The 141765-nt window shown below is 52.8% G+C and overlaps 2 protein-coding genes across 3 annotated transcripts; one reads left to right on the top strand and one right to left on the bottom strand.

The window, feature by feature from the left end:
* Positions 1–68822: 68822 nt before the first annotated feature.
* Positions 68823–83360, top strand: NUP50 (nucleoporin 50; the record flags this gene model as incomplete). The annotated part of the gene is made up of 7 exons (XM_080705282.1): positions 68823–68897; positions 70680–70763; positions 73502–73685; positions 75712–76365; positions 80184–80265; positions 81362–81480; positions 83158–83360. Exons 1-7 carry the CDS (start codon positions 68829–68831, stop codon positions 83358–83360), a joined length of 1395 nt encoding a protein of 464 aa, XP_080561408.1. The 5' UTR covers positions 68823–68828.
* An 11915-nt stretch (positions 83361–95275) lies between these two features.
* On the bottom strand, positions 95276–128339 carry KIAA0930 (the record flags this gene model as incomplete). Of its 2 annotated transcripts, none has more annotated exons than XM_080706014.1 (10): positions 95276–95316; positions 95599–95757; positions 96649–96811; positions 98858–99052; positions 99377–99517; positions 100224–100325; positions 100479–100556; positions 100620–100745; positions 105303–105454; positions 128132–128339. In XM_080706014.1, 10 exons carry the CDS (start codon positions 128337–128339, stop codon positions 95276–95278), a joined length of 1365 nt encoding a protein of 454 aa, XP_080562140.1. The 2 variants fall into 2 exon arrangements, with proteins under 2 accessions (XP_080562140.1, XP_080562141.1); XM_080706015.1 differs by having other exon boundaries at positions 100620–100742; positions 128132–128195.
* Between the last annotated feature and the right edge of the window lie 13426 nt (positions 128340–141765).

Below are 141765 nucleotides of genomic sequence, written 5' to 3'. Positions count from 1 at the left end.
GAGTGACAAGCGGCGTGGACTTCGATGTCCTCTTCATTTTCCAGGACTGTTGACCCTTCCTTAAAGCTTACCTCGTGAGTGCCTTATTGTTCTTCCCTGTCTTAGCCCACGATCACCTTGCTGGGTTCTGGGTTTAATCATTTTTTTTGGTAATGCTTTGTTTAAACCTTCGATAAAACTGGGCGTGGTGGCGCACGCTTGTAATCCCCGCGCTTGGGAGGCAGAGACAGGAGGATCGCGCAGGTTCGAAGCCAGTCGTGCGCGCTGGCTTAGGAGACCCTGTTTCCAAATAAAAATGTAATAATAGGTCTGGGAGTGTAGCCCGGAGGTAGAAGGGCTTCCAGGAACCCCAGTACCACCAAAAAAAAAAAAAAAAAAAAGAAGAAGAGCAGATATGCTTTCTCTAATAACGATTGTGACTCTGCGTCATTCCTGCGAGACTTTTTTTTTTTTTTTTTTTTTGCGGGTCTAGGGATGGAATCCAGGGGCATTCGACCTCCAAGCTACACCCCCTGCCCTATTTCTTATTCTTTAGTTTGAAACAGGTTTCTTATTCTTTATTTCTTATTATTTGTTTTGAAATCTCACTAAGTTGTGTAGGGTCTCACTAAGTAGCTGAGGCTGTCTATGAACCGCGATCCTCTGGTCTCCGCCTCCCAAATGCTGGGATTATAAGTGTGCGCCACCACGCCCGGCTTGCAAGAGAATTAACACCAGCTTTCTGTGGCAGCTATCCAACAGAGAGGGGAGTGTGCTGGGAACATCCTCTAAGAAGCAGCTCAGCACAGTTTGGGTGTTGTGGCCCACGCCTGTAATCCCATTACTTGGGAGGCCGAGACAGAAGGATCTCAGATTCATGGCCAGCTTCAGCAATTTAAGGAGGCTGTACGCAACTCAGTGTGAGACTCCGTTTCAAAATGAAATGGGGCTGGGAGCATAGCTCAGAGGTAGAACAACCATGGGTTCAATCCCTAGTACCAAAAAAGTGTTTAGCACATGCCTGGCACAGTGACACATGTCTGTAATCCCAGTACTTGGGAGGCCGAGACAGGAGGCTCATAGGTTAGAGGCCAGCTTCAGAAATTTAGCGAGACCCTGTTTTGAAATAAAAATAAACAAAAACGACCGGGTGTGTAGTTTAGAGGTAAAATGCCCCTCGGCTCCATCCCTAGAACAATAAGCAAGCACACCAACTAAGAAAGCCCTGCACATGCGCTTACCAGACAAGACTGAACCGGCTCAGCCTCCCAGACGGGTCTTGCTGATTCACTGGCCAAACCGTCCTCTCTGGCGTCCCCGGTGCTGCACTCATCTTGGTCAACACTGACGCCGACCTGGGTCTGACCTGCCTTCCCTGTGTGGCTCAGCACCCGTGGAGGGTCTGGCTCTGCAGGGGTGGAGGGTGCGAGACCAGGTGAGGAGGAAGAGGCTGCAGGACTGTTGGGGACATCAGGGAGAGAGTGGGGAAAGAGGACCCCGTCTCCGCGGGGACCAGGGGCCTGCACCCTCCCACACACACCTCCTGGCTGGTCCCAGGCTCCTAAGCCCTGGCATTTCGTGGGCACGGCCTGTGCCCTCCTCTCTCCTCACTCCACACACTGTGCCAGGGCTCCACTGACTGTCACCGGACAACGGCCCTCCAGCCCCACTGCCCCAGCTTCGCGTCTCCGCTCCGTGTCCTCAAGGCCAGCGAGTCCAAAAACAACCTCACCCTCTGAGGTCCTCGGTGACCGCCTTCCCCTGGCGGGCGGCCACGGCCCATGGGCCCAGGGGCGACATCCCGCAGGCCAGTGACAGCCTGGCTATGACCCGGGAGTCGGAGTCATTGCGACTCCCTCTCCCAGGGGCTACAGCCCCCTGCCTCCCTCGCGCCCGCCCTGCCAGGCCACCCCTCCTAGGCGGGGCCCTCACAAGAGCCGCAGACCCCGGGGCCGCTCACCGGGCTGGCCCCCAGCACCAGCCCAGCCACGCCAGTTCAACGGGCAGACCCGAGAAGACCGCGCAGAAGTAATTTGTAATATGTTGAAGCCCATTAAAAATGCATTAGGAGTGCGGGAGATTGAGGGGGGAAAGTCCGTGGGGAATTGTTCTCTAAAAACGAGAGCCTCTTCTTAATGGAAATAATCACTCCCTAATTTATCCAGTGCGGAGGACGCGTCTTCGGTGACAATATCACCTCTCTTAATAAAGAGAGCGTCTTACAAGGACATTCTCTGTTGCCAGAAACTTTGTTCCCAGGGGCGGTGGTAATGGAAGATGAAGGATTGGGCCAGAAAACACAACGTAATATTAACTAAAATGATGCCGTATCCAAGGTGCTGTGAAGTTCTTGTTCATATATGGGTTGGTTTTGTTTTGTTGTGGTCCTGGGACTGAACCCAGGGGCATTGTCCAGCTACCTCTCCATGAGCTACATACATCTCCAGCTCTTTTTATTTTATTTTATCTATTAATTTTGTAACACGGCCTTGCTGAGTTGCTGAGGCTAGCCTCACACCTGCCATCCTCTCGTCTCAGCCTCCCAAGTGCTGGGATTCGGCTGTGTACCACCACGGCCGGTCTTGTTGGCGTTCATTAGGGGCAAGGGCATCAGCGTGGAACGCCACACGGTCTCTGCGAGTGGAGGTCCCCAGCGCCCTTTGGAGGGTCTGCGGCCACTTGGACATTGGGATGGGAGACATCAGAGGTCAGGAACGGCCAAGCCACACAGGTCAAGGCCCGGGTCAGCCAGCTGCGGGGACAAAGGCTGCTCAACCCCCAAGACAGGCGGCCTCCAGGCGCGTCCCTCCCACGGAGTCCAGGGCATCTGAGGCAGGCTGTGGGGAATGCCAGCGGCCTCTGCGAGGCTCATCCGCCTTCCCTGGCCTGGGCTTCATGTCCACTCTCCAGCTAGAAGGATGTCCCTGCCGGGAGTGTGAAGTGCCCAGGCATAGGGCCCTGTTTCTAAATAAAAAAATAAAAAGGGCTGGGGCCATAGCTTAGAGGTAGAATGCCCCTGGGTTCAATCCCCAGCACTCCTCCCCCCAAATAAATCAAATTAAAAGCTTCAACCAGAAGCCAAGTGTGATGGCGCACGCTTGTAACCCCAGTACTTGGGAGGCTGAGACAGGAGGATCGCACAGTTTCAAAGTCAGCCTCAGCTACTTAGTGAGGCTCTCAGCAACTTAATGAGACCCTGTTTCCAAATAAAAATATAAAATAGGTCTGGGAGTGTAGCCTGGAGGTAGAAGGCCCCTGGGTTCCATCACCAGTAACACACACACACACACACACACACACACACACACACACACACACGCTTCAACCGGGCACCCATGCGCCTCCCCCCAGGTCAGCACCCAGTCGTCCAAGGTCTCTCCTCTCTTCCCTGCCTACTCCGCCCCTGTGGACGTCATAGAAACCCTGCGGGCACTCAGCCCTCCCCCCAGCACCCCAAACCCCACATAAGGGCAGGTCCTTTGACCCTCCTCCTGCAGGGCAGCCCTCTCTCCTTCCTCCCGGTCCTCGCCCCCAGGGCCAGGCGGCTCCTCTCCCCTGTCCTGGTGCTCTGCGGTGAACAAGCCCACCCCAGTCTACAAGTAAAATGCAGGAGGCGCTTCCAGGAAAATTTGGCTCAATCCCTGGGAAAACCAAAGAGGTAAATTTTAAGACGCAAGAGATTTGTTTTCACTTCACGCTTGCTGATCTTCTTGGGAGAGCTGCATCTTACCCCGGGCTGTCCAAGTGAGTTTCCTGTATGTGTACGAGCCCAGACATCAAAGTATGATGTCTCTCACAAATAGGATGCTTGAACGATTCCCCTCCTCCTCCTTGACTAAACCCAGGGGCTGTCCACCCCTAAGCTACACCTCCAGCCCTGTTTTATTTTTTTGATTGAGTTGAGTCTTGCTAAATTGCTTACGGTCTTGCTATGTTGCTGAGCACGGCCTTGAACCTGCGAACCTCTTGTCTCAGCCTCCCAAGTACTGGGATTACAGGCATGTGCCGCCACACCCGGCTTTGTGGCCTCTTAGTGACCCTTTACTAGGGCACTGTGACGGCCGTCACTGTTCCTGGTCAACAGAGAAGGAAACGGAGGCCCAGGGTTGGCGCCACCACCCTTAGAGCCTTCTGGCCCAGGAAATGGAGAATGTGCCTCAGGGGCTGCCCCTCTCCATGTTTTCCTCCACATCTCTTAAGCTACCCACCATGCCCAGAACCAATCATGCCACCTAGCAGGGGCACCCCAGTGCTGGACCATGGGCCTGGTCCCTGCTTTCCCCTTCTGGGGACACCCAACTTTCTACCGGACACCGGAGGTCACAGCATCACCACAGGCTCTGAGGAGCGCATCGTGCCGGGCCCGTCCCCCCCCCAGTGGCTACCGTGGCACTGGGGGTGGGATTTTTCAGCTCCGTTATCGTCTTATCTGAGACCACGGCCACATATGTAGTCTGCGGTTGACCAAAACGCCACTCTTCGATGCGTGACTGAGTTTCTTATGCTACGTCACAACATCACAATTATGTAGGCAGGACTGATGGGTCGATCTACTGATGCCCACCTGGTTGAAACCTTCCTGTGGACTGGTGCCATGAGGAACCAGGTGCCTTTCCTTTTAGCATAAACCTCCAGGTGTGGTCAGAGGCGCCCACCACTCGCAACAAGGCTGTCACTGTCACTCGGGGAGTGTGAAGGTTTTAGAGGCAATTTCCCAGGAGCCGGGAACAAAGCCAGATGTCTCTCTGCGCAAGGCCCAGTTCTTTTGCTCAGCGACGTTGGGCCAGCCCCTGACCTCTCTCGGACTCGGCCCCCCAACTATTAAACAGCGTCACATCCAACGCCCATGTGGTTCTTCCGGCACCTGAATTCCCGCTTCTAAACACGTCCAAGGGTCTCGACTCTTTATTGAATTGTAACTGGTGTGTGAGAGCCGTCGCTTTATTGCACAACTGAGTTATTTCCCAGAAGGCTGAGCGGTGCACATCTGCCTCGCTCCTCCCACCCACGGCCCCGGGGGGCCTGCGGGGCTTCTCTCTGCTCGCGGGAGCGAGTGCCAGCCAGGAGCTCGGCTGCTGCACGAGCGCCTCCTCTCCTAGGTAATTTATTAAAATGTTAATACCTAAAAGGAGCCCCCAGAGCTATATTTCCTGATCTGGAAAATTGCTTAATTAGCCTCTCCTTTCTTTCCCCTGACATCGCACCATTTTGCTTACAACAGAAAACTTCTTTTCTCACAAAACAAGTTTTTGATGAGCTTACTTAGCTGTGGACTTTGAAAAACGGAACCAGTGTGCATTTCGGTTATTTCCCGTTCACTCTTTATCCACTAAAAACAATTTCGATCCTGTTACGTCCCTTTCTTTCTCAGTTGGAGATTATAATATAGCTGCGCTCTCGGCAGACAGAGGTCCTTTCTGTGGACATTGTCAGAATCAAAATGGAGTCACTTTGGCTAAGCCCTAACCCAAACCAGAAATAAGTAAATGCAGTGAGGAGGTTCTGAAGGAGGCTCTTTCTTACATGTGTGAGCTAGCTACCAAGACCTACTCACAAAGGGCTCTACCAGAACGCAGACCTTGCGATCTTGTGTAGAAAGTGCTTCTAAAAGAGCCGGGCGCGGCGGCACACGCTTGAAATCGCAACACGTGGGAGGCCAAGACAGGAGGACCACAGATTTGAGGCCAGCTTGGATGACTTAGTGAGATTCTGCCTCAAAATAAATAAAATAGACTTCCGGGAAGATGGCGACCGAGAAAAGCGGGGCTTAAGAGTCCCGCTAACAACCAATCTCCATTACCACAAAAAGAGCGCCTTTCATAGCCAGAAAACACCATCACCAGAAAAACAAAAAAAACCACCAGGCTCCAGAGAGAAAGCGGACTGAGAACAGAGCTCAGGGCCACAGAGGAGACACACGCGCCCGAGGACGCGGCAGCAGCGCCATACTGCCGGCGGCAGCGGCGAACTCAACGGACGGCTACAGCAAGCCAGGAGAGCCGCTGCAGAATAGCCAGGCGGGATCTTTCGGCGCAGACAGCATTTAAAGCTCCCAGTAGCTGAGCTCAGCACACGCTGCAGGGATTCAGAGTGGAAATCAAAACCAGAGAAGAGAAAATACGCCAGCCTCATGGCCGAGGGCGTGGCAGAGGCGCCATATTGCCACCAGCGGCGGCAGCAGCAGTGAATTCACCGAGTCCAGTACAGCTACATCTGCGTACTCAAGAACAGTGAGTCAAATTGCGGGCCACAGAGGAGAAATCGCAGTATTGGGCCTCCTGGGACTTGACCCAGTGAGGGAGTGGTGGTGGCAGAGATATCACACCATAGGAGAACGTGCAACCTGGCACCCCCATAGTTTAAAGCAGCCTCTATCGACTCCCTGGGTCGGAGACTCTGTGATACAACCCAGTAAAGGAGTAGTGGGGTCTGAGATACTACAGACTCGAGATCCAGAACACCTTAAGTGAAGCCATAGTGACCCAAGGGAAGAACCCAGAGAAGGCACAAACCTCCAAAATCATGGGAAAGAGGAATAACACTGGAGTAATGAATGTGCACAACCCCACAACATCAGAACCTGATAAAACAGAAAATCAGAGATTTCTAGAAGATCAAATCAGGAAAATAACTGTAGAAATAATAGAGGTGCTTCGAAAAGAACTCAGAGAGAGCCAAAAAGAGATAAAGGATGCAATTAATGAAGTAAAGGCCTCAATTCAAAGCACAAACAACCGATTAGACCACATGGAGAACAGAATCTCGCTCTTAGAAGATGAGCAATCCAAAAATGAATGCATAGTTTCTAATATAGAAAAAAATATCCGACAGCAGGAATCTGATATTGAAGAAATATGGACCCATTTTAAGAGAGCTAACCTAAGAATAATTGGAATAGAGGAGGGAAAAGAAAGTGAAACCAAAGGGATCAACAATCTCTTCAAAGAAGTAATAGCAGAAAATTTTCCAAACATAGAGCAAGAAGTTGATACAAAGGTCCAGGAAACTTATAGAACTCCCTTTAGACAGGATCGGAGAAGAGGATCCCCACGCCACATAATTGTCAAAATGACCAATGTGGAAGCCAAGCAGAGAATCTTAAAGGCAACAAAAACAAAGGGCCAAGTGACATTCAGAGGCAAACCAATTAGAATCACTCCAGACTTCCCAAACCAAGTCATGAGAGCCAGAAGGGCTTGGAGTAACATATTCCAAACTCTGAAAGAAAACAACTTCCAGCCAAAAATTTCCTATCCAGCAAAACTTTCTATCAAATTAGATGGAGAAATAAGAAGCTTCCATGACAAACAGAAACTGAAGGAATTTATGTCTTCAAAACCAGCGCTAGAGAAAATACTCAAAGAGATTAACTACAAAGAAGAAATAGGTAACACACACCAGAACCAGAGAAACAAGAGTTTCCATCCAACAGACAACTAAGATTGGTTACCTGTGGAGATTCATTATTTATGTTAGTCTTTTACCTATCTCTAAGTTGTATTGTTTGCCTTTATTGTTGTTAATTTTTAGGATTTCTAGTTGGAATATTAATATACCTTCAGATATAGCATTTGGAAATATTTTATCCAATTCTATTAGTAACTTTTAACTCTGTTTACATTGTCTTTGGATATACAATATTTTCTTTTATTTTTTAGGGAGTTTGTATATTCTTCTGTTGCCTGTGCCATTGAAATCATATCCAAGAAATCACTGCCAATTTCAATGTTGTGAGGTTTTATGACCCAAATTTTCTCCTAAAAGTTTATAGTCTTAAAATTTATATTTAGGTCTTTTATCTATTTTGAGTTAATATTTGTATATGGGATTAGGTAAAGGTCCAATTTTATTCTTTTCCATGTAATTATTATTTTTCAACAATATTTAGTTAAAAGATTATTATTTCCACCACCAAATGTTCGTGGAAACCTTGTCAAAAATAACTTGACAATATAGGGAAGAATTTAGCTCTAGGCTTGTATTTAACTCCAATGGTCTATATATCTGCCTTTAGAACAGTACTACACTGTTTCAATTATTGTAGCTTTATATGGTTTGAAATCAGAAAATATATATCTGCTAGCTTTGTTCTTTTTCAAGATCGTTTTGGGTATCTAGAATTCATATTCCATATTAGGATAGATTTTTTTCTGAAAAATAAATATATAAATATATGATAGTTTCACCTAAAAAAACAGAAAAAAATATGCTCTAGTAAGAAAGAAAGCAAAAAGAAATATTGAAATGCTATCTTTAAATCATCAAACGCTTGGTATCAGACAAATGAAACTGTTATGTGAGATTATCATTTTTAATTTTGGATAAATTGCTATAATACTAGATGTCAACCACTAAGCCAAGCATGGGAAGGAGGGATGGGGAGAGAATGGGGTGGGGATCGGGTGGGGGCTGACTGGGCGATGTGTGCATGTATGTCTACAAAAGTTTGTATCCCACTATGATGTATGAATACAGTGCACCAATAAAATAAAATTAAAAAAAAGATATATATATATATATATATTTTTTTTTTAATGAATTGTGCAAGAAAATAGCAAAAGAGTTAGCAGGTTCCCAGAACCTCCCCTAGTGGCTGAAACGCCACTAAACAGATGCCCTAAGAAGTGGGCCACTTCCTGCTGGGAGGTGAAATAAAAAATAAATAAATAAATAAATAAATAAATAAATAAATAAATAAAATAAATAAAAATTTTAAAAAGTGCCAGGGGCGTATTAGTTCAGCAGTAGAACACCCTGGGTTTAATCCCATTACCACCAGAAAGAGAGAGAGCACAGAAAACAGAAAAGAAAAACTACTTCTGAAGGAATGCCTGTCCAACTACGGTTTAGCCTTGGACTACTGCCATATTGTTCTGGTCCTTATAGCCAAGCATTATTGTTTCAAAATGCGGAATCCTCCATCCTATTTTACCTTGAAACACTTCTCTCTGGGCTGTGGGTGTTGCTCAGTGGGAAGGAGCTCGTCTATCAGAATGAGGCCCCGGGTTCCACTCCCAGTAACACACACACACACACACACACACACACACACACACACACCACCACCACCACCACCACCACCACACCTACCCGTAGAAAAAGAATTATGTAGACTCTCACAACAATTAAAAGGTTTAACTAAAGTTAAAAGATGAAAAAGCAAGGTATATTAACCCAATATTAATTGCTAATAACAAAAACAGTTATAGCTCCCCAAACCTCCACGGTTTAAAAGATTATATTCCCGTGTCTTTCTTTTCTTTATTATAAAACAAGTTTTCAACATAGGAAATCACTTCTAGCAGACAGAGATAAGGAAAAGCTGAGAACTCACCAAGGACACAGGTGAATAATAGATTCTTTAAACTTTAAGAATAAAAATAAAGCCGGGCATGGTGGCGCATGCTTGTTATCCCAGTATTTAGGAGGCTGAGACAGGAGAATTGCAGTTTGTGGACAGCCTCAGCAACTTAGTGAGGCCCTCTGCAAATTAGTGAGACCCTGTTTCAAAATAAAAAATAAAAATAGAGCTGGGGGTATAGCTCAGAGGTAAAATGCCCCTGCATGGGTTCAATCTCCAGAACTGGAATAACTAACTAATTAATTAATTACCAAAAATAAAGCAGGCTTCTACCATGCAGCCCCTGACCTTGCTAGCCAAGTAACACATTTTGATCAGTGATGCCAGACCTGTCTGTCCCTGTGAGGATGAACAGAGAAGGCCAGCAGAGAGGGCTCACACAGCACGGAGGACCGGCGGCCTGCACCTGCTTTTGGTGGGAAAGAGGACTATTGGCTAAGCAGGATGGGAGGAAGGAGATAAGGACTTCTTATTAAAAAACGTTAGGTATGTAGAGACCTCAGTGTCTTGCTTTCAAGGCCCCCACTGCATCCCTCTGACGCAGGGCTGTGATTCTTCTGTGCCTACTTTCTACCTTAGTAATAATAAACTTTGCTTAAGCTTGCAGCAGTGCAGTTCTGGCTATTTTTTCTAAACTAGCTAAGAACAAGAACCCACGACGACATCTCAAAGCATACAGCCTCCACGTAGTTCTCACGGTCCGAGTGACTGGTGAGTCTTGAGGCGTCCTCGACAGCTGGCCACAGGAGTGACCGCCATATAACTCCTAGTGCTGGACGTAGGGTCCTGCGGAGGCGCAGGTGCTTTGCGGGAGATCTGGAGAGCATCACGGCCCGACTCTGCCTTACCTGCAGATGCTGATGCTGTGGGGCCACAGGGCATTTGGGCTGGTCCAGCCTGGTCCCGTGGCTGCCACAGCCAATCACAGCCAACGAGGTGGCTTGTAATAACAGAAATCTCTTCTGGCACAGTTCTAGAGGCCAGACGCCTCAAATCAAAGTGCTGCAGGGCCATGTTCCCCCTCAACACTACGGGGAGGAATCGGTCCTCCCTCCTCCAGCCTCTGTGGCTGCCACCTTCCCGCGCTTGTGGCCACATCCCCTGACTCGGCCTCAGGTGGCTTCTCCTCTTCTCCCGGGGGCCTCTCCTTCCCGTGGCTCTTAGGAGGATGCTCCTGATTGGATTTGGGGCCCACCTGGGGAATCCAGGAGACCTCATTTCGAGATCTTTAACTTAGCTAGGTTTACAGACTCTCTCCACAGGTTCTGGGGGGCAGGGTGTGGACAGATCTTTTGGGGAGCCACCATCCAACTCACTATGGGGGTTGAATATAGCTGTAAAGGAAGTGGCCCCACGTCCAGCCAAGCTGTGGCCCGGCCAGCTGCAGACAAGCGGGGCTGAGCCTGGGGGCTGAGCCCACGTGCCCAGGCGACAGGGGCAGCGGCTCTGGAGGTCACCAGGAGGAATTCCTCGCTTTCTCAAGCATTTCCTTTTAATTCGCGTTAATGGACGACAAACTGGAGCGCCAGAGGGCACGCCGAAGGAACCTTCTTCAGCTGGAGGGAAGCAGCGGCCAGTACCACCAATAAATACATACATACATACATACATACATATTAGATAGAAATAATTATAACTAAACATTTCTCCATAAGTATAAATATTTGTCATAGGTCAATACATTGAATTTAATATCTTGCTTTATTTATTTATTTATTTATTTATTGGTACTGAGGATTGAACCTAGGTTCTACCTCTGAGCTATACCCCAGCCTTATTTATTTATTTATTCATTCATTTATTTTGTTGTTATTACTGGGGATTGAACCCAGGGGCATTCTACTTCTGAACTACAATCCCAGTCCTTTTTTAAGTTATTTTTATTTATTTTATATATGTATTTATTTATTTTGCGGTATTGGGGATAAAATCCTGGGTCATTTTACCTCTGAGAAAACCCCCAGCCCTATTTTTTATTCTTTATTTTGAAACAGGGTCTCACTATGTTGCAGAGGACCTCGCTAAGTAGCTGAGACTGTCCTCAAACCAGGATCCTCCTGTCTCAGTCTCCCGAATGCTGGGATCACAAGCGTGCGCCACCACACCCGGCTTTTTAAAAATTTTTCAAATAGGGTCTGGCTAAGTTGCTGAGGCTAGCCTCAAACCTGTGATCTTCCTGTCTCAGCCTCCTAAGTACCAGGCATGGGCCTGGTACTTGGGAGCCACCACGTCTGGCTTATTTTTTATTTTGAAATAGGGCCTCCCGGCTGGGTGTAGTGGTGTGCACCTCTAATCCCAGTGCTTGGGAGGCTGAGACAGGAGGATCACAGGTTTGAGGACAGAGTCAGCAAGTAGTGACTCTCAGCAACCTAGCAAGGTCCTGTTTCAAAAACAAAAAGAAAGACATAGGTCTCACTTAGTCGCTGAGGCTCACTGGCCGGCCTGGAACTTGTGATCCTCCTGTCTCAGCCTCCCAAGCACTGGTGTTACCGGCGCGCACCACCACACCTGGCTGGATTTAATATTTTACATATCACCTCCAGTGCCACCACACTTGGCCAATCGGACGTTGGAGAAGGGATGTGAGCCCTTGCTATCCAACCTCCACCTCCGGTGAGGGTTTCTGCCTAAACTAACCAGGGGCTGGTTTGTGGGGACACCTCCAGGAGCTCCAAACAGGATGTGTTCAAAGCAGAGCCCAGCCCTTCTCCCCGCCCGGTCCTCCGCCTGCATGGCGGCCAGGGTGACCCGCTGTGCGGGCTCAAGTCTGGGATTCCCAGAGCTGCTTCTCACTCCATGGACAGTCCACCTGAGGTCCCACTGCAAAGCAGCTGCCTGGACCACTGCCCTCACCTGGGTGGACTCCTTTGGCCTCGTTGCCCCCGGCCTCCTTCTGGCTCCTCCGCTCCTGGCCATTCTGAACATGCTCTCAGATTAAACGCACCACCCCCAGCGTCAAGAGCTTCCGGGAGCCAGTGCCCTGCCCTCCCCTCGGGCCCGGCCACACCGAGCCCAGCTGTCCCTCCTCACAAGTCCGCCTCACCTCTGGCCTACTCAGCACTGCCAACCGATCAGGCTGCCTGTCCCAGAAAGGTGATGCCGCACGCTCACACCTGGCCCCGCGGAACCTGAACGGCTGCTCTGGAAATGTGGAGGGGAGAAGGTGGCCACCAGAGGCAGGAGGAGGAAGCGAAGTGACCACGTTTTAGTTACGCGGGAGGAAACGGGTTCTGAGCTCTCATGCCCAGGCTGAACACCTCTGATCCAAAAGTTAAAATCTGAACTGGTCGGAACCTCTTTGAGCACAGGCGTGATGATACCGAGGAGCTGGAAATGGCAGGGCCGTCTAGGACCTAGGAATGGGGAGGTCACGAGAAATCGTCTGTGGAAAAACATAAAAACAGGGAAGCTTAAGAATGGCCAGGGTAAGAAAGGCCAGGCCGGGACAGGACAGGTTAAAATGAGTCTACAGCCCCTTCCACAGGCCGAATTCCAAGAACACCCAGTGTGAGCCGATGCCAAGAGAAATCAGGACAGAGAACGGACACCAGAGGGAGGAGGAGCTGGGAGGGAGAAATCGTCCAATCACAAGGGGACTCTAAAAGAGAGGAAAATTAGGGATTGCAAGTAGACCACGGAGCCAGGCATGGTGGCGCACACATGTAACACCAGCGTTCGGGAGGCTGAGACAGGAGGACTGCAGTTCAAGGCTGGCCTCAGCTACTTAGTGAGGCCCTCTGCAACTCAGTGAGACCCTGTTTCAAAATAAAGAATAAAAAATAGGGCTGGGGCTGTAGCTTGGAGGTAGAATGCCCCTGGGTTCCAGCCCCAGTGCTGAGAAAGAAAGAAAGAAAGAAAGAAAGAAAGAAAGAAAGAAAGAAAGAAAGAAAGAAAAGCAGACCACGGGACATTGGGACTCAAACCCAAAGTACACCAATGGGGGACAGACGAGGAGGGAAAAAAAAGCCCAAAGGGGATAAAGCTGAGCTCCGGAGCCGTCAGTGACCGCCCGCGTGGCCCCTCCCTGCGTGGCGCCTGCCCTGCTGGCCTCGTCCTGGGGACTGATGTTGTGCAATCGCCCAACGCACCCAGGCTCTCAGTGTTCCCTGCCCGATCGGGGGCCTCCCTTCACCTCCTTCCCCTCTTGAAATTCACTTCTATACGCTCACATTTACCCTTCTATCCTCCGTTGATTTCACTCTGCAACTTCAGGAGACAAGGAACTGGTCAGAAAAGGTCTCGTGTGGTCACATCTGCCGGGCTCAGGCATGGTGGCTGCAGGCAGAGGGGCGAGAACAAGGGCTCTGCTCTCACATCACGGAGGCCGGAAGCAGGGGGGAGCAAACAGCAAGCGGATTCAAAGGCACAGCGCGGTCCCCAAGGCCACCCGGACCAGCTCCTCCAGCCACAGCCGCCGGCCAGGCGACCACCCAGCAGATCCACTCCAGTGGACCTACACGGATGAGATCACAGTCATCACTTTTTTTTTTTTTTCCAGTACTGGGAATGGAACCCCGGGGCATTCAACCTCTGAGCTACACCTCCTACCCTATTTTTTATTTTTTATTTTATCTATTTTTTGTGTGGTACTGGGGTTCCTGGAAACCCTTCTACCTCCAGGCTATACTCCCAAACCTATTTTATATTTTTTTTTACTCAGAAACAGGGTCTCTTAAGCCAGCAAGGCTGGCTTCGAACCAGCGTGATCTTCCTGTCTCCGCCTCCCAAGCCCCGGGGGATTACAAGCGTGCGCCACCACGCCCAACTTATTCTTTATTGTGAACCGGGTCTCACTGAGTTGCGGGGGACCTCACTAAGTAGCTGAGGCTGTCGCGAACCTCGATCCTCTGATCTCAGCCTCCCGAATGCTGGGATTACAAGTGTGCGCCACCACGCCCAGCTAACCCGGGGGCATTCTACCTCAAGCTACACCCCCAGCCCTATAATTTATTCTTTATTTTGAAACGGGGTCTCCCTGAGTTGCAAAGGACCTCGCTAATTACCTGAGGCTGTCCGTGAATCCTGATACTCCCGCCTCAGCCTCCTGATATCATAATTAAATTTTATCAGCTCTAGTATCTATACATGAGCTCCTTCAGGGGACATTCTATACTTCAACCATTATAGTACTGGGGATTGAACCCAGAGACACGCTACCTCTGAGCTACATCCCAGCCCTATTCTATTTTTTATTTTGAAGCAGAGTCTTGCTAAGTTGCTGAGAATGGCCTTGACCTTGAAATCCTCCTGCCTCCGCCTCCCAGGTACATTCCTCACCACATCCGGCAGCCGGTGTAGGCTTTTTGAAGGCCGAGGAGTCCCGTTTGGAAGGCCGAGGAGTCCCGTTTGGCTGTGCTGTTTGACATGAGCGGCAGGCAGGAGACACAGGTTGAAGCATTCCGAGTGGACAGGCCAGAGCTGAAGCCGCAGGTGGAGCGAGTTGACCTTTCTTCTAAGTTACATCAGATCTATCAAATCCCACACAGACTTGTGCACACACAGGAAATTTGTGTGGAGAAAAAATCAAAAGAGCAGAAACTGGATCTAAAGTTTCCTTGGGTGTGCACACAGCTGAAGGGAGATTTATCTACAGAACACAGAGACTTGGGAACCCGACAAGGGATGGGGCCGAGTCTGCCTGGATTCTGCCTGTTGGAAAAGCCACAAGCAGATGCTGCCGGAGCGCAGCAGTGGCCGGAGGGCCTGGCAGGGCCAAGGAAGCCGAGGGTGTTGCACCTGGCCGCCTGGACAGCCTGCTTCCTGCCTACCTGAGCGAGTCAGCAGTCGGACCCCTTCCAGGTGCTTCCCTCTCCTGGGACACCCAGCTCCTGGGTCTCTGGCTTCTCTGGACCTTGGCCCAGCTGACCATCAGCCTCACACATCCCGTACCTGCCGTTCTGCATGGGAGGAAAGAGCCGTTACCCCTTCTGAGAGGTCTGCAGCTGCCCTCTGAGGGCAGGAGATACGCTTGCAGAGCCATCGGGCAGGGCACGGCAGCAGGTCCTTCCAGCTCTGATAGCCTTGAACCAGAGCATCATGGGACTGAACAAAACATGGGCAGGCCGACCTAGTGCAAATCTCAGGTCAAATCGGAATAGCTGTGCGGCCTTAAGGAAGTTGCTTAACCTCTCTGAGATATATATATATATATCCCTAATATCTCTCTCTCCTCTTCTCTCTTTCTCTCTAATCTCTCTGCTCTTTCCTCTCATCTCTCTTCTCTCTCTTCTTTCTCTTCTCTCTTCTCTCTTTCGCTCTCTTCTTTCTCTTTCTCTCTCTTCTCTCATCTCTCTCTCTTCTCTCTCCCCTCTCTCTCTCCTCTCTCTCTTCTCTTCTCTTTCTCTTTCATCTCTCTCTGCTCTCTCCTCTCTTCTCCTCTCTCTTCTCTCTTTCTCTCTCTTCTCTCTCTCATCTCTCTCTCTTCTCTCTCCTCTCTCTCTCTCTCTCTCTCTCTCTCCCCCAAACCCTCACATAATACTTCCTAGTGTGCAGAGGTTTTCTGGGAACAGAGAACATGGATGTACAATGCCTAGTACATCACCAGTCCTAACCAGCCACCGTAATTACAACCATTATAAGAATCCCAAGCTATCTCAACGCCACAGTAAAAGGGGGGCATTTTGAAAGTTCAAAGCCATTTAAGGCAGATCAGGTACAATTCACACCGCCACTGTCTCCCAGAGTGAATTATTGGCCCTGAAAGGGGTGATCGATAGAGGTTATTAACTTGTGGGGGGCCGTATGTCTCAATGGATGGCACGAGCTCAGCGGATCTTAATTAAGTGTCATTTTTTTCTCTGATCACTCAGGAAAAAAAAATGAGTGCTTGGGTTTGCAGTGGTGGGGGAGTCAAGTGCAAAGGGGGGTAAAAGTAGCTTAGGAGATTCCTGCAGCTTCGGAGAAAGGAGGCACTGCGACTGGGAAAGTCATCCTGACAAAATACCGCTCCCTCGCCGGCCGCGGGCGGCTCGCACTCTGCGCGGGGCCCCTCGGATGCCAAGGCTCTGAAAGTCCAGAAAGTGCAGAGTTTGCAAGACCCTCTGTTGCCACAGACTGGTGAGTCTGGCATGAGGCGCGGTGCCCTGAGCCAGGCACTGCAGGAGAAGCAGGGTCACCCAGGCGCTCCAGCGGGAGGAACGCCCCCCACCCCACTCCCTCTCAGGGGCGCCGGTCACCCGGGTCTTGTCCCCAGACCCCGGGGCGATGCGAGTTGTCCAGGCTCACCCAGCGGCTCCTCTGCTTCCATTTCTCTCTGGCGTCCGCTTTGACGACTCGGTGGGTTCTGATATTTCCCGGCTTCAACCCATCACCGGGCCCCATGAGAGGGAGCCCAATGTGCGTCGCTCGCCTGCCAGGACCCAGCAGCCCCACACTGGACCAGCTCCTCTGCCCTGGGCCAGCCTCCCCGAGTCCCGTCCTCCCTGCCCTCCCCGGCAGTGGCTGAGCCTCAGCTAGCCTCAGCAGAGCACCCCAACTCCCCCGCTCGCGCCCCCCTGGAGCCCACAGTGGGCACCTCCAGTTCAGATCAGAACCTCGTCCCTCTCACCCCGTCAGCCTTCTGGTTTCTGCTGGGACTCCTAATTTCTGGTCTCCTTTTTTTTTTTTTTTTTTTTTTCAGTACTGGGGATGGAACCCAGGGCATTCTACCTCTGAGCAACACCCCCAGCCCTATTTTTTATTCTTTATTTTGAAACAGGGTCTCACTGAGTTGCAAAGGGCCTCAGAAAGTAGCTGAGGCTGTCCTCAAACTGCAATCCACCTGTCTCAGCCTCCCAAATGCTAGGATTTCAAGCACGCACCACCACGGCCAGATGGTCACACCCTAGACAGCAGCAGCGCCGGACGTGACCAGCCTGAGCCCCTGTGCTGAGCATGGGCCTCACACACCCCAGGCTGTTGGCCTGTGTGTCCAGGGTGGATGGGTCCTGGGGCCCTGAGGACACCGGAACCAGGAGTGCCCAAGTCCCTTCTAGAATCTAGGAATATCCTTCTCTATACAGAAATCACCTCTAGATTTACTTGTGATCCTAATTCAATGTAAAGGCTAAGTAAATAACTGTTATACTGTATCGTTTAGGGAATAAGGACAAAAAATAAAAGTCTGTCAAAGTTCAGAACAGACATGGGGGTACTCTTCCTTTATTTATGGTGGCGCTGGAGGTGGAGCTCAGGGCCTGGTGCATGCTGGGCACATGTTTCATCACTGAATTACATTTTTTTTTCTTCCATGTATATGTTAGATTGAACCCAGGGATATTCTACCTCTCAGCCCTATTTATTTATTTATTTATTTATTTATTTATTTTGGTACTGGGGATGGCACTCAGGGGCATTCTACCTATGAACTACATCCCCAGCCCGTTTTTTTTTTTTTTGTTGTTGTTGTTCTTTATTTTGAAACACGGTTTCAAAATAGAGTTGCAAAGGGCCTCACTCAATAGTAGCTGAAGCTGTCTACAAACTGTGATCCTCCTGTCTTAGCCTCCCGAATGCTGGGACTATAAGCATGCACCACCATGCCTGACTCTCTCAGCCCTTTTTAAAAAATTAATTAAAAAAAATTTTTTAATGCCGGGTGTGGTGGCGCACGCTTGTAATCCCCGCGCCTGGGAGGCGGAGACAGGAGGATCGCGCAGGTTCGAAGCCAGCTGCGCTGGCTTAAGAGACCCTGTTTCCAAATAAAAAGTATAAAATAGGTCTGGGAGTGTAGCCCAGAGGTAGAAGGGCTTCCAGGAACCCCAGTACCACCAAAAAAAAAAAAAAATTTTTTTTGAAACAGGTCCTCACTAAGTTGCTAAGGGACTTCCTAAATAGTTGAGATCCTCCCGTTTCAGCTTTCCAAGGACTGGAATTACAGGTATGCACCAGCACACCTGGCTCTTCCAAATATTTTTGGTCCATAGTTGGTTTTCTCTGCAGCTGCAGGACCCCTGGGATACAGAGGGCTGATTTGTCATTTGTTGGGCAAATGACAGGACCCTGCACAGCCCCTTGGTCATCTCCCCCCACTTAACATCCAGCCCCTAAGTTCAGAGATCCCTCGACAGAGGAGATTAAATCCTCTGTCCATCCCAGGCTCTCTGCGTCTAATGCTCTGTTTTCTGTTTGGTCGGCTGAGCCTCTTGGGGCGCCTCGGGGGCAGTGGCAGTTTGCCTTCTTGGAGAGGAGACTTGCTCTTTAAGCACATGCACGCGTGTGCCTCGTCTCCGGCTTCTCCTTCTGCTCTGTCGGCCATCCCAGGGGTGGCTCCTGCAGGCAGAGGACAGCACCTCCACCTGCAGCCCCTGCTTTGGGTCTGTGCCAGTCACAGCTTGGCGATGCTGCAAGATAAACAATCAGATGGGAAGGCGAGGGTTTGCGACCTCGAGGCACCTGTAAATGCGTCCCCTCTCCTTTTTGACAATCTGTAACCCCAGACTTTGGTGTCCCCTGAGCCTGAGCCAGAAACGGGTGCAGGGGTGGGGGGAGGATGAGTGGAAAGGCGGTCTTACCCAGAGGCGTTGGGGCAACCAGCAGGAAGCACCTAAGGCACCCCAGGGCCCGCCGGGGGGCTGGCTCCCCGCTCCCGTGGCGGAGGCAGAGGAACAACGGGTGAAGGACATGTGGGGGGCACAAGGCTGCACTGCGCCCTCCCCCCAGGAGCCTCTGGTGCCTCTAGGGCAGCAGCAGTTGCTTCTTAGATCCCCAACACCGTCCTAGGAAAGTTCTGGTCCCCTTCCAGGGAGGAGGTTGAGAGCAGAGAGGCAGGCACCTGCCCCAGACCTAACAAGAGACACTGCTGGACCTTCTCCCAGATGTCTGGCTCTGAACAGTCTATAAGGTCGCCCGGAGCTGGGGACCCGAGGGGCCAGGCTCAGAACTCAGAACAGGTGTTAGGGTGGCTGGGGCTGAGCTCCATGGGGCGGCGCAGCGTCCTCAGAAAGGGGGTGTCCACAGTAGCACCCGCTGAAGGGCTCTGTGCTGTGCTCACACCCATGGGACCTGCGAGGTAGAGGCAGAGAGAGGGCTGTGAGGAGGGAGGCTCACTCCTCCTGCCTCAGCCACAGTGGGCGGACATCTGCACCCAGGCACGGGAAGAAGCACCTGCCTTCCGCACCTGCCTTCCGCACCTGCCTGCACAGACTCAGGGCCAGCAGCCGCCCAGTGAGATGCACGTGCCTGGGCAACGTCACCTCAGCCTGTGGAGGGCAGTAATTGTTTGGTTTGGTGTGTGTGTGTGTGTGTGTGTGTGTGTGTGTGTGTGTGTGTGAGAGAGAGAGAGAGAGAGAGAGAGAGAGAGAGAGAGAGAGAGAGAGAAAGAAACGGGATTGAACTATTGAACTCAGGGGTGTTGTACCTCCGAGCTACAAAATTTGTTTTTATTTTGTAACAGGGTCTTGATAAGTTGCTGAGACTGGCCTGGAACCTGTGATCCTCCTGTCTCAGCTTCCCAGTTACTAGGATTATAGGCATGAGACACCACACCTGGCTGCAATCATTGCTAAAATTCACATTCCCGGGCTGTTCCCAGATGGAAAGGATGAGGCATGACCATCTTCATTAACCTGATGTCTAGTAGTGGAATTAAAGGAGTAATTTCAATCATCACCTATCATGGTTTAGGTCTGAAACGTCCCTCAAAGCTCATGTGTTCAATTCCTGGTCCTCAGCAAGCTTCAGAGGTATAGTGTGGCTAGGGGAGGAAGGTCACTGGGGGCGTGGCCTCGAGGACTATATTTCCCAGGCTCCTCCTCTCCCTCTCTCTCTCTCTGCTTCCTGGCTGCCATGAGCTGACCAGCTCTCCTCTGCCTCCACCATGATGTTTCTGCCATAGAGCAAACCAACCTTGGACTGACCTCCGAAACCACGAACCAAAGAAACCTTTCCTCCTCTATGTTGTGACTGTCAGGTATTTCTGTCACCATGACAGAAGAGCTCCCTGACACAACACCACACGCTCTGGAGCTAGACCGTGCCTGTGTAAACTCCAGCCCCACTGGTTGCAAATGACTTCAGGACACTCAGTACAAAATGAGAGTGACATCAGTGCTCCGTGCACGGGCCTTCTGTGAGACTGAAATGTGATAATGGGCAGAGTGTGCTGGCGCCAGGAGAATACTTGTTGGTGCTTGATAGTTTTATTATAAAGAGTAGCAATGTCAGCCGGGCGTGGTGGCGCACGCTTGTAATCCCCGCGCTTGGGAGGCAGAGACAGGAGGACCGCGCTGGTTCGGAGCCTGCCTCGCTGGCTTAAGAGATTCTGTTTCCAAATAAAAAATATAAAATAGGTCTGGGAGTGTAGCCCGGAGGTAAAAGGGCTTCCAGGAACCCCAGTACCACCAAAAAAAAAAAAAAAAAAAAAAAAGAGTAGCGATGTCAGAGAGGAAGGCGATTGATGGGGTGTTGAGGGCAGACATGCAGACGCTGCAGTCGAGATGAACACAAGCTTGCGGTGCCTTTATTTTCTATAAACAGTCTCGCTCAGAAACTCCCATTTCCGCCGTTGGCAGAAAACAATTTAAATTGCCAATTAAAATAACATGTCTCCTCTGGGTAGAAACCGTCTCTCTTAGCGAAGACAATCTCATCTGTGTAACCGCACTGTCAATTCAAGACTCAAATTTGCCTCCAGGCCGGTTCCTCCTGCAAGCAGCCCCTGCCTTCCCGTCCTCCGGGGTGGGGTGGGGTGCAGTGGCTGCGTTGCCCCTGTGCACCCCAGCATCCTTGCTAGCCTGCCAAGGGGTGACTGCAACCGCCAGGGTCAGCGCAATTTTGTGAGACCTGTTTCAGAATAAAAGGGCTGGGGTGTGGCTCAGAGGTAGAATGCCCCTGGGTTCCATCCCCAGTACCACACACCAAGAAAAGAATAAAAATAGAAAGCCAGCTTTCAACACTCTTCTCTGTCTCCACATCAGGGGTTCTCAGGAGCCACCGTACCCCTGGGGACACTGGCTGGTGTCTGGAAACATTTTCAACTAGGGAGAAGCACCTCCCTCTGCCTGTTTAGTAGGTGGGGGTCCGGAATCCTGCCAGACTCAGCTCTGCCCAGACGGGCCCACAAGAGCCATCTGACCCCAGTGGTCACAGCGCCCAGGTGACTGCTCTAAGCTTAGAAAATCCTGTTTGGGACCAAAAGCTGAGTACAAATTCTTTCTCTTTACTTCCTGCTGAAGCAATGCTAACGGCACCCATCCTACCCCCCAGGCCAAGAAATAGTGGGCAAAAGCCGGGCGTGGTAGGCACGCCTGTAATCCCCACGCTTGGGAGGCAGAGACAGGAGGATCACGCAGGTTCGAAGCCAGCTGCGCTTGCTGGCTTAGGAGACCCTGTTTCCAAATAAAAATGTAAAAATAGGTCTGGGAGTGTAGTCCAGAGGTAGAAGGGCTTCCAGGAACCCCAGTACCACCAAAAAAAAAAAATAAAAATAAAAAAATAGAGGGGCAAAAAATAAGAGCATGTGGAAAGGTGTGCTTTACAATGGGGACTGGATAAGGGCTAAGTGGGTGATTGCGTGCATGTGTATCTCCACAAGTTTTTTTTTTTTTTTAATTCCATTACGATGTATGACTGCAGTGCACCAATAAAAATACATATAAAAAGAATAAAAAATAGGGCTGGGGGTGTAGCTCAGAGGTAGAATGCCCCTGGGTTCCATCCCCAGTACTGCAAAAACAAACAAACAAACAAACAAACAAAATTAAAAATGAAAATAAATCTCCTTGACAGTGTCTCAACAAGAGACCCTTAGCCTTGCGGGAAGGAACACAGTGATGGTTCCTAAGATCCAGGGATCGGAGAGGGTCACCCCAGGAGAGTGGCTTTTATTTTATTTTATTGATACGGAAGATTTAAATCAGAAACATTCTACCTCTGAGCGACACCTCCATCCCTATTTTATTATTTTATTTTGAAACAGGGTCTCAAGCCGGGGTAGGTTGCATACACTTGTAATCCTAGCACTAGCCAGTGTCCATCACAGAGAGGTGAGGACCACGTGCCCCTGAATGGAAGCCGGAGGTGACATGAGCTCTCTGGGTGCACCGAAGGCAGGAGGTGTGGGCCTATTTGGGATTCAGTCCCGAGTGTCCGAGTGCCCCTGCAGGGAAGTTCAAAGTTGCCCCCTGAAAGTCTGTTGATGGAATCAGCCGAAACAAACAGGATAGACAGATTAATAGATTAATATGCTCACGTGCACAGAAGCCATCCGAGAGAGGAGAGTCAAAGCAAGCCAGGGAGCTGGGTTTAAACACGCTCTTTCTAGGGCAGAGGGGAGCTGGGGGCTATCTTAGGGGGTAGAAAATGAATTCTAGGGACATCGAATGGGCCCAGAAACAAACTCTGGCCTGGGATGAAGGTCCCCAGGCTCTCCGTGGGCTGAGGGATTCAGCCCAGCAACCATCTTGTATGTTTGTTTGTTTGGGGTACTGAGGATTGAACCCAGGGGTACTCTACCTCTGAACTATGTCCCCAGCCCTGCTAGTCGCCACCGTACATGAAAGCCTCCTGTTTCCTGGTAATACTATACAGATTAGAGATGACCCCATTGCCGGGTACAGAACCCCAGCACCAAGGACAACCCCAGGACACACAGCTGAGGAGTGGGTGGAAAAGCTGGGGCCACACTTAAGTGTCCCTGTCTGCCAGCTCTTCTGCCGTCCTGCCTTGGCTTGGCTTTGTGTATTTATGATCCAAAGTGCTCAGAGAACAGGGAGGAAGGGGAGAGAGAGAGAGGGAGAGAGAGAGAGAGGGAGAGAGAGAGAGAGAGAGAGAGAGAGAGAGAGAGAGGAAGAAGAAGAAGGAGGAGGAGGAGGAGGAGGAGGAGGAGGAAGAAGAAGAAGAAGAAGAAGAAGAAGAAGAAGAAGAAGAAGAAGAAGAAGAAGAAGAAGAAGAAGAAGGAAGAAGAAGAGGAGGAGGACGAGGATGAGAGAGAAAGGAGGAGGAGTAGGAGGGGAAGGAAAGAGAGAAGGGAGAGAGGGAAATAAAACTACACAGCAAGAGGCCCGGTGGCGCACGCCTGTGATCCCAGTACTTGGGAGACGGAGACAGGAGGATCACAGGTTTGAGGACAGCTTTAGCAAGTAGTGAGGCTCTCAGCAACCTAGAGAGACCCTGTTTCAAAGTACAAATAATAAAATAAGGCTGGGGTGCAGCTCGGGGGTAGAATGCCCCCAGTAACACACACACACACACACACACACACACACACACACACACACACACACACACGGTAGTGGAGGGCCACGGAAGACTAGGTTTAATGATCAGAAGACATGAATAGTCTGCAGATGTGTACAAGCACAAAAATAAAACTGAAGGAAACCTAGGTCTTTATCTCCAAAAGAAATTACTTGAGGGCTGTCCCCAGGGAGATCCAGACAAAGAAATCAAAGGGAAAAAAGATAAGGAGGACATAAAATTGCTGAATCTGTCACTGCGTCATCGCGGAAGCTGAGGGGATGTGATATTTATATGACTGAGTTATAAACTATGGTTTTTATGAACCAAAGAAAAACACACGGATCGGAAATGGTGACTGTGGAATGATTCTTGCAAAAAGACCTCCAAAAATAATACAACGAAGCAGAGAAACTCAAATCAACTATTGAGGGAAGCTAACTCCTAGGTGTAAAATGACAAGATCAGAGATTCATTCTCTCTCTCTCTCTCTCTCTCTCTCTCTCTCTCTCTCTCTCTCTCTCTCCCTCTCTCTCTCTCTCTCCCTCCCTCTTTCTTTTTCTCTCTCCCTCTTTCTTTCTCTCCCTCTCTCTTTCTCTCTCTCTCCCTCTCTTTCTCTCTCCCCTCTTTCTCTCCCTCTCTCTCTCTCTCTCTCTCTCTCTCTCTCTCTCTCTCTATCTCTCCTCTCTCTCTCTCTGTCTCTTTGCTTTTTTTTTTCTTTTTTGTTTGGTTTTGGTTTTGATACTAGGGGATGAACCCAAGGGCATTCTACCTCCAAGCTATACCCCCAAGTATGTTTTAATTTTTCCTTTGAAACAGGGTCTTACTAAGTTGCTGAGGGTAGTTGGTGAGGCTGGCTTCGAACCTGTGATCCTCCTGTCTCAACCTCCCAAGTACTAGAATTACACGCCCAATGTGCCCTCTGTTCTTGGTACCTTGTGTATCCTCCAGAATGTTCTATTACATATACAGGTGAATATAAATATCAGGCCCTCCTTTGACAAAATTGGTAATAGACTGGCATTAGCTTTCTATTCCTGTGTAAGGAATCACCACAGAGTCAGCAGCTCAGAATAACACGCCTGGACCACCTCCAGCTTCTAGGGCCAGGACAGGGCTCCCACTCGGGAATCTCCAGGCTGCTGTCACCGTGTTGGTCGGGCTGCGGTCTCACCTGGAGCTCAGGCCCTCCTCCAGCCTCCTTCCGCTCCTTGCGACTGCAAGGACAAGGTCCCGGCTTCCTGGCAGGTTGGCCACGGCGGGCTGCTCTCAGCCCCTGGAGGCTGTGCCACCCTCCACCGTGGCTCCTCTAGACCCTCAGGAAGCAGGCACCCGGGCCCTGGAGGTCAGCTGAGCGCCAGCTCACAAAACATGGAATGCCCATGGGAAACCGCCTGTCACCTGGGTGGGATCATGGGGCTGGGTCACAGCCTCATCTGTCGCCTCTCCGTGTCCTGCTGGTGAGAAGCAAGTCCCTCTGGGAGGTCTGCCGGGCACTGGCAGACACCAGGCCGTCTCTGCCCTCTCTATGCACCCTTGAACACCCGCTGGCTTTTCCTACCCGTGTTCTGCTCTTTGCCAACCAGTCTACACCCGAGAGGAAGATGTCCCACGGAGGACAGCGAGGGGCCCCCTTGCTCACGTACGGTCCTCGAGGCTGTCCCAGGAGCACAGCTCCACTCTGCAGACCTCCTGGCCGGCGGGTAGGCCCAGGGCGCTCAGGTCCACGGTGCTGGCACAGGGGTGGCACCAGGGGTGGCGCAGCCGTGTGCACAGATGCCTCTGCAGGGAGCCCTCCACGCCAAGTGCCGTGGAGGCGCCGGGCCTCCGCCATGGCTGGCGTGGAGCCCCGGAGTCAGCCTGGGAGGCTGTCCCCGTCTCTAGTCTAGAGGCCCTGCCCCCATGGAGGAGCAGGGGGCGAAGTTGGGGGTGTGGATGGGGCGCCGTGAGTGAGTAAGGGACCAAGGGTTTCACTCCCTGTAGCCACCAGCCCTTTGGAGACAGCGTGATGGTGTCGTCCCCAGCGCCTCCCTGGTGACCCGCGGGCGGGAGGGAAGGGGCTCCATCTGTACAGCCGACCTGAAGGCGTCTGTCCTCCATCTCACACACAGAGGGGCTTCCTGTGTGCGGTGTGCACACTGCATGTGGTGTGGACCTGTGCGGCATGTGTGTGTGTGTGTGTGTGTGTGTGTGTGTGTGTGTGTGTGATGTAGACTGTTAGATGAATTAGGTTCTTATTTCAGACCCCCCCCCACATAAGCTAAGTTTCCTGAAAGGCCCTGGTGACCAGTTAAGCTACCATCCACCTCTGACCGCACCTGGTCACTTACCTGGGAGACCTGCCCCTTCCTGGTGCCCTTGGCCAATCAGTGAAAGGGACATTCCCCGCTGACCCCGAGCCATTACCTGGCCGCAGGACCCCCTCCCATGGGACTCCAGCCAATTAGTTCAAAGGGCATTTCTCCTAGCCTATTGGCCCCAATCTGTAACCCCAAGCCCCTATCCCTGACCTCAGCACGCGCTTTCTCTCTCCTGGATTCTTCTTTCTCTCTCTCCCCCTCTGTCTGTCTGTCTGTCTGTCTGTCTGTCTGTCTCTCTCTCTCTCTCTCTTCCTTTCATACCGGCCCCTCCAATAAATCTCTTGGCTACAAGGTGGTCTCTGGTGTGATCAAACTTTGTCCTTTCATAGATACGTCAGGCGTGTGTGTGATGCGTGCCTGGCACATGTGCCTGTGTGTGTGTGGTGTGTGCATGTATGTGGTGTGTGTGGTGTGGATTGTGTGTGGTATGCCCATGTGTGGTATATGTGTATCATGTTATGTGTGGGGTGTGTGGCATGGTGGGTGGGGTGTGATGTGGGGGGTGTATGTGTGTGAGGTGTGTGTGTGTGTGTGTGTGTGTGTGTGTGTGTGTGTGTGTGGCGGGGAAGCTCAGTGGCCTCCAACCTCCTGACTCAGATGTTCCAGGACTCCACCGTGCTGTTCCAGTCCAGGGTGTGCACCAGGTTTCTCAGCCTACCTTCCCTCCTGTTCTAAAAACATGTCCAATCCCATGCTGTGCTCTAGAGATTGATGTATTTCTGTCGAGAGCTGAATCACAGCACGGAAGACATCAGGTCCTCTACACAGCACGGGCTGAGTCCTCCCTCCCCGGCCCCTCCCCTCCCTCCCGCGGCCCCAGCCTCCGTCCAGGCCCTGGATGGCGGTGGCACGGGCCCTGGGTCGCTGGGGAGCCCCGCTGTCCCCGGGAGGTGTCCCTGAAGCCACAGTGGGCGTGCTCAGGGGAGGGGCATCATGGAGATCAACATGGTGCCAGTGTCCCTCACACAGAGGACGCTCTGGACTCTCCCTTTCTTTATTTTGATTTACTTGCTTATTTTTGGTACTGAGGAGTGAACTCAGGGGAGCTCTGACACAAGCTGCACCACCTAGCCATTGTTTTTTTTTTTTTTTTTTTTTGAGACAAGGTCTTCTAAGTTGTCCAGACTGGCCTCTAACCTGTGAGCCTCCTGCCTCGGCCTCCCAAGTCCCTGGGACTGACGTCACTTTCACTCTCTTATTCTTAGCAGATGAGGTGGCACATGGTGTAATCCTTGGGAGAGTGAGACTAGGGGTCTCAGGTTTGAGGCCAGCCTCCGCAGCTTAATGAGAGCATATTTTAAAATAAAAATAGGGTTAGGAGTGTATCTCAGAAATAGAATGCCCCTGGGCTCTATCTGTAGTATCTCTCCCCACAATTAATCTTTTTTACATTTAAAATATGGGGGTAAGCCGGGTGTGGTGGCGCACACTTGTAATCCCCGCGCTTGGGAGGCTGAGACTGGAGGATCGCACAGGTTCGAAGCCAGCCTCAGCTACTCAGTGAGGCTCTCAGCAACTTAGTGAGACCCTGTTTCCAAATAAAGTATAAAATAGGTCTGAGAGTATAGCCTGGAGGTAGAAAAGCCCCTGGGTTCCACCCCCAGTACCACAAAAAATAAAATAAAATAAAGAATAGAAAGTAGAGCTAGGGGTGTAACTAAGAGGTAGAATGCCCCTGGATTCCATCCCCAATACCAAAAAGAAAAAAGAAAAAAAAAAAAAGCATGCTCCATCCCTGCCTGAAGGGGGCGGCAGCCACTGTGGTCCTGGAGAGCAGGGCCCGAGCAGGTGCTGTTCTGTTACCATCAGCCATACAACAGGACCAGAGGGTGCACACACCCATGCCCTCTTGTTTGTTTGTTTGTTTGTTTGTGATACTGGGGATGCAACCCAGGGGCATTCTACCTCCAAGCTACACCCCCATCCCATTTTTTTTCTTTTTATTATTTGAAACAGGGTCCCACTGAGTCGTGAAGGGCCTAAGTAGCTGAGGCTGCCTGTGAACCACGATGCTGGGATTACAAGCGTGCGCCACCATGCCCAGCTCCATCAGTGCCCTCTCAACCCACCTAAGGAATGGGAACATCTTCCCTAATTACCCTGACCAGGAAAATGCTAATGTTGGAAAATTCAATAACACAGAAGGCTCTACGTGCTGGGCGTGGTGGCGCACGCTTGTAATCCCCGCGCTTGGGAGGCTGAGACAGAAAGATCCCGCAGGTTCGAAGCCAGCCTCGGCTACTTAGTGAGGCTCTCAGCAACTTAGTGAGACCCTGTTTCCAAATAAAATATAAAATAGGTCTGGGAGTGTAGTGTAGCCCAAAGGTAGAAGTCCCCTGGGTTCCATCCCCAGTACCAGAGAAGAAGAAGAAGAAGAAGAAGAAGAAGAAGAAGAAGAAGAAGAAGAGGAGGAGGAGGAGGAGGAGGAGGAGGAGGAGGAGGAGGAGGACGGCTCTATGGAACATCAGAAGACATGACTGCTAGGTACCTACAAACTCACTCATTTAAAACATGCCTGCAAGCCGGGCGTGGTGGCGCACGCTTGTAATCCCCGCGCTTGGGATGCGGAGACAGGAGGATCGCGCTGGTTCGGAGCCAGCCTCGCTGGCTTAAGAGACCCTGTTTCCAAATTTAAAAAATAGGTCTGGGAGTGTAGCCCAGAGGTAGAAGGGCTTCCAGGAACCCCAGTAGCACCAAGGTTCATGGCCAGCCTCAGCAACTTAATGAGAGTCTTTTCAAAATAAATAAATAAAATAAGGCTGAGTATTTAGCTTGGAAGTAGAATGCCCCAAGTTTCATCCCCAGTACTGCAAATAAATGAATAAAATAAAACATGTTTGCTCACCACCTATAGGGGCTGGGCCTATGCTACACACCCAAGGATTCCCCAAAGACAGACCCTGGCTCAGAGCTCAGGAAGCCAAAGAGAAGGGAGGAGGTGACCCAGAGGAGGAGCAGGGGCCTTGCACAGTGTGAAGGGGCCAGAGCATGCCCACCAAGGCAGAAACACAGGAGACGGGTGTTGTAGGCAGCTTATGACCAAACTACCTGACAAGCACAGCTTGGAGGGAGAAAGGTTTATTTGGTTCATGATTTTAGAGGTTCGGTCCATAGTTGGCTGGCTCTGAGGAGGAGCTGGGCAAGGCGGAGGCAGGGTGCAAGGTAGAGAAAAGCCCCCCTCAGCCATGGTGGCCAGAAGCAGAGAAGCAAGAGGTTTGGACTAAGGGCAAATATGGCTCCAAGACCACACCCAGGTGGGCCGCCTCCTTCAATCTGGCCCATCTCTGACCTTCCTGCCTCAGGAACACGCTTCCAACACAAGAGCTTTGGAGGAGCATTTTGAACCCAAACCCTAACATTCTGCTTCCAGCCCCCAAAACCTGGCATGCATCTCACACAATGCAAAGTGGACTCGGCCCCTCTGCAGGAGTCCCCACAATAGCCACAGTTCCAGCTTTGCTCAAAAGTCCAAGTCTAATGTCTCCCGAGCCTCAAGGCAAACTTCTAGCTGTAAGCCCTTGTGAAAAGCCAAAGCGAAACAAAAAGGTTATATGCTTTATAAACATATAGGTGCTGAGCAAACATGTTTTATTTTATTCATTTATTTGCAGTACTGGGAATGAAACTCGGGGCATTCTACTTCCAAGCTAAATACTCAGCCTTATTTTATTTATTTATTTTGAAAAGACTCTTATTTATTTTGAAAGTATATAAACAAAAAGGTTATATACTCTGTGCAGTGGCACAGAGCAAACGTCCCCATTTCAAAAGGGAAGGAAAGGGGCACAGAGAGAAGGGAAAGGCCCAAAGCAAGGCAGGACCCAGCAAGGCCAGCGTCAAGTCCTGTGGCTCCGGCCCAGCCCCGGGGCTCGCAGCAGGGAGGGCTTAGCTCCAAGGGCCGCGCATGCCCGCCCCATGGCGGTCTCTCTCTTGGACTGAGCGGTCTGCGTTGGCCTGAGGCTTCCTTGCTTGGCCGATGGTCCACGTTTCTGGCATTTCTTTATTCCAGGGGTCGCCACGGCAGCTTCGGCGTCATGCTCATGGCTTCGCTGGGCCCTCTCAGGGCTGCTCACAGGGATTCCGGCCCTGCTACGTGTTACCTGGCCTCCTAGGTCCTCCTTCGAAACCTCAGTGAAAGTCTCCATGACTTCATAATTCCAGAATTCTGCATTCTCGCAGAACCAGCACCACATGGATAATACCAAGGTCTGCCTTCAGCTCGGCACCCTTGGACCATGGCTGCAGAGGCCTCTGTGCTCCTGGGCAGGTGAGTGTGGTGAAACTGTCATAGGAAAATACAAGAATTCTGTGGGATTTTTGGCTTCTGTAGCAAAAAGAATTTCAGCACGTACCAGTCAGAGACAAATCAGAGGTTTATTCAAGAAACGGTCCCAGGATCTTTTCAATCCTTTTTTTTTAGAGAGCACCTAGAGGCACATGGCAACACGGGATGGCGGTTTGAATTTTCAGGCTGACGAAAGGTGAAAGTTTTATTTGGGATAAGAAACCCAGGAAACAGAGGCATGAAGCCGGGGTGCAGGGAAAATGTGTGACTTCCTCTGGGACCTTTCTCCCAGGAAATGGAGGTGCCAGGGCTCTGACAAAAAACAAACCTTTTTCTTTGGGGATCTAATCATTTGAGGAATTTTAGGTATGAAGCTAATACCTTATGATTAAAAGTATGGGTCTGGCTTTTGCCTAAGAGCAAACAAGCTTTGGAAAGTGAAGTGAAAGATTATGAAGTTTCTTTTAGATTTATTATTATTATTATTATTATTTATTATTATTATTGTGGTGGTGGTACTGGGGTTCCTAGAAACCTTTCTACCTCCAGGCTACACTCCCAGACCTATTTTATACTTTTTATTTGGAAACAGGGTCTCTTAAGCCAGCATGGCTTGCTGTCTCCACCTCCCAAGCAGGGTGTGGGGGGGTGGCGGTTGGGGGTTAGGGGGATTACAAGCATGCGCCACCATGCCTGGCTCTTCTTTTAGATTTTAAAACTAGATTTTCCTTTCCATCTCAATTTGTCTCCTTCCTACATAATATTTTATTTCTTCCCTCCTACCTCAAAACAAAATCTGGGGAAACAACTTTTTAGGGGGCCCCATGTAAATAGGGTACCCCAAGGCCTCTTCTAAAAGCAACCTCTTTTAATAAAGTCCTCAAAATTATGCAGCCCTTGATCCTGGGGTGAGTGGGGTGCTGATTCCTGAGATCTTTCCTATTGTCTCTATACGAAGTATTTACCTATCCTTTAGTTGCAGTAATTGTTTCAACAACCACATATTTCTTGGCCCCAATTTCGCATAAACTCTCCTAGTCAAGCTGAAAAACTTAAAGGTTTTTCTCCTCTGCTTTCTGCTCCCTTTTGTCACAGTAAACCAGGATAACAGCTGTCAGCAATGCCCAGATCACTGCCTGAATGCTCTGCTGCTTTTAAGTTTCCCCTACCAGGTTAATTAGTTCATTGCCTTTAAATTCAGCCTCACACAAAGTTTCAAGACATAGGAGGTAGAAAGGAAGCAGGCAGGTAGGGAAGAGGCCTCACTAGGAAAACTTAATTTCCTGAGGGGCAACAAATACTAATTAACTTCCAAGGCTCCTAAAAGAGACCAGCCCTTCCAAGGTTCAAAATAAGAATGACAAAATCTTCACAAAACCATCTGTTTACTAATTAACAAACCCAGGAGACATCACCGGAGCAAGTCTGACACCTCTACTGAAAGAAGGAGACCCCTCAAGGACATGCAAATACCCTATGCAGATTTTAAGAACTGCCCCCCAGACTCCAAGTAACAGAGGACTTACAGAGATATATAAACCCCTAGACCAGTCACCAGGACGGTTACCCACTCTGAGACCCCCTCCCCGTTGGGGAGCTTTTCTCTCTCTTAGGTCGTGTTAGCTTTGAGAGAAGGTGGGGTGCAATTGAAGGCACTTGGCCCGGGCTACACTCGGGTAGTGACCTGAAGGCCTCTGCTGGACATCAAGGCTGACCAGGGCCCCTAGGGGTGACCTGCACTTCTTTTCTGGCAGATCGTGTGGACTCTGGGAGAAAGCAGCTTGCAACTGAAGGCATTCAGCTTGGGCTACCCTCAAGTATTGTCCTGAAGGCACCTTCTGGGCACCAGAGTCCTGACAGCCCTTAGAGGTGTTCGGCCACTATTCCCCATGCCCTGGTGTTTCCAATAAACTTCTTGCTCCCCTTCCTGGTGTCTTCGGGTATCATTCTTCACTCGCCTCAGACAAGAATCCAGTAAGGAAACGCCGTGTTTCTTCTCAAGAAACCCCATTTCAATAGGTAAAATGTAAGTTCTTTGCCAGAATGTAACATATGCAGCTTCTAAACCTGTTCCATAGAAGTCCCCGTGCCCTCTGAAGCCTCATGAGCACAGTCCTCACTGTCCGCATCCCATCAACGTTCTGGTCTGAGCCCTACAGTCACTGTCCGCGTCCCATCGGCATTCTGGTCTTCTGAGCCCTACAGTCGCTGTCCACATCCCATCGGCGTTCTGGTCTTCTGAGCCCTACAGTCGCTGATGAGGCTCAGTTACAACATTCCAAGACGTTTCAGGCCTGAGTCTCCAATCCTTTCCAAGTCACTCTTGCGAACAGTTCTAAGGCCCTCTAAACAACAGAGTCCAGTTTCAACAGGGCAACAGCCACACACCTCAGCACCAGCTCCTTCTTTAGGCAGCTTTCACATCACTGTGATCACAATACCTGACAAGCATCACTCACTGGCTCAAGAGACCCTGTTTCCAAATAAAAAATATAAATAGGTCTGGGAGTGTAGCCCGGAGGTAGAAGGGTTTCCAGGAACCCCAGGACCACCAAAAAGAAAAAAAGAAAAGAAAGAAAGAAGAAAGAAAGAAGGAAGGAAGGAAGGAAGGAAGGAAGGAAAGAAAGAAAAGAAAGAAAGAAAGAAAGAAAGAAAGAAAGAAAGAAAGAAAGAAAGAAAGAAAAAGAAAGGAAAGGTTTGTCTGGCTCACAGTTTTAGAGATTTCAAAGAAGTTTAAAAGTTTAGTCCATGGCTAAGAGCAAAGGCAGAGAGATGATATAATGCAAAGAGTCACTGTTATGGTTAAATGAGGGTTTTTTAGTTAGTTAGTTTGATACAGGGGGTTGACCTCCGGGCTCTTCCTTTTTCTTTTGTTTTTGGGGTGTCGGGATGGAACCCAGGGGCATTCGACTTCTGAGCTACACTCGCTGCCCTATTTTTTATTTTGAAACAGGTCCTCACTAAGTTGGTGAGGGTCTTGCTAAGTTGCTGAAGCTGATCTCAACCCTGAGATCCTCCTGCCTTAACCACCCAAGTACTGCAATTACAAGTGTGTGCCACCATGCCTGGTGGCTTGAATTGTGGTTGTTTTTGTTGTTTTTTTAAATGCATTTCATTGAAGCAAAATACAGCAAGTTGAGAGTCAAAACAATCTGGAAGATCTTGAGTTTCTCCTCTTTCCTTCCTTCCTTCCTCCTTCTATTTATTTAAACGGGATCTTATATAGTTGTTCACTAAGGGTCTCATGAGGCTGGCTCTGAACTGCTGTCTCCACCTCCCAAGCACTGGGATTACAAGTGTGCGGCACCACACCCGGCTTTGGGTCCTTTCTTGGCCAAATACATAAATCTAATATAAATAAATTCCTTTTTTTTTTTTTGTCAATGAGTTCATGGAGGCCATGGTATTAGAGGGAAAGGTTTTGGAAATCTAGAATTAATGATAGAATTTCTCTCTTTGTGTCTCCCATGCACACACACTTGCACACACAGCTCAGCCAGCAGAGTGGCCTCAGAGAGTGCTGCTGAGACATGTCTCCCAGAGTCAGTTTTCTCCATTGAGAACAAGGGTCAGAGCAGGTATGAAGATCACCAGTTGTCCCTAATCAGACGGAACCAGTGAACCCAGGAGGCACCTGAACCTGCCTGGCAGGTAGGAGGAGCTAAGTGCTTGTGGACTCTCCTAAAGCCGCAGACTTCCCCAGCCACGGCCTCCACCACGCCCATCTTGTTCCTGTCCAGGCTTCTCTGTATGAGGGCCAAACTTGGTCTCCCCCATAAGGACAGGCCCCTGCTGGATTTTCTGGTTAACAGTGAGACTGGTTTAGCAGGTCCATGCCAGTGACTAGTGTGCTGGTGTTGGGAAATGGCTTCAAAATGTTTTTGAAAATAGCTTTGGTATTAGTGTGCCGGTATTGGGAAATGGCTTCAAAATATATTTTTTAAAACTCTGATATGAGAAAGCCAGAAGCTTGAATGCGGGCAGGCATGGAGACAGGGAAAGGACCCTGCAGAATTCCCAGCACCAAGGGTGATTAGCAAGGAAATAGAAGAAGCCCAGGGGTTTTCCATTTCTAAGACCAGTGAACTTCCCCAAGCATGTGGGGGAATGCCACTAGCCTTTAAAAGACCTCAGACCCCGCCGGGCGTGGTGGCACACGCTTGTAATCCCTGCGCTTGGGAGGCGGAGACAGTAGGATCGCGCTGGTTCGGAGCCAGCCGTGCTGGCTTAAGAGACCCTGTTTCCAAATAAAAAATATAAAATAGGTCTGGGAGTGTAGCCCGTGGGAGAAGGGCTTCCAGGAACCCCAGTACCACCAAAAAAAAAAAAAAAAAAAAAAAAAGACCTCAGACCCAGATAGTCAATTAACACATTTTGGGGTGGAATAAAAGGCTTGGGTCTGTACCAGAGACAGGACAGACCTACAGGACGGAATCCTCACATCATAGACCTGCCCCGGACAAGGGGCGGATCTAGCCGGGTACTATTGGTTTGGTATAAAACCGTTCTGTATCCAAAAACCTCGGCTCATCCCACTCTGTCGCCCTCTGTGGCGTAGTGCTGAAGTTCTGCCCTATCTTTCCATCTTTGTAACAATAAAATCGCTTCAGCTTACAGAGTTCTGGCTAGTGTTTCCTACACAGTAAGAACAAGAACCCATGGTCACATCTCACTCGAACAAGGAGGACCTTAAAATGGTCCTGTCAACTAAAAGTAAAAAAACAGGTTTTAGCCGGGCGTGGTGGCCCACACTTACAATCCCAGCATTTTGGAGGCTGAGACAGGAGGATCGCGGCTCAAAGACAGCCTCAGCTCCTTAGTGAGGCCCTTTGCAACTCAGTGAGACCCTGTTTCAAAATAAAGAATACAAAAATAGGGCTAGGGGTGTAGCTTGGCAGTATAATGCCCCTGGGTTCCATCCCCAGTACCCCAAAAAAACAAAAACAAAACAAAAAACAGGTTTTTCAGCAGAGTGTTTGGCCTCAGCTAACATCTCCTGAGTTTTTTATAGGAGGGAAGTGAAGTTCGGAGGGACAGTTGGGTGGTCGCAATGACTCTACTTTTTCTCACCTCTGGATTGGAGGGAATAATTTGTCTTAACGAGGACGAAAGGGTGGATCAAATACCTGTTAACTTTTATTATTATTATTTTTTTACAATTCTAAGGTTACTGAGTTCTGTGACTCATTCTTTATAGTGCGTGTGTGTGTGTGTGTGTGTGTGTGTGTGTGTGTGTTTGAACCAAGGGGCACTCTACCACTGAGCTATATCTCCAGCCCTTTTTAGTTTTTATTTATTTTTATTATTCATTCATTCATTTCGTGGTAGTGAGGATAGAACCTAGGAGCATTCTACCACTGAGTCACACCCACAGCCCTTTTTATCTTACTTACTTATTTATTTACTTATTTTGATACTGAGGATTGAACCCAGGGACCTACTACCTCTGGGCTATGCCAGCATGATTCTTAATTAGTTAATTAATTAATTTTATTTATTTATTTTGAGGTACTGGGAATGGAACCCCAGGGGCATTCTACCTCTGAGCTACACCCCCAGTCCTATTTTTTTATTCTTTATTTTATAATAGGGTTTCACCGAGTTGCAAGGGACCTCACTAAGTAGCTGAGGTTGTCCGCGAGCCTTGGTCCTCCTGTCTCGGCCTTCCAAATACTGAGATTACAAGCGTGCGCTACATACCTGGCCTTCCTTTGAGACAGGGTTTTGCTAAGTTGCTGAGGGACCTCGCTAAATTGCTGGTCACGAAGCTGTGGTCCTCCTCTTGCTTCCCAAGTACTGGGATTACAGGCCTGAGCCACTCTGCGCAGTGTTTATTAGATGTTGTGAGCTGTTTGATCTTTTACAATTCAGGTCAGGCTGGTCATAGTGCTTCCATGGGTTTCCATGAAGACGTCAGTGGGTACACAGTCAGCAATTGCCAGTGCGTTCCTGCTGCGGGGGAGAGGACCAATGGCCAGCCACTGCTTCCCTGAGTTTGGGAGGTGTAGGTCCCTGCTTTGTGTTCATCAGATGGGACCTGGAGAAAAACAGAGGTCACAGGGTAAGGGGGTACTGTCCTGGTTGACTGATGATAGAAAAACATTACTTTTCACCCCTTTTCATGTCCGTCCTGGAAGGCAGCCTGGCAGGACCGTCTCCCTTTATTCATGAGGGTCCAGGCTTGGCGATCCTGAATGGACCATTCCACGGCCCACCTGCCATGCCCCTGTGCCAGCCGGGGCGGGAGGGAGGCGCCTGCAAGTGGAATCCAGTGGGCTTGAGCCGTGGAACCCACTCACGCAGATGACAAACGGAGAGTCACAAGCGACTGTCTGGAGGAAAGCCTTGGTTCTGGCCACAAATAAACTGTTGCTCCTTCGACTCCGCACAGCCTGCACTCCCCGGGCTGGGTTTCATTTTTCTTGGAAAGCTTGGCGGTGGGCGGTGACATTTTCAGCTGCTATTTTCACGCATCATTCTTAGTCACGGTGTGCGGCTCGGAAGCCAGCACAAAGCCCTCCCACCACCCCAGGCTGCTACTCCTCACTCCACCTGCAGAAGGGCGACAAGCACGCGGTCCTCCTCCTGAGCCTCAAGAGGACGGGCCACACAACCCCTCCCAAGTCAAGATGGACCAGCGTCAAGCTGGAACCAACCCCATGGTGATCCCCGACCTCTTTAAAGGTCCACTATCTAGCTCCCTGCACCATCTGGAACATTCCTTAGCCTGGAAACAGGAAAAACAGATGCTCAGAATCTGTTTTGCGTAAAGCCCTGAGGTTCACGCAAGTCATTCATAAAAGACCCTCAGGTTCCCATTCTAATGCGTTAATTCCATTTATTTGTCTATTTATTTATTTATTTATTGGGTTGCTGGGGATTGAACCAAGGGACATTCTACCTCCAAACTACACCCCCTGCTCCCCCTTTTTAAAAAATTTTTTTTGTTTTTTGGTGGTACTGGGAATGGAACCCAGGGGACTTTTACCTCTGGGCTACACTCCCAGACCTATTTTTTGTGTGTGTGTGTGTGGTACTGGGGTTCCTGGAAGCCCTTCTACCTCCGGGCTACACTCCCAGACCTATTTTTACATTTTTATTTGGAAACAGGGTCTCCTAAGCCAGCACGCGCGGCTGGCTTCGAACCTGCGCGATCCTCCTGTCTCTGCCTCCCAAGTGCGGGGATGACAAGCGTGCGCCACCACGCCCGGCTAGACCAGACCTATTTTTTTAATATTTTTTTGGAAACAGGGTCTCTTAAGCCAGCTGAGGGTGGCTTCGAACCTGCATGATCCTCTTGTCTCAGCCTCCCAAGTGCGGGGATTACAAGCATGCGCCACCACGCCCGGCTAAAAATTTTTTGAAACAGGGTCTCACTAGGTTGCTGAGAACCTCGCTACATTGCCGATACTGTCCTCAAACCTGCAATGCTCCTATCTCAGCCACCTGTGCTGGGATTCCAGGTGTGTGCTGCCACGCCCAGCTAACGTGTTTAATTTGGGTGTAACTTAAAAGCCCCAATCTTCCCACATGGGGCAGATCAAAAGCAACAGGTCTGTTACGTTGCCCTTGCTGAGGAGATTAAAGCATCATGGAGGATTATTGCAGGTGAACCCAAGGGACCCTTCCAGCCCAGCGCCGCCAGTGCCCGGAGTCCTCAGCACAAACGTCACGGGCTTGACACCTCACATCTCAGCACTGAGAGAACATTTCCCAAACATTTTGCTGTCAGGAGCTTCTAAACACCATCCCTGCTCTTGGCTTCTTCTCTCCAGGGGGCGGTCTGGTTCCACGAAGGGAGCCCTGGACTCCGGGGCCCAGCGTGACATGAGTGGGACTTTAGCTGTGTCACTCGACTGCTCTGACGCTCTGAGGGGTGCCTGGCAGAAACGCCCCCCTTCACACTGTCCCTCACACCCGCATCTTCTGCAGCTCTTCCCATTGAGAGGGCTAAACAGATTTGCCACCCCCTTCCAGGGATCTGCACAGGCCGCGTGGCCTGCTCTGGCCAACAGGATGTGGGGAAAATGACACAGTGTTGGTTCCAAGCCACCAGAACCCTCAGTCTCTGTGGGAGCAAGCCTAGGCCGGCCATGAGATGGATGTTGTTATTCAAGCCGAGGCTCAGAGAGGCTAAGGGACCTGTCCAAGGCCACACAGCAGAGAGGTGGGAGAGCACGTGGCCAGGCGGCCCGGCCACGCCTGCCTAGGCGCTAGAGCTGCTCAGAGAGAGGGCGTCCAGCCAGGAACTGAAAGACCACCCAGTGAGCCACCAAGGCAGAGGAAAGGAACGCCCGCCTGAGCCGCCGAGCTGTGACCGTAGCCAGGTGGCTGATGGAGTCTGAACTGATGCCCGGGGCAGCCCGGTGCCTCCAGCCCTCCCCCCAGGGGCAGCCCGATGCCTCCAGCCCTCCCGGCTGCGCCCCGGGCACACGAGTGTGGGACCTGGGACCCGTCCTGCAGGCAGGGAGACTTTGCTGGTAAGAAAGTGCCTTGTAAGCCAGGTGTGGTGACACACACCGGTAATCCCAAACTTGGGAGACTGAGACGGGACGATCACAGGTTTGAGGCCAGCCTCAGAAACTTAGTGGGACCCTCTTACAAATATAGTAAGGGCTGGGGTGTATCTTGAAGGTAGGATACCCCTGGGTTCAATCTCCAGTACCAAAAGTAAAAACGAACAAACAGAAACCTCACTGGGCTTGGGGTGTGACTCAGCAGAGCCCATGCTTAGTATTTAGGGGGACCCGGTTGCATCCCCAGCACCAAAAAACAAACCAACAAGCAAAAAACTCATTAATAACTTCTACGTGGATTGAATGAATACTACTGACTATACTGGGTTAAAAAAATAACCTAAAGATTAAACTTTATTTTACTTGATTTTCCCCCTACTTACTTATTTATGCGGTACTGGGGATTGAATCCAGGGTTATTTTACCTCCGAGCTCCACCCCCAGCCCTATTTTTTATTATTTATTTTGAAACAGGGTCTCACTAAGCTGAGGAGGGCCTCACTGAGTAGCTGAGGCTGTCCATGAACCATGATCCTCCTGTCTCAGCCTCCCAAGTACTGGGGTTACAAGCGTGCGCCACCACGCCCTTCTGATCCCCCCTTTACTTATTTATTTATTTTATTTATTTTTTCTTTTTGGTGGTATTGGGGATGGAACCCAGGGGCCTTCTACCTCTGGGTTACACTCCCAGACCTATTTTATATTTTTTTATTTGGAAACAGGGTCTCTTAAGCTGGCTGAGGCTGGCTTCAAACCTGTGTGATCCTCCTGTCTCAGCCTCCCAAGTGCCCACCACGCCCTGCTGATCTCCCCCCCCCCTTTTAAAATACAGCTAATAGAGGACTTAAAATCGCCCACGTGGCTCCCGATACCTGTTTTCTGGGCAGCACAGCACAGGGCCAGTCCGCTGTCAAATCCTTCTCACCTGCTTTGGTCTGAAATTTATTTACGGGAGACAAACACACTTTCCCCACAATTAAGGCTAAAGGCCAAACCTAGCAAGCAGGGGAACTAATGAAGAAGTCTGGCAGGAGAAGTTTTGTTTGAATTTCTTCTGTCAGCTGGAATAATTTGTCTGCAGTCTCCTCTCCAGGCCGGAGCCAGGCTGGCAGCCCAGCGTGTGCATTCCCAGAGCCCGGCACTTCTGTCTCCAGCTCCGAGGGGGACTCCTGCGCTGCGGCGGCGCTGGCCCTCGCAAACCAGCAAACCAGCCGGCTAGCAGACGCTCGTCACGCACGACAAAGGGGAAGGCGGGAGAAATCGGCGTGGACGGAGCCTCTGTACATGAGCTTCCTACGGCTTCTCCCTTGATCCAGCCCGGGCCTCCCTGAGGAGTCGCTAGAATTGATTCCAAGACACGGAGGATTCCAAAATCGGAGGCTGCTCAACCCCAGATGCTGAGTGATGTAGCGTCTGCGTGGGGCCTACACACTTTACTGTATACTCTAAGTCAGCCCTACACTACTTTTTTTTTTTTTTTTTGTACTGGTACTGGGGAATGAATCCAGGGACTTTCTAACACTGAGTTACACTCCTCCAGCCCTATTAGTTAATTAATTAATTAATTAATTAGGAAATGGACTCACTACATTGTAGAGGCTGGCCTCAAACCAGAGATCCTCCTGTCTCTGCCGCCTCCCAAGTACTGGGATTATAGGCGTGCACCACTATACAGAGCTCATTTCTAGGTTACTTATTATACATGATAAAATGTAAATGCCATAGTAATAGTTGTTACACTGTATTGTTTAGGGAAAAATGATTGAAAAGCCTATATTTTTTTTTTTGTTGGGGTTTTGGTTTTTTTTGATGGTACTAGGGATTGAACCCAAGGGCATTCTATCTCCAAGTTACACCCCCAATTCCTTTTCTTTTTTTAATTTTGAAACGTTTTTAAAGTTTAGAATCCCGCCGGGCGTGGTGGCACACGCTTGTTATCCCCGCGCTTGGGAGGCGGAGACAGGAGGATCGCGCTGGTTCGATGCCAGCCTCAGCTGGCTTAAGAGACCCTGTTTCCAAATAAAAATATAAAATAGGTCTGGGAGTGTAGCCCGGAGAAGGATTTCCAGGAACCCCAGGACCACCAAGAAATAAATAAATAAAGTTTAGAATCTCTCAGCTAAGTAGCTGAGAGTCTCATTAAGTTGCTGAGGCTGGCCTCGAACCGCAATCCTCCTGTCTCAGCCTTCTAAGTACTGTGATTTATTTATTTATTTATTTATTTATTTTTATTTATTTATTTTTGGTGGTACTGGGGGTGGAACCCAGAGGCTTTCTACCTCCGGGCTATACTCCCAGATCCATTTTATATTTTATTTGGAAACAGGGTCTCACTGAGTAGCTGAGAGCCTCACTAAGTAGCTGAGGCTGGCTTTGAACCTGTGTGATCCTCCTGCCTCAGCCTCCCAAGCGCGGGGATTACAAGCGTGCGCCACCACGCCCGGCTAAGCACTGTGATTTAAAGACATACACTACCATGCCAACCTACTGTACATGTTTAATACAGAGGAGATTTTTTTCCCGAATTTTAATATACAGTTACCTGAACCTGTCGGTGCTTAACTGGCAGATACGGAGGGCTAATTGCAACCTATGTGACTCTAGTGGCCGACCTTACACGCACAAACTGTAACGGCTTGAGATGTCGACGTGGGTTCTTGTTCTTAGCTAGTTTAGAAAAAATAGCCTATACTGCTGCAAGCTTAAGCAAACTTTATTATTAAAAGGTAGAAAAAAGGGACAGAATTATAAAACACTGCATCAGAGAGAGAGGGACACAGCGGAGTGCCTGGAGAGTAAGACTGAGGGTTTTGAACACAGAGCAGTTTCTACAAGCTTCATTATCTCCTTCCTCCCATCCTGCTGACCAAGAGCCTCTTACCTCCCCCACAATGCAGGCGCAGGCCCGCCCATTACCTCCATGTAAGGTACAAGCCCTTGTTATGATCAGAGGGATTCATTATCTCCTTCCTCCCATCCTGCTTGACCAATGGTCTCTTTACCTCCCTGACCTGAAGCGGGCGCAGGCCCGCCCATTATGTCCGGTGCGAGCCTTTGTTAGGACCAAGATGCGTTACTGGGTTAACAGGGTCAGGGGTCACATGGTATAGGCCTTCTCTGAGGAAGGCCTGTACCGTCCTCCTGCGTCCTCGGGGAGTTCCGGCCTTTCTGTCTCTATCTGCTAGAAGTCATTTATGATGTAAACTCGCCTCTATAGTCCGGAGGCCCTGGACTGCAGCTCTCCTGCGCACTTGGTCATCAGTGTAGTGCTCTTAACACCTTTGACCTAACATTCCCTGTTCAGCTGGGCTCACAGCTGACTTTAGCTGACCCAGGTCTCTATTGGCTGCAGCTCTTGGCTGACAGCTTAGAGGCAGGGAAAAGGATTTTCTTGTTTTGCCTAAGTATGAAAGCTTATTCCTTTTTTTTTTTTTTTTTTTTTTGGTGGTACTGGGGTTCCTGGAAGCCCTTCTACCTCTGGGCTACACTCCCAGACCTATTTTATATTTTTTGAAACAGGGTCTCTTAAGCCAGTGCGGCTGGCTTCGAACCTGCGCGATCCTCCTGTCTCCGCCTCCCAAGCGCGGGGATGACAAGCGTGCCCACCACGCCCGGCCAAAGCTTATTCTCATTAGCCATCAATATAGCTCTTATTGACAATCAATACAGGCTCAATCCCCATCACACACCGCCACAGAAGAAATAAGTAAAACTCAAATTCATGTTTTCAGGGACAATCTACACTCCTTTTTGTCCTTTGCCTCAAAAGGCATTGTTTGTCCTGTACCTTAGACCCTACTCAAGAAAAACTAAAGTCCAGTTCCAGGGAAATCGACCATAATTAAAATTACCATAAGCAAACCGAAACATGAGGGCTTACCTCGTGATTCGGCCACCCATTGCTGATGGATTGTTTTCAGTGTATGTCCACGTGTGCACGAGTGTGCTACTGGGGATTGAGCCCAGAAGCATTTTACCTCCGGGCTATGCTCCCAACGCTTTAAAAAAAATTGTTTCCTTTTGAAACAGGGTCTCACTAAGTTGTTGAAAATGGCCTCGAACCTACATTCCCCCTGCCTCAGCCTCCCAACTACTAGGATGACAGGTGTGTACCACTTTGCCTGGGGGATTATTTCCTTTCAGTGTATTTTATTTTATTTTTTATCTTTTGGTGGTACTGGGGTTCCTGGAAGTCCTTCTACCTCCGGGCTACACTCCCAGACCTATTTTATACTTTTTTTAAATTTGGAAACAGGGTCTCTTAAGCCAGTGAGGCTGGCTCCGAACCAGCACGATTCTCCTGTCTCTGCCTCCCAAGCGCGGGGATTACAAGTGTGCGCCACCACCCCCGGCTACCTTTCAGTTTATTTATTTATTTATTTATTTATTTATTTATTTATTTATTTATTTTGGGGTGGTACTGGGGGTAGAACCCAGAGGCTTTTTACCTCCAGGCTATACTCCCAGGCCCATTTTATATTTTATTTGGAAACAGGGTCTCACTAAGTTGCTGAGAGCCTCACTAAGTAGCTGAGGCTGGCTTCGAACCTGTGCGATCCTCCTGTCTCAGCCTCCCAAGCGCGGGAATTACAAGCGTGCGCCACCACGCTCGGCTACCTTTCAGTTTATTTTAAAACCGTACCTCAAACAAAAGCGACTTGTCTTGTGAAGACAGGTCATTTTGCAAGTTTCTTTGCTGACCAGAAATTCCCAAGTCTTGCGCAATACACCCTTCCCCAGCTTCCCCAAATGTCCACTGTCTTGCCCAAGACTTGCTTGACAAGCCCCTTGCTTATCACACCCCTCTGCTTACTGGAAATTTCACTGTCTTGCTTACCCCAGCTGTGACAACCCAACTAATTCCCCTTAAGGTCTTCCCCTAGCAACAGCTAACCACCGCCACCCCAGCCTCAAAAATCTCCCCTAAACACCCGGTGTGAGTGTCTAGCCTGCAAGTGGTCCTGGGCTCCCACCTTTTACTGGAGATCCCCTCCACAGTCTTAGCCCAGTAAAACCTGTCCTGCCATGGAGTCCTCTTCCTTCTCCTTCCTCCTCAGCTCTTCAGTGGTAGGGCAGGTCATCAGGGACCATCCAGTTGGTAAGTTCCCTCCCGCAGCTCGTCCGGGACTACCTCCCAGCTCTGAGGCTCCGGTCCCCGCCCTCCTTCCTCCCTCCCCGCAGCTCCGGCCCTCACTGCCCACATCCAGCACTGGCCACTGCAGCCCCTCGGGTCAGCCCTTGCCGTTCCCTTCCCGCTGGAGTCCTATCTCCCATTTGTACTTGTTTTAGAACCAAGTACTGAAAACCTGAGCGCTGGGTGAGAGACACCCCACCCCACCCTGCGCTGCCCACCTCAGTCTCTTGGGGCCACCCAGAGGCTGCTCATCCTCTGACTCTGAGGTTTTCAGATGTTGTGGGGACATCCCTCCCCGCTGATGTGACCTCCAGGGCTCAAAACTCTCCCAGGAGCCAGCTTTGGACGCCCCCTCCCCTCTGAGGGTTCAGAACCCTCTTGGGGTTAACACTAGCACCCCCCTTCCTTCTCCAGGCCCCCTGGGATACCCCTCTTGGTTGCTTCCTATGACCTGAAGGCCCTTGGCCTCATGGAGGCTGTCCTCAAATACACGGCCCTCCGCCCTGAAACAGGACAGCTGTCTCCACCTCCACATGTACTTCTTACCATAATTGTCTCCTGATACCTGAAAAAACCTCCACATGGTGGAAGATGATCCCAACCCCACAAAAGGACCTCATGAAACTGGCCTTTAAGGTCATGAACAAGAGGAGGGACAAAGGTACAAAAATCTGATCCTCCTTAGGACCAGAGGCTGGCTGCGCTATCCAGGGCGACCAGACGGAGCCCAGGGCATTCTACCTCTGAGCTACACCTCCAGGCCTACTTTTTATTTTGAAACAGGGTCTCACTGAGTTGCGGAGGGCCTAATTAAGTAGCTGAGGCTATCCTCGAACCGCGATCCTCCAGTCTCGGCCTCCCGAATGCTGGGATCACAGCGTGCCCACCTTGCCCTGCTGTTTGTTCTGTTTTTTGCTTTTGTACCCCGAGTTGGTCCCAAAGGCATCCTACCTTCAAGTTGTACCTCCAACCTGATTTTATTTCTTATTTGGAAACAAGGTCTAAGTTGCAGAAGGCCTCACTAAGTAGTAGAGGCTGTCCTTGAACCTGCAACCCTCCTATCTGAGCCTCCCATACAGTGAGGTAAGCATGCACCACCATGCCCGGCCTTGGGGATCTGCTTTAAATGTTGTAAGGACAGCCACCGGGCAAGAAGCTGCCCTAACTCGCGGCCCCCTCCTCTTAAACCGCATCCTCTGTAGAAATAAGGGACACTGGGACTCCAACTGAGAGACAGAGGAGCTTGACAGGCCACTGTTCTAAATCCCTGGACCACAGAGGGTCTAGATCCGCCAGCAGAGGACTGAGAGGACCCGGCTCCGAGCCCACCGCATCTCCCTCCTGGAGCCCCGAGTGACTCTGACCACGGCAGGTGGGCCAGTAGACAGGTACGCTGTGTCTCTTGTAGGCGCCGCGGCCCCCTTCCAGGAACAAGGAGACCTTCCCGACGTCCTGTTCTCCCCGTTCTTGGTCATTCCCTGCTGCCCTCCCCCTATCCCTGGTGAGGCATCCTGTCCGTTCTCCTTCTCACACCTTAGAGTGTTTGCCTTTCAGATTCAGCTCCTCCCTCCCCTCCCCCTTCCTCCCCCGTGTAAACCCCCAAGTTGTGGGCACTTCTTGCCCCTCCATTGCCACCCAACACACCCCCATTAAGATCCACCTAAAAGCCGGGCGTGGTGGTGCACGCTTGTAATCCCCGCGCTTGGGAGGCTGAGACAGGAGGATTGCACAGGTTCGAAGTCAGCCTCAGCAACTTAGTGAGACCCTGTTTCCAAATAAAGTATAAAATAGGTCTGGAGTGTAGCCTGGAGGTAGAAAGCCTCTGGGTTCCACCTCCAGTACCACCAAAAAAAAAAAAAAAAAAAAAAAAATCCACCTAAAAGAACTCCCATTTCCCCAGCCAAGCCCAATATCCTCCCAGCACAGCAGGGCTACAAGACCCCCTGGACCCAACCTGCCTTCACCTGGACTGACCCTGACTCCCACGCCTCTTCCCAGCTCCCTGGACAGTTCTCCCCCAAGGTTTTAAGGATAGCCTGCGTCCCTTTGGACAAACTCTAATATCTAGTTTCCCCGGACCCAGCCGAAACAGGAGAATCACAGGTTTGAGGCCAGCCTTAGCAATTTAACAAGATCCTTAGCAACTGAGTGAGACCTTGTTTCAAATAAAAAAGGACTGAGTGTGTAGCTCAAAGGCAGAATGCTCCTGGGTTTGATGTAGGATAGAAGGAATAAGTAGGTAGAAAGGAGACAGACAGGAAGGGAAAGTAAAAATATAACTTTGATATAAGAGCCTGGAGCTGAAGAGCTTCTGCCTCTAGTCCACAAACAAGTTCTCTTTCCCAGGCCTGACTCTCCCATAAATTCCTGGGAAACCTGTAGATCCTAGAGTTAACAATATTTCCGAGAAAACCTATAATTTAGGATATTCCAGCTTATCGTCAATCAGCTAATGAGGACCCCAATCAAGCCAAGATCGTCCACCCTAAGGCTGAGCAGACCACAGACCATCAGGAAGCGCCTGGGACGACTGGACTGAGCTCATCCACCCTAAGGCCGCCAGACCACCTGCCCACCATAAACCGCCTCGGGACCACCGGACTCAGCTCATCCCCACAGACCTTTTCTAGCCCACCCCTCAGTAAGTCCCCTATAAGAAGAGAGCCCTGAATTCTCCAACATGCCTTCCTCATCTTGAGGGCCCGCATTCTCTCTTGAATGAGTATTTCCTCTCCTTTTCACAAATAAACCTCTGTCCATGTCTCTAACTGACGCGTGCTCAAATTCTTTTCTGTCACGTTAGCCAAGGACCCTGCAGACCCCGAGTTCCTGAACTGAGAGCTCAGCCCAAAAGGTTCACATCCAGCACCACAAAAGGAAGGAAGGAAGGAAAGAAGAGAGGGGGGGAGGGAAAGAAAAAGAAAGAAAGAAAGAAAGAAAGAAAGAAAGAAAGAAAGAAAGAAAGAAAGAAGGAAAGAAGGGTTCATCTGCATAAGAGTCACCTTCAGTTACCAGAAAATCCACCTGAGGCGACAGCAGCCTTTCTCGGGTGTTGGGTGACTGCCAACATTATCCAGTTTTACTGTAACTGGATTAGCACTATTCAAAGTGTTTTTAGAGATTAATCATAAAGATCTAGTAGTATCCAGGGCGCTAGAATCTCGTCGGCATGAGGTTCTCGGATGTTAGTATAATCAATGCTTATTAGGTTTGCTGACACTAAAAACAAATCGTCCCGTTTCCCTTTGGACTTTACAAGTTTTGTCTTCCACGCACCTCTTTCTTCTCTCTCTCCATCTTTCCTGAAAAGTAGGGAGTTCCCACACTCTCAGTTAACTTGCGCGTTTGCAGCTTCTGGATTCATCTATTCATGAGGAAGAGCAGGCAGTGGGTCCTCCTCGCAGGCCCGGGCTTCCCTGAGCCAGGCATGAGGTCACAGAGCCCCAGAGTGGCTGCCGGGAGCCTCCTACAGAGCTGAGCCATTCCAGGGCCACAGTCCCAGGCTGACACAGAGCTCAGGAGTCTGAGACAACTCCTACCTGGTAGAAAACAACAATTAAACTCAGAAGAACTTTTTCTTTTTTTTTCTTTTTTCTTTTTTTTTTTTGGTGGTATTGGAGATGGAAGCCAGGGGCATTCTACCTCTGAGCTACACCCTCAGCCCTACTTTTTATTCTTTATTTTGAAACAGGGTCTCGCTGAGTTGCAGAGGGCCTCACTAAGGAATAGCTGAGGCTGTCTGCAAACCAATCCTCCTGTCTCAGCCTCCTGAATGCTGGGATTACAAGTGTGTGCCACATCTCACTAAGTTACAGAGGGCCTCACTAAGTACCTGAGGCTAGCCACGAACCTTCATCCTACTTAGTCTCCCAAGTACTGGGATTACAAGCACGAGCCACTGTGTCCGGCTGTTTTATCTTTTATTTTGAAACAGGGTCTCACAAAGTTGCAGAGGACCTCTCCGAGTTGCTGAGGCTGGCCTCAAACCTGCAATTCTCAAAACCGATTCAGCCTTCCAAGTACTGGGATTACAGATGTGTGTCGCCATGCCCAGTTTGAAATATTTCAACTACACACCTGTTGTGGGGGGTGTGAGGAGGGCAAAGGGATGGGCCCAGAACAGGTGCAGGGAAACCCAACTTCCTAAGAGCCCACAGACATCAGCAGCGCGCGGAAAGAGGCTCAGCCCCCTTCGCAGTCGGGGTGCTGCACTCGTAAACCTCCGTGAAAGCCGGGCATGACGGCGCGCCCGGAATCCCCGCAGCCGGGAGGCTGGGACAGGAGGATCACAGGCTCGCTACCAGCCTCAGCAATTTAGTGAGGCCTTCTGCAATTTACTGAGGCCCTGTTTCAAAATAAAAAGAATAAGCCGGGTGTGATAGTGCACGCTTGTAATCTCAGTACTTGGGAGGCGAAGACAAGAGGATCACAGGTTCTTGGCCAGCCTCGGATACTTAGTGAGGCCTTCCAAAACTTAGTGAGATCCTGTTTCAAAATAAAGAGTAAAAAAGAAAAATAAGGCTGGGGGTGTAGCTCAGAGGTAGACTGCCCCTGGCTTCCATCCCAGTACTGCATAATAATAATAATAATAATAATAATAATAATAATAATAATTAGAATAAATTAGGGATGGGGATATCGCTCAGAGGTAAAATGTCCCTGGGTTCAATACCCAGTAACACACACACACACACACACACACACACACACACACACACACACTATGCAAGCCAGGTATAAAATATTATTCAGTGTACACTGAAATCTCAGCACTTGGGAAATTGAGACAGAAGGATCACAGGTTCAAGGCCAGCCTTAGCAACACAGTAAGACTCTCAATAATTTAATGAGAACCTGTCTCAAAATAAAAAAAATAAAATAAAATAGGGGTGAGGCTGTAGCTCAGAGGTAGAATGCCCCTGGGTTCAATCTTCAGTACCACATACATAAATAAGTAAATAAATAAATACACTATGAGATGCCTCTGCACACACACACACACACATTAGGATGGCTAAAACTTAAAGAAAAAAAAGTAAAGACTAATACCAAGATTTAAAGGCATAGAAAGATTGAAGGCCCACCCGCCGCTGGCTGGAGCAGAAAAGGAGCAGTCACACTGGAAACTCACGTGGCATTTCTGAAGAAGTGAAACACACACGTGTCCTACGGCCCAGTAAGGCCACCTCTCAGCAACTTGCTGAGACCCTGTTTTTTCGTTTTGTTTGAGGCACCGAGGATTGAACCCGGGGCATTCTACGTCCAAGCTCTAATCCCCAGCCCTATTTTTTATTCTTTACTTTGAAACAGGGTCTCACTGAGTTGCAGAGGGCCTCACTAAGTAGCTGAGGCCGGCCTGTCTCAGCCTCCCGAATACCGGGATTACAAGTGTGCGCCACCACGCCTGGCTTGAGACCCTGTTTTGAAACATAAAATAAAAAGGGTCGGAAGTGTAGTTCAGAAGTAGAGTGTTCAATCCCCAGTATAAAAAAAAAAAATAGAATAGAGGCTTCCGTAACTGAAGGTGTCAGAGACCCATAGCCAACCTTCATGCAGTATGACCCCAAGCAGAGTCAGGAGAAGGCAAGCCCACCCCACTTTGCTGAGGAATCCTTCCCCCGCCCCCAGGAAAAAAGCGACCTTTTTCCAAGAAGCAAACTCAAACTGCTCTCCGGCGCCACCTAGTGACCGGAGGCGAGCGCTTCAGCGCGTTGTGCAGAGGGAGGACAGGGCGGACCCAGACCTTTGGCCACAGGACAGCAGCGGGAAGTCCTCAGAGAAGAAGCCCTGCAAACAGAGAGGGCCACAGGATTGTCACCTGGGAAATGACACGTGGGGGAAAGTAGGAGTTTACATAAAAACGCCATTTCACTGAAAAAAGCAAAAACGTGTCAGTTATGTGGGTAAGATCCACGGATCCGGCCAGTCCACTTCTGGGCACATAACCACAAAAGTTGAAAGCAGGGACTCACGCAGACACTTCCACGCCCACGGTCACGACAGCCTTTTGCACAATAGCTAAAAGGTGGGACCAGGCCACCTCTGCCCATCACAGACCAATGGAAAAATAAAACACAGTCCCAGCCGGGCGTGGTGGCACACACCTGTAATCCCAGCATTCGGGAGTCTGAGACCGGAGGATCGCAGTTCGCGGACAGCCTCAGCTACTTAGTGAGGCCCTCTGCAACTCAGTGAGACCCGGTTTCACGAAGCCAGCTGCGCTGGTTTAAGAGACCCTGTTTCCAAATAAAAAGAGTATAAAAATAGGTCTGGGAGTGTAGTCCGGAGGTAAAAGGGCTTCCAGAAACCCCAGTACCACCAAAAAATAAAAAATAGGGCAGGGGGTGTAGCTCAGAGGTCAAATGCCCCTGGGTTCCATCCCCAGACCTGCAAAAATAAAGTAAAATAAAATAAAGTAAAACAGTCCATGCACATTGTGGAATATTATTTAGCCTTAAAAAGGAAGGACATTTTAGCCCGCAATATAACATGGGTAGATCTTGAAGCAAGTCGCAAAAGAACAAATATTTCATGATTCTACTTATATAAAATACATAGAAAGGTCAAGTTTATAAAGCCAGAAATTAATGTTGCGGTTTAGCAGGGGCTGTAGGGAAAGGGAGTCATGAGGAACTAGTGTTTCGTGGGGGACAGGGTTTCAGTTTGGGAAGATGAGAACGTTCTGGACAGGGACGGTGGAGCTGGCAGCCCAACGATGTGGACGTTATGACGTTTGGCAAGGATCCTGCAGGGGTGACGGAGGGAGCCCGGGGGTCTAGGTAGAGGGACCCAGGGCGCCAGGCCCTGGAGGGTCCTTGTTCTGGGTGCTGATTGGGGGTGGGGAGAAGTGGAGCCGAGAGATGGCCTTGATGGAGACCTTACCCCCTAGAGACATGGGAGCCGTTGAGGGAGTTTGAGCTGAGGAGGGTCAGGCTGGGCTTTAACAGGACCGTCCTGGTTGCTAGGAGGGAGGGGCTGACGGATGCAGGTGGGAGCCAGGGCAGAGGTCCAGGCAGGAGACAGGGAGGCCCGATGAGGGAGGCCGGCAACACTTTTTAATAATGCCAATGATCGAGGCCTATCACACAGGCTTAAACCACAGGCCCTGACGTGGTCACCAACACTGTCATGTTACGAGCGTCATCGGGGTTCAGAGGAAGGGGGGCTGGGGAGACGCCACCAAGCTGCGGCTCTTGAGTTAAAACACAAAGCGGACACTTCGTTTTCTTTTCTTTTCCTGCACATATAAAAATAAAAGAAAAGGCTGGGCATGGAGGTGCACGCTTGTAATCCCAGCACGTGGGAGGCTGAGACAGGAGGATCGCACAGGTTCAAAGCCAGCCTCAGCTATTTAGTGAGGCTCTCTGCAACTTAGTGAGACCCTGTTTCAAATAAAATATTAAATAGGTCTGGGAGTATAGCCTGGAGGTAGAAAGGTTTTGGGTTCCACCCCCAGTACCACAAAATAAATAAATAAATAAATAAATAAATAAATAATTTTTAAAAAGCCAGGCGTAGTGGCACATACCTGTAATTCCAGTACTAGAGAGGCTGAGACAAGAGGATCATGTAAGGTGTGAGTCACCCCCCTACCCCACAGGGGGCAGGGCCGAAGCTAGAAGGTGGAGCCTGCAATTCCGGGGACCTCCCGCCCCGGAAGAGAGAGTTCAGAGAGGACCCGGAGAGGGAGGGAGGTATTCTCCCGCCGGCCACCGGCCCCCGCGCCCCCGCGGGGGCTGGGGGTTGACTCCCCACGAATAAAGCCTCTCGTAATTTATTATGGATCTCGGCGTGTCTCTATGCTAGTGGGGCACCCCGCATTTTTCTACAATTTTACAGATCACAGGTTCGAGGACAGCCTCAGCAAGTAGTGAGACGCTCAGCAATCTAGTGAGACCCTGTTTCAAAATAAAAAATAAGCCGGGCGTGGTGGCGCACGCTTGTAATCCCCACGCTTGGGAGGCGGAGACAGGAGGATCACGCAGGTTCGAAGCCAGCTGTGCTGGCTTAGGAGACCCTGTTTCCAAAAATAAAAAAGTTTAAAATAGGTCTGGGAGTGTAGCCCGGAGGTAGAAGGGCTTCCTGGAACCCCAGTACCACCAAAAAAAAAAAAATACACACACACACACACACACAGAGCGAGCAAGCACACGCTGGGGATATAACTCAGAGGTAGAGTACCCTGAGTTCAATCCCTAGTACCAAAAATAAAAATAAAATAGAACACCACCGGGTTAAATCCCCAGTACCACAAAAAATAAAATAAATAATAATAACAATAATAATAATAATAAAGGTTCTGACACAGAGTGGGAATTGAGTATCAGCCAAACAGAAGGTTGTAGGTGGAACCCAGAGAGGTGCTCGGTGCTATTTACAAGCCCATTAAGTGCAGAAATAGTTGAGGACTGGCAGTCCTGTAAAACTGCGCGCCAATTTTTGGCATGCCCGGCTTTCTGGAATGGTGAGACTCTCCTTCCCGCCTGCGCTCCCCTCTCTGCTGGCCGTCTTCCCTCCCCCAGCTCTGGATGGCCTGTTTAAGCATTAACAACCCTCGAGGGCTATTATGATCTATCAGGTGAAAAAACAATTTACTTTACAAAGTGGCGCGTGTGCTTTCCACCGCCGACTGCAGCAGCAACCGAGAATCATTCCAGTTGGCTGAGTGCATAATCCGTGTGAGCCGTGTGTGTGAGCGTCTCCAGGCGTGGGTTCACGTGGTGGAGAAAAATAGCCCCTGGGGCCACCGGGCACAGCGCACCAGAGTGTGCGGGTCTTAAATGGGCTGCGCTGTGCCAGCGCCATGGCTCAGGATCCGCTGCTGTTGGTCCAGAAAACCACGGGACACTCAGAAGAGGCCTTCATTGGCCGGGCATGAAGCGTATGGCGCGCGCTTGTAATCCCAGTACCGGGGAGGCTGAGACAGGAAGATTGCAGGTTCCAGGCCAGCCTCAGCAACGTAATGAGACTCTCGGTAACTTAGTGAGACCCTGTTTCCAAATAAAAATAAAGCTGGGTGTGCTGGCACAGGCCTGTAATTCCAGTACCTTGGAGGCTGAGACAAGAGGATCTCAGGCACAGCTGCCTGTGCCCCCCCCCCCAGCGATGACACCTGCTGTCCACTCCCCACTCGGCGCAGATCCTCCTGTCTCGGCCCCAAGGACTGGGATTACAGGCACGTGCCAGCATACTCAGCACTGCAATGCCTTGATGGGCTGAGGGCTAAGAGCCAAGAAAGCCGTCCACGAAGCTGTCCTTGTAAGCTCTGCACAGAGACATCTGGCTTTGGAATTTTATATTGTATCTTGGCATCAGCTTTGAAATGTCTATTTTAGCAAGCTGTTATATCAGATTAGCTGCTGTGCCAATACCACCACCCGTGTTCTCCTGCAATTACACAGTAGAGGAACCTGAGTCCAGATGCCATGTTCCCCCATCCCTCATCTGCCGAGGATGAAGTGGCGCTGACTGCCAGCAACTGCTGCCAGCCAGGTGTGTTGACGCACACCTGTGATCCCAGCACGTGGGAGGCTGAGACGGGAGGATCGCAGGCTCGAGACCAGCCTCGGCAATTTAGTGAGATCCTCGGCGATTTAGCAAAACTCAAAAAAAGAAAAAAGGGCTGAGGGTTTAGCACAGAGGTGGAATGCCTCAGTACCAAAAATCAAATAAAACAGGCGATGTGGTGGCGCACGCCTTTAATCCCAGCATTTGGGAGGCTGAGACAGGAGGAGTGTGGTTCATGGACAGCCTCAGTTTACTAGTGAGGCCCTTGGCAACTCAGTGAAACCCTGTTTCAAAATAAAGACTAAAAAATGGGGCTGAGGGTGTAGCTCACAGGTAGAATGCCCTGCGTTCCATCCCCAGGACCACACACACACACACACACACACACACACACACAACCAAATAAAACAACAATATCTTTTCTTCTACGAACGGAGGAACCCGGAGCGTGGTTCCACTGAGGGCTCCAGGAGACGGCACAGAACTTGTCTCAGAGCTGCTCCAGTGGGGAGACGCTTCCCACCTCCTCCCTCCACCATTAGCCCAGGGGTGTTGCTGGGTAAGGACGCTGACCATCTGACACGGCTTGCCCAACACCCGTGCCCTGCCTAGACCCAGCACCATTTAAAAAGACCTCAGAAGGCCCGCAGTGCCCGCAGTGCCCGTGCTAAGGTGCTCCCGGTTCTCAGTGCGGGGAGATGGCCAAGGACAGGGGCAGGGAGCCGTGGCGTCACCACACACCCTCAACGAACTCAGCCTTTCCGCATACTGCAAGTCAGAAGAGATGGAGAATGTGCCCCTGTCTGACCCCTAAGGGCCCCGACTCAGCCTTGGCATCGCCCTTCCTCTCTCAATGAAGGAAAAGAAAGAACATGCATTTATCTCTCTGTAGAGTAGGAGCTCGCACAGGGTGGCAGACTACCAGTAGACGGAGACAAGGGAGGTGGGAAGGAAACCCCTGGAGACGACCCTGGGGCCATGGAGAACCCTGCGGTCCCCCGACCCCCGATTGTGGGATAGAGTGACAGAGAGATCAGTCTTCTCTCAAGTACCTGACTGGTTTTGTTTGTTTGTTTGTGTTTTTTTTTTTTTTTTTTTGGTGGCACTGGGGTTCCTGGAAGCCCTTCTACCTCCGGGCTACACTCCCAGACCTATTTTTACATTTTAATTTGGAAACAGGGTCTCCTAAGCCAGCACACACGGCTGGCTTCGAACCTGCACGATCCTCCTGTCTCTGCCTCCCAAGCGCGGGGATTACAAGCCTGCGCCACCACGCCCGGCAACCTAACTGTTTTGCTAGTGGCATCTGAACACATTGGCTTGACCTCCAGTGCTAGCCCTTTTGGATAGAACCCAGGGCATTCTACCTCTGAGCTACACGCCCAGTCCTATTTCTTATTCTTTATTCTGAAACAGGGTCTCATAGAGTTCCAGAGGGCCTTGCTAAGTCGTAGCTGAGGCTGCCCACGAGCCACGATCCTCCTGTCTCAGCCTCCCAAGTGCTGGGACCACAAACGTGCACCACCACTCCTGACTCGCTAGCCCTTATTGACAGGGATCCCTGCGGGCCATGGCGACCCCTGGGAGCATACCCGGGTCTCCCACCAATCATAATGATGCACCAGCCTGGACGACGAGGCAGATGTGCAGCTAGGGAGCGCCCGGTGTGTGGAGGGCGGGAAAGAATCCGTACATACGTGGTGGGGGGGTGGGCGGAGAAGCCGAGAACGTCCTTAGAAATGTAAAGTGTGAGCCCGGCGTGGTGGCACACACTTGTCATCCCCGCTGCGCCCGCTGGCTTAGGAGACCGTTTCCAAATAAAAATGTAAAAATAGGTCTGGGAGTGTAGCCCAGAGGTAGAAGGGCTTCCAGGAACCCCAGTACCACCAAAAAAAAAAAAAAAAAAAAAAGAAATGCAAAGTTGAAAGCAACTGAAATTCAGCTGGGCGTGGTGGCACATGCCCGTAATGCCAGTACTTGGGAGGCTGAGAAGGGAGGATCACAGGTTTGAGGTCGGCCTTAACGACTTGGTGAAATCCTCAACAACTCAGTGAAACCCTGTTTCAAAGTAAAACATAAAAAGGGCTAGGGGTGTAGCTCAGAGGCAGACTGCCCCTGGGTCCAGCCCCCACCTGCAGAAAGAAAGAGGGAGAGAGAAAGAAGGAAGGGGGTGGGGGCTACAGAGACACTGTGCTGGCTTCCTCCCTCTCGGACTTTCTGGTAGAAATGTGTAGGGACTAGAAAGTCTTCTGGGGCCAGGTTAAATGTAACACTCGGTGTCCCTGTCATGGGATTCATTCCTTAAACACACTGTGCCTAGATACGTCACATTCCTTCACAATGTGCTTGGATAGTTATTGATTTAAGGGTCATGGTGAGGACATAATGCAGACTGATCATGTGGCAACCTGTAATCCAGTAGCTGGGAGGTTGAGACAGGAGACTTACAAGTTCAAGGCCACCCTGGGCAATTTAGTGAGACCCTGTTTAAAAAAAAAAAAAAAAAAAAAGCCAGGCATGGTGGCACAAGCCTGTAATCCCAGTACTTGGGAGGCTGGGACAGGAAGATCACAGGTTCAAGGCCAGCCTCAAACAGCTTACGGAGACTGCTTCAAAATAAGAAATAAAACAGGGCTAGGGATGTAACTCAGAGGCAGAATGCCACTGAGCTCCATCCTCAGTAACACACACACACATACACACACACAAAGGGTGATGGGCCTTATAAGAGAGAGAATCCTGGGTCCAGCTGGGCATGGCTACACCCTTATAATCCTAGTCGGAAGCCTGAGATAGGAGGATCGCAGGTTCACAGTCGGCCTCAGCAACTCAGACCCTGTGAAAAAAAAAAGTAAAATAAAATAGGGCTAGGGGTATATCTCAGAGATAGAATGCCCCTGGGTTCCATCCCCAGTACCAAAGTAAATACATAAATAGGCCTCAAGTATAGCATGGAGGTAGGATGCTCCTGGGCTCAATCCCCAGTACCACAAAAGGAGGAGGAGGAGGAGGAAGAAAGAAAAGGCATGCAGTCTAGAAAGGAAGAGGCGACTCCATCTCTATCCATAGATGCTGTGACCTAGTCTGTAGTAAATCCTAAGACATTCGCAAAAAAATGATCAGGGCTAAGTAAACACGTTCAGCAAAATTACAGAGCCAGCATCAGTATAAAAAAAGGGACTTATTTTCAGATACTAGCAATGAAAAATCTGAAAATGAAATGACAATTCCATTAATAATAGCACCAGGAAGAGTAAAATGCTTAGACATTAAACAATAGGACTGAGGGCATGCTAACGGAGAAATACAAACCATGGCTGGAAAGATCACCAAAGACCTAAATAAGTGGAACGACCTCCATGGTCCGACTGGACTATTTCATATTGGTAGGACGTCAAGACCCCCCTGTTCACCTTCAGATCCCATGTATCCCTACCAAAATTCCAGCTGCCTTTCTGCAGAAATTAATGAGCTCATCCTAAAATTCAAACAGACACGCAAGGGCCCCCAAATACCCAAAACGGTCTAGGAAAAGAGCAAACTTAGAAACCCCACATTTCCTATTTCAAAATTTAGTACATAGCTGAAATAACCAAGACAATGTGCTACTGACACAAGAATAGACACAGACCCCGACAGAATAGAACCGAGGGTCCAGAAACAAAACCTCACATTCATGGCCAATTGATTCTGATCAGTGTGCCAAGACCATTCAACGGGGAAAGAACAGTCTTTTCAACAGTTAGATTAGGACCGGATCTATATTCACATAGAAAAGAATGAAGCTGAACAACTACCTCATACCATAAGCCACAAAGGAAAAAGTTAACTCAATACGGATCAAAGCCCCACTAACACCACAAAGACATGCTCAAGACTAACCAAAGGCCCAAACGCAAGACCTGAAACTGTAAAATTCTCAGAAAAAAGGCCAGATGTGCTGGCGCACGCTTGTAATCCCAGTACTTGGGAGGCTGAGACCGGAGGAGCACAGGTTCGAAGCCAGCCTCAGCAGCTTAGTGGGGCCCTCAGCAACCCAGTGAGAGGCCCTGTTTCCAAACAGGAAATAAAATTGGGTTTGGGGTTGTGGCCGGGAAATAGAATGCCGCTGGGTTCAGTCCCCAGTACCAAAGTAAATAAAGCTTTATCAGACAAAATATACACATTGGGATCTGCCGATGGCTCCGCTCTCTAGGGGGGTCCATCCCGCTCCCAGGCACGGGGTGTGGGGCTGACCAAAAAGGCCTGCTAGAGCCACAATCTGGACAGGAGGTCTGAGGAGGGTGGTAAGGGTGGAGAGGAGGAAAGCGCTCACCCTTCCTTCCTCCCTCCCTCCCTCCCTCCCTCTCTCCCTTCCTGTACTAGGGATTGAACCCAGAGGCTAAACCCCAACCCTACTTATTTATTTAGTACTGGAGATTGAACCCAGAGGCATTCTCCCTTCAAGCTACACCCCAGCCATTTTCATTTTATTGGGAAACAGTCTTGCTAGGCTACTGAGGGTCTCACTAAGTTGTTGAGGCTGGTCTTAAACCTCTCATCCACCTGTCTCAGTCTCCCAAGTACTGGGATCGGAGGCCCGCGCCACCATCCCTGGCAGGAGGGTTGAATTCTAAGCACAGATAGGGCCAGACACAAGAGAAAGCGGACAAGAAACGGGAGAGTGAAGCAGAGGCGCAGGCAGCTCTCCTAGGATCCCAGGCTGTCCTGGTACATCGCCCCTCTTGTCCGGGGCCTTAAAGGAGAGCCAGTTCCCATATCCAAAGGCATCTAGACAGTCCCTGCAGCAGCCCTGGGGAGCAGTGTGCGGCTCGTGGGCGCAGGGGGCCGGTGCTCACAGGCCTCTGACGTGGAGGGGAGCGGCAGACAGGGCAGGGCTCTTTAAAGATGTGCAAAGTCCACCAAGCGCTGTGTGCACCTGTGCCGGTGCCACTCCCAGTCACACTGTGATGTTTAATTACGCCGCACCAATCAAAGTGCAAAGATAAAGATATGCGAAGTCAGTCCTTGAGTGTCTTTTTTCTCCCCCCTTTTTTCCCTTCCTGTGCTGGGGATGGAGCCCAGGGCCTCCTACACGTTATACAACCGCTGCCCACCGAGCTGCCCGCAGCCCTGCCCCGTGTGGCGTTCGCACCTCTGCCACCCACACGTACACCGCAGTCACTCCAGACGTCCACACCCGTGTTCACACTGGTCTATTCTGAGGATATGGCCACCACCCGTTCCTCTCCACTTGTACAGACCTGTCAGTCCTCCAGGGTCATTTGCCTTCCAGCCAGACCTTCTCCTGGGCTTCCACCTGCTGGGATTTCTCCTGCCAATTCAGAACAACTTACGCCTCTGCCGCCACTGACTCCTGATGTCTTTTGACAGCTATGTTATTTAATAAGCTAATTTTATTCCCAGAAAAATGATATAATACACTGCCTTGTATAAGTCACAGTATTTTAAGAGGATTTTTTTTGTTGTTGTATTTTTGCAGTACTGGGTGCAACTCAGGGGCATTCGACCTCTGACCTATACCCCCAGTTCTATTTTTTTTTTTTTTTGTACTGGGGATGAAACCTGGGGACCTTCTACCTTCCAGAGACACCCCGAACCCTATTTTTTTTTTAAATTCTTTATTTTGAAACAGAGTCTCACTGAGTTATAAAGGGCCTCACTAAGTATCTGAGGCTGGCTTTGAACCTGCGCAATCCTCCTGTCTCCGCCTCCCGAATGCTAGGATTACAAGTGTGCGCCACCACGCCCAGCTAAAAGCTTTCTTTACACACACACACACACACACACACACACACACACACACACACTTTATATTTTAAGTACCTTTTAAACCACAAGGGGAAACAAATAAGGACACTAGAGATTTTTGGCATAAATTGTAATCCTTCTGAGCTAGAGCCTAAAATAGAAAAAATTACAAGTTGTGGAAGTTCCCGAGTATTCTGTTTATTGAATCTCTGGGACAAAGTCTCAAGAGAATCAGCTGAATCCCAGCTTAATAATTCTTTGTGATGGAGCCACATGTGTTCGGGTTGTAAAAGACCCAGTCTGGAATCTATGCAAAAGGTCAGGGAGTCCCTAACCCCTGGGCAACATTTCAAAGAACCTCCTGGAAATCGTAAATCTGAGTCACAGAGCGACGGCTCCAGCTAAGACGCCACAGCTCTCTGTTTAGCCAGAACTCCAGGAGTCAGGGCTTTGACAGCAGCTGAATGGAACCCAGGGGCATTCAACCTTCGAGCTACACCCCTCGCCCTGTTTTTTATTCTTTATTTTGAAACAAGGTCTAAGTTGCAGAGGGCCTATGTAGCTGAAGCTGTCTGTGTACAGGGATCCTCCAGTCTCAGCCTCCTGAATGCTGTGATTACAAGCATGCACCACCACCTGGGCTTTAATTCTTTATTTTGAAACAAAATCTCACTGAGTTGCAAAGGACCTCACTGAGTAGTAACTGAGGCTGTCCTCAACCCCGATCCTCTGGTCTCAGCCTCCTGAATGCTGGAATTACAAGAGTGCACTCTCATGCCCAGCTTCTTACAGTTCTGAATAGCAATAAAAGGGAAATTGAGAGCCTGAGCTGCAGGGGCAAAGGGCCTCCCTGTGCTTTCTGCTGTTGAGTTTTTTGTTGGGTAAATACAAAGAGAGGCCCTAGTTACCAAAAACAAAGGCCAGAACACAGATGGAATTCAAAATATTACCTTGCAATTTTCTTAACTAGGTCAAACTGGGCTTGAATTAGCAGAGACATTTATAACTTGATCACATTAGCAAATCCACCGCCATGCGGTTTCTATCATGGAACTCTGGTAGAAGAAAAACAGAATTACTTCCCCACTGTGTGTGTGTGTGTGTGTGTGTGTGTGTGTGTGTGTGTGTGTGTGTGTTGCTGAAGATGAAACCCAGGGCCTAGAGAGTACTAAGCAAATGCCCCACCACTGAGCCACAGCTCGAAGCCCCAAGTTCTTTGGGGACGGGAGTGGACACTGATGATGGACCCCGGAGGCATTCTACCTTCAAACCACATCCTCCGCCCTTTTTAAAATTTTTTGTTTTGTTTCGTTTTGAAACCAGATCTCATTAGGTTGCTGAGTCTCCCTAAACTGCTAAGTGAGGCTGGTCTATGCCTACCCAAGGCCTCCCCAACTCATTTTAAACTAGGTAGATTGTGCTGGTATTGGGATATGGCTTCAAAATGTATTTGAAAATAGCTTTGGTATTAGGAAGCCAGAGCTTGGGTGGGGCAGGCGCGCAGACAGGGAAGGGACCCTGCAGAGTCCCAGGTACCAGGGTGATTAGCAAGAAAATAGAGGGAGCCCAGAGTCCTTTACATTTTAAAGGCAAGCAAAATTCCTCAAGGATGTGGGAGGGGGTGCCAGAAGCCTTCAAGAGACCCCAGACTCAATTTTAACATATTTTGTGGTGGAACAAAGGCTTGGGGTCCATACCATAGACAGGGCAGGCCCACAGGAAGGAATCCCCAGATCCAAAGACCTGCCTCGAAGAAGGGGCGGGTCTAGTCTGGTCAGAAGACTATTGACAGACCAAGATGAAGGACCAGGTATCCATAGAACTGTTCTGTATCCTAAAATTTCACTGCTTTATTTTCAAGTGACTCCACTATGTCACTAAGACGTAGCGCTAAATTCTATCTTTCCATCTTTGTAATAATAAAATCACTTAAGATTACCGCCAAATAAGAGGAGTTCTGGCTATTGTTTTCTACACATAGCTCAGAACAAGAGCCCACAGCTACATCTCACCGTGGCAGAACCAACATGTCTGGATATTTATTTACTAAATTTGACTTAGGAAAATGACCCAGCCTAGCAATCATAAAGAAAAATCCTTTAAGCAAACTGACAGAGATTTTTGAAAGGCACACTGCAGAAAAAACTAACACCTCTAGATGACTGTTTCATCAAGTGAGGACAAAAAGCCTCTAGACTAGACTGAAGGGGCCAGATTCAGGAGGTGGCTGTCCATGTTGTGCCAATATGGAAAACTGCTCTGGTATTAATTTCTAAAATGTAAACAGCAGTCAGAGCCTAGGTGCTGTGCAGGCGCTCAGGCAGGGAGGGGCGGCAGCTGTCACACTGCAGAGCCTCCTTTCTCTCTTTCTCTGCCTTTTGTTCTAAGGATTAACCTATAGTAAGGATGTAAAGGAAATTAAGGCCTTTAGCCTTAAAAGCCTTAAGGGATGATTGAAGCCTTTAGCCCTAAATATACAGAGAGGCAATCAGTGCCTTTTTTTTTTACCACTCCTTTGTGACCCAGCCTGGGTAGAGAAAAGGTAAACTCCGTGTGTGGCTTCAAAGCATCCACAGTTGACGAGCAACCAATAGCACCCAATACAAGAGGTGGAAGCCGATAGACTGTTGACCCCTGCGCTCATAAGCGCACTGTCCAGAGGAAAGGCTCACCTGGCTAAGAAATAAGTTACCAGCCCATTGCCTTGGTCATGCTGATGAGAAGATACCAATACAAAATCTATTTAAAGGCTGGGGTCCCGAGAAGGGGTCAGAGTTCCATTTGCAGGCTGTCCAGTGTGCACGTCAGCACGCTGCTTTTTCCTTCTGTTTCCTACTGATTTTGTAATAGACTTGTTAAGCCTATATGAAGCTATTAGTTTTAATTTTCCTGTTCAACGAACTTTAGATGAATAAAGAAAAAGAGCCCACAGCACCATTTACAACCGTAACAATGCGAGCCCTCCCCTTCTCCTGAGTGACCGCCAATTTAAAGCTGTCATTTTTAGCAAGCACTGAAATCCAGCGGTAATACAAGTCAGGGCCGGCACTATTATGGGCATAAATCTTCTTTATTTGCATTAGAAAGGCATCAATTACCTCATGCTAGAATGTGTCATTAAGAAGTAAATGTGTTATTTCACTAAATCTTACAAGATAAATATTGTAATACTGCAAGAATAAAAGTTGGAGATTTTTTTTTTTTTGGTACTGGGGATGGAACCCAGGGGCATTCTACCTACAAGCTACACCCTCAGCGCTATTTTTATTCTTTATTTTGAAACAGGGTGTCACTAAGTTACAGAGGGCCTCACTAAGCAGCTGAGGCTGGCCAGGAAGCTGCGATCCTCTTTTCTCAGCCACCCAAATACTGGGATTACAAGTGTATACCACCACACCCAGCTGGATTTTTTTTTCCCACTGATATCCTCAGAAAAATAACAGGCATTTGGAAACACTGAAGTTTTGGATTTCTTTGCAGGAGTATATATATTAGCTATGAATAAACCTTTCTTAACAGCCCAATGGTAGGGGTCATTTTCTACCCCCTTGTGGTCAACCCTCTGTACCATTGGTAAATTGGTTCTAATACCCTCTCGAGGTATCAAAATCCTCAGATACGCAAGCCCTCTATATAAAATAGTATAGTATTTGCATTTGGATATGACCTACACACATCCTTTATATATTTTATTATTTATTTCCGCGGTACTGGGGATGGAACCCAGGGGCATTCTACCTCTAAGCAACACTCCCAGCCCTATTTTTTTAAATTCTTTATTTTGAAACAGGGTCTCACTGAGTTGCAAAGGGCTTCACTAAGTAGTTGAGGCTGTCCACAAACTGCACTCCTCCTGTCTCAGCCTCCCAAATGCTGGGATTGCAAGTGTGTGCCACCATGCCTGGCTTTATTTTGTTATTATCTTTTTTTCTTCTTTTTTTTTTTGGTGGTACTGAGGGTGGAACCCAGAGGCTTTCTACTTCTGGGCTATACTCTCAGACCTATTTTATACTTTATTTGGAAACAGGGTCTCCCTAAGTTACTGAGAGCCTCACTAAGTAGCTGAGGCTGGCTTTGAACCTGTGCGATCCTCCTGTCTCAGCCTCCCAAGTGCTGGTATTACAAGTGTGTGCCACCACACCAGGCTTTTTATTTTTTATTTTACGTTTTCTTTTTTCTTTTTTTTTTTGCCGGTCTGGGGATGGAACCCAGGGGCATTTGACCTCCAAGCTACACCCCCTGCCCTATTTTTTTATTCTTTACTTTGAAACCGGGTCTCACTGAGTTGCAAAAGGCCTCACTAAGTAGCTGAGGCTATCCCCTGGAACCACGATCCTCCAGTCTCAGCCTCCTGAACGCTAGGATTACAAGAGTGCGCCACCACGCCTGACTCTTTTTAGATGGGAGTCTCTGTAACTTGCCCAGTGTGACCCCTAACCACTAGGCTCAAGCAATCCCAAGAGCTGGAACTACTGTGGTCTGCCACTGTGTCCAGCCCCATATGCTTTAAGTCGCCTCTGGGTTATTTGTACTACCTGAGTGCTAATGCTATATACTATTTATATAATTTTATATAACGTTGTGTTGCCAGGCGTGGTGGCACATACTTGTAATCCCTGTGCTTGGGAGGCAGAGACAGGAGGATCGCGCAGGTTCGAAGCCAGCCACGCTGGCTTAAGAGACCGTTTCCAAAAATAAAATAGGTCTGGGAGTATAGCCCGAAGGTAGAAGGGCTTCCAGTAATCCCAGTACCACCAAAATAAATAAATAAACAGTTGTGTTGTTTAAGGGCTAACAAGAACAAGGTCTGTACAGGATCTGCACAGACATGTTTTTTCCTGATTCTGCATAAGCTGAACAGACACACACCCAACTCACCAATAGGAGGACCATTTGCTCGGTCCAGTCTTTTGATAAGTTTTTATCAAGGGGTCCCCAGAAGGGCTTTTAGGGAGCATTCACTCTTTAACTATACAGACACACACATTCACACACTTTTTTTTTTTTTTTTTTTGGTGGTACTGGGGTTCCTGGAAGCCCTTCTACCTCCAGGCTACACTCCCAGACCTATTTTTTATATTTTATTTAGAAACAGGGTCTCCGCCTCCCAAGTGCAGGGATTACAAAGCATGCGCCACCAACCCTGGCACCACACACTTTCTTTAGACTTTCAAAGTATACCCATGTCCTCACTCAAAAAGGTTAAGAACTAGTATAGGATACAAGAAATAAATAGGCAAAAAGGAAACAAGAGCAGAAAAAAGAAAAATAAGAATATAAACCTTAATGTAAGAACCTGGTGCTAAACCGCCTCAACCGTTACTCCCCAAACCAGTTGTTGCCCAGGCCCGTCTCTCCCAAATTTCTGGGAAATCTCTACATCCTAAAGTCAAATGAAAGAAACTCTAATTGGTATGTGCGTTGTTAACAAGACGGATCCAAGCCTGGTGTGGCGGCGCACACTTGTAATCCCAGTACTTGGGAGGCTGAGGCAGGAGGATCGCAGGCTCCAGGCCAGCCTTAGCAACTTAGTGAGACCCTGTTTCAAAATAAATAATAAAAAAAATAGGGCCGAAGGTGTAACTCGGAGGTAGAATGCCCCTGGGTTCCATCCCCAGTACAGCAAAAACAAAAAAGAACAGACTCGGTATTTTGAGAAACCTCAAATTAAGGACACTCTTCTGCTCATCTGTCAATCAGATAATGGAGACCTCAATCATACTGAGGAATCTAAGGTTGACCAGACTACCGGGTAGGTAAAAAGGGAACAGTAAATGGCCTTAGGACTACCTGAGATCATCTTCCCAAAGCTGACCGGATCACCAGACCACGTAAGCTGCCTCAGCCCTACCAGACGGGGATCGCCCTCACACCTCCTTAGCCCAGCGCCCCTCCAAGTCCCCTAGCAGGGGCCGCACGCCCTGAAATGTCGCTCTCCCTCTAGGGGCGCTGCCCATTCTCCGTTGAACCTGCATTTCCTACCTTCCTAAATAAACTGTGCTGAAATTGTTTTCTGCCACCTTAGCCCAGGACTCCACAGACCCTGAGTCCCTGAGTAAGGGACAGACCGGCCCCTCCAACTGGACCAGCGCTGTAAAACCGTTCCTGTCCTGAACAAAGTTCCCTGGGTGGTTAATGGCGGCGGGGCCTTCTGGCGAATGTTCTCCAGCCCGGGGGCAGAAGGGCGGCCAGACCAGGCGCCGAGCACAGCCCGCGCTGCTGGGAAGCGTCAGCTCCCGCGTCCCCAGCGCAGACGGCGGCCCGCTCCGGGAAGGGTGTGCAGGCGCCGCCGACCCCCACCCATCCCGAGCGCTGGGCACGTCCGCAGCCGCCATGGAGCTCGGCCTCTTTCCACCCCACGGAGGCAGCAGGGGCAGGCGATCGCAGCGCCGTCCACACCGCCTCTCGGTCCTCACGGGACCCCCGGACCCGGCCACGCTCCCAGCCCAGCGCAAGAGCCGCCCGAGCCCCGGCACTGGCCGACACGTGACCTGCGCCCGCGAGCTCCAGCCCCGGCGCGGGCCCCGCGGCTCCGGCCGGCGTGTGCGCGTGCGCGCGCATGCGCGATGCGGGCGCGCACTTCCGGCCCCCCCCCCCGAGGCTCTGGGCGCATGCGCCGGCGACGCTCCCGGGGCCGCGCGAGGAGGCGCCGCCCCCCAGGGCCCCGACGCGCCTGCGTAGTAGCCAGACGCGGGCGTTTCTTTCCTCCTTTTTTTCGAATCGGTTTTGAGGGCTGGATTGGAGGTACAAAATGGCGGCGTGGAGCGCGCTGGCCGCCGGGCCCCCCGCGGTCTGAGGCCGAACCGGCGGCGCCGCCCGGTGCCGAGCAGAGGGGCGCGGCCCGGGGGCCATGGTGGTAGGGGCTCCGGGCTTGCCGACCACCGCGTCCCGCGAGGCTCCCCGCGCTGCGGACGGCCGGGCTCCGCGACCGCCGCCCGGGCCCTGCGAGCCGCCGCGCCCTCGACCCAGCGGGCGCCGGGGAGGTGAGGCCGGCGGGCGGCGGGGGCGGGCGGCGGGGGCGGGGGCCGGGCCTCGCCCTCCTGCGGCCTCCGCGCGGGCTGTCTGTCCTGCGTTCCGATCGCATCGGTCACCGGCGTCATTGAGACGCAGGTCGCGACCGGCTTCTCCCGGGCGGCCCGGGATCTCTCCGGGCCGGGGGGTCGCCTGCATGGGCCGGGCTGCCCAGGTGGAGCGGCCGCCGGACTCCCCGGGCACAAGTGATGAGGTGTCCCTGCCGCCTGGACACTGAGCTGGCCGTCGCCTTGCTCCCTAGCTAAGCGTCATGGCGTAACTTGGCGCTCGCGTTATTTCTTTAACCAACAAGCGCGAACGTTTTGTACGCTCGGAGCAATAATAGTAAGTCGTAAAACTTTCTAGGTGCCAGAGCTTGTTCGAAGTACTTGGATATTTCTCTCTTCCTTCCTTTCTCTCTCTCTCTCTCTCTCAAACCCAGAGGCATTCTATCTCCGAGATACATCACCAGCCCCCCCCCCCCAACTTTGATTTTTAATTTGTCAACAGGGTCTTGCTAGCCAGGCGCGGTGGCGCACGCTCTTAATCCCAGCATTCGGGAGGCTGAGGCCGGAGAATCGCGGTTCGAGGACAGCCTCAGCTACTAGTGAGGCCCTCTGCAACTCAGTGAGACCCTGTTTTAAAACAGAGTCAAAATCAGGCTGAGGGTGTAGCTCGGAGGTAGAATGCCCCTGGGTTCCATCTTCAGTACCGCAAAAAAGAAAAAAAAGAAAAACGGTCTTGCTAAGTTGCTGAGGCTGGCCTCCAACCCGTGACCCTTTTATCTGGACCTCCCAAGTACTGGGATTACAGACATGTGCCACCACACCTGGTTTAAAGTTCTTTCTAAGAAAGAATGTTTTTTGTCTGAAGTGACCTGCTTTGGAATAAAGTATGGATTTGGTAAAAATGCCTTTTTTTTTTTTTTTTTTAGTGGTACTGGGGATTGAACTCGGGGGTCTTCTACCCCTGAGCCACCACCAGCCCTGTTTTATTTTTATTTTGAAACAAGGTCTCCCTAGGTTGATGAGTGTCACTTCTTGCTAAGGCTGTCCTCAGACCCACGATCCTCCTGTCTCAGCCTCCCAAGTACTAAGGTTACAATGTGTGCCACCACACCTGGCTGGACAAAATGTTTCTTATGCCCTTGTGCATAATTCAAATTCCTTTCTCACAATACAACTTTAAGGTTTTGAAGGACAAATAGAATCTTACAGCCTCTGCTTCTAACAAAACTTGTTTCTTTAATGGTGTTTCTCAAGCTGTTTCCTGTGCCGTTCTCGGTAAACTTTTTGGTTTACCCGTTAGTTTCCATAACACTGCTCCTGTCCCACAGAAAAACGGAGGCACACAGCACTCAGTTACCTAAGGCTGCCCGGCTAGAAAGTGGCCACGCCTGGTGCCAGCCTCCGAGCGTTTTCTCAGATGTGTGCCCCCATATTGCTCTTTAACAATGCGCTGGGCACGTTTGGGCCTTTGATGAACAAAACTAGGAACCCTGCCTTCCGGTTATGTACTGATGCGATAGATATGGTAGAACATGGAAGAAGCGCAGCATTTAGTCTAGATTGTTTTACTCTGCCAGTTGAAGGTGTGAGTTAGAAGCTACATTTTCATTTTGACCCAGGATCTGGCTCGGTTGCCCAGGCTGGCCTAGGACTCTGAGTCCTCCTGCTTCAACCTCCTCCATCACTGGGACTCCAGTGTGTCCCACCTGGCCAACGTGCCTCCGCTCTTAACTAGCTTTGCAATTTCAGCCCCACCCCTTTTTGCCCACAGTTAATCTTGAAATACAGATATGACTGGTCCAGCTTCTCACCTCTTCTGCCCCCTGGTGGAAGTGTTGATGAAAAAGAAAGGTGCTGAAAGTGTTCAGACCTGGTCTCTGAGCAGTTCAGTAAGGAATGATGTCTGTTCTTATGTTTGGTTTTGTGTCTCTGAGAAAAACTAATAGCAAGACTTGACCAAAGATTTTTGGGGAAGTGTTATGAAGATTCTCAGATAATGGCTGGGAAGTGTATTTAATAAATTTCATATTTTATACTTTATAAACTGGCTTTAAAATAACTCATTAAGCTAAGCATGGTGTACCTACATGTAATCCTAGTACTTAGGAGACTGAGACAGGATTGCAGCTTCAAGGACGGCCTCAGCAGTGTATCTGAGACTCAAGGATTGGAGTGCCGGCGTGTCAGTGCAGGTTCATAGACAGCCTCAGCTATTTAGTGAGGCCTTTTGCAACTCAGTGAGACCCTGTTTCAAAATAAAGAATAAAAAGTAGGGCAGGGGCTGTCTCTCGGAGGTAGAATGCCCCTGGGTTTCATCTCCAGTACTGGAAAAAAAAGAGGACTCATGAAAGCATTTCCAGTGCTTTGTTACAATTCTTACCTATGGATAACCTACATCATCTCTAAGAGAATTTTAAATACTAGAAATGTTTTGCTTGTAGCAAGATTATAAGTGTAATTTATACAAACCAATTTAGTTAAGCAATTATTTATTGTATATATAGTCCAGAGTTTTGACAAAAAGTCAGTCACGTTTCATTGTAATCTTTCTGAACGGCATTGAGTGGCTAGTGTTAGAAAGTGCCCGCGTTTCTCAGGAGTCTTCCAACACTGGTCAAGTTCCTGTTACAGCTGTGTCTGCTGGCCACAGGAACATTCTCATTTCATGCTAATGTGACTTTGAATTTTCTTTGTGAGAACTTCATCGTGATCTAAAAAAGTAAGCTTTTTACTCCTGTTTTCTGTAACTTAGGTTCAACAAAATGGCCAAAAGAATCGCCGAGAAGGAACTGACAGATAGGAACTGGGATCAAGAAGACGAGGCTGAAGAGGTGAGAAGCGGCTCCTAAGAACGACCTTGCGTTGCTCTGCTTAAGTCCATCTGGGGCTTCGCGTGAACTCGAGATGCAGTCAGATACCTTCTAGGGCATCCTGATGGGCGAGATCGGGCTCCGTATGACCCGTGTGCATTGCCATTCGTGCCATTCCTTAGTCTCCTTGTAGAGGGACCTGCTTCCTGAGTGCTACATGCTCGGCAGCGTTCTAAACCTATGGTTTTGAGTAAGTCGTTCCAGGCGTGACTAAAGGTAATTTAAGGAGTCGAGTCATGAGCTTAGTCCACTGGCAGCACTCAAACCATCCGGTCTGCTGCACCCATAATTTAGGTTTTGCAAGATTGAGGCCACTTCCTGGACTCCAAGGCTTCTCAGTGGGGTGTGTCAGCAGGAGCATCTCAGCTGGCTGGGACATAGAGCTGCTGCTGCTACTTTTGTAATGTGAATTTTAAGTGTCAAAGGCCACTCGCTGTGCTTTTATAATCTTAATTTTTTTTTTTTTTTTTTTTTTTTTTTTTTTTGGTGGTACTGGGGGTGGAACCCAGAGGCTTTCTACCTCCAGGCTATACTCCCAGACCTTTTTTATACTTTATTTGGAAACAGGGTCTCACTAAGTTGCTGAGAGCCTCACTAAGTAGCTGAGGCTGGCTTCGAACCTGTGTGATCCTCCTGTCTCAGCCTCCCAAGCGTGGGGATTTTAAGCGTGCGCCACCACGCCCGGCTGATCTTAATCTTTTTATCTATTTATTTTTGGTGCTGGGGATTGAACGCTGGAGTATTCTACTCTGAGCTACACTCCCAGCCCTATTTTTTTTTTTTTTTTATTTTGAAATGGACTCACTGAGTTGCTGAGCCTGACCTCGAATCTGAACCTGTGATTCCCTGACTCAGCCTCCCAAGTACTGGGATGACAGGCCTGGTCTCTTTTGTGATACTGGAGATGGAACCCAGGGGCATTCTACCCCCAAGATACACCCCCCAGCCCTATTTTTTATTTTTTATTTTGAAACAGGGTCTCACTGAGTTGCAAAGGGCCTCACTACTTAATTGAGGCTGGACTCAAATTTGTGATTATTTTGTCTCAGCCTCCCCAAAACTGGAATTACAAGCGTGCACCACCACACCCAACTGGTTTTATCTTTTTAAAATTGTTGTGCATATATTGCTTTCTCTGGCCTGGGATTTGAAGCTTGGGTTTGTAGATTGTAGAAGAGTCATGCTTTGCCTAACTAAAATTGAGATCCACAAAACCTATAAAGAGCCTGGTGGGGTGAGCATGCTCGTCATCCCAGCATGTGGGAGGCTGAGACAGGAGGATCATGGTTCAAAGACAGCCTCAGCTATTTAGTGAGGCCCTTTGCAACTCAGTGAGACCTTGTTTCAAAAGAAAGAATAAAAAATAGAAATTCTCTGGGTTCCATCCCCAGTGCCTCAAAAAAAAAAAAAAATCTATAGATAATATACGTCAGATGTTTTTAAATTGCTCAGTTATTCTTCCTTCCAGTTGGTGGGTTTCGCTGTGACCTTTCCTACTTGCATATTGGCGCTTTCTAGGGTGCGCCCTTCCTCCCCTCCATTCCCCCAGCTCCTTCCCCCTCTGTAGCCCGGCTTCTATCTTAGGTAGGTGTAGATTGTTTAACGCGCCTCTCCATACTTTGCTTTGCCAGAACTAATACTGTTTTGATGTCATCACCCACTGGGTGAATTTGCCCATTCTGGCTGGTGCCGGGCCTTGCGCCACCTTCTGACCTGCCTCTGTTTGATGCACTTACCCTGCAGGTGGGGACCTTCTCAGTGGCCAGTGAGGAAGTCTTGAAGAACAGAGCCATAAAGAAAGCAAAGCGCAGGAATGTTGGCTTTGAAGTGAGTGCCGTCGTTCAGCTTCTGGTGTTAAATATTAGTTCTCTTTCTGATTACACTACATTTCCACCTCTGGGGCAATCATAGCAATGAATTACTGTTTTCTTATAGAAATTAAAGTGGCTTGTTGCCAAGGGTTTTTTGTTTATTTATTTTTTAAGTACTGGGGATTAAACCAAGAGTATTCTACCTCCGAGCCACACCCCCAGGTCACCTTTCATGTTTTAATTTTGAAATAGTCTTGCTAAGCTGCTGAGGCTACTTTGAACCAGTGATTCCCCCCCCCCCCCAGCCTCCCAAGTCCTGGGATCACTGACGTGCCTCTCCACACCTCGCTTTTGTTTTGTTTGATCCCCCCCCCCCCATATTGGGGATGGAACCCAGGGGCATTCGACCTCCGACCTATACCCCCAGCCCTACTTTTTATTCTTTACCTGAAACAGGGTCTCACTGAGTGGCAGAGGGCCTCCCTGAATAGCTGAGGCTGGCCGCGAACCGCGATCCTCCGCTCTCAGCCTCCCAAATGCTGGGATTACAAGCGTGCGCCACCACGCCACCACACCCGGCTTGTTTTTATTTTTTATTTTCTTTTTGGTTTTAAAATATTTTTCCTTGGAAAGAGGTTTTATCTTTTATATGTGCCACCGTGCCAGCCCTCCTTCATCTCCATTTAGAGGGGAACCTTGTAGCACGAAAGTTGTCACAGAAATATGGAAAAAAGTTGGAAATGCAGCCGGGCATGGTGGGCACGCTTGTCATCCCCGCGCCTGGGAGGCTGAGACTGGAGGATTGCGCAGGTTCAAAGCCAGCCTCAGCTACAGAGTGAGGCTCTCAGCAATTTAGTGAGACCCTGTTTCCAAATAAAATAGAAAATAGGTCTGGGAGTATAGCCCGGAGGTAGAAAGCCTCTGGCTTCCACCCCAGTACCATTAAAAAAAAAGATTGGAAATGTAAAGTTAAAAATATGTTATCGTCAAGCATGGTGACACACATCCGTAATCCCAGTACTTGGGAGACTGACCCGGATTGCAGGTTTGTGGCCAACCTCAGCAATTTATTGAGGCACTCTACAACTTACTGAAACTGTTTCAAAATAAAAAATGTGTCCCTATATTTCATTGTCAACGTGGTTTATATTATAACATGAGACTATAATGCACTAATAAAAGCTTATTAAATAAAAAGGGCTGGGGCATAGTCTGGAGGGTAGCGTGCCCCTAAATTCAATCCCCAGTACCACCAAAATAAATAAAGAAGCTGCGTGTGCTGGCACAGGCTTGTAGTCCCAACATTTGGGAGCCTGGGATAGGAAAATCATCATTTGCCATTTGCGGACAGCCTCAGCACTCAGGCCCTTTGCAACTAAGTGAAACCCTGTCTCAAAATAAAGAATTAAAAATAGGGCTGGAGTTGTAGCCTGGAGGTAGAGTGCCTCTGGGTTCCATCCCCAATACCACGAATGAATTAATGAATGAATGATGTGTCTAGCTAAGCGTGGTGGCATACCTGTAATCCTAGTACTCGGGAGGCTGAGACAGGAGCATTGCAGGTACTTGGCCAGCCTTAGCAACGTAGGCACTCCACAACTTAAGACAGTTTCAAAATAAAAAGTAAAATAAGGCTGAGGGTGTAGTTCAGAAGTAGAATGCAATAGCTGGGCGTGGTGGCGCGCACTTGTAACCCCGTACTCGGGAGGCTGAGATAGGAGGATCTTGGGTTTGTGGCCAGCCTCAGCAACTTGTGAGGGCCTCTGCAACTTAGTGAGACCTTGTTGCAAAATAAAGAATGAAAAATAGGGCTGTAGGTATAGCTTGGAGGTAGAATGCCCACGTTCCACCCCCAATACCATTAAAAAGAATTAGAATGCCCCTGCATTCAATTCCCAGTACCCCCCCCCAAAAAAAAAAAAAGTGCACACACACCTGCACAAACATATGATATTGCTAGGCATGGTGGTGTAGACCTGCAGTCCTGGTTCTTGTTTAGCTGAGACAGGAGGATTATAGATTCGGGGCCAGCCCCAGCACCCAGCAAAACCTTGTTTCAAAACAAAAAAGGCTGGCAGTATAGCTCAGAGGTAAAATCCTCAGTACCAAAAAGGAAACAAAACATACATGCACACATACATGTACACACACATCCCAAATGTTGGGATTACAAGCATGTGCCACCGTGCCAGCCTCACTTTTTTTTGTATATGTGTTTTCTGGAGGTGGAACCCAGGGGCTTTTCTACTTCTGGGCTATCCTCCCAGACCTATTTTATACTTCATTTGGAAACAGGGTCTCACTAAGTTGCTGAGAGCCTCACTCAGTAGCTGAGGCTGGCTTTGAACCTGTGTGATCCTCCTGTCTCCGCCTCCCAAGTGCTGGGATTATAAGCATCTGCCACTGTACCAGGCTTCACATATGACTTTAAATACTTTTATTGGTGCTTTGAAATACCACCATACTGAGGTATCAAGTGGTACATGTTCACATACAACTCTTGGAGCGTGTCCCTCCGGGTCCTGCCTCTCTCCTTCCCTTTGTGCTGATGTCTCTGAGACACGCTGACTGCCCTGGCTGTCTCTAGATGGCCGCTGTGGCTGGCCAGGCTGGCCCATGAGCGCGGGCGTCCTCGTTCCGGGCTCTGCCTGCGCCGGGCTTCCCTTCGCGATCGGTGCTGTGCAGCCGAGAGGGCGCCACACTTGCTTCTTGACAGCATGCTTGCCTGACACATGCCCTTTTCTCGCATTCCAGTCTGATAGCGGAGGAGCCTTTAAAGGCTTCAAAGGCCTGGTGGTGCCTTCTGGAGGAGGAGGGTTTTCTGGATTTGGTGGTGCCCCGGGAAAGCCTCTGGAAGGACTGTCAAATGGAACCAGCACCACCAGCGCCTCTCCCTTTGCCAGTACCAAGGCAGCGGCAGCGCCCACGGCAGCCTTCGGTGAGTAGACACCCTCCCTGGCCCTGTGTCAACCGTGGACTCTGTGGAAAGGAACTTTGCAGAGGTGTTTTTCTTGTCCTCACCCTGGGTCCTAGGTCTGAGCAAAAACAGGAGTGATGGCGGGGAGAATTAGGGAGATGTGGCTTGCTGCAGAGCAGCGGTGCACAGAGCGCAGGCTTCCGAGTCAGCAGACCACAGTTCTGTGCTTGGGTCTTTACCGTGAAAGGAGCAAGACCCTGAGATTGCCCCAAGAGGGCGGGTATGCAGTGCAGCGATGGAGTGCTCGTCTCACATCCTGAAGCCCCAGTGTGGTCCCTGTGCTGCAAGGGGAAGGGAAAAAAAGTCCCTGTGGCCAGAGGCAAAAGGCTTCAAGACCCCTCCGTGAGGGCCCGCCTTGTCCATTCACTGGTTACGGGCATCTGTGTCCTAAGGCCTCTCTCTGTCCCATACCAGCCTGGCCACAGGGAACTCAAATAACATTGCCCCTGGTCACAGCCCTCCGAGGCTAGGTTTACACCAGGCGTGCTGATTGCCTGGTCCTAGTTTGAGGGAGTCAGGAACTTGGGGTTCATATAGAGAACAGAATCATGGGTGAGACTCTTGGCAATGAGTTGGACGTGCTGCCACATGTGCTCGGGCGGCTGAGACGGAATAAGGAGTTAAGACCAGCCCCACAACTTAGCAAGACTCTTGACAACCTGGCAAGACTGTTTCAAAACAAAGTTTTTTAAAAAGGGTATTGGGGAGAGCCGAGCGTGATGGCGCACACTTGTAATCCCCGCATTTGGAAGGCTGAGACTGGAGCTTCCTGGTTCTGGGATGGCCTCAGCTACTTAGGCCCCTTGCAACTCAGTGGGGCCCTGTTCCAAAGTAAAGAATAGGAAATAGGGTAGAATGCCCCTGAGTTCCATCCCCAGGACCGCAAGGGGGGGCGTTGAGGGCATAGCTCGGAGGCAGAGGGCCTCTGGCTTCGATTGTCACTACCCCACCCTCCAAATTTAGAAATAATCCTGAGCAGCTGGATTGGTATTTAACTAATTATTCTGGAAGTATATGATGTTTGATCTTATCAGAAGGAATATCCCAAGCACTTTCTGTTAAGGTTTGAACTACTTTAGTACCTGTTCATCCCAACAACTTGGGGAATTCGGTGTTACACTAACCAAATAGTCTGTCCGTTCTGTCTGCCAGTTCTCTTTGCCTCTGCCAGTAGTGGCTCGTCAACCTAGTGAGACCCTGTTTCAAAATAAAAATAGACAGAGCCGGGCGTGGTGGCACACGCTTGTGATCCCAGCATTCGGGAGGCCGAGACCGGAGGATCGCGGTTCGCAGACAGCCTCAGCTACTTAGTGAGGCCCTCCGCAACTTAGTGAGACCCAGTTTCAAATTAAAGAATTAAAAATCTAGGGCAGGGGGTGTAGCTCGGAGGTCAAATACTCCCGGGTTCCATCCCCAGACCCGCAAAAAAAAAAAAAAAAAAAAATAGATCTAGGCGTGTAACTCAGGTAGAACGCCTCTGGGCTCAGTCTCAGGAAAACACACACATACACACACACACACACACAATACTGGAGCTTAATGTAAGCATTATAATGAATACTTTTTTTTTTTTTTTTTTGCCACACTGGAAATTTAACCCAGGGGCATTCTACCTCTGAGCTACACTCCCAGCCCTGTTGTTATTCTGTGTTTTTTTGTTTGTTTGTTTGGTGGTACTGAGGGTGGAGCCCAGGGGCTTTCTATATATTTTTATTTGGAAACGGTCTCAGTTGCCCAGAGCCTCACTAAGTAGCTGAAGCTGGCTTTGAACCTGTGCGATCCTCCTCTCTCAGCCTCCCAAGTACTGGGATTACGAGCGTGAACCACCATGCTTGGCATGGATATTAATTTTTATGATAACTGGCATTATTGATAACTAGTTCCTAAATATTATTACTTGTGGGAATTTAGCAAAAAATAGGATACAATAAAAGATTTTAATGAAATCAAATTCAAAATACGTTGTTCAAACCTTAATTTCCGATAGGTTCATGTGCTGCAAACGGCCCTGCTGCCTTGGGGGAGAAGAAGCTCTCAGCTGCCAAAACCAACGGCAGCGGTCAGCAGCCCCCCCCCAGCCCGGCCTCCAGCGCCTGCGCGGGGAGCGCCTACCACAAGCAGCTGGCTGCCTTGAACTGCTCGGTTCGGGACTGGATCGTGAAGCACGTGAACACCAACCCCCTGTGCGACCTGACGCCCATCTTTAAGGACTACGAGAAGTACTTGGCGGCCATCGAGCAGCAGCAGGAGGCCGGCGGCAGTAGTGGTTCTGAAAGCGCAACCAGCAGGCTGTCGGTGGAAGCACAGCCCCCTTCCGTGTTTGGTTCCGCAAAGCTCCCCCAGGAGGTGAAGTTCTCCTTTCATGGCTGCACGGCCGAGGGCACATCTGAGAAGAAGGCGGAGGGCGCTTCTGAAAAGACAGACGCAGCACAAGGCGCCGCGAGCGCCTCGTTTAGTTTTGGCAAGAAGATCGACAGCTCTGTCTTGAGCTCAGCAAGCTCTGCTCCTCTGACTGGATTTTCCTTTTCCCCCGGAAACTCCAGCTTATTTGGCAAAGATACTGCCCAGAGTAAACCCGTGGCGTCACCATTTTATGCTAAAACCGATAATCAAGCAGAAAGTGGTAATAATGAATGCAAAGGTAAATTAAGTTTTATCTTCCTAAGTTTTAATTTTGTGTAAGTTTTGTGTAGTGGGAAGCACAGGCTTTTGATTTGGGTGAATCTGAATTCCCAATTCGACGCCATCGTTTCCTGTGCCTCTCGTCCTGGGCCAGGTTGATGAGCACGCGCTCTAGAAATGGAGCGAGGCCTGCTTTGTAGAGTTGTAAGGATGAGGGGTGTACCGCGGGACGGGGCTGTAGCCCAGTGGTGGAGGCCTTGGTTAGCATCCCTGAGGCTCTGGCTTCCAGCCCCGGCCTGAGGTTGTGGGTATGTGTGGGGATTATATATATATATATATATATATATATATATATATATATATACACACATACACACACACACACACACACACATACACATGATAGCGTGTGCACGCACAAAAGCAAAGACTAAAAACATCTAGTGCATTGACTTTGAAAAAGTATTAGACATGGCTTTGCATATAAAAGTAAATTAACATTTTGGGAAATTATGCATGGTGGTGCACACTTGTAATCCCAGTACCAGGGGCGCTGAGACAGGAGGATCACAGGTTCACAGCCAGCCCCGGCAATCTGTAAAGCCCTCCACAACTTAGACCCTTTTCAAGATAGAGTAAAGTGGGGTTGGGGTATAGCTCAGAGGTAGAATGCCCCCTGGGTTCCATCCCCAGTAGCCCCTCGACAGAAAATTGTGTTTTATGAAAAATTTATCATAAATGTCCATTGAATTGACATGTATTTAGGAAGTTTGTCTGTAAATAAAAATGACATGACAAACGTGGCTGTAAATTGGACGGCTCGACTGTTGGCAGCCACGGGGAGGCTGCTCTGCTCCTCCATAACCAGTGCCCCGCAGGCGGTAAGCCCCGGCCCTCCTGTGAGCTCCTGAGCCTGGGGGTATCTGTGAGCAGTTAAACCTGCACTTCCCAAGCGGATCAACCCACAGGCCCCCAGAAAGGAAGCGGCTTGCCAGCTTGGGGTTTGCCTGGCTCTGCGCCCCTTGGCTGCTCTGACTCTCCCTGTCTTCAGGTGCCCCTCAGGCAGGGGGCCCTCCGGGCAGAGGACAGAACAAAGGGCTCATCTTCCAGTCTTCTCGGTGAGCCAGTGGAGAGTCCTTCTTGGTCCTGAGGCCGCCCCTCCCCTCAGAAGTACCTCCTGCCTACCTCTGCCTGTCACATTGACGCCCAGAGTGACTCGTAAAAACAACAAATGTCTGTCCTCTGCTAGAGAGCTGGGACCTTGTGGTTTTTTCCTAACTCCCCGGAAGATTCTAGGGCCTCAGAAGATGTCTTACAGTTTAAATCATGTGACTAAGTCCAAATGTAAGAGTTTTATTTATTTATTTTTATTTGCAGTACTGAGGATTGAATCCAGGGGCATTCTACCTCCAAGCAACACCCCAACCCTATTTTATTTATTTTTATTTATTTATTTTTCTGGGACTGGGGGTGGAACTCAGGGACATTCTACCTCCGAGCTATACCCCCATCCCTATTTTTTATTCTTTATTTTCAAACAGGGTCTCCCTGAGTTGCAAAGGGCCTCACTAAATACCTGAGGCTGTCCTCAAACTGCGAAGTCCTGTCTCAGCCTCCCAAATGCTGGGATTACAAGTGTGCACCACCATGCCCAGCCCTATTTTATTTTTTATTTTGAAACGGGGTCTCACTAAGTTGCAGAGGGCCTAAGTAGCTGAGGTTGGCTGAGAACCTGCAATCCTCCTGTCTCAGCCTCCCAATTTTTTTTTTTTTTTTTTTGGTGGTACTGGGGTTCCTGGAAGCCCTTCTACCTCCGGGCTACACTCCCAGACCTATTTTTTAACTTTTTTATGTGGAAACAGGGTCTCTTAAGCCAGCCTGGCTGGCTCCGAACCAGCGCAATCCTCCTGTCTCCGCCTCCTAAGTGCGGGGATTACAAGCGTGCGCCACCACGCCCTGCTGCAGAGTTGCTTTTTAATGTAGGGAGTTTTTATGCAGCTGCTCCTCCCTTCCAGAGAGAGAGAGAGAGAGGTGTGTGTGTGTGTGTGTGTGTGTGTGTGTGTGTGTGTGTGTGTGTGTGTGTGTGTGTGTCTAGAGATTGAATCCTGGGATATACTACTACTGAGCTGCATATTTATTTTGAAACTGGGCCTCACTAAGTTTTCTGAGGCGGGCCTTGAGCCTTTGGTCCTCCTGTCTCAGCCTCCTGAGTGCTGAGATGACAGGGACGCTCTGCTGCATCTGTTCCAGAGGGCTCTTTCTGTTCGTGTCGTAGTGCCGTGGCTGAGCGCTGTGGTGAGTGAAGGCGCCCTCTGGCCAGTCTGGGCATCTTCCGCCCAGGTGAGCAGGAGCCCTGTGGCAGTCAGGCTCCGCCTGAGCCACTTGCGCATGGTTGTAGAATGGCTCCTCTGGCACGCTGGCGCTGTGTCAACACTTCCCCTCTCTCTGGCCCTGGCTGATGCTGCCTGCTCCGTGGTCCGATGTGAATGTGGCCAGAGCTTGCACGTGCAGACGTCAGATCAGCTGAAGTTCATTCTCCACTGATGACTCGAGTCAAACAGCTCAGCGTTTCCTCATAAGCTGTGCTAGGGCTCTCTACAGTTGGAAGTTTTTGTTTTTTGTTCTTTTTACCTTTGGTACTGGGGCTTGAGTCTAGAGGCATTCTGCCTCCAACTATGCCCCCAGCTCAGCTCCCAGCTTGATTTTGCTTTTTTTTTTTTTTTTTTTTTTTTTTTTTTTTTTTTCAGTACTGGGGGTGGAACCCAGGGGCATTGCTACACTCCCAGTCCTATTTTTTAGTCTTTTTTGGTTTTTTTGAAACAGGGACAGGGTCTCTGAGTTGCGAAGGGTCTCGCTAAGTAGCTGAGGCTGTCCGCGAACCACCGGGCCCTCCAGTCTCTGCCCCCACGTGCTGGCGTGATGAGTGTGCGTCACCATGTCCCGCTCTTACTGGGTTTCTGAGAGCCCCACTACGGTGCCAAGGTGACTTTGAACTTGCGGTCCTCCTGTCCTAACCTCCTAAGTACTGGGATTGCAGGAGTGCCCACCAACCCCGGCTGGGAGTTCTTAAGAATAGAGAAATAAGTTCTTACTACAAAGGATTTCCAACCGGGCGTGATGGCGCACGCTTGTCATCCCAGCTTTGGGAGGCTGACAGGAGGGTCGCGGGTCAGGACGGCCTCAGCTACTTAGCGAGGCCCTTTGCAACTCAGACCCTGTTTCCAAATAAAGAAGAAAAAATAGGGCTGGGGGGAGGGACTTGGAGGGAGAGTGCCCCTGGTTCCATCTCAGTATGGCAAAAAAAGTAATCTCACAAAATCACCTAGCGGATGCTTCTCCCCCTCCCAGGTTATTCTTTATTCTTCTTGCATGGGACGTTCTAGGTTTAGGTTTAAGATGGTCGGTAACAAGTTGCTGTTGTTCTTGTGTTATACCCAAAGTCTGGGACCCCAGGGTGACAGAGAGCACCACCACACACAGTAATGCAAAGGCAGGAAGGGTTTATTGGGGAACCAGCTCGAGCTGGGGTCCAAGTCCCTCCAACGCAGTGGAGTCTTGACGAGGACCCGAGTCTTTGTTCCAAGGCAGTTTTATCCATTTCAGTCACTCGGGCTGTGATGTACAAAGGAGTTATCTTTAGACCAAAAGGAATTTTTACTGCTGTGATCACAAGCCACGGACAGGATACTTGGTGCCTCCCATTTGGTTCGTGTCTCCTGGGCTTGGTTGGGAGTTTTTCAACCTGACCCAGGTGCCAAAACTGGCACTTAACTGTGAGTTGTACTCCGGGACCTGTCTCTTGGTGTGATCCTGACTGCGCTGTCGTTTTTCTACAAGGTGGAGAGGAAGAAGAGAACGACGAGCCCCCCAAGGTGGTGATCACTGAGGTGAAAGAGGAGGATGCTTTCTACTCCAAAAAGTGCGCGGGGCCCGCGGGTGGGCCGGGCCGGGCGGCATGGGCGGGTGCAGCCTAGGCCTGGGTGCACGTGCTGGACCTGCAGCGGGGGAGTTCTTGGCCTCTTTACTGCGTGCGTGCGTGCGTGCGTGCGTGCGTGCGTGCGTGTCCGTCCGTCCGTGTGTCCCCGTCCTCACTGAGTAGCTGAGGCTGTCCACAAACGGATATCCTCCTGTCCTCAGCCTCTCAAATGCTGGGATTCCACGCACGTGTGTGCACCACGCCCAACATGTTTCAGAAGCTTTCTGAGATACAATTTCCAACAAAAAATTTAGAATAATGAGTCCGTTTTTTATCTAACAAATCACTCCTATGAGATTCCCAAGTGTTCTTTTATTTTCAGAAAACTTTTTAAAACTTTTACTTTTAGTTTAAGTTGCATAGGATGCCTCTGACTTGAAGTCACATGAGCAGGGCAGCGAGGCGCGGTGGTGCAGACCTGTGACCCCGGGTCCTTGGCAGCACGTGGTGACTTAGCAAGATGCCGTCCCCAAACAAAAGCCAGAGCCCTGGGTGTAGCTCTGAGGACGAGCCCGCCTGGGGTCCCCAGCACCACAAAAGTGACGGCCAGAGCCGCGCGGGAGCCACCGGGAAGGCGCCTCATGCCTTTGTCATCAGTCAGCTGCCTGAGAATGTGTTCTAGATCTATCTAAACATCTTGAGATCAAAAATGAAAGGAACCCTGAAGAGAATTTGAAAAATAAATCAGGGAAAGGCGGGGGGGTGCGGGACAGATCCTTTATCCTGGGTCTTCCCACCCACCGCGGACTGGTCAGCCTGAGCCCAGGCGGACGTGAGGCTGCGGTTCTGGCTGACAGGAAAGAAGCTTTCAGAAAGCGTCACTAAACCTGATAAGGCCGCTCTTCAGGTTGAAGAAAGTGGCTGGGGCTGTGGCGGACTCGAGGGGTTCGTTCTCTGGTTGTCCGTGGCCGGCCAGTCTGGAGCGCTCTGCTTGTCCTCTGGTCTCTTACAGGTTTTGTCGTGCAATGTAAACACTGATGGCTGGGAAACTGCCACTTGTCATTTAGTTCCTGATCATACCTCTTCTTCTTCTCCTTAGGTGTAAACTATTTTACAAGAAAGACAATGAATTTAAAGAGAAGGGTGTGGGCACCCTGCATTTAAAGCCCACCGCCAACCAGAAGACGCAGCTCTTGGTGCGCGCTGATACCAATCTAGGTGGGTGCCTTTGTTCAGGTGGCACAAAGTAAGCACATGGCACGTAACTTGTACCATGCCCATTTCAGTCCTCAAGACTTTCGTGCTTAGCCGGGTGTGTGGTGTACACTTGTAATCCCAGTACTTGGGAGACTGAGACCGGAGGATGGCAGGTTTGAGGCTAGCCTCAACTACTTAGTGAGACTGTTTCAAATTAAAGACCTGAGGATGCAGCAGCTGGGTTTAATGCCCAGCAAACTCCTCCCCTAAAAATAAGTTCACCAAGTTTATTGATGTGTTTTCTGTGATGGAAGAGAGCCAAATTTATCTGTATTTATTAATTATAGACTTAGTTCTAAGTACCAAGAAAATAGCATGTAAGGAAATGTAGATATTAAAGTTTTTAAAGAATCACCGAGCTGAGCGTGGCGGCGCACGCTTGTCATCCCAGCATTCGGGAGGCTAAGACAGGAGGATAACAGTTACTGGCCAGCCTCAGCTACTTAGGCCCTCTGCAACTCAGTGAGACCCTGTTTCAAAAATATAGAATAAAAAATAGGGCTGGGAGTGTAGCGTGGAGGTAGAATGCCCCTGGGTTTCATCCCCATACGGCAAAAAAAAAAAAAAAAGAAGAATCACCGAAATGTTTTTCTTTTTCCTTTATGTTAGGTATATGATTAAGAAGCCACAGATAAGTTGGATGGTTTAACAAACACCCAAGGGAGTTAAAATTTATTTATTTATTTATTTATTTATTTGTTTGTTTGTTTGTTGGGTCTGGGGATGGAGCTCAGGGGCATTCTACCTCCGAGCTACACCCCCTGCCCTATTTTTTTTATTCTTTATTTTGAAACCAGGTCTCACTGAGTTGCAGAAGGCCTCACTAAGTAGCTGAGGCTGTCCGCGAACCGCGATCCTCCTGTCTCAGCCTCCCGAATGCTGGCGTGCGCCACCAAACCTGGCGGGAATTAACCATTTAAAGGAAGTCTTTATCAACAGAAGTCGTGAATACGGTGCTGTCTACCCCACATCTTGCCTCAGTTTTTCCCTTCAAACTGGGTAAAAGTGAGCCAGGCGTGGTGGCACCTACTTGAGGCCCTCCGCAACTCAGCGAGACCCTGTTTCAAAATAAAGAATGAAAAATGGGGTTGGGGTGTATCTCAGAGGTAGAATGCCCCTGGGTTCCATCCCTCCCAACACACACACACACCCCTGGGTAGAAGCTCGCTGAATGGGGAGCACCCAGCAGAGGCCCAAGACGAGCCTTCCGCAGTACTGGGCTCTGCCAGCGTTACAGAGCCTGTCTCGCGGCCGGCAGCGCCGCCCTGGCCCCGTCACAGATGGCCGACCACCGCCCTTTGTTCCTGTGGCGCAGTGGAGACTCCAGCGGTGCCTGGCCTTCCTCAGCTGAGCCGTGCAGGGTTGACACTCGGGTTTGGAGCCAGCCTGGCCCCAAGGCACTGGCTGAGAGTAGGAGGCTCTCTGGGGAGGCCGGCTGCCACCTGGGTGCACAGCCCTCTGCCAGGACCCTGCTGGGCCTGTGCGGGGACCGGGACCTCTAGTGACGTTCTTACGGCTTCTGACTGGACATCCATTGAGTATGAGCTGTTCGTTCCTCAAGTTTGGCCTTCTCTTGGCGCCTCTGAAGGAGTGCTGGCGTGTACAATTTGATGTGTATTTTCTTTTGTTTCACTGCAGGCAACATACTATTGAACGTTCTGATTCCACCCAATATGCCCTGTACTCGAACAGGGAAAAATAACGTCCTCATTGTCTGTATCCCAAACCCACCGCTCGATGAGAAGAACCCCACCGTCCCGGTCACCATGTTAATTCGGGTAAAAACTAGCGAGGATGCAGACGAGCTGCACAAGGTTTTGCTGGAGAAGAAGGACGCGTGAGCGCCGCCGGGGCCTGCGCTCGCCGCCCTCAGCCCGCCTCGCCGTGCTTCGCCTCCGTGACAGTCTGACCGTCTAGATAACGTGAAACTTCTGTGAGGAAGATTAAGGCCAATAAACCTTTCCATGTTGCGTGTCAAGAAACTGTGTTCTCCCTTCTTAAGAACTGTCTACCGTGCGAAATACATTCGAATGAAATTTTTTGGAAGATTTTTAAATGTTCATCTGCTTACTAAGCTAACCATAAATGATTCTTAGTGGACTGCAGTCAGGTATGGACGAGCTTTCCCAAAGGCTTTGCGACCCGTGGCCCGGGCGCTGAGGCCCCTCTGCGGTCGGCTGCTCTGCGAGCCTGGCGCCCTCGCCAGATAAACCGCGCACTGCGCTGTGATGGACACCCTCGCCTTCGCCGTGTCATACGCCGGTCCCAGCGGAGCGTGCGCGCTCGTGTTCACCTTCCGTAGTCCTGTTTGCTGTCGGCCATCTTTAGCCCTATGGGCGCCTTCCGGAATCTAGGGACTGCCTTCCGCTTTACAAGGGTTGACGGCTGCCGAGCCGCAGGTTCTGCACACCTAGTTTTGTGGGTTTTGCCCAGGAGGTGCCGGTGTTTGTCTCCCCCAAAGACAAGATAGAAGGGTTTGCTAGGAATGGGTTTTAAAGCACAGATTTGGGATAAGACATAGGTCAGAGTGGAGCCACGCTGAAGTGCATAGGAGTTTGCATGTGAGTGAATTTGCTAGGAAACAGGGAATTACAGTAGTGGGAGAGAAAATTGTGTGGAAGTTTGCCTTTAACCTTAGATGGCAGTATATTGCAGATTTGCTACCTGAAATGCCTGCTTATTTTTTAAGATGCTCAAAGTGTCCCTTTGGGAAGGAGCCACGGCTCCGAGTGGACAGGAGTGTCCCTGTCGCTCTGCAGAGCGCAGGCAGCGCTCGCACACATCGAGGCTCGCTCGGCACGAGAGTTGCACGCGAGACGCAGCGTCTCCGTTTCCGCTCGCCTCCCCCAGCCTCCTGGTACAGGCCCATCATCACGTTGAGAGTCCGTGCCGGGACCCCGTGTGTTCTGATCTTCAGCACGGAATGTGTTTTGACTTAGGAAACAGGAGGCGAAGGTCACGCTGCAGCTGCATTCTGCACCGCAGTCTTGAGCCTCGCCTCGCCATGAGACCCTGCTGCTCAGGCACTTGAGAGGCGACCAGCCCGCCGACTGCTCAGAACCAGGCCGTCCTCAGACGCTGGGAGCATCCGACCGCAGAGTGTGACTTGGAAACAGCAGAGGGGGCGGCCGACGTGGTCGCCGTGTACAGCCAAAGGAGGAAGTGGGGTCAGTTTTGTGTTTACCTTTTAGAATTGAGAATGCCCCCGGGTTTTTGTGGCGGGTGACTTATAGTAAGCACGCAGTTGATATTGTTGGGATAATACTGGCCCTGTCCTATTCACGTCTGGTTGATCCTGCTTTTTTAAATGAAGAGGAAGTAAGGTGAACACGTTTCAGGATGTGCAGCCCAGCCGCGCTGCCCCACAGCACCGACCGTCCTAGACGCCCAGGATATTTGGACCGCCATTGTGGCGATGGCGCGGTACTGTTAGCTTCTGCATGTGTAGTGATGTTTACAAGAAATGGCCTGAAATCACTTGCCTTTTGACGTCTCAAAACTGAGATCATTTTTAAATTAGTAGATGTGTATGGCTTTTTTCCTTAACATTCCCAGCGATTTTTTTGCTGCTAAGACTATCACTGTTACGGTGAAAATTACAGGGGGAAATGTGATATGTGTACCACAACTCAAAATGTGATATTTTCTTAAAGATCTTTTATGCTTTAGGAACTTTTGGGGCTCCATTTTATGTATTCATATAAAAGAACCTGAGTATCCGTGGGTTTTATGATGAAATCTGACACCTTGTATGTTACTGGAGGCCCCTGGAGGGCCTACCTCTTTTTTTCTCCACTGTTAATAGCTTATTTTGACCCACGGATAATTTCGTTTATTTTTAACAAAACATTAGAAATTCGATTTTAGAATGTTTAATGTGGTCTGAAGTTTTTCATCTTCGGTTTGAAAACTCATAAGTAGTATTTTATATATGCTGAGTCTGAAGTGAGTCGTATGGTTTTTTTCCTTTAATTGTAATTCAGTTTCATCTTGACAAATGCCAAGCTTCCTGTGGCCTTTCTCTCCTTTCAATCTGCTGTGTTTGTCAGCCATTTGCACATTCCCAGTGAGCAGGGAGATGTGTGCTGCCGCCTCAGGACACCCCCTGGAAACGCGCGGTCCTTACGGAGCTTGAGGTTGTGTGTGACACGGGAGGCAGGCTGTTTGTGGACTGATTTTCTTTTAAGGAGATTATTCTGTTTTACAATTTCAGTTCTAAATCATATTTTTTATATGCTGAATGCCAATTCTTTTTTTAATTCCTTATTTTGAGGTAGACAGCGTCAGACCTTCCCGCTACCGAGCGCAGCCGGTTCTGGCCGAGGGCCTTGCAGCGCGGCCCAGGTGGAAAGGCTCGCCCTCTACGCACGCGCCGCGCTGGGGCCAGGTGCAAATCACGTGGCTCGCTCAGCCCGCGGACTTCTCATTCTGGAAGTGAGAATTTTAAGGAAAATGACTTGCTCCGTGGTGCCTGTAGATGAAAGTGGCTGGTAAAACTGGCCTTTTCCTCCAGTCCTGCGCTCTGAGCACAGGCCACCGGGTGCTCTGGCCCCTAGCGATCATGGTAAGGACTAGACTCCATTTGTCGCAGACACGATTCTAAGGGAGAGGTAGAACTCGGCAATCAAGGGGTTAAGTCGTTTGCTTTTACTTTACATAGGATTTTTTTCTAGAACTAAAACACTTGAATTGTCAGAAAATATAATCTCAACTTGCATTATTTTTAATGACCCCACTGAGGGAGTGTAGCAATCCATGAAATGTGAATAAATGGAGAGTAACAAGCCGTGTTGACGCGTTTGTGTTCCTGGTTGGCGCGCTCGGCGTTGGCGGTCAGGCGCCTGCGGGAGGAGAATCGCGTCCAGACAGCGGGGCGGCGACCCGGCAGCAGGCCCCGCCGGCGGCCACGGCCACTTCAGACCATTCAGGCCAAGGGTTCTGTTGGATGTTTTTAATTCAGAATGAAAGCCAGGCATCATAGCACACGCTTGCAATCCCCGTACTCAGAGGCTGAGACGGGAGGGTCATGGGTTCAAAGCCAGCCTTGGCAACTTAGATTCTATTTACAAATAAGTAAAAAAAAAAGTTGGGCTGGGGGCGCAGCGTGGAGGTAGAATGTCTCTGGGTGCCATCTCCAGTGCCTTCCCCATAAAAAACAACTACATCACCTAGAATGGCGATATCAGATCCTTAATTCACTGGTGTGCAGAGCCCTGTGCCGGTGCGTGGTATCCCGCCAGGTGGAGGTAGGACTGGAGTTCAGGTTAAGGATGAGCTGGGTACCGCCGAGATAATGCCCGAGACAGAGGAGGCGGATTCACGGCAGCCACGGCAACTTACTGAGACCTGTTTCAAAATAAAATAGGGTTGGGGTGTCATTCAGAGGTAAATTGCTCCAAGTTCAATCCCCAGTACCACAAGGGGAAAAAATGGTCAAGAAAAACGTTTAAGTCATTTAGGATTCTGACTTAGGACACGAGGTATTAAGTTCTAATAGTGATAGTACTGTGGAGTCGTGTCCATATCTTGTAAGTTTTCTGCATTTGCCTGGTTTGTAAGATGTTTCCTGCTTTTTAGAAATACTGAGAGGACTTAGGCTATGCAGCAGCGTGTCTCCTGCACTGATGGCGGCACGCGGGCCGGGGCTCTCGCGGGGGGGTGGCTGCACCAGGCCGTGGGGCGCTCGCGTGGCAACACGAGCAACACCTGGGAGCTTGATAGAGACGCAGACCTGTGGCCCGGCCCGGGCACTGGCCACGACATGCAGGTGCCCTCGGAAGTCGCAAGGCTGTCACTCTGCCCCTCGCAGAGGGGACAGGAAGACTCAGGAAAGATTATGAGGAGACCGTTTCCTCCCAGTCTCAAATGTCTCCCTGAGCCTGTGGGGAAAGCCAGAAACGTGAATTTAGTTATTTTTTCCAGGAGAAGATGTGAACAGATTGGGTGGAAAGCGGGGACTCGATGAGAGAGAAGAAACGGAAGCAGCTGTTGGTTTGTTTTTTTGGTGGTACTGGGGTTCCTGGAAGCCCTTCTACCTCCGAGCTACACTCCCAGACCTATTTTTTATACTTTTTTATTTGGAAACAGGGTCTTTTAAGCCAGCGCGGCTGGCTCCAAACCTGCGTGATCCTCCTGTCTCTGCCTCCCAAGCGTGGGGATTATAAGCGTGCCCACCACGCCCGGCTCGGAAGCAGCTTTTGGAAGAGACCAGAATTCCTTCGCCTCCGAAGGCAGCATGGTAGACTTCAGGCCATGTTCATGGCTTTTGCCCCTCAAAGTAGTCACCACTACTGTCTCCAGAGCACCGTCATCCCCAGCCCCTGGGCGTGAACAGACCGAGAGGCCCGGCCACGTCCGGACGCCGGGCACACGCGGCACCTTCTGTGACGCGTGCCCTTTCAGTTCACAGGTGCCCTTTGGCATGTCCTGGAGAGAGCTGCCCGAACCGTGCCAGCCTCGTGACGTGACCTCGTCCCACCTCAGTGTCTTGGCGCCCGGGGAGGTCAGTGGTGATTCCGCGTTCCCCTGAGAAAGCCCAGCCCAGCTCAGACAACAGCAGCTGCCACAGCCTGCCAGGTGCTGAGTGTTGTGGCCATCTTCCAACACGCCCTTAATAATAACCTCTTCCCACAAAATGACCAAACTTAACTGGCTTTTGGAATTGGCAAAAGTCTTGAGCAAAATGGTTTATTCAGAATAATCAAAGTTCACTAAAAACCATGGTTATTTCAAACCCAGCAACATAATTGTTTTATTAAAGTCAGATAACAAGGGAGAGACCTTTCCCACATAGGAGCCCTGTTGACCTGTTACTTACTTAGAAGCTCTGTTAGGAGGCAGTTAGGTGAAGCTGTTTGGAAAACACGATTGTTTCTTTTGTCAGCCCCAGAAATAAGCACTTTCCCTTCCTTGTGTGACCGTCCCGGCTGCTGCGTCACTACCGCCACGCAGGCGCACAGTCCGCACGTGCGATGACCTCTTCTGGGGTGCACGGGGTGACGTTTCTCCTGGGCCAGGGTGTGACGAGGCTCCTACGACCTGGACAGCCACGCTGCCCCTGCAGTGCTGGCCTCCACGGGGCTTCCTGGTGACCCGGCGGGGACACGGCTGGTCTGGATGACAGCGAAGTCTTGTCCTGCTAACCCCCTCCTACCCGCCACCACCTTGGGCGGGGATGGGGGCCGGAAAATTCTCTAGGCCTGGTGTTTGTTAAGGCAGCAGCTGATTCCCAGAGGCACGGCTGGTGTTAGGAGGCCTACTGTGTTCCTAAATGTGAGTTCCCTCAGCCCCGTCTCTGTCCCTCATCTCTATTCTGTAACTGCAGTCTTAGCTTTACTTAGGCCCACCCGCCAGCTTGCGACATGAGTTAATTTGGCTGTGTGGGGAAAAACCCCACTGCATGAAAGGTGGTCCTGAGGGTGTGTGTGTGTGTGTGTGTGTGCGTGCGCGCGCGCATTTGGGGACTGAACCCAGGGATGTTCTACTGAGCTACATCCCCAGCACTATTTTTATTTTGAAACAGAGTCTTACTAAGTTGCCAAGGTTGGCCTTGAACCTAAGACCCTCCTGTCTAGCCTCCCAAATACTGGGGCTTTAAGCATGTGCTAGTGTCTCTTAAGGCATTTCTGTCTACAGTGAACCCAAGATGGACCCTGGGAGGATGAGCCAGAACGCCTGCGAGCATGCGCAGCATGCTGAAGGGATGGTAGAGGCAACACCTGCCCCAGCTCATCCTCCCCAAGACCAGGTGGGCCACTGGGAGCCAGGTGAAGTTCAACCCAAGTTCCTGCTTCTATTCCAATAACTTTCCCCATTTCTCTTCCTTTTTTTTGTTTGTTACTAAGGATTGAACCCAAGGGGCATTCTACCACCACCAAGCTACACCTCCAGCCCTGTTTTATTTTTTATTTTGAAAGTGGATCTCACTAAGTTGCTGAGGCTGGCCTTGAACCTATGATCCTCCTGTCTCAGCCTCCCAAATACTGGGATTACAGGCGTGCACTACAGCTGGATCATTTTCCCACTTGTTTGAGGGTTTTTAAAGAGGGTCTCTAAGCCGGGCGTGGTGGTGCACGCTTGTAATCCCAGCGCCTGGGAGGCAGAGACAGGAGGATCGCGCAGGTTCGGAGCCAGCCGCGCGTGCTGGCTTAGGAGACCCTGTTTCCAAATAAAAATGTAAAAATAGGTCTGGGAGTGTAGCCCGGAGGTAGAATGACTTCCAGAAACCCCAGTACCACCAAAAAAAGTAAAAAAATAAATAAAGAGGGTCTCTAGATAAAACAGTGAAATTCAAGGGTGTCTGCTACTTTTTGAGAACTGAGATCTAAGCCTGAGACACATCTCATGATTTAGCTTTGCAAACTTGGCACCTTTTGTTGAAATGGAGTCGCCGTCCTCCTCGCGGACTCAAGGGCTCAAGACGGACACAGCAGAGCACAGGGTGACTTCCGCCTGCCCCAGCAAGTCCCATTTCGAAAACAGTGCCGTGCAGCCGGCATGGTGGTGAACGCCTGGAATCTCAGTACTTGGGAGATTGAGACGGGAGGATTGTAGGTTTGAGGCCAACCTCAGCAACTTGGTGAGATTCTATTTCAAAATAAAAGAATAAAATAGTGCTGGGAAGCTGGCCATGGTGGCGCATGCCTGTAATCATGGTTCAAGGACAGCCTCAGCTACTTAGTGAGGCCCTTTGCAACTCAGGGAGACCCTGTTTCAAAATAAAGAATAAAAAACAGGGCTGGAGGTGTCGCTCAGAGGTAGCATGCCCCCGGGTTCAATCCCTAGTACCGGGGTGGGGGCAGGGGAGACTCGTGCTGGGAATGTAGCTCAGAGATCAAACATCCCTGGGTTCAATTCCCAGCACCTGTATGAAGTCTCCAAAAAGTGTCGAAGGACTCTCTGGGGCAAATTAAGGGTCAATCATTAAAGTTACTGCTTTGCTACAATATCTGTAAATAGCCAGTATTACAGGGAAAAAACTCTATAGATACGAACAAACTAGAAGAAAAATAAATTTAGTGTCTAATATACTAAGCAACCTTCCAAAGAAGCATGAAATTATATGTCAAAGGTAAGGAAGCTCAGCCCTAAGGATGATTCCTCCTGGATGTAGAAGACGGTTTCAGCTATGGATGATGTTTGTGGAAACGCAGCTGACAATCAGCATAGTGTGTGTGTGTGTGTGTGTGTGTGTGTGTGTGTGTGTGTGTGTGGTACTGGGAATTGAACCCAGGAGCGTTCTACCTCCGAGCTCCACCCTCAGCCCTATTTTAATCTTTATTTTAAAACAGGGCCTCACTAAGTAGCTGAGGCTGGCCGTGAACCCTGATCCTCCCGCCTCAGCCTCCCAAGCTCTGGGATGACAAGCGTGCGCCACCACACCTGGCTCATACTCCTAAGTTCAATGCATACCACTGCAGTGCTTCTGCTAAAATAATCCTGTAGACATCACAAGCCTGAAAGTAGTGAACATTTTCAGCGTCTTCTTTGTAAATTTACTTACTGTCATGCCTAAAATTAGTTTGGAAACCATAGATGACTAGTTACACCCAAACTTCCTGATCACAATCAGAGAGCTGGAGTCAGAAGGCAAGAGAGGCTGACGGCTTCAGGTTGCTGGGCAGAGCTGCTGGAGGGCTGCAGAGCTCAAGGGCTTGAAATCCTAACAAAACGCCCCACCTCCTTAGGAATAGTAGAAAACCGTAAACGCACGCTCCACACGTCTGTGGGGTCCTCCTCTGGGCTGCTGAATCCAGCCCCGGCCACAGGCTGTCAAGTGACTGGCCTTCCAAGTGCGCCAGGGTCCCTTCGTTCCAGGGGCTTGGAGAACGGGCTGGAGGATCACTGCGTATCAAGCCAGTCTGAAAAGTGAGGAAGGAAAAGAAGACCCGGCGTGACGGCCACCTGACTCCTGGCGGCCATCTGCAGGGACCGCCAAAGGCCCTTCTGTCCAAGTTCAAGGGCACCTGCATAAGTGTCCCCTAGCGTCCGTGTCCTGCGAGGGCGCTTATACTTAGAAGTAATTGTTTTCTGATACTAAGAGCAAGCCTGACCAGGGAGAAGCAAGATGTCAAGAGACTGGACTTTCTGGGTTTTTTGGCAGTGCTAGAGATTGAACTTCGGGGCATTTTGACCTCTGAGCTGCACCCCCCCCCCTCCAGCCCTATTTTATTTTTATTTTGAAACAGTCTTGCTAGGTTTAAGATGTTTCACTATTTGCTGAGGCTAGCCTCGAACCTGCATTCCTCCTCAGCCTCCCAAGTGCTGGGATTACAAGTGTGAGCCACCACGCCCGGCTCAAGGTTTGGTTTTGAAACCAAATTTCAGCTAACCTGGAAAACGGAAGAGTACATATCAGAGTGAAACCTCCTAAGTTCACCAAGTTGAAGGATTTTACTATAAAAGCCGTTCAAGAATTTTGGCCAACAATCTAAAACCACGACACTGTTAAACGTGTATTTTCAAAATTCAGCCATTAGAATATACCAACTGCACAGCGACCAGGATGTCTTTTAATGGAAAAAAATGTTTTTAGCTCAGTTTTTAAAAGCTTCCTACTTGTGGCCTATTTGTGATTAAACAACAAAATAGACCCTGGTTTGGTTCCTGGTGGATTTCTTGAGGAGATTCAGCAACGCGGGGCCGGGCCTTCGTGTTCTGACGTTCCTCCCCAGACACGGCTCAGCGGGTTCCTGACAGCGTCTTCAGTCCTTACGGTGTGTAAATTAACCCCGATTCCGCGCTTCGCAAACCATCCATCAGCAAGCTGACGGGTGCGAACTCTTCTGTTCTTTTTATTACATCTCCACTACTTATGTTCTAAATAATCTTCTTCTTTTAAAAAAACGAGCCTAGCCGGGCGTGGTGGCACACGCTTGTCATCCCCGCGCTTGGGAGGCGGAGACAGGAGGATCGCGCAGGTTCGAAGCCAGCCGCGCACGCTGGCTTAGGAGACCCTGTTTCCAAATAAAAATGTAAAAATAGGTCTGGGAGTGTAGCCCGGAGGTAGAAGGGCTTCCAGGAACCCCAGTACCACCAAAAAAAAAAAAAAAAAGAAACCAAAAAATGAGCCTTGGCTGCTTTTGTAGGCAGCTGGAAGTTCTGGGGAGAAAGACCCAGAAGGCTAGCTAGTCTCCAAGTGCGGACAGAGGGAGGGCGCAAATGGAGGCATGTCCACGGCCACAGTGTGGGATCCCGCGTTTGCTTTACAAAAAAAAAACTTTTTTTTTTTTTTTTTTTTTGGTTAAGCTAGGCATTGAACCCAGGGCATTCTACCTCCAAGCTCCAGCTCCAGCCTTTTTTATCTTTTCTTTTGGAGCAGGGCCTTTCTAGGTTGCGAGGGCCTAAGTTGCTGAGGCTGACTGCGAACCTGTGCTCCTCCTGTCTCAGCCTCCCAAGTATTAGGATAACGGGCATGTGCCACCAAGCCTGGCACAACTTTCTACTTAACGTAGGTAGGAGACACCTAGGTCGCCTAAAAAAATTGCTCTTTAATTCCAATTCCCATTTAAGACATGTATGCATGCTTTGGTCACCCCTGTATTGTACAAGAGACAGGCATGTTCAGGAAAACTGAAGACAGCCCCAGAAGCCGGGCCCGGCCCCGGCGGGGCTCGGCATGCCGCCGCTGTTTTATGGTTCTCGTCAATCACTCTGAAGCCCTCAGAATGTCGGCTCACAGTGTTATCAATGCCTCCAAACACGCGGTAAGTGTCAGAAGTTCCCTTTCCAGAAAGACTTAAAGACTGAGCAAGGCAGACGCCACCACATGCACGCCCGTGTCCTGGGCAGCACGGTGTGGCCCGGACTGCAGGCTATGGCCAGGCTGGGCTCCGGCCGCCACCACCGAGGCTCGACGTGGGAGGCCACTCCTTCTCTGGGCGTCCCTGTCTGCAGGGTGCGGATACCAATGGTGCCGGCACATGGCAGGTGCCCGGGTAGGACGAGACAGCCCAGCCGCCACGTGCACCCGTTCGCGCTTTGAGAATGGAGGCGCGGCCTCTGCTGCCTCCTCTGCGTGCCTCTCAGGACCCGCGAAGCACCTTCCCCGGTGTCTGCAACGGCCCTCAGTTACAGCGTCCCACGGAGGAGAAGCCCGGCAGCGGGCTCTGAGGTGCGAGGCTGCGACCGGGCTCTGAAGACGGGCTGGCGTGCCTCCCCTTCAGGAGCAGGAGGCTGCTGAATGGCTGCCTGTCTCGATGGCCTCCTCCCGCCACTGAGACACACCAGGGCTGCATTCCTCCCAGATCCCTGTGGAGTCTTCAGAGCCCGGGATGACCAGGGCAGAAAGTTCCTGAGGCACTAGGTACATTCTGGCCAGCCTGGGCACAGCCTGGGAAGGGCCGGACATGGCCGAGCTCCTAGCTGTGAAGCTCTGTGTGGCCACTCTGGGGACTGACCTGACTGCGATCTCGAGGTGCGGTCCCAAGGGGAACGGGCAGAACCTGACAACTGGTGGGGACTGGTCACACCCACCCACCTTGGCCTTGGTACAAAGGGGCGGGGCAGCAGGCCTCCGGCCAATCACCTAACACCCAGCCCGAGCTCTGCGGAATGACAGGGCCTCCCGACCCAGCCGTGCACTTGAACCCTGGAGACTTCAGTGAGGTAGGTGGTCTCAGCCCCATTTTACAGGTGGGCAAACTGAGGCAGGATGAAATGCAATAGCTCGTGTTTAATAATAACATACAAAACCTGGAGAAAGCCCCAACGGAGTCCCGTTCCCGGAGCCCGCAGAGTGAAAACTGGACAAGGGAGGACTCGCCCCCACCCGCAGAGGGTCTCTGAACACGTGAGCAGGGCCCTCAGCGCTGGGGACTTCAAAACACCGACCAAGACACCCAGCTTCCAGTTTATCCTCTGTTGGGTGGGGGGCCTCTGCCCAAGACGCGGGGTCACCAGGGAGGCGCCTCTGGGCGGGGCAAGGCCAGGCTGGCCGCACCCAGCTGAGCCTGCTCGCTATGCCCCAGGGAGCTGGTCTGAAAATGGGACCAGCGCACTAGCCAAAGGAAACGGGCTCTAGCAAACCAGGGGAGAGGGGACGACACCCGGCTCTCTCCTGCCCAGAGGACGCCGGTGGTTCTGCCTAGAGCCTTCCTGGAGGAGGCCCACGCCAGCCCCCGTCCGGCACCCTGGCCACCAGGCCGTCCCACCTGCCCAGAGAAGCCTGGTTTTGCGGGGCCTCCCCCAAGGCTTGAGTGGGATGTCGCCGGCTGGAGGTGTGTGTGGCGTGCTCTTTGGCTGGAAGCAAAGGCCGGATGGCGCGTCAAGGCCGTCTGTAGCTGGAGGCCATTCTGGAACGGGCTTGGGGCGAGGTAGTCCTGGCCCAGAGTGGAGCCGTCCAACAGCTCGGTCCCCATCTGCCCGCAGCAGCCTATGGTGACCAAGTGAGGTGGGAGGCTGAGCCGGACTGCGTGGGTGCGGTGTGGTGCCCCTGCGCTCCTAAGCAGGCAGGCGGGCCCGGGCTGGCTGCCCCTGCGCGCCGGCTTATCAGTTCTCTGGCCTCTTTGGGTGCAGGAGGCTCTCTAGTCAGGCTGGCGTGCTGGCTGGGGGCGCAGGGCGGGCAGAGCTGGAGCGGGCGGGGGGTGAGGCACTTCAGCTTGGGCTGGTGTTCGTGGAGTCGGCCCTGGCCCCGGAGTGGAGTGGCCCCGCCTGGCCGCGGCGCTGGTGCTGGCTTGTCACAGAAGACCCCGTGGCGGTGACAGGTAGGCACTTGGCAGCACTCCCGGGCCAGGCCGGGCCGGCTCGGACCGCTCCGCTAGGTCATCAGGATGGGCTTCTGCCGAACCTCCAGGATGTCTAGGGCGGGGGCGAGGGGACAGGGAGGCTGAGCGGGCCCGAGGCGCCCATGCGGCTGCACACCCGCGCTCCTGCCCCGGCCTGTCTCCCACGTACCCGGCCTGCCAGGGCTGCGGGCCCAGCCATCCAAGAGGCCTGAGGGCTGAGCCTCCAGTGACGCATCTCCAGGGACCGCAAGGACTGAGGGGACCCCGAGACCCACGGTAGCTCCTGACTTGAGGGCCCTGGGGAGCCAGCCGCTGCAGCAGAGGGCCTGCCTCCCATGCCCGCCCGCCTCGCTACCTGTTAAGATCCGGTGCAGCGGCAAGGTGACGTAGGTCAAGTGTGCATAGAGAAGGAAGTTCCCGTCTGCTCTGTTCAGCTTCAGCCAGGACCCGACCAGGGACCGCCCCGTGCCCGACAGCGACCGAGACCGCAGGTTGGTGGCGTTGTGCAGGTCAGCTAGGGGGTGGGAGGCCAGGTCAGGGTCCCAGCAGGCAGCGGGGGCCTGGGGAGCAGCAGGAGGACCCCTGGGCCAGTGCGCCCTTAGGCACCCTTGCGAACAAGCACTTTCCTCCTGACCTGGAGATAAGCCACGCCCACATGGCAGCAGCCAGGGTGAGGCTGGTACCTGGGCGGGGGCGTGGGGGAAGCGGGGGGGGGGGGGGTCTTCCCAGTCAGGGCCCAGCCTCCAGGCCCAGGGCCAGGACACGGAGCCACCTGGGACAGTGGGGGCGCTCGGGCCTTGCCAGGCCCTAGCCTGCGTCCAGCGGTCCCCTGTGCCCTGACCTCCACTCTGCCCTGGCCGCCATCGGCCAGTCCTGCTGGCGTCCCTGGCCTGTGTGCCGGCCACTCCTGTTCCTGGCTGCACAGCTCACTAGCAGAGTGCCATCAGGGAGGGGCTGCGGAGGGCGCGGTGTGGGTGGGCTGAGGGTCTTTGGGGGCCTGGGCAGAGATGCCCAGGAGGCTGCTGGCCAGGCCAGAGGGGAGGGCGTGGGGGGTTTGTGCCTGTCCCTGCTGGGCAGGAGAGAGGGACTGAGCGGAGACGGGGCAGCCCTGAGTGGCTCCCAGAATAGAAGGTTCCAGAGTGAGGGCAAGCTGGCCCCAGACAACAGGGGAAGAAGGAAGCCAGAGATCGGGAACCAAGAGCCGCCCTGGCACACCGGGGGTGCGAAGCGGCAGGCCCAGCCAGCCCTGCTCGGCAACAGGCCCTGGGCCGCAGGCCGGGCAGGGCTTCTGGCTGTGCCCAGATCCGGCCTGAACCGGTCAGCGCCCGGCACGGTGTCCACTCCGGAAGCGTGGCGGGAGACCCTGGTGTGGACTGCGCAATGGGAGGGCGGTGGGCCGGCTCACCTCCGCCCTCCTCCTCCCGGAAGAACTCCTCGCTGTCGTTGGCCGAGTGCGACTTCTTCATCTCCGCGATCCGGTTCCGGGGAACCTTCCTCTTGAGGGACGGGGAGAAGAAGGCCGGCCGGTTGTTCCGCTCGGGGGTCGGGGGCGTGCTGAAGGACGTCACCTGGAAACAAGGACCCCAAGTCACATCGCAGGGGCAGGGGCCACAGCCACGGTGTCCCCTCAGCTCACCCGCCCAGACCTGGGAGAAGGGGACACTGGTCTGGCGGATCAGATCGCCTAAGTGGGCGGGGCGCCCCGCCCCAGAGGGCTCCGCAAGCCAGGGCCCGGCCCAGTGGCCCTGCTGACCAGTGAGGGCGGGAGGGCAGGACGCGGCCTCGGCTGGCCTAAGCTCACCGGCAGCAAGACCAACGGCAACCAGGGACCCGCTCGCCCAGCCCCTGGGGTGCAGCACTGCGGCTGCGTGGCTCGGCCTGGCTTCCTCCCTCTCAGCACGGGTTCTGTGCTCGGATGTCCTCCACCCCCACTCAGGCCAGGCAGGCACACAGGCGCCAGGCGAGCTCAGTCTGCTGGGCAACAGACTCGTAAAGTGACAACCACAAAGAGCATGCTGGCCGCTGAGACAGAATCGGAAGCACAGGACACGGGGGCACAGAGGCAGAAGGGGTCGACGGCCTGGGAAGTCGGGGCAGGCTTCCTGGAGGAGGTGCCGCTCGAGCTGGGTCTTGAAGGACGAGTAGGAGTTCGCCAGGTGAAGAAGGGGGGGAAGGGCGTTCCAGGCAAAGGGAACTTGGCCCATCTCCTCCCTCCTCCCCACGCAAACAAGAATCGAGCGAGATGAGCTGGGACCGAGCCTTCCTCGACACAGCTCCGGCATCCACCAAGTCCCGGCGGCTGCTCCAGATGGTCCTCCCACAGCCGGGAAGGGTTAAAAGATAAAAAAACAAACACCAGAAACCACAATACACACAGTCTGCATTTGCTGGGCACTGGCTAAGGTGGCCCCTCGGGACAGGAGGACAGGTGAGAGCGGTGGCCCTGGACTCGGCCCACGTGACGCCCGCGGCCCAGCACCTGCCCAGGGCGCCCCTGCAGGTGCGGGGCTGGCAGCTTCCCAGCGGCCCAGCCAGGCGCCAGGCCCTCGCGTGGCCTTCCTGCTGCACACAGGGCCCTGGCGCGGGTCAGGGCCAGGGAGAAGAAGCGGACCCCTTAGCTCAGGACTGAACTCAGAAGTGTGAACCGCTCCACTGCAGACAAGGGGCCCTGGCTAGGACTCCCATGAAGACTCTTTGTCATCGCAAAGAGCCATGTTTCCCGTCTAATGCTTGGCGAATCCACACGTGGACTGTGGGTGACACACACAGAAGAGCCCCGAGGTGCCCCCGCCGAGGGCCCTGCTGCAGGACTGAGCGGAACAGCAGCCTTCGCCCCAGGCCGCTTGCCCTCACCGTGGTTACGGTCCTGAGGGTCACATCTCGAAGCGGGTCAACCGTGGCCACCAAGGTGCTGCCCGGACCCTTGCCCACACAAAATGCAGGGTGTGAGTGGCACCTCGGAGCCCCCACCCCAGGCGGGGAACCACCTCTTCGCTCTGCTCCTGACGACAGGGCTGGGCTCACACAGGAGGAGACATGAGCAGCTCAGCTCGGAGCCCAGCCCAGCGTCTCTCCTGGACAAGGCAGGGGGCCTCCTCCAGGGCCCAGGCGCACTCACCCACCTGTCCCCTCCGAGACCCAGGCTCTGAGCACCCAGGGGAGTGGAGCCAGAGCGAGCCACTGGCAGAGGCTGCATGCGCCCAGGCCTACATGGTAAAGCCTGCTGCCCTCAGCCCCCGTCCTGGGATGGGAAAGGCAGCCTGGGAGACCAGGGCTCGAGGGCCCAGGGCTGTCCCCCGAGCTGTGGCCAGGCCAGCAGCCTGGGTTCCAGATCTATGGACAGGCCTTCTTACCCCTGTCCATGGGGCTGCTGGTGCCCAGGTCTCTGCACTTTGCCCAACCTCTGGGGCAGCAAGGCCAGCTCTCACGTACCCACCCGTGTCCTGTCCACCGCCCCTGGGGGCTCGGGGAAGCAGAACACACTCTGGTCCAGCACCAGCCTCCCTCTCTGAACCTCAGCTCCTCCTCCGCAGGTTGCTACCTCTCTGGGCCGTGGAACAAGGGGCACCGTGATTCGGAGGGACGGGAGCCCGCCCCAGAGGCGCAGCCCTTACCCGCTCATGCATGGGCGAGGCAGGGCTCGAGTCCTCTTCAGTCCCACAGGGGGACGTGTCGCCCGTGGACACGCGGCTGACGGCCATCTCGGCGTGGCCTTTGCCCTGGGGCCCCTTCATGCGCACAAATTCCATGTTGCTGTACTTGTAGAAGCCGAAGGACATCTTCTGGGCCATGCGGGCGGCAACACTCACCTGTGTTGGCAGCGAGGCAGGGTCAGGGAAGGGCACGGCGCCAGGCAGCTGCCCCGCAGGGCGGGTCTGAGCCGGCGACTCCGCCAGGCCTCGTGGGCAGCGCCGGGCTCCGTCTGGTCCCACTGGTGCTGCCCTCCCTGCCCCGGGACCCCGCCAGGGGGCATTTTCCACCAGAGTCCTCTCTCCCTTCAGGTGGGTCATCAGGGCAATTCTGCTCCGCTCACTGAGCCAGTCAACTAAAAGCCAGATGGCGGAATGGGGGGCGTAGCACCCCCAGCTCCATCCTGGGGCCCCGGGCACGGGCGTGGCGGGCTGCCCACTCACTCGGTTGTCGTACACCTTCTTGAGCGCCTCATAGCGGATGGAGCCCTGGAAGATGACACCCTGGAACGTGTTGGTCTTGTCGCTGGCCACCAGCTCCACGCAAACCATCTCTCCTTCTCCCACGGTCATGTCGCTGAACACCTGGGTGGGGCGCCAGGAGACTGGCACACGGAGCCCCGGCCGCCACCTGGGCGGCTCAGGACCCGCCATGAGGGCGACAGTGTGGGCGAGCTCAGGCTCTTCCACGTCCCACCTGAGGGTGACCATAGGGCAGGACAGCCTCGCCGTGCAGCCAGGCGTGGCGCGGGCCTCCCTCCCCACAGGCCCCGCTGGCCAGTGCACAGGTGATGGGGCCTGCCACCGGCCCTGGGGACAGCCTGCCCCGCCCACTCTGAATTTCCTGGGGCGCAGAGCCTCAGTGGAAGGGCGGGGCGGCCACCTGCAGGAGGACACCTGGCCCAGGTCCTGCGCCCTACTGAGCTGCTGCACTGGGGCTCCTCAGAAAAGCCACCTCCATGCCTCAGGTGCCGGAAGACCTTCCGGCCTGCTTCCTGGGCGGGCGCAGGCCCAGGCCCGGGCCCGGCAGGAGGGCCAGCAGCTCCCTGATCTCACAGCCCTGGCCCTGAAGGGCCTGGCCCACAGAGGCTCGAGTTCCCCCTGCCGAACGCCCCAGACCAGTGCAGCTCACAGGTAACGGGGAGGATGCCGCCCTCCTGCCAGGCGCTCCCTGTAGGAGTTCACGAGGCGCCCTCCCCGGGAGTCCTGGGGTCCCTGGGAGACAGCGGCTGCACACTTCACAGAGGAGACGGCCTCAGCCACACCCGTCCCCGCAGCTTGCCCCGCTCACCTCCTCGAAGCTGTCGATCATGAAGAAGATGTGAGGGTAGCTCATCTTGGATTCCTCCCCTTTGCTGTCCATGGGGTGTTTGCTGGGGGAGGCAAACACTTGCTGGAAGAGAGCAAGTTCAGGGCTGAGGAGCGGCCAGGGCTGGCTGTGTGCTGCTGGCGGGGACACAGCCGGGCAGCTGAGGGAGGTGGGAACCAACTGGGTGGGAGGCGGCTCCTTGGCCGGAGGCTGGCGGGGCGGGGCCCCACCACTCACCTGGGATTTCTTCTTGTGGATGTGAATGTCGCCCCCGTCCGTGCGCGTGCACACCGCACAGGTCACCATGTAGTCCAGCTGGAAGAGAGTGCAGCGGTGCGTGGGGGTCTCAGCCATGGGCCCCGCCCGCCCTGCCCTTACCTTCTGCAGGATGAGATTCAGGCACACACTCTCCTCCCAGTCGATGTCTGGCTCTCCCAGGCCCGGCAGCTTCTTGGAATCCCGCCGGTACACCTCCACCTCCACCTCTGGCTCCGGCTCCGCCAGCTGCAGCAGGGGCGGAAGTGAGTGTCCATGGCGACTGCCTCTTGCCCCCGCTGGCCCCGTGAGTGGGGGCCGTCCGCCCCCTCTTGCCCCGCTGGCCCCATGAGCGGGGGCCGTCCGCCTCCTCTTGCCCTGCTGGCCCCATGAGTGGGGGCCGTCCGCCCCCTCTTGCCCTGCTGGCCCCGTGAGCGGGGGCCGTCCGCCTCCTCTTGCCCTGCTGGCCCCGTGAGTGGGGGCCATCCGCCTCCTCTTGCCCTGCTGGCCCCGTGAGTGGGGGCCGTCCGCCTCCTCTTGCCCCCGCTGGCCCTGTGAGTGGGGGCCCTCCGCCCCCTCTTGCCCCCGCTGGCCCCGTGAACGGGGGCCCTCCGCCTCCTCTTGCCCTGCTGGCCCTGTGAGTGGGGGCCGTCCGCCCCCTCTTGCCCCCGCTGGCCCCATGAGCGGGGGCCGTCTGCCTCCTCTTGCCCTGCTGGCCAGGTGAGCGGGGACCGTCTGCCCCCTCTTGCCCCCGCTGGCCCCGTGAGCGGGGGCCGTCCGCCTCCTCTTGCCCTGCTGGCCCCGTGAGCGGGGGCCGTCCGCCTCCTCTTGCCCCGCTGGCCCTGTGAGCAGGGGCCCTCCGCCTCCTCTGCAGCCTCGGTCTCCTCCTCTGCACAGTGGCGGGAGTGCCTCCCTCTTCAAGTTGCGGTGTCATGTGGCCACAGTGGCGCACACTGAGCTAAGGACGCCGGCAGGGCTGGGCGATACCTTACAGATTACTCATCTTCCTCCCTTATAACTGCAAGGCAAGTGTCATTACTCCCACTGTGAAAGCCAAGGTCCGGCAACACACCCACATCAGAGAGACAAGAGCCAGGCGCGGTGGTGCAACTTAGTCCCAGCACTTGGGAGGCTGAGACAAGAGGACCACAGGTCCACAGCCAGCCTCCTCAGCGTAGTGAGAGCCTGTTTCCAAATAAGAACTACAATGGAGCTGGGGTGTAGCTCGGAGGTGGAATGCCCTGGGCCCAGCCCCAGCCCCAGTCCCGGGCCACGGGCTGCTTCTCTCTGACTCGCCCCATCACCAGCTGGGTCTCCTCCTTTCCTCCCGGGTCTCCTTTAGAACACAGCCCAAACGGCTGTACGTGTGCACGCAGCAGGGGCTCGTTCGGCAGAGCCCTGCTGGCTCAGTGTACAGAAGAAGCCCTGCCCGCCACTGTCAGCACCACGCTCACAGGACAGCGGCAAGGGCAGCCTCCCCGCAGGCCATGGCGCAGGCGCCATACCAGACCACCCACGGTGGCACAGGTGGGCGGCCGCGGGTCCTCAGGGTAACAGCGCAGCCATCAGACAAGCCAGGATCTGAGCCCACAGGCATGACTCCCAGCGCTGTGAGGGGCTGTACCATGGAGGGGAAGAGGCCCGCAGCACGGCACCACCCCCTAGGGCTGAGAAGCCAGGGCTGCCCCCCCCCACCCGGGAAAAAGGCTGTGTAAGCAGCCGAAGAGGTTCAGTCTCCAGCACTGGGGACAGCAACCCGGTGCTCACAGTGCAAAGGACCAGCAAGCACTGGCCTGTGCATGTTTCTGCATGTCTGCTAGACTTGAAAAAGCCAAGAGCTCAGGGAAGGCTGGAGTGAGCACTGGGACACTGGGCCTGTGGCAGGCACCGCCCTGCCTCTGACTTCAGTGTTTGGAAGTGGGTTTAAGATAATCAGTTCCCAGGCCTTCTGAGGGCATCAACCAGCATGGGCCAGCAGCACAGAGCAGGTCACAAGCAGATACCAGTGCCCCACCCTGAATGGCTGCTGGGGAAAGGGAGCATCTCAACAGGGGTCGTGTGAACTAGGACACCCTCCCAGGGATCCCTGGGGCAGAATTCGGAGATCCCAGCATCCCGTGCCCACCCACACTGCAGCTCTGACTCCGCCTATCTGCCCTCCTCCACTAGGTGCTGGGAGGCCAGCTGGTTGTCACGGCAACAACCGGGTACCAGTGGGTGGAGGGCGGGGTGGACAAGTGGGAAGGAATGGGAGGAGCTGGTGCTTGCTGCAGAGGACTTATAATGCGCATGCCCATCCACGCCTGTTCTTGGAGGGGCGGGGCAGTGCTCCTGCTTGTGCCTCTAGCCCGCCCCCTACAGGCCACTTCGCACTGCAGCATGGCCAGCTGCAAAAAAGTACCCAGTTAAGGTGGAGCCTGGGCCTTGCCTGCCCCAGATCTTGGCCCTTCAAACACTAGAGCAGGCCGGGCGTGGTGGTGCACACTTGTAATCCCAGTACTTGGGAGACTGAGGCATGATTTCAGGTTTAAGGCCAGCCTCATGAACTTAAAGATAAAGACCTTGTTTGAAAATAAAAAAAACTAAGCTGGGTGTGGAGGCGCACACTTGTAATCCTAGTACTTGGGGAGCTGAGACAGGAGGATCGCAGGGTCTCAGCTAGCCTCAGCTACTGAGTGAGGCCCTCTGCAACTTACTGAGACCCTGTTTCAAAATAAAGATTAAAAACTAAGGCTGGGGGGTGTAAGCTCAGAGGTAGAATGCCCCGGGTTCAATCCCCAGTACCACAAGAAAATAAATAAATAAGTAAATAAATAAATAATAGGGCTGGGCTGTAGCTCAGAGGCAGAATGCCCCCAGGTTCAAGCAAACAAAACAAACAAGAACACACAGCGGAAGCCCCCTGCCGACCCTCCCAGGCCGAGCACCACAGCGCAGGTCACCACCAAGCCACGCCCGGTCCCCACAGTGCCCTCAGCCCATGGCCTTTTGCGCTCTGGCCTACCACCCTCCAGATAATGACGCTGGCATCTTTCTGCAGCATCCACAGGCCTGCTCTGCTGCCATCAGGAGCGGTGTCTGTCCCTCAGTGGCGCACCATCTGCTGTCCTAACCGAATGGGCGCTTCCTGAGGACGGCAGCCGGGTGTGCTGGGGCAGGGGCGCTGCACGGGGAGCGGGTGGGCTTCGGCTTCCCTCACCGCCCTCAACACCCCCAAAGGGGGTTTAGACGCACCCCTGGCGTCTCCTGCTCCAAATTCTCACCCCGAGCCAGAGCTGCTCCTTTCCAAAGGAAGCCTCACACCTTGAACTTCCACCCAAGAGAGCCGTCGCCAGGCTCCCACAGACCTGTCCTCCCTCTGGAGGGGCCAAGCCCAGCGCAGGTGGGTGAGGCCTCCGCAGCATGCCCGGGCGGCAGGGCCTGCCCCAGGGCTCTGCTCAGTGGGGGAGTGCCCACCAGCACAGGGGAGCTCCAAGTCACATCAAGCCCGCACACCCCAGCCTCCCGGGCCCAGGACAGGAAGCCCCTCGCAGAGTGTCTGTCCTAGCCTGAGTGAGGACCGGGCATGCCCACCAGGGTCTACAGTGCTGGCCTCGTTGCCTGCTGGGAAGAGGGCTAGCTCAGGGGCCCAGGACCAACACGTGCCAATGTCTCCCCAAGCAGCTGGCTCTCTACCCCCCCCCCCAAGGCGCCCTGCCCTGCCCTGCCCACTGGCGCTGCCGGGTCGTCGCCCTCCTCACAAGGTCCTGGGCCACCCACTGGCCATGCCCGCTTCTCCAGGCTCTCGCTCCCTGGGCGTTTCCACCTCTGGCCAGTGGCCTGACCTCGGGCTGGCCCTCCATAGCTGGCCTAGCAGGAAGTCACCCCAGGCCTGTCTATTTGCAGTAAAACTTGTCTGCTTGTGCTCCACTCTAAGCAGCGTCTGAGCCCGGTGGGGTCCAGTGTTTGCCGCTGAGCCATGCCCACAACCTGGTGCCGAGATCGCAGGCTCTGGGGGCGGCAGGCCAGCTGCGGCCCTGGCCTGCTCCACGCCCTCACTCTTGTTTTGTTTTGTTCGTGGTACTGGGAGTGAATCTGGGAGATTCTTCCTCCAAGCTACACCCCAGCTCTATTTTTATTTTTATTTTGAAACAAGGTCTTGCTAGACTGATGCGTCTCACTACTTGCTGAAGCTGTCCTTGAACCTGTGAACCTCCTGGCTCAGCCTCCCAAGCACTGGGATCGCAGGCGTGAGCCACCACACCTGGCTTTCTTGGTTGCTTTAAAGGAGAACAGAGCCTTGGCATGTGTAACCTATGGACTGCTCAAACTTTTACGAAGTGCCAAAGCTTCTGGAGTGCAAGGCGGGCAGGCACAGATTCGTTTCAACTCCGTGGAGGAGACACCTTCGACAAGTCACCATCTCTGAGCCCTCGGCTTCCTCACCGGTCTACCCTGCTGGGCCGTCGGGGGCTCAAGGAGACAGAACTGAGGCTGGCGCTGCGCCTAGACTTGGGCCTAGGCTCAGCCGGCGCAAAGCAATCCCATCAGAAGCACCACGCAGGCCAGGTCCCGTGCCGTTCTTACTAATGGCAAGGGGCTGCCACACTGGCTGGAGCCTGACCCTCAGCCTCCTCAAAGCCACGCTGGGGTAAACAGTCGCTGCTCCCCCCGCCCCGTGTCCCAGGACGCATACCCCACACTAGCACACAAGCACACGTGCTTGGCTCCCGGGTGCTGTGCTCAGTATCCGCCACCTGCCCGCTGCAGCGAGGCCCCTCCAAGAGGGGCTCCCAGGACGCCCTGGCAGGCTGTGGGGTCACCCACCTTGCGTCCGTCCGCACTGCCCTCGCTGCCCGCGTAGGCCAGCTTCCGGCGCACATAGAACAGCATGTCATCCTGCCGGGGAGCCCACTTCTCCATGAAGTAGGTAGAGAACATCCAGGTCCAGAAGACGATGCGGTCATCCTTGAAGCACCCTGTGGGAGCAGGCCAGACAGGAGTGAGGAGGCGCAGCCACCCTGGCCCCGGGGCCTTGGCCAGCCCCGCCTCCCCCTGCATTGCTGGGCAGAAAGCACAGGGCTCCGAGTTGCTCTGCCCCGCCCCCAGGGCATCCGCAGAGGAGACTCAGCCCTCCAGCCAGCACAGCCTGACCACCGAGCCTGCCGATGAGCCTGCTGATGAATCAGCAGCTTCCGTGGAAAATGAAAAGGACAAGCCCAAAGACAGGACCGCCACTGGCTGGCGTCTGGTTAGCAGCCCAGGCTTCAGGGGGGAGATTTTCCGGCAGGCGGGAGTGTGGCGCTGCTGCAGACATCCCTGCCCCCACCCACCTGCTCCCCCCACTCTGCGGCAATTCCCAGGGGAATCCGACTTAAAGGGACAGCGCCCTTTGCCAGCTGGTGTCTGGCAGGCAGGAACCCTTCAAAGGCGCCCCACCCTGCGCCAGGAGCCCCGAAAACATGCCAGGTTGCTTCTCGTCTGATTCTCACATGGGCTTTTTATTACAAATGGCATCTCTTTACAATAAATATTTGTAATCATTTCCTGCACTAGAAGAAAGGCCCACAGGAAAAATCTGGGTCTCCATTCCAACTCCGCCTCCTCACTGCGTGACTGAGCAGGTGCGCCCAGCCCTGAGCTGCAGAGCCCAGGGAAAGGCAGGCTGCCTGTGACCCTGGTGAAGAGCCGGCCCCGGCCCCCCGTAGGGTCAGCAAGGTGGGCTCCCTCCCCGCTTGACAGACATGGCAAGTTTCAACGTGTGCAATGGAGCATCCCTTATCAACCCACATAGAGCGGAGGCTGAGAGCCCCTGCCGGCCGGGCCAGGGAGCTCATCAGCCTCAGGGGAGGGTCGGAGGAGCCCAGGCGCACAGGCACCAGGCGCCTGCAGGCATCGTGTTCACGTCAGCCAGCGCCCCATCACGCGTGGCCGGGCCTGGGTTCCACCCACGGGTGCTCAGCCGTGGGACCCACAGAAAGTCCCACAGGCTCTCCTCTGCCACCACCTGTCCCCGCCAGCGCCATCTTCACTGACCAGCCACTTCACTCCCGCAGCCCATGCCACGCCCTCAGCTGGAAGAGCTTTAAAGATGCTTGCCCGCCTCCAGTAGGTCTTGGCATCGCAGTCACAACAAAAGCCACAGTCCTCCCCAAGCTGTCCATGGCCAGTCCCTCGCCTGCGTTCCCAGGCCACGCTGGCTGGCTGCCGCGGCGCCCTCCTCCACTGCAGCCCCTCCCCTGGGCTCCCGGCTCAGTAAAGATGTCAGCTCTGCAGAGAGACTGTCCTGACTCCAAGTTAAAGGTCCCCCAGGGGCCTCCCTGTCCCCCATCAAAACCCTTGCCAGGTGACATGTTCACTCTGCACACTGTCTGCCGCTGCGCAAAGTGTCCCTGGAGGAGGGGCACCATCAATGTTAGATCCCAGGGCCAGATCACCACCAGGTTCAGAGCCAGCACCGGTAAATGCAGTCTGGATAGGTGACTGCCCCGACTTAGCAGGAAACAAGCCCCCCAGCAAGGAAGGGCCCAGCCAGGACCACTGCCGTAGCCTAGGCTTACCCGCGCGAGCTCACATGAAAGGCTCGTGTCCTTTCAGCCTGACACCTCTGGCTTCTGACGCCCAAAGAAGAGGCCTCGGTCCCTGCAGGCCCCAGGCTGAGCCCTGCTACCTCCTCCCAGGGCTCCAGGGACACTGCCTGAGTGGCCAGGGGCAGGGTACCTGCGGTGCTGAAATGGCACCCATCTGTGGATGGCACACCGGAGTCAAGACGGCCAGCCCCAGGGAGCCCCAGGAGCAAGAGCGGCTGCACACATGCCTGCAATACTAGTGCTGGGGAGGGCTACAGGTTCAAGGCTAGGCCCTGCAACTTAGCAAGACACCCTGTTTCAAAATAAAAATAGAAAAAGGGCTGCGGGTGTAGCTTAGAGGTAGAACGCCCCTGGGTTCAATCCCCAGGGGAAGACCAGCTGCACGTGGTGGATGACAACTCAGGCATGTCAAGACTGTTTTAGTGCCAGCAGGGTTCGTACTGGAACAGGAAGCTTGCCCGCTGTGGTGGTACATGTTTGTAATCCCAGCATTCAGGAGACGGGAGGATCGCGGTTCGTGGACAGCCTCAGCTCCTTGGCAAGGCCCTTTGCAACTCAGTGAGACCCTGTTTCAAAAAACAAAGAGACTGAAAAATAGGGCTGGGGTGTAGCTCGGAGGTGGAATGCCCCTGGGTTCCATCCCCAGTACTGCAAAAACAAACAAAGAAATAAACAAGAAGCTTGCAGTGTGCCCGGAAAGCACACACGTGTGCACGTCTCCTACACAGGGAGAAGGCCTGTTTGAGGAGGGAGGGTGTGCCGGAGCACGACGAGGCACTGGCGGGACAGGCAGCCCAGCGCGTCTCCACTCAACACCCAAGAGTGAGAAAAGGCCAAGGCGCCCTCCCGAAAACGTCCAACCCCCAGGGGAGCTCGGCTGTGATCCCAGCCACTCGGAGGCTGAGGCAGGAGCTGAAAGTTCCAGGCCAGTCTGGGAAACCCAGCACGACTAAAATAAAATCAAAAGGGCTGGGTGCAGTGGTGCATGCCTGTAATTCCAGTACTTGGGAGGCTGAGACAGGAATTGCAGGTTCAAGGCCAGCAAGCCGTCACTTAGCAAGACCTCGCTTCAAAATAAAAAGGGCTGGGGGTGTAGTGCAGGAGTAGAATATCGCTGGGTTCAATCCACACAGAGCAAAAACAAACACCCTGCAGACGGCTGGTTTTGGGGAGCACGCCTGCCGTCGCAGCACTCAGGGGCCTGAGGCATGGGAACCCCAGGAGCCCAGGAATCCAAGACCAGCCTGGGCGATATAACAAGCAAAAATACCACACAGGAAAACCGCCAGACTCTTCTAAAGTCAGACTTACAGATGCCCAACAACTCAGGCACCCAAGTCCCCACCAAGAGGGACAAAGGATCAGGACCCGGTTTCAAAATAAATAATAAAAAATAGGGCAGGGGCTGTAGCTCGGAGGTTGAATGTCCAAGTTCCATCCCCAGACCCACACACACACACACACACAAAGATAAGGAGAGGGAGCTGGTGCTGCTAAGGGCAAACCGCGCCCGGCGCTCACCTCGGTAGAGAACAGAACGCATCCTGCCCTTGGGGAAAGCAAACGCTCCTTCTCCTGCTTCTATGAACCTAACTTGTGGAGCAGAAATAGAAAACACAGAAATAAGGCCCTTGTGCACAAAAAGTTTCCTGTCTTATTACAAAGGCAAACAACATAACAAGCACGATAGTCATAAGGAGAAAAAGAACACGCTCTTCCGCAGTTACCGGTTTACTCTAGGTAAGCCAGGCACGTGAAGCACGTCTTCCCCACCTGTTGCACGCTGGCGTGAAGACCGCACTGCAGCACGCAAGCGTGCGAGAGGGCTCTTGGTGGAGACAGAATCCAGGAGAGACCACAAGCTTCACAGGGGACTCTACATCCCACCGAAGGGCAGGGTGTGCTGCGCGTGGAACCCAGGGTGGTCTACATCCAAGCCACACCTCCGGCTCTATCTTATTCTTATTTTAAATCACAGTCTCACTAGATTCAAGAGCGGCTCACTACTTGCTAAGGATGTCCTTGAACTTGCGATCCTCCCTGGAGTCTCAGCCCCCCAAGTTCTGGGATTGCCGGCCTGTGCCCCCACGCCTGGCCAGGAGTGGCTAAACTTAAGACAACGTGTCCGTTCACTCTTTCTTTCTCACTTCATATTTTTCTTTTTGTAGTACTGGGTATTGAACGCAGGGCGTTCTACCTCTGAGCTCTACCTCCAGCCCTATTTTGCTGGTTTATTTATTTATAAGCAAGGTCTTATGAACTTGCAGATTGCTGAGGCTGGCCTGTGATCCTCCCATCTCAGCCTCCCAAATACTGGGCTTAAAGGCATGCACCACCAACTGGCTCACTTAATATTTTTGATAAAATTATACTACCTTTTCCCATGAATGGGAAATCTAACCTCTAAGCTACACCCCTAGCCTTTTTTATTTTGAAACAGGGTCTCACTACATTGCTGAGGGCCTTGCTAAGTTTCTGAGGCTGGCCTCATACTTAAATCCTCCTGCCTCAGCCTCCCAAGTACTGGGATTTCAGGTGTGTGCTAGCATTCCTGGCTTGAATGTATGACTTTTTGTGTATGTGTGTGGTACTGGGGTTCCTGGAAGCCCTTCTACTTCTGGGCTACACTCCCAGACCTATTTTTATACTTTTTTAAAATGTGGAAACAGGATCTCTTAACTAGCCAGCGCCGGCTGGCTTCGAACCTGCGTGATCCTCCTGTCTCTGCCTCCCAAGCGCGGGGGATTACGAGCGTGCGCCGCCACGCCTGGCGATGTATGACTTTTAAAGTCATAGGAGGTGAAGGAAGAGACAGGATCCCCTCCTGGAGGGTGGTAGAAGAGAGGGACACAAAGGGACAATGTCCCAATCCAGAAGCGAGACAGGGCCATGGCTGGGATGGGTGGGTTTCTGATGCCTGGAGACCAGGCTCTGAGGTCAGATGAAGCAGATCGGACCCTGACCCTTCCTCCCCACCCAGATGGCCAACACAGACTCTCTGAACCACCTGTCCCTCTGGAAGCTGGTGAGGACTGGGGGAGGGGGCCGGGTGGAAGTGGTGCTCACGCAGGCTGGGGTCCTCGGCTGCCCACATGCCCCGCTCAGATGAGGCCACAGATCCCAACCTCCTGGTGCCAGTGTCTGTGTGTGGAGGGCCCCAGGAGGCCCGCTGCCCCCTGCGGTCTCCCCACAGGCCACCTGTCCCCTCTCGCTTTGCCCAGCAAAGCAGGCGCAAGCCCAAGCCCTGGGCCCTGCCGTAGAGGATGGTGCAGACGCTGACTGACTGGCGAGAAGGGACGTCTCTCACAGGGACGACAGGAGTGGCAGCTGGAGGCCAGGAGGACAGGGACGTCTCTGCTCCTGCCGTCCTCCCACCAGCATCTTGTTTATTGAGGTTTATAATCAAAACATTAGAAGAAGCCACTGCTCACAGGAAATAGCAACACAGTCACCGGGTAAGCCAGGGACTAACACCAGGGCAGCACAGGCGAGTCAGGGGAGGAAAGGGTCAACAAGGAAGCTGCCAGGGTCTTTGCTTGTCCACCAGGTCCCTGGTTTCTGGTCCCATTTGGTCCTTGGAAACGCGTCTGCATCCAAACAAGTCCCACTTGGGTGGGCAGTTTGTGCCCCTCCCAAGCTGGACCGAGGGACCCCAAAGCAGATGGCTAACGGTACTGCCCACACCTGCCCCTCCAGCAGAGAGCTTCCTGGTCTCCAGAACGGTCTCCTCTTCCGACACCGGGGGTGGGGGCAGGGCTACAGGTTGTCCCACCCCAGCACAGGGCCCCTGAAGCGGAGCTGGGCTCACGGCACAGCACCACGGACAGCTCCACGCGGCCAGTCCTCCCTCCCCTCCAAGGCCCCTTCTCCTCTTCCCAGGTGCCACCACTGAACCCAGTGCTCCGGGAGCCGCTGGCCACGACACCTTCACCAATGATCGGTTCATAAGCTTGTTTTATGTAGGTTCAATAACACTGAAGGGCCATGTGGCCAACTGCGTTTCCAGGGAGCGAGCTTCCAGGGCACACATTCCCAGGGAGCACACACGGCCCAGCCGCTGGTGCAGCTCCCCGCGCTACAGAGGGCACCATTTTATTCACCCACAAAAGCAAAACTGCGAGGCTGCACAGAAGGTGTGAGGATCTGGGGCCTCAGGAAACGGACACCTGCCAGCTCTAGAGGGCCATGGGTACAGCCGCCTCCACTGCCCGGGCGGGACCTGGACGCTAAGCCTGGGCCGCCCTCGCCCCACAGCGCCCTGCCTCTAGGTGGCAGCAGGGGCTCCGCCCCGGCCTGCAGGATGACTGGGAGCGCGTGGTACCCGCAGCAGCGCAGGGGCACCAGTCTGAGGAATGAGCACGAGGGCTTGCAGGTGCCGCTCTGGCCGATAAAGCCCTTCACCCCACCTCTTCACGCCCTCGGGGCAGCTCCAGGAGACACAGCTCAGCCTAGCGTAACGCAGTCTTCATTTTCAAGAGAAGGCGACCAAACCTTGGGAATCCATGGGAGACGCAGGAGCTGGGGCTCAAGCTGAGACAGAGCCGTGTTCGTCCCAAGGCCCCGCACATCAGCGCACCCGGGGCCAGGCCTCTTCCAGCTACTGTCTACGAGGGCCCAAGGCCTCCCGGTGTGCAGCCCAGTGAAGGCAGTGTAATCCTCTCAAGGCAAGCCCGGCTCCCCCCCCCCCCCCCGTGAGCCTCCAGGACCAACCCTGTCCCCCTCGACACTGAGGGGGCTTGGCGGTGGCCATCTGAGCCCCGGAGCCCCGCAGGGCTTCCGAGACATCCAGGAAGGACACGTGGTGAGCTGCCCACGTAGAGAAGCTGCCAGGCCACCCCTATCGCAGTGCCGATTTAAGGCAATTAAAAATTTTTCCACGGAGATGATGCCCCCAGTGTATCCTGAAAGGGAAGGGGCTTTGCAGCCACAGGCCTTTCACCTGAATAGAATCACAGCATGGGCGGGAGCCTGTCAGACTAGGGTTGAAGGGTAGACTAGGTCCCGGCCACACCACGCCTCACTATCTTTCCAAAAGAATTCAACCACAGTATGAGCAGATCCGTGCACAATTCACAACAGCCAAGCTGTGCAGCCAAGACGGGTGCCCATCAACAGACGAGTAGATAGAGAAAAGGAGGGCTCTGCCCACGGGGAAGGTTCACCCGCCACAAAGGACTAGAGAATATTATACCTGAGATCAGCTGGTCTCAGAAAGTTCAGGGACAGGTGTTGTCCTGCTTTTTCTCCTCATCTGTGGAAGCCAGAGGAAAACCAGGAAACAAAGGGACTTTAGTTAAATGAAACTGACTGACCAGTAGATGGTGGGAAGGCTGGGCTGAGGGGAGGGAGAGGAGGAAGGGGATAGTTCAGATGATGCTGCCCACAGATGGAGTATCAGCACCACTGCACTGACAGGTCCTGGCAGGAGAAGGTATCACTTTGAACCTCGCTATGACACATAATCACGATGTGCCGATAAAAGCCACGCTCCTGGCCCACTGCCCACTGGGTGAGCTACTTAACCTCCCAGACCTTCAGCCTCCTCAGGGGCAAACTCGGGCGACCGGCCACTCCTGTGGTTGCCGTGGAGACCACAGGCGCCAACACGAGGTGCTCAGCACCCGGCGCTTAGTAAACACTGGCCGAGGACAAGTGAGACTGTTGTTATATTAATAACATGGAAACTTCCCATTAGCTGGGCCTTCTGAATAGTCATGGACTGGATTTTAGGCGCATTTCTTTCCAGTCCTTTTCTAGACCACTAAACCACACTGGTTAAGCAAGCGGTGGTAAAGCCATTAAAAATGAGGTTCATGTGTAACAAGAGAGAAGAACGTTCCAGTGGCACTCCCCTGGGAAGGACAGTGGAGTAGCGGCCCGGAGGGGATTCTCAGAGCAATTCTCTTGGATCTTAGACAGGGCCAGGTTACACGTGTTTAGAGTCTAAGACTTGCAAGTCCTTCCTGACAAGGTGGCACAACATTAAACACACACGCTATTTGCCAAGCCGGATTTAATCAGGGATACAAGAATGACCTAATATTAGGAAATCTATTAATACATTCATATCGATTTATAGCTCAAAAGAGAAAGGCATGATGGTCTCTGGAGACGCTGGAAGAACATTCAATAAACTTCAAAGCCAATTGCTTTTGTTTCTGTTTGGGCTCTGTGGATTGGACTCAGGGTCATGCTTCCGAGCTATGCCCCGGCCCTTTTTATGTTTTGTTTTGAAACAGGGTCTCACTACGTTGCTTGAGAGTTTCGCTAAATTGCTGAGGTCAGTCTCAAACTTGTGATGATCCTCCTGTCCCGGCCTCCCGAGGACGGGGATGATAGGTGTGTGCCACCGCACCTAGCTCGACACCTATTATTGATTTTTAAAAAATACCCTGCTAGATTTGGGGGCACAGGCCTGTGATCTCAGGAAGCCGAGACAGGAGGATGAAAAAATGGGAGAACCGCCTCAGACGCTTAGGGAGATGTCTTCTCAAAATTTAAAAAAGGGGAGGGGGCCGGGGTAATGTAGCTCAGAGGTAGACCCTCTCTGGGTTCAATCTCCAGTACTACAATAAATAAATAAATAAATAAATAAATAAATATCCATAAAATAGGAATAAACAAGTACTTCCTTAAACATAATATATATCTAAACTAGAGTTAAAAATAAATTACTTATCACAACCCACTATTATTAGCACTGTTCTAAGGATACTATGCATTGTAACTACACAACATTATAATTAGACAAACATATTAATAATAAATAATAGAATGCTGGGCATGGCGGCGCACGCTTGTCATCCCCGCGCTTGGGAGGCACAGGCAGGAGGATCGGGAAGGCCAGCCTTGCTAGCTTAAGAGACCCTGTTTCCAAATAAAAATATAAAATAGGAGCGGGCATGGTGGAGCACGCTTGTAATCCCAGCATTCGGGAGGCTGAGACCGGAGGATCGCGGTTCACGGACGGCCTCAGCTTCTTAGTGAGTCCCTTTGCAACTCAGTGAGAACCGGTTTCAAAGTAAAGAGTAAAAAATAGGGCAGGGGGTGTGGCTCAGAGATCAAATGCCCCTGGGTTCCATCCCCAGACCCCACCCCACTATATATATATATATATATATATATATATATATATACATACATACATATATACATATATATATATATATGTAGGTAGATTGATAGATAGATAATAGGCCTGGGAGTGTAGCCCAAAGGTAGTAAAGTGTTTCCAGTACCACCAAAAAAAAAAAGAAGAATAGATTGTGGTGGACGCAGGCAATCCCAGTACTGTGAGCTAGCACAGGAGGGCAGGAGGGCCACAGGTTCACCTCCAACAAGGAGGCTGCGGGGCCCGGGGTCAGCTCTGCCCCCACGGAGCTCCCAGGCACAGGCCCATCAATGAGTAACAGAGCAGCTGCGGCAGGAGCCGGCCCCTGACCTGACTGGCCAGCAGTGCCCAGGGGGGCACGTGTTATTCGGGTGCTCAGGGGAAACTGCAAGTTAGTGCAAATGGGGCGGGTCAGCACTCTAGACAGGCCTGGGGAGGTCAGCGGAAAGGTGGGCGGCAGGAGCCAGCGCTGGGGACCTGACCTCGGGCCTCCTAGCTAGGCCAGCAGTGGGCGCTTATCCTCTGAGTGTGGGGGCCAGAAGGGTTGGGTACTGGGACGGTGTCTCTGTGCTGTGGCACCTGTCCATCCCGGGCAAGGGCCTCGGGGGAGCGCCCTTGGTCAACAGTGGACTGTGCTCAGCTCTGGCCACCTGGTTTCCTTGAGTCCAGGGCACCTTGAGAGAGTGCCCTCTGGACACTCCCCGCCTGCCCGCCCGCCCGCCTGCCCATCGCGCGCCGTGGCAGGATGAACAGGCTTCTGTGGCTCTCAATTGGCCTTTCATTGCCTCCGGGCACAAAGCACAAAGGAACTGCCCTGCCGAGGCCCTCGGACGAAGAACTGGGCAGTCAGGTGCCCTCCTGAGGGACCGGCCCGAGGGCCTGGGGTTTTCATGGTGTGAGGAGACTGGGTCAGCACAGGCCTAAAACTCTACCTTGCCCAGTTCCCTGTCTTCTTTAGGAAAAAGACCAGGCCTTCACCAGACCAGCCAGGCCCTCCAGAAGGCCCAGGACTGCCGTGTGGCCCCAAGGCTGCGGCTAGCCTCGGCCCTTCTGCTCTGCCCAAACGCTGGGCACCTCTGTGTGACTAGGCTCCCTCGCTTGGTGGTTTCTGACATGGCCGACGGGGGCAGCTCTGTCACCACGTCCCAGGGCGCACCCTGCCACCCACCCCTCACCACTAAGTGGCTGGGCCCTGCAAGGCTAGCACGTGCCACTTGCACCCAGGTGCCAGCGCCCACCTGAGCTGCTGGGCCTTGTGACGGCATGCCCTGAGGACACTGGGGTGCAGGGCTCGACACCTGCCTGATGTTACTGCCGTGTGCCGCAGGCCCGGCCATCACGCCACTTCTCAGCTGTGCATAGGGCATTCCCCTGCTCCTCACAGCTGTCCATCAGGGCCCTGCACCTTGCAGGGCAGGGTGTCCTGGCCCCCAGCACAGGGCAAAGACCACAGGGCACCCAGTGAAACTGGGGGGAATAAATACGACTGCCTCAGAGGACCAAAGCGGGTTTTGTTTTGGGGTTTTTTTTTAGGTACTGGGGGTGAAACCCAGGGGCATTCTACCTCTGAACTACATCTCCAGACCTATTTTTTATTATGTTGAAACAGGGTCTCACTAAGTTGTGGAGGGCCTAAGTAGCTGAGGCTGGCCGGGAACCTGCGATCCTCCGGTCTCAGCCTCCCAAGTACTGGGATGACACACATGTGCTACCACTCCTGGCTTTTTTTTTTTTTTTAAACAGGGTCTTACTAAGTTTCTGAGGGCCTTGCTAAGTTGTTACGGTTGTCCTCAACCTTTGAACCTCCTGTCTCAGCCTCCCAAGTACAGGGATTACAGGTATGTACCACCACGCCTAGCTCCAAAGCGGCTTTACACTCCTCCTGAGTCGCCTTGCTTGTAACCCCTTGCACAATGCTGTGAAATCCTCAGGGCACTGTGGCCTCTGCAGGAGCACATTCCACAGCTCAGGAGGCCCAGGCCTGAAGCCCGGGCTGCCCAGCACATTAGTGACGGAGCTGAGGCCCACGCAGTTCTGCACCCACACTGTGCCCAGCAGAGTGTGGCCCTGGGTACACCAAGGTCCCTTTCAGGGTGGTAGGGGTTTCCGCCAGAGGGGCCCGCTAGGTCACAGTTCCCACAGAGGTCCTTCATTCTCCCTCCGCCATGGTAGTCCCACAGCCCAAGGCTGCAGTCTCATGACCAGCCTCTGCCCTCCCCCTCACTGCCCACGGGCCGTCTCCAGGGCCCACAGCTTGCCCACGCACGGCTTGCAGGCAGAAACAGCAGCTCTGACTCAAATCCCCAGCTCCGAGCTCATCCTCCTGTGGCCACATCTACTTCCTAAATCGCTGCTTTTCTGACACAGAAAACGGCCCCGTCCACACTGCCAGGCCGCCTGTTCCCCTGTGTCATTCCTTGGGCTTTACTGCACCTGAAAAGTGCCTGTCCATTGGGAGGCGCGAACCAGCAACGCGGGTCCACCCAGGGCAGGTCACCAGGCCACAGTCCATCGCTGCTCCCTCCTGTGGCCCCCACCCTGGGGCCGCGTGGCACGGGCGAGTCATAGGACCTCAGAGCCCAGAACCCCTCTGCAGCCTCCTCCTGGGTCAGCGTGGATCCGGGACGTTGGCCAAGCCTCGGCCCTTGCCAATGCACCCCTCGCTCACCCAGCCTGCACACTGAGCCAGGGTCTGGGCTGGAGTCACAAGGGCCCCACGGCCATGAGTCCCAGTGTCCACACTCTGTCCTGTCAGCTCTCTGCAGGGTCCCAGGCCTGGACCTGTGCAGCCTAGGCACTTCCCAGAACGAGGACCGGGGCACTTCTGGGCTTGTGCAGGGCCCAAGGGCCACTCACTTTGGCTGGTCTGTCCTTTTTTTTTTTCATAGTACCTGTGGATTTAACCCAGGGCATTTTACCTCTGAGACGTAGAAGTGAGAAGCCCCGAGTCCTATTTAATTTTTAATTTTGAAACAGGGTCTCACTAAATTGCTGAGAGCCCAAGTAGCTGAGGCAATCCTCCTGTCTCAACCTCCCAAGTACTGAGATTACAAGCATGTACCACCACGCCTGGACTGGCCTATATTCAAAACCATCTAGCCTAGCCGGGCACGGTGGCGCACACTTGTCATCCCAGCATTCGGGAGGCTGAGACAGGAGGATCATGGTTTGCGGACAGCCTCAGCTACTTAGTGAGGCCCTTTGCAACTCAATGAGACCCTGTTTCAAAATAAAGGATAAAAAATAGGGCAGGGGGTGCAGCTCAGAGGTAGAATGTCCCTGGGTTCCATCCTCAGCAACCCCCCACCCCACAAATCTAGCGTACTCCCTCTGGGGGCTAGACTAAGCCAAGCACAGCCACTGCACCCTGGACGGCCTCTCTCCAGCTGGCTCCGACCTGGGCTCGCAGCCCAGTCCCAGGCTCCCTGCTAAGCAGCTCCCTCCTGCGAAGGCCCTCCCGCTCGGTCCTCAGGCACGTCCTCCTCGCTCTCTCTGTGACCTGCTTCACTGTGGAAACCAGGGCAGTGGCACTGGGCTCCCCTCACGTGCTAGGCCAGGAGGGGCCTTCAGGACGAAAGTGGGGCGGCTGCACCTCGGAGACATGGTGCATCTGAACATGAAAATGGACGGGCCCAAGTAGGGAACGAGGTTCCGAGCCCACTGTGGCCACGGGACTCTGAGCAAGCGCCTGCACCCCCAAGTCTCTCCGGCCCTGCGTGTCAAGGGGGCGATGTCCCTCCGCCCCCAGGCTGCAGGACAAGATGCTGTGTGCTGCCCACACGGCACAGGCGCTGGGAGGGGGCAGCACATCCCGCCTCTGCAGCAGCCCCACCCACACAAGATGACCTCATCCCCAGGCGGATTCACCCGCCCAGGGAGAGGACTCTGGAGTCCCACAGCAGTGGGCGGGCCACCAAGGATCTCAGACCTGCAGCGTGGGGGCCCACCTGAAGTCACCGCGTCACAGGCGGTGAGCGGCAGGGCTCGGAGGGACCGGGAGACATGTGCCTGCGTCTTTCCCCTCTGTTGAGCAACAGGCTTTTGGGGTGGCGCCCGACTGGCGTGACCCAGGTGCCTTCCCTCCTATTTGCATAAGAGGAAACTGAGAGCCCAGGGGACAGGGCTTCCCCCACAGGCCGGGCTGGTCACCAGCCAAGGGCTGCATCCTCGGGCCCTATGCCTGTCCCTCACTGGAGCAGTGAAGGCCCCAGTCTGCCCAGGGAGCTGTAGGATTTCAGACCTTTGCGTTCTGGCTCTGGCTGTGCTCAGGTGCCCTGTGGGTAGAAACCCCACTTGTGGCCCAGCTCCGCAGAACCTGGCACTCTCTCTGCTCCACAGACCCCTCCGCCAGCCTACCACCCCACAGCACATGTTGCTGCACTCGGGCATCACCGCCCTGAGCTGGCACAAGGGGCACGGGCCCGCTCCATCCCTGCCCTGAAGGAAGCCAGCAGGAAGAAGCCTGCTGAGGTCACGCGGTCACGGAGGCCACATGGTCACGGGGTGCGGCAGGCATTCTGCCCCGGCAGCAGGGGCAGTGGGCAGCCAGTCCATCAGGGGTCAGGAGAAGGCTACAGAGGGTCTCTCTGCTGAGCCCCACCCTAACACACACATGGCAAGGACTGCGATCTGGGCAGAAGGAACAGCTGGGTGGAGGGACCTCGGGAACCCGGGGGTCTGTAGCTGGGGCTTGGGCCACAGGGGTCTTGAGCCTTCTGCCCCGCAGGCGTCAAGAGGTCACTAAAGGTGTGGGCGGCAGAGGTGACGGTCACGAGCTGCTATTGGGACGGGCATGACGGCCGTGGGGTGAGGAAGACCACCTGGGCTTGCTGTTCCAAGAGTGCGGATGGCAGCGAGTCCCCTCGGGCAGGATGAGCTGAGGAACCCGCAGCACGTTCAGGTGGACACAGGTGTCCAAAGCACCACTGGTGATGAGGCTTCAGGACGCCACCCAAAATGTGACGCCTTGGAGTCTGAGAACACAGGAGCAAGAAGCAGGGGAAGGTGCTCCCCAAGCCCAGAGGAAAGGAGGACGGCGCGGAGGACTCGCTGACTCTGCCTGGTCACGAGCAGCAGAGCACGCCTTACCAAATCCACGACCGTCACTCTCACCAGTCCTAGCTTGGAAGCTCCCAGGCTTGCCCTGACCTCCAGGTCTCACTGCCTCACAAAGGTTCACTGCGTAAACCTGCGTAGTCGGGCATGGTGGCGCTCACTTGTAATCCCCGCGCTTGGGAGGCGGAGACAGAAGGATCGCAGGTTCGAAGCCAGCCGCACTGCCTTAAAAGACCCTGTTTCCAAAAATAAAAATATAAAAAAAAAATAGGTCTGGGAGTGTAGCCTGGAGGTAGAAGGGCTTCCAGGAACCTCAATATCACCAAAAAAAAAAAAAAAGTAAACCTGCGCACACGTTTGTGTAACCTGCCTTTGTTATGGGACCTCAACCGTGATCCTAAGATGGGGAGACAAACTGTTGGCAGGGGCCTGAACATCCGGCAGGTCTGTGGCATGAGGACCGGACACCGTTACTGCCCTCCCGGTGAGCTCACGCTCCAGGGTCAGGCCAGGGACCATAGATCCTGCAGAAGAGAAACCGCGGAGGGCAGGAGACAGGAGGAGGGCGAAGGCCTGTGTGGCTGCAGGTGCAAAGGTGCCCATGAAGCAATGTTTAGAGAGAACTCAAGACAGAAGCTGAGGTCAGCGCCGCCCTGCTCAGGGCCTCCCTGCCCCGCGCCTTCTGTCCCCTGTGAAGTGGGACAGCACCCCTGTGCCCTGCAGTCAGGACAAGTGAGAGCAGGACAGAGCCCCTTGTAAAAACTGGTTTTTTTATATCGCAAAAAATTGCAGTATCACAAAAAAGGCCTTTTTCTCTAACTGTATAGACAATCCCTGCTTTTCACAAAAGACTAGTTTTATATTCTACTCTTCTCCCTTTCTCTGTCAAAAGTATTATCCCAAGTGTGAGACGCATTTTTCAACATTCAAAGCACTTCCAAATGCACAGGACTTTCACGATGAACAGTATCTTACTTCTACCTACAAAACAAAGACTAGTGCTTGGGGACCAGATGGCAGCCCCTAAGAAATAGCCTCCCAAGGTTACTAGCCAAATACACAAACTTTTTCATATATAAAAAGATTCTTTGCAGCCGGGTGTGGTGACACACGCTTTTAATCCCAGCATTCAGGAGGCTGAGAAAGGAACGCGGTTCCTAGACAGCCTCAGCTACTTAGTGATGCCCTCTGCAACTTAGTGAGACCATGTTTCAAAATAAAGAATACAAAATAGCCGGGCGTGGTGGCTCATGCTTGTAATCCCAGCATTTGGGAGGCTGAGACTGGAGGATCCAGGTTCGCGGACAGCCTCAGCTACTTAGTGAGGCCCTCTGCAACTCAGTGAGACCCAGCTTCAAAATAAAGAATAAAAAATAGGGCAGGGGCTGTAGCTCAGAGGTCAAATGCCCCTGGGTTCCATCCCCAGACTGGCAAAAAAAAAAAAAAATCTGGGGGTGTAGTTTGGAGGTAGAATGCCCCTGAGTGCAATCACCAGTACAGCAAAATAAACAAATAAATAAATAAATAAATAAATAAATAACTGGGCATGGTGGCACATGCTTGTAATCCCAGCATTCAGGAGGCTGAGACAGGAGGGTTGGAGGTTCGCAACCAGCCTCAGCTACTTAGTGAGGCCCTTTGCAACTCAGTGAGACCCTGTCTCAAAATAAAGAATAAAAAATAGGGCTGGGAATGTAGCCTGGAGGTAGAATGCCCTTGGGTTCAATCCCTGGTACCCCCCCACAAAATAATAATAATAATAATAATAATAATAATAATAATAAATAATGAAGATATTTGGAGTTTGAACATGGGAAATGTTTTAGAAATTTTAAGTGAAAATGTGTGAATAAGAAACTTTCTGAAGCTGGGCATGGTGGAGTATGCCTTTAATCCCAGTACTTGGAAGGCTGAGACAGGAGGATCACAGGTTCAAAGCCAGCCTCAGCACTGTAGTAAGACCCTCAGCAACTTAACAAGACCCTGGTTCAAAAGAAAAAGTAAAAAGAGTGAGGCCAGGCATGGTGGCGCCCATTGTCATCCCAGCATTCAGGAGGCAGAGACTAGAGGATCGTGGTTCGCGGGCAGCCTCAGCTACTTAGCGAGGCCCTCCGCACCTCAGTGAGACCCTGTTTCAAAAAAAGGCTAAAAAAATAGGGCTGGGGTATATCTCAGAGGTACAATGCCCCTGGGTTCCATCCCCAGTAGCATAAAAAAAGAAAAGAAAAGAAAAGAGCTAGAGATGTAGCTCAAAGGTAGAACACCCACGGGTTCAATCCCCAGCACAAGAAAGAAAAAGAAGAAAAGAAAAAATTTTCTGTACAGAATGCCAAATATCAAGTATTCTGCTTCCCACCTTTGCAATACTGGAGGTGGAGCCCAGGGGCACTCTACCACGTGGCTATCCCCTTTTGAGACGGGGTCTCATTAAGTTGTCTGGGCTGGCCTCACACTCGTGACCCTCTCGCCTCAGGCTTTGAAAAGATTGGAGGGCAAGACCTTGCAGAGTTCACAGTGTGTTTCTTTTCTTTTCTTTTTTTCTTTTTTTGGTGGTTCTGGGGTTCCTGGAAGCCCTTCTACCTCCGGGCTACGCTCCCAGACCTATTTTAACATTTTTATTTGGAAACAGGGTCTCCTGAGCCAGCGCGCGCGGCTGGCTTCGAACCTGCGCGATCCTCCTGTCTCCGCCTCCCCAGCGCGGGGATGACAAGCGTGCGCCACCACGCCCGGCCACAGTGTGTTTCTAAGTAACAGACATATGAGTACTTTTTTCCTTCTTTATTCTGTTTTCCAGGCTCGTAATGTGCGTGCAACTCTTTCAGTTGGAAACTATTTGCTTTGGGATTTTGAGGAGTTTTTAGACACGTGCCCTGCTGGGCTTCTGCTGAGCAGCCTCGTGGCTTAGCTGACGCTCACCACCCCAGCGGCTCTGAGGAGCCCCCGGTCAGAAGGCTGAAAGCCAGAGGGGACAAGCCCCAGGTCCTCACCAGCCGGGGTGGTGCCAGCCTGGCTGCTGCGTCTTCAGAGCGCAAGGCCCCGAAGGGCACAGGTCTCTGCCTCAGGAGGTCTCCCAGGCTGCTCCAGCCCAGGAGCGGGGAGAGGCCGGAACCCACAGGGTTTAAAATAGGCCCAGAAACCGAAAGCCGCCCTGCCACCAGCCCAAACGCCACACTTCCTCCCTGCCATGCTGGTCCCCCGCCAGCCCCTCGCCAGCCCCGACTGCTTAGGACTGGGGGGCTGCAGAGGCCCAGGGAACCCAGGGAGACCATCTCGAGTCACTACAGAGCAACCTGAGCTTCAGGGCACAAATACAACCATTCTGCTCTGGAGCAGATGCTGAGCCAGATGTTCCGTATCCTCAACAGCGACGGCTACAGCAGCTTGGCCTGCGCTGGACTCTGCCACGGCTGATTCACGGCCTGCCGCTTCTCCACGCATCCGCATCCCGGCACTCTGTGTCCACTCACAGGCGGGACACTAAGGCCTCCTGAAGGCTGCAGTGCCAGGCCAGCACCCAGTCATCCACTCCAGCTGCATTTCCCACTGGGCCCCCACCAAACCCCACCTGCCAGTTACACCAGCTGCACTGTGCCCAGGAAAAAGGCAGAGGGAGCCAGGCATGGCAGTGCGTGCCTGCAAGCCCAGTACTTAGGAGGCTGAGACAGGAGCACTGCAGGCTACAGGTCGGCCTCAGCAACTTAGTGAGACACTGTTTCAAAATAAAAGGGAGGGGGTATAACTCAGAGGTAGGGTACCCCTGGGTTCAATCCCCAGTACCAGAAGAACGGGCCCCTAAACACACAAGGCACACAGGCTGGTTCCAGTCCAGCAGGTGGCCCTGGGGGCTGATGCACAGTGGTGTGGCCCAGAGCAGGGTGACAGGCACCCCCCCCCCCACCGCTGGCCTGTTCCATGAACCATCTCCAGGTGCCACCCGCATCTGACAGGTCTTGGCTGCAATCCAGCCTCCTGAGCTTGGAAGAGCCTCTTTCCTCTTGAAGCTTGACTTCCTCCCCTGCAAAATAGGGTAATGACAGAGCTTCCCTCTGCTGGAGCGGGGTAAAAGGCAACCTGCAGGTGCAGACAGTTGGCCCACAGGCCACACCTGCACACTCCGAGGCCCCCAGGACTCTACTCCAGCCTCGCCTCCCACAGGCCTCCCAGCCACCTGAGCCCCGTGAGCCTCGGCTCCTCCAACCATGCGGGTCGCGCCAGCCTCGGCCCTGCTCAGAACCCCACCCCGGGCAGCACTGGAGGCCCCAGTTCCTTCTCAGCGGCCTCTCTGGCCTGCTGGGCGCACACAGGGCTGCTGGGCCCTTCCTAATCCATCTCGGCCACGCAGTCACCCAGGCTGCGCCCTGAGCCCGGGGCTGTCAGCGCTCTGAGGACGGCGTGGCGCAGGCCAGCCCTCTCTACCCTCGCAGCTGGGTCAGTGCTGTCCTCCAAACACCTGGAGACGGAGTGTAACGAGACCAGCCTGGCGCTTATTTCAAGAATAAAACGCAAGAATGAACAAGGCTCCTTTTGACCTGCAGCATCCAGGCCCAGTGAGGCCCTGCCCACCCCCCAGGAGAACACCCAGGCACTGGTGGCTCCAAGCAGCTGGGCCAAGGCGGGACTCGAGGCCAGAGGGGGCCACAGGCCCCACCCTCTCACCCAGACTCTCAGGGCTCACAGGGTCATGAGAGGGATGCTGCCCCTTGAGAGGGGCCCTGACTGCTTGGCTGGCATCCGGGGCCCCGGGAGCAGGGCAGGTTCTGCCCACCTGTGGCCTAGATGTCTGCATTGCACAGGTGGGCACTGAGCCACCTGATGAGTCTCAGAGCAGAGACTCCAAAGCCTATGGGCACAGTAGCGCACGCTTCTACACCCGTACTTAGGAGGCGGAGACAGGAGGATCACAGGTTCCAGGCCAGTCTCAGCAGCTTAGCAAGACCCTGCTTCAAAAGAAGGGCTGGGGTACAGATCAGAGGTAGTGTGCCTCGCCCCCCCCCCAAGAGAGAGCACGAGACGCCGAGCCCTACAGAAGCTGCCTCAGCCAGCCGCCCTGGTGTATTGTTCTCCTGGAGTTTCCTGTAGAAGGGGTATCAAGTCCTACTTGGGCTGGCCACAGCCCTGCCTGCAGAGACTCGTCCTCCCACCAAGAAGGGATGGGAGCAGCCCCACCTGGCACAAAGCAAAGCTCAAGACCTGCTTCTAAGCTGGACCTGTAACATCAGTACTTGGTTTGAGAGTAATCAGCAATTCAGGAAGATGGTCAGCAGCTTAGCAAGACCCTGTTTCAAAATAAAAAATAGAGGCCGGGCGTGGTGGCGCACGCTTGTAATCCCCGCGCTTGGGAGGCGGAGACAGGAGGATCGCGCAGGTTTGAAGCCAGCCGCGCTGGCGTAAGAGACCCTGTTTCAAAAATATAAAATAGGTCTGGGAGTGTAGCCCGGAGGTAGAAGGGCTTCCAGGAACCCAAGTACCACCAAAAAAAAAAAAAAAAAAAAAAAAAAAATTAAAATTAAAAATAAATAAAAATAAATAAAAAATAGAGCCAGGCCTGGTGGGCACGCTTGTCATCCCAGCACTCGGGAGGCTGAAACCAGAGGATTCACAGACAGCCTCAGCTACTTAGTGAGGCCTCTGCAACTCAGTGAGACCCTGTTTCAAAATAAAGAATGAAAAATAGGGCTGGGGGTGTAGCTCGGAGGTAGAATGCCCCTGGGTTCCATCCCCAGTACTGTAAAATAAATAAATAAAATAAAAATAAGGCTGGGAATGTGGCTTAGATGGTTTCCATCCTCAGTGTGTGTGTGTGTGTGTGTGTGTGTGTGTGTGTGTGTGTGTGTGTACCCACTTCCATTACAAAGGCCACCATGGACAAAGTCAAAAGACAGGTTTCTATCTACGCAGTGCCTTTCATGGTGAGAGCCAGTAGTTCTGCCCAACTCACAGACAGACACTGACTCAGAGATGACACCAGCTTGCCCAAAGGCTCCCGTGACACCTTCAAAACCACCTCAGAGAACGTGGCACAGCTCTGAGCAGCCTCAGCTTTAATTAGACACCACCACCGAAAATCTGGCCAATTTCAATTCATTCATAATGGGCTCGGGTGCCGTTCAGTGGTAGTTCACGCTTAGCAGGCTGGAGGCCCTGGGTTCCATCCCCAGCACCCCCCCCCAAAAAAAAAAACACCATTCATAAATCTAGCAGGCTGCCAAAGCTATAAGGCGGGGATAATAAAACATAATCCAAAAGGGGGCACAAACCAAAAACAAAACCGTAAACCTGACCCCACGGGCTAAGAGGGCCAAATGACTGTGACGCAGGTGTGCGGTACTCTGCAGGTGTTCTGGGTTCCCACAGGCTGGGTGCTCGCGCCGACCCACAGGCCCCAGCTCTGCTTTGGGCAGAAGCACCTGCAAAGCTCGCCCCTCTCTGATCATCAAGTTTCTCATGTGAAACATGAAAGGGGGGCCCGTGGGGACTCCACTGTCCTTAGCCATCCACACCCTTCATCTGCCGGCTCAGATACTCTTTGATGTGTTCACTAGACGTTTACTGGGTACACGCTCATACACGCTCCACATTAGGCACCGAGAGACTCAGAGCGGGCAGTGCCCTGGAGGAGCTCACGGCCTCCGCCGGCCCAGCACACAGAGAACAGCAGGACTGGAGATGGGGCAGACCTGCAATGCTTGGGGACCATGCGCGGGGCCGCTCGCTGGACAGACATCACACACGGAAGCCCGGGGCACGCGGACGAGAGAGGACCGAGTTCAGGAGCCGGTGACGGGGGAGCCCATGCAGGTGGGGAGATCCCAGGCAGGGAGAGGAGACAGGAGGTGACCGTGAGCTGGCCCGGCTGGGATGTGTGATGGGCAAGGGTGTCACGCCAGCCAGGGGTCCATCAGCTGTGCCACTTCCCCACTGGCCGTCCCTGGGCCAGGCTGTCGGAATGGAAGTGCTGGAGCACGCACAGAGCACTTGGCATGTATTATGTGCCCAGTAAAGGCTAGGTGCCATTATGACTGTTTTGGGGGGATGGCCTTGCAGGCTCCTTGGGGGCAAAAGGAGCCTGCAGGTCAAGGCTGCTGAGGACAGTGGAGTGTAGCACAGGTGTGGGGAGGGGCTGCTGGGAGCCGCTGAGCACACGGGGCTAAGGAGCCGGCAGCAGATGGTCCCCAGACCCCTCCCAGTTCAGACATCCCATGCCAGGTGACAGGTGGGCCTGCCAGGCTGACACACAGTAGGTGCTCAAGGAGCCATGCTGGATGAATTAATGAGGCTCTCCACACTCTGCTCAAAGCTGTATGTGGTCACCTTTTGGGTGACAAAACCAATAAAACCTATTCTTGCCCATCCCCGCTCCCCACTTCAGAACCACCCAGCGTGCGTCCCGCCAGGGCGGGCTGGGACCTGCTGACCAAGAACTCTTGCTAAGCCTGCCTTCTGCAAAAAGGATTCGGATGTTCGCCCTCTTCACCCAGCCTATAGGGCGTGGCCTGCTGGGGCCTGAGCAGCCTGGGCGCTGCGACCTGGTGGGGGGGTGCGTCTCTCCCTTGGGACTCAGTATCTCCAAAGGTGAATAAAAGGGGAGCCCTGGTAGGACCTGGGTGGCTGCTGTCCTGTTAGAAATCCCAGAGCTGGGCAGGGGTGAGGGGCTGCCGACAACGTGCAATGAAGTCATTCCCTGCCTGGAGGAGGGAGGGGTCTTTCCATGGAGAAATGACAACTGGAGACCAGGGGAGGGGGCTCCTTCCGCTCGGGTCTGGCAGACCCATCAGTATGGATTACCTCACGCCCAGCCAGGCCTGGAGACCCCACCCACACCTGCAGTCCCTGCCCTTTCAAACAATAAGCACCCAGCCCACCCCACCCCAGCTGATGTATGACTACACCCTCCTTAATCACACCTAAAGCGGCAGCGAGCCCGGGGCCAGCCAGTGGGTCCAGGGCACCAAGGCCAACAGGTCCCTGGTACAGCTAATGGACGAGGGCAGGCGGGTGCAGAAAAACAAAGGCTTCAGCAAGCCAGAGCGTGGCCCTCGTGAGAGCTGGGGATGGGCACCCTGGCAGGGCCCGGGGTCTCCCCAGGTCTTACATGCAGGCTCCCGGAGGCAGCACCGAGACTCCCAGGAGGTCTTCCTGGAGAAGGGAGGGCACTTGCAGAACGGAAGAGGAAGGAAGAAGAGACAGAGAGGAGAGGGAGACACTGAATGACCCAAGAAGCAGAAAGAGACGCGAATGGACTCGAGGAGTGCAGGGCGCTCGAGGTGCCCACAGAGTCGGATATACAGGGACACAGTTAAGACCCAGAGGTGGGGCCACGGGGGCCCACGGAGGCTACGGCCGGCACAGACGCACAGGGATGAATCGCAGGGACAGCCACGCGGAGGTGGGCAAGCAGGGACAGACAGCCGAGGGTGGGCGCAGGGACAGACAGCCGAGGGTGGGCGCGCAGGGACAGACAGCCGAGGGTGGGAGCGCAGGGACAGACAGCTGAGGGTGGGCGCGCAGGGACAGACAGCCAGGGGGGGCGCAGGGACAGACAGCCAGGGGGGCGCGCAGGGACAGACAGCCAGGGGGGCGCAGGGACAGACAGCCGAGGGTGGGCGCGCAGGGACAGACAGCCAGGGGGGCGCAGGGACAGACAGCCGAGGGGGGCGCAGGGACAGACAGTCAGGGGGGCGCAGGGACAGACAGCCGAGGGGGGCGCAGGGACAGACAGTCAGGGGGGCGCAGGGACAGACAGCCGGGGGGGGCGCAGGGACAGACAGTCAGGGGGGCGCAGGGACAGACAGCCAGGGGGGCGCAGGGACAGACAGCCGGGGGGCGCAGGGACAGACAGCCGAGGGTGGGCGCGCAGGGACAGACAGCCGGGGGGCGCGCCCCGCCCGCCGGCCACTCACCGAGGCCGCAGACCTCGCGGCGCAGGCCGAGCCGGCCGCGCTCCTCCGCTATGGCGCGCAGCATGCGCTGCAGCGAGCGCTCCTCGGCCTCGGCGCCGCCCGCGGGCTCCGGGGACACGGCGGCGGGCAGGCCGGGCGGCCCGGCCCGGAGCCCCGCGGGCGCGGCCGCAGAGGCACTGGCCCGGCCCGGCGGCCGCGCGGAGGCCATGCCGGGCCCCGGCTCATCGCCCGCGCCGCGCCCGCGGGGGCCCCCGGCGCGCCCCGCCGCCCGCGCCCCGCCGCCGCCCGCCGCCAGCACCAGTGAAGCCACAATCGGCTTTTGTGCGCGTCGCCGCCGCCGCCGCCGCCCGCCGCCAGCACCAGTGAAGCCACAATCGGCTTTTGTGCGCGTCGCCGCCGCCGCCGCCGCCCGCCGAGCCGACTGAGACCGGCGCGCTCCGCGCCGCCGCCGCCCGCGCGCCCCCGCGAGGCCCGCCTCCTCCTCCAGGGCGCGCCCCCGCCGGAGGCCTGCCCCTGCCGCTGGCCCCGCCCCGCGCCCCGGCCCCGCCTCCGCCGTACAGGCCCCGCCCCCGCCATCCGGGTCCCGCCCCCGCCGCCAGGCCCTGCCCCTGCCGCTGGCCCCGCCCCGCCCGCCCCGCCTCCCCTCCCAGGCCCCGCCTCCACCGTTCAGGCCCCGCCTCCGCCATCCGGGCCCCGCCCCTGCCGCCAGGCCCTGCGCCGCTCGACTCTCTAGCGCCCTCCAGTCCCCGCCCCTGTCAGCAATGCCCCGCCCCAAACCACCTTCGGGCTGCCCTGGCCCGCCCTTGCCACCCAGGCCCCGCCTCCGCCGCTCAGGCCCCGCCCTTGCCACCCAGGCCCCGCCTCCGCCGCTCAGGCCCCGCCCTTGCCACCCAGGCCCCGCCTCCGCCGCTCAGGCCCCGCCCTTGCCACCCAGGCCCCGCCTCCGCCGTTCAGGCCCCGCCCTTGCCGCCCAGGCCCCGCCTCCGCCGTTCAGGCCCCGCCCTTGCCGCCCAGGCCCCGCCTCCGCCGCGGCGAGTCCGTGCTGGCCCCGCCCACGTCCGGACGGCAGGTTTGCCGGCTAGAGTCCACGGCGTCCCACTTCGAGCCCCCGCCCCGTGTGGTCTGTGGGCCGTCCCAGGCCCCTCCCCCGGGGGCCCACCTTCTCCAGCCCCAGCCCAGGGATTGGCCGCCCGCGCCGCTCGTGCGCCCAGTCGCCGCCCTCTGACTGCCTCTGCCCGCCGCCCGGCTACTGCCCCCAAACCCTCCCGCTTCCTCCGGCTCCTACCTCTGCCGGACCCCGCAGGAGGTCACCTCTCGCCAACAGGGGTTTCCTGGAGGACGGCCGTGGAGGCTAGGCGCTCCCCCCCAGTCCTCTGCGCCGCGCGCGGGCCTCAGTTTCCCCCGCTGCACAGCAGGGCGGGGGCTCTCCCTGTCTTGAGGGGTGGGCCAGCTTGAGGGGCCACGGCGAGCGAAGCGGGCTGCGCGGGGCCCCTCGAGGTCAGCCCTCTGCCCAGACCCTCAGGGCCTTCCCAGACCCACGCTGGCCGCTCATCCCAGGCTCCACCAGCCGAGGCTCCGGGGTCACCTGCAGGCGCCGCGGCCACCAGGCTGGAGCCCCCTTCTCCCCACCGCCCATAACTTGCTTTCTCCCTGCCTTGGGGTCCCAGGGGTCATCTGTCAAAGGGCCTTCCTGGGCCACAAAACCGCCGCCTCTGTCCGCCTTTCCGTTTTGCACAGCGCCGTCTCCTCCTCCCAAGCTCACGCCCTGGCCTGCGCGGGAGCCCGAGGAGGGAAGGCTGTTTTGTGCGTCCCCGGGCCTGGCACATCACACCCCGATGGTGGGCTGGCACCTGTGTGCCCCTGAGCTCCTGCGGGCAGGCCTGCCTGCTCCACACCCTCGGGGCTCAGCAGGGGCTCTGTACGAGCCAGCGCCGCGAGGAAATGCGGAAGAATGGTCGGCGGCGGACATCTCCCCCCCCTTCTGGGCCCGCGTCCCCAAGGCCCCAGGTATAACACGCAGAACGCGACACGTGGGCGGGCTCCGGTTCCCAGTTCTGCCACTGGAGTGCTGAGGTTCGGTCTGGCGGGAAGGAGAAACGGGGAGGGCCAGACAGGAGTGCGCCAAGTCTCAGAGGCCCTGGGGGGCCCTCTTGGCCTCGGGAACCTCAGGCAGCTGCAGCTTCCCACTGCCACGCCCGGGTGGTTCCCACCTGAAATCTTTGGACGCTGGAACCACCTGCCAGGCTCGCCTTCCCTGGAAGCCTTCCCGCAAGGCCCGGCCAGGGCCCTGCGTCCTTAGCTTCTGAACACGCAGCCCCACCCCACACTCAGTGGTACCCATGGATTCTGTGCCCTGCCACCAACATCTAATCAATTCATCCCGTTCCTCCCTGCGACCATCCCAGGACGGGAGCCAAGAAAATATCTGTTGAATAAATGCCCATGGCTTGAACTCTCTCCTTCTTATATCAACAATACTTCTAGTACTGGACACAGTGGTGCCTGCCTGTAATCCCAGTACTTGGGAGGCTGAGACAGGAGGATTTTAGGTTCAAATCAACCTCAGCAACCTAGCAGAACCCTCAGCAACTTAGTGAGACTTTGTTTCTAAATAAAAAATAAAAAGGGCTGGGGTACAGCTCCGAGGTAGAATGCCCCTGTTTCAATCCCCAGCACCATTGATGATAATAATACTCCACACAGGGAATTTTCTTTTTTCTTTTCTTTTTCTTTCTTTCCTTTTTTTTTCTTTCCTTTTTTTTTCTTTCCTTTTTTTTTTTTTTTCAGTACTGTAAATGGTGGGACCCAGGGGCATTCTACCTCCGAGCTACACCCCCAGCCCTATTTTTTATTCTTTATTTAGAAACAGGGTCTCACTGAGTGGCAAAGGGCCGCACTAAGTAGCTGAGGCTGTCCGTGAATTGTGATCCTCCTGTCTCAGCCTCCCGAATGCTGGGATGACACATGTATTCCACCACGCCCAGCTGGGAATTTTCAGACTTCAGTAAATGTAGTTATATTTTAACTGAAATAGGTCAGAGGACTTCAGGGTTCTGGGCCACCACTTCCCGTATCTGTGAACTGACTGCATGGGTGCCCCCCCCCAAATTCAAAATATAAAATAGAATTAGAAAAAAAATAGGCTTGGCATGTTGGCCCTTGCCTTTGCCTGCAATCCCAGTACTTGGGAAGCTGGGACAGGAGAATCACAGGTTCAAGGCCAGTACACAGTAACTTAGCAAGACACTTCTTCAAAATAAAAAAAATAGGGCTAGGGGTGTAGCTCAGAGGTAGAATTCCCCTGAATTCCACCCCCAGTACTGCAATAAAAAAAAAAAAGTACGAAACTTCTAGAAGAAATTGTAGAAGCACTTAGTGACCTTGACTTAGATGAATGTTTCTTTTCTTTTTCTTTCTCTTTCTCTTCGCTTTTTTTTTGTGTGTGTGGTATCAGAGATTAAACACAGGGGCGTTCTACCGCTGAGCTCCATCTCCGGTCCTATTTTATTTTTTATTTGGAAACAGGTTCTTGGCTAAGTTGCTGAGAGCCTCACTAAATTGCTAAGGTGCTGTCCTCAAACCTGTGATCCTCCTGTCTCAACCTCCCAAGTACTGGGATTCTAAGTGTGTGCCGCCATGCCCGGCCTGAAATTAATTAATTACTTTATTGTACTGGGGATCGATCTCCGGGGCATTCTAACTCCAAGCTACATCCCTAGTCCTTTTTTGTGCCGGTTTTGGAAAATTGCTCTGGTATTAATTTCTAAAATGTAAACAGCAGTCAGAGCCTGGGTGCTGTGCAGGCGCTCAGGCAGGGAGGGGCGGCAGCTGTCACACTGCAGAGCTCCCTCTCCCTCTCCCTCTCCCTCTCCCTCTCCCTCTCCCTCTCCCTCTCCCTCTCCCTCTCCCTCTATCTCTATCTCTCTCTTTCTCTCTCTCGCTCTCGGTCACTTGCTGCCCTTGTTTTAATGATTAACCTATAATAAGAATATAAAGGAAATTAAGGCTTTTAGCCTTAGAAGCCCTCGAGATAACTGAAGCCTTTGGTCCTAAAAATATATAGGGCCCGGGCGTGGTGGCGCACGCTTGTAATCCCCGCGCTTGGGAGGCGGAGACAGGAGGATCGCGCAGGTTCGAAGCCAGCTGTGCGCTGGTTTAGGAGACCCTGTTTCCAAATAAAAATGTAAAAATAGGTCTGGGAGTGTGGCCTGGAGGTAGAAGGGCTTCCAGGGACCCCAGTTCCACCCCCCAAAAAAATTATATAGATAGATAGATAGATAGATAGATATATAGATAGGCAGCCAGCCTCCGTTTACCTCTCCTCTGTGCCCCGGGGTGAGTAAGAGGAAAGGTAAACTCCACGTGCTGCTCCAGAGCGCCTGCAGCTGATGAGCACCCAAGAAGGCCCCGTATAGCGGGGTGGGGGGGGCGAGAAGGCAGGGTGCTGACCCCTGTGTTTAGTAAGTGCGCTGTCTGGGGCAAAGAGGCACCGCCGCCTAAGAAATCAGTTCCTAGCCCAGGGCCTTGGTAACGCTGATAGGAACAGAATATAAAATCCACTTAAAGGCCGAATGGAGAGCCGGGCGTGGTGGCACACACTTGTAATCCCAGCATTCGGGAGGCTGAAACCTGGAGGATCGCGGTTCGCAGACAGCCTCAGCTACTCAGTGAGGCCCTCTGCAACTCAGTGAGACCCGGTTTCAAAATAAAGAATAAAAAAAAACTAGGGCAGGGGATGTAGATCGGAGGTCGAATGTCTCTGGGTTCCATCCCCAGACACGCAAAAAAAAAAAAAAAAAAAAAAGCCGAATGGAGAGGGGAAGAGCTTCATTTCTGAGGCTCTCCAGCACGCCCCAGGCACGACCCTTTTCTTCTCTTCCTTTTCTATTTCCTACTGATTTTTGTAATAAAGACTTGTTGAAGCTGCACCAAGCTATTAGTTTTAATTTCCCTATACAACAAATTCTAATTGAATAGAAAAAAAAGAGCCCCCGCGCCATTACAACCATAAAACTTTATTTTTATTGCATTATTCATTTATTTATTTTTGTGGTGCTGGGGGTGGAACTGAGGGGCTTTTCTACCTCCGGGCTATACTCTCAGACCTATTTTATACTTTATTCGGAAACAGGATCTCACTAAGTTGCTGAGAGCCTCACTAAGTAGCTGAGGCTGGCTTCATACTTGTGCGATCCTCCTGTCTCAGTGCCCCCACGCCTGGCTTTTATTTATTTATTTATTTAATTTATTGATTTTTTTTTTTTTGCGGTACTGGGGATGGAACCCAGGGGCATTGTACCTACAAGCTACACCCCCCAGTCCTATTTTTTAGTCTGATTTATTTATTTATTTATTTATTGCAGGTCTGGGGATGGAACCCAGGTGCATTCTACCTCCGAGCTATACCCCCTGCCCTATTTTTTATTCTTTATTTTGAAACCGGGTCTCACTGAGTTGCAGAGGGCCTCACTAAGTAGCTGAGGCTGTCCGCAAACCATGATTCTCTGGTCTCAGCCTCCCGAATGCTGGGATTATAAGCGTGCGCCACCACGTCTGGCAAAACACTTTATTTTGAAACAGAGTCTCACTAAATTGCTGAGGTCCTCACTAACTTGCTGAAGCTGGCCTTGAGCCTGTGATCCTCCTGCCTCAGCCTCCCACATACTGGGATTACAGGAATATGATACTATATCTGGCTTGTTATTTATTTTTGTGTGTGTATGGTACTGGGGATTGAATGCAGAAACATTCTACCTCCCAGCTATACCCTATCCCCGTTTTTTATTCGTTATTTGGAAACAGGGTCTCGCTGAGTTGCAGAAGGGCTCACTAAGTAGCTGAGGCTGGCTGTGAACCCCGATCCTCCTGTCTCAGCCTCCCAAGTGCTGGGATTCCAAACATGTGCCTCCATGGCCATAGGCCAGTTTGTTATATATTTTTTAATGGGCAAAAGACTTGAATAAATGTTTCACCGAGGGGGCGAAGGACTGGCAGGCGTGTGAGAAGGAGCTCAAAACCCTCGTCCACGGGGGGGGGGGGGGGGGGGGAAGCTCTCGGTGAGCTCGGCAGGACCAGACTGCGCGGGGGAGCGCGGCGAGGATGCGACAGCTGCGATTCTCACCCGAGAGCAAATGCGCATCCACTTCAGAAAACAAACTGGCAGCTTCTTCAAAAAGTTAAGCTCATGCCTGCCACATGACCCGGCCATCCCAAGGCATGAGAGAAATGGAGTGCAGGGTCACAAGTCCAGGGAGAGCTGGGCTGGGAGAGTCACAGTGACGGTCCACGGAACAGCTAAAGGGAAAAGTGCCCAGGACGGCGCAGGATCAGGGAGTCCTCGCCCTGCAACGGGGCAGAGTCCAAGGAAAGAGGAAGGCGCTGTTAATAGAGCCGCTGGCGTGGTGGCTCACCCTTCTAACCCCAGCATTCGGAGACGGAGACAGGAGGATCGCGGTTTGCAGACAGCCTCAGCTACTTAGCGAGGAGGCCTTTCGCTACTCAGAAAGACAGTTTCAAAAAATAAAAAGAGCCGGGCGTGGTGGCGCACGCTTGTAATCACAGCATTCGGGGAGGCTGAGACAGGAGGATCGCGATTTGCAGCCAGCCTCAGCTACTCAGTGAGGCCGTCTGCAACTCAGTGAGACCCTGTTTCAAAATAAAGAATAAAAAAATAGGGCAGGGGGTGTAGCTCAGAAGTCAAATGCCTCTGGGTTCCATCTCCAGACACACGCGCGCGCGCACACACACACACACACACACACAAAGACTAAAAAATAGGACTGGGGTTGTAGGGGGGGGGGGTTTTACAATGCCCTGGGTTTCATCCTTAATACCGGAAAAAAAAAAATCATAGGACAAAATGGGTGAATGTTGCCAGGCCCAGTGGTGCATGCCTGTAATCCCAGTACTTGGGAGGCTGAGATAGGAGGATCACAGGTTCGAGGCCAGCCTCAGCGACAGCAAGCTTCCCAGCAACTTAACAAGAGCCTGTTTCAAAATTAAAAAATAAGATAGGGCTGGGGGGTTTGGCTTGGGGGTAGAACACCCCCGGGTTCAACCTCCAGTATGAAAGAAGAAAGAAAAAAAATGAATAAATCTCACAAAAATTATACTGAGTGAAAGCCAGACTGAAAGGGAGAACATCCTGTGTGATTCTATTTATATGAAATTCTTTTTTTAAAGCGCAGTCTTCTCTGTAGTGCGGGAGCAGAGCCGGGTTGGCGGCCGGTGGGCGCCAGGGGGTGACGAGGAACAGGGGGGCACTTTGGGGCCCGAGGGAAGCGGTCACCATCTCACTGTGGTGATGTGCAGCCAGACAGATACGGAAGATTTGTCAAATTGCATATTTTTTTTCTTTTGCAGTACTGGGGATGGAACTCAGGGGCATTGTACCTCTGAACTACATCCCCAGCCCTGTTTTTTAGTCTTTTTATTTTATTTTTGTGGCACTGGGGATTGAACCCAGGGGCATTCTACCTCCGAGCTATACCCTCAGGCCTATTTTAATTCTTTATCTCGAAACAGGGTCTCACTGAATTGCGAACGGCCTCACTAAGTAGCTGGCATGTCCGCGAACAGCGATCCTCCGGTCTCAACCTCCCGCGTGCTGGGATTACAAGCGTGCGCCACCACACCCGGCTTCTCAAATTGCATTTTTTTTTTCTTTGTAGTACTGAGGATTGAATCCGGGGACATTCTACCTCCAAGCTACATACCCACCCCTATTTTTAAAAATTTTTATTTTAAGTAAGGTCTCACTGGGTTGATGAGCATCTCAGTACTTGTTGAGGTTGTCCTTGAACCTGCGATCCTCCTATCTCAGCCTCCCAAGTACTGGGATCACAGGTGAGCCCACCACGCCCGGCTGCGGTCTCTGGTATCTGTGGTAGAACTGCAGACGGACTGAGACAACGCCATTTTTTATTTTTATTTATTTATTTATTTGCGGGTCTGGGGATGGAACCCAGGAGCATTCGACCTCCCAGCTATACCCCCTGCCCTATTTTTTATTCTTTTTTATCTTGAAACTGGATCTCACTGAGTTGCAGAGGGCCTCACTAAGTAGTAGCTGAGGCCGTCCGCGAACCGCGATCCTCCGGCCTCAGCCTCCCGAATGCTGGGATGACAAGCATGCGCCACCATGCCTGACTCTAAGACAATGCCATTTTAAAGGTTGACAACTAATCTACATTTTTACACTAAATTCCTGAGGCTATCTGCAAACATACAATTCTGGTTCAGCCTCCCAAGTACTGGGATTGCAAGTGTGCACTGCCACACCCAGCTCAAAATATTCTCTGTCTCCTCCTCCTCCAAACTGCTAACGAGACGCTCTCTAAACGTGTTCTGGCCTGTGACCCAGAATTTGCCCAGAGCTCTGTGCTGTTATGGCTCCATGACACCCACCCCGGAAGACACTGTGGGCCCCGAGCACGTGAGCCTCCCAGAAGCCTTCCTCCACTGCAAGGAAGGGGAACAAACCGAGCCTGACACGGTAGCGCACATTGGTAAACCTGGTACTTGGGAGGCTGAGACAGGAGGATCACGGGTTGAGGACAGTCTCCGCAACTTGAGACCCTGTTTCAAAGTAAAAAAGAAGCTGGGCGTGGTGGCGCACGCTTGTAATCCCAGTACTTGAGAGGCTGAGACAGGAGGATCGCACAGGTTCAAAGCCAGCCTCAGCTACTTAGTGAGGCCCTCTGCAACTCAGTGAGACCCTGTTTCAAAATAAAGAATAAAAAATAGGGCAGGGGGTGTAGCTGGGAAGTCGGATGCCCCTGGGTTCCATCCCCAGACCCACAATAAAATAAAATAAAATAAAATAAATAGAAACTGGGCAAGGAGGCACACCACTGTAACCCCAGTAATTGGGAGGCTGAGACAGAAAGATTGCAGGTTCAAGACCTGCCTCAGCAACTTAGTGAAACTCTGTTTGAAAAAGAATAAAATAAGCCGGGTGTGGTGGCATACGCAAGCTTGTAGCTTGGGAGGCGGAGACAGGAGGATCGCGCAGGTTCGAACCCAGCCTCAGCTACTTAGTGAGGCTCTCAGCAACTTAGTGAGACCATTTCTAATAAAATATAAAATAGGTCTGAGAGTATAGCCCGGAGGTAGAAAGCCCCTGGTTCCATCCCCAGTACCACCAAAACAACAACAACAACAACAACAACAACAACAACAACAACAACAAATAGATCTGGGAGTGTAGCCCTGAGGTAGAAGGGTTTCCAGGAACCTCAGTACCACCAAAAAAAAAAAAAAAAAAAAAAAAAAAAAAAAAAGAATAAAAGAATAAGCCGGGAGTGGTGGCGCATGTTTGTAATCCCACAATTTGGGAGGCTGAGACCAGAGGATCGCGGTTCGTGGACAGCCTCAGCTATTTAGGGAGGCCCTCTGCAACTTAGTAAGACCCTGTTTCAAAATGAATAAAAAATAGGGCAGAGGGTGTAGCTCGGAGATCGAATGCCCCTGGGTTCCATCCCCAGACCCACAAAATAAATAAATAAATAAAATAAAATAGGGCTAGGGGTGTAGCTCAGAGATAGAACAGCGGTAAGTTCAATCCCCATTATAAAATAAAATAAACAGGGTTGGGCAGTACTTGGGAGGCTGAGACAGGGGGATTGCAAGGTCCTCGAATATCCTTGGCTACTTAGTGAGGCCTTTTGCAACTCAGTGAGACCCTGTTTCAGAAAAAAAAAATATATAGGGCTGGGGATGTACCTTGGAGGTAGAATGTCTCTGGTCTCAATCCCCAATACTGCAAAAAATAAATAAAATAAAATATAGGGTTGGGATGTAGCTCAGAGGTAGCACACCCCTGGGTTCAATCCCTAATACCACAAAATAACAATAATAAAAAAGTCAGATGGGCGTGGTGGCACATGCTTGTAATGCCAGCATTTGGGAGACTGAAACAGAAGGATCGCGGTTCATGGACAGCAGCCTCAGCTATTTAGTGAGACATTCTGTAACTCAGTGAGACCCTGTTTCAAAATAAAGAATAAAAAATAGGGCTGGGAGTGTAGCTTGGAGGTAGAATGCCCCTGGCCTCAATCCCAAGTACTGCAAAAAGAATTTTCACAACAGCATTGAAGTGAATAAAAAGGCGTCAAAAGGATCTGCTAAAACATTTTTTTTACCTAAAGGTTTATTATTTTTAATTTTTCTTGATTCTAATAGAAACTGGAAGTCAGCCCAGGTGGGCACAGGTGGCCATCAGCACTGCTCCTCCTGTGCGGGCCGCCACCGCCAGGGGGCGCCCGACGCCGCAGCGCAGGCTCTGCCCGGGGCCCGTGGCGGTTGCGTCCGGCCTCTGGCCTTAGCTGGCGGTTCTGTAGCCCGAAGCCCGCAGCATCCCAGCCCCTCTCCAGGACCCTGGAGGAGCCGCCACTTCCAGGAAGCCCGTCTAGACCTCGGGCCGGGGCCCCAGATGCACCTTCGGGCAGTTTTCTTCTGCAGGGACAGTGGACAGTGAGACCCTGGGCTTGAAATGTGGTGGGGTCACTTGCCATCTGGGAATATAGCTGGGGGGCCCCCAGCCCTGGGGTCGCTGGTCGGGGAGGTCCTGCCTCACCCACCCTGGTCGCTGGTCTGGGAGTGTAGCTTGGAGGCAGAATGCCCGGGGGCTCAATCTTCAATACCAAAAATAGAAGAAAGAGGAGGAGGAGGAGGAGGAGGAGGAGGAGGAGGAGGAGGAGGAGGAGGAGGAGGAGGAGATCGTCTGCAAGCCGTACAGAGAGGCCTCGCTGTGAGACAGGCGAGCTGTCGGGGAGAGAAAGACGCCCTTACTAGATGGACCTGAATCTTCAGCGTGACCAGTCACGCGTCCCTTTAGATAGATGAATAAACACCCCAGCGTATGCTGGGACCAGTTCAGCCAGAACAGAAACGTAATCAATTAAATGTCAGCAAACTCAAAGGCGTCCACAACATGCCCCAACTGATTTATGGCTAGGCTACTTGACCGAGAAGAAACAGTCAATCAAATGATTGTCATGGGATTTGATTCTCAAAGAAGCTTGCCTGGCAACCGCACGCTTCTTTTTAGGAAAATCATATATATCATCAGGGGACTCTACCCCGACGCACCAGTCCTCCAAGAGGCAAGGGCGCCCGAGCCCTGGCTTTGGGGTGTGTATGTCTGTGCTATCACTAAATAAATCTGTGCTGTGCCTGGCTTTTGACGTGTTCTGGAATTCTTTTCGACGGTGTAAACCAAGTGCCTGCCTGTGCTGGGCGTGATGGCGCCTGCTTGTCATCCCCGCGCTTGGGAGGCAGAGAGAGGACCACCGCAGGTGCAGGGACAGCCTCGGCAACTTAGCAGGGCCCTCAGCAACATAGCCAGAACTGCTTCAAAGTTAAAGAAAACACACAGGAAGGGCTGGTGGTGTAGCTCAGCGGCGGAGTCACTCCGGGTTCCCCCCCCAGGAACCTCTGTGCTAAGTTCCCATCGTCTCCCTTGCAAGGATCTCCTCGGATCCCTGTCCATTGACAACCAGAAACAAGTCAACCAGAGTCTTGGTCAAGGACTTTTGGTCCCCAGACCCCAGACGTGCCGGCCCAGACCGTAGCAGCCCAGGCAGACTAAGACACCCAGGATCACACGGCGGTGAGAGGTTGACTGCGCCTGCGCCCCAGGACCCCAGGCTCCAGGCCATGGCTCCCCTGACCCCTTTTCCCTGCTATGGAGAATGGCGGCATCCCCCACCTCCTCTTTATTTCTTGAGGGGTCCCTGCCTCTCCCTGCCTGCTGGTCTGGGACTTGGAAAAATAATGCATGCTACCTCTGACTCGAGGCCCCAGTCCTGCTGTCTCCGGCCCCTCTGCTTTCTCCAGAGAAAGGTCTTCCCCTGTAAAGACAGGGTGGCAGACCCCCGACCCACACCAGCAGTGTCCGGGCACCTGTAGGCTGCCCCGAGCAAGCTGTGCCGTTAACATAGACCCTGGCCGGGCGTGGTGGCACATGCTTGTGATCCCAGCGCTTGGGAGGCTGAGACAGGAGGATCACGCAGGTTCAAAGCCAGCCTCAGCTACCGGGTGAGGCTCTCAGCAACTTAGTGAGACCCTGTTTCCAAATAAAATATAAAACAAGTCTGGGAGTGTATCCCGGAGGTAGAAGGCCCATGAGTTCCGCCCCCAAGTACCACAAAACAAGCTAGCAAGCAAACAAACAAAACACAGGCTCTGCATTGGTGTCTCTCTACAAGGCCAGGATTTATTTTTATTTAGTTAATTAGTTTTGGTACTGGGGCCTGAACCTAGGGTCATTCTACCTCTGAGCTACAACCCCTCCCCAGTCCTTTTTTATATTTTTTGTTTTGAAACAGGGTCTTGGTAAGTTGCTGAGGCTGGCCTCGAACCTGTGATCCTCCTGTCTCAGCCTCCCAAGCACTGGGATTATAGGCGTGCATCACCACGCCCAGCTGTTAACCCTGCTTTCTGCATTTTGAGCCAAGGGGTTGCATCATTCCGTGGTCTGATATGTCTGATAAGCTCATGCCTGGTTTCGCTGATTGGGTTTGCTATGTCCACACATCCGTGTGTCTCTGATGTAACTTGATAAGTTCATAGGTGGTCTTTTTTTTTTTATAGCACAAGTGACGTATTTATCAGTGCGGCCTGGGGACTGTGGTGTGCGGCTGTGTTCTTTTCGGTAAGTTCTGAGTGTACGCATCCTCTGGTCGTTAACTGTTTGCCCAGACAGACAACCGAGTCATTCTGTCTCAGCACTTGTACCCAACATGGAGTACTCGAGGCAGAGTGCCGCTTCGTAAGATGGGTGACCGGGCACACAGGTCTGAACATCGTGGGGTCACTCAGAGCAGGGCACAGCCTGCCCTCTGCAGCTGCGCACCGTTCCTGGGCAACGGAAGCTTTCTTCAGGGGGTCAGGCTCTAGCCAGGGCCGCAGACATCAAACAAGGAGTCGCTGAACCCACAAGAGACCAGTCCCGGAAGGTTCGAGAACGCAGAGCCCGTCCCCAGGGCGGCGCTGGACACCCTTGGAGCCTCAGCTACTTGGCCTGTGAACTGGGGGGATCGGTCTGCGTGAAGCTGCGGCCAGCTGGCCCGAGGCGAGGCGCGGAGAGCCGGGGTGAGCGCTGCGGGGACCAGGCCCAGCCCGACTCAGCAGGTGGCGGTGTTGGGAGCCCCGGCCTCAGAGGAGGTATTGAGGGTAAAGGGAAGTCGCGGGGATTGGCGACCCCAGAGGAGGCAGACACACGCGGAGACCCTGGGCGGACACCGGCGGAGAGGAAGGGGCTGCGGCGCTGGAGGGAGCCGAGGAGGACCCGCCCTCAGGCCCCATCTCCGCCTTCCTGGCTCCTGAACGGTGACAACTATGTTTCTGTTATTTCATTTTCCCAGACCGTGCCCTTTGTCACGGACCCCGCACAGCGACGCCACGAGCCAGCTGGGAGGGCCGGACCGGAAAGAAACACCGGGTTCCAGAATCAGTGGAGACCCCCGTGCCCGGCACCGCAGGACTTAGCATCGATCCTCGCTGTAGCAGGAGGAGACTGAGAGGGAGGAGAGGTCTGGAGAAGACAAGGCCAGCCTGCCGACAGGGGCGACTGACAGCCCCGAGCCCCTGCCCAGCACCCCGTCACAGAGCCCGGCCACACCCGAGACCCC

This window comes from Muscardinus avellanarius (genome assembly GCF_963383645.1).
Source record: "Muscardinus avellanarius genome assembly, chromosome: 11".
Taxonomy (NCBI): Eukaryota; Metazoa; Chordata; class Mammalia; order Rodentia; family Gliridae; genus Muscardinus; species Muscardinus avellanarius.
The sequence above is the reverse complement of the archived record's forward strand: the minus strand, read 5'-3'. Positions and strand labels throughout refer to the sequence as shown.